The sequence below is a fragment of the Thamnophis sirtalis genome, unplaced genomic scaffold, assembly GCF_051295495.1.
Source record: "Thamnophis sirtalis isolate CommonGarterSnake01/CBP01778 unplaced genomic scaffold, rThaSir2_p1.2 scaffold_10, whole genome shotgun sequence".
NCBI lineage: Eukaryota > Metazoa > Chordata > Lepidosauria > Squamata > Natricidae > Thamnophis > Thamnophis sirtalis.
In genome coordinates, this window is record NW_028261390.1 from 12,126,031 (window position 1) to 12,248,530 (window position 122,500).

At 39.5% G+C, this 122,500-nt stretch overlaps 3 protein-coding genes across 6 annotated transcripts in view; all 3 read left to right on the top strand.

Moving 5' to 3' along the window:
- The window catches only part of NUDT9 (nudix hydrolase 9), a 15,587-nt gene extending 3,263 nt beyond the window's left edge, over positions 1-12,324 (top strand). The window contains exons 2-9 of one of the 4 annotated variants that reach the window (XM_087724085.1): positions 1-199; positions 1,780-2,016; positions 3,314-3,409; positions 3,809-3,895; positions 6,640-6,751; positions 8,875-9,021; positions 10,510-10,594; positions 12,046-12,324. The exon at positions 1-199 is cut by the window's left edge and continues 51 nt beyond it. In XM_087724085.1, coding sequence (XP_087580211.1) covers positions 54-199; positions 1,780-2,016; positions 3,314-3,409; positions 3,809-3,895; positions 6,640-6,751; positions 8,875-9,021; positions 10,510-10,594; positions 12,046-12,200 — 1,065 coding nt within the window. In that variant the 5' untranslated portion in view covers positions 1-53 and the 3' untranslated portion in view covers positions 12,201-12,324. Of the gene's footprint in view, positions 200-1,145; positions 1,253-1,779; positions 2,017-3,313; positions 3,410-3,808; positions 3,896-6,639; positions 6,752-8,874; positions 9,022-10,509; positions 10,595-12,045 lie in introns of those variants that run through there. The other 3 variants (XM_087724087.1, XM_087724088.1, XM_087724086.1) reach the window with 3 other exon arrangements.
- Positions 12,325-53,331: 41,007 nt separating this feature from the next.
- DMP1 (dentin matrix acidic phosphoprotein 1) lies at positions 53,332-55,207 on the top strand. Its single transcript, XM_087723768.1, is given in 1 exon segment — positions 53,332-55,207. A coding segment is annotated over 1 exon segment (1,155 nt). The 5' UTR covers positions 53,332-53,361; the 3' UTR covers positions 54,517-55,207.
- A 3,016-nt stretch (positions 55,208-58,223) lies between these two features.
- Positions 58,224-116,863, top strand: DSPP (dentin sialophosphoprotein). The gene is made up of 7 exons (XM_087723894.1): positions 58,224-58,542; positions 60,623-60,700; positions 62,227-62,274; positions 66,037-66,960; positions 69,753-71,319; positions 83,480-83,521; positions 115,770-116,863. Exons 2-7 carry the CDS (start codon positions 60,647-60,649, stop codon positions 116,861-116,863), a joined length of 3,729 nt encoding a protein of 1,242 aa, XP_087580020.1. The 5' UTR covers positions 58,224-58,542; positions 60,623-60,646.
- The last annotated feature ends 5,637 nt before the right edge of the window (positions 116,864-122,500 follow it).

Sequence of the window (122,500 nt, forward strand, 5' to 3'; positions counted from 1 at the left end):
GGTATGTTTTTCTATGCGCACTTAGTGTTTCTTTCTGAAGAAGCCAGCTTCTTATGAACTCACTTCATGGTATGGCAAGAAGTTTCCTAGTCAAAACCATTACTGTAGTTTCTCTTTCTGTAACTCTTTCGGTTGTTACTAAAAAGTCCTGCCACAATTTCTCTCCAGTATTCCAGACAACAAGGAATCTTGCTTACAGGTATTTATTCCATGGTTTAATTTACTTTCTATACAAATCTCCATGTCAGAGAACCATCACAGTTAAGGTGTTTGACTAGCACTGGAAATGCCCATGTTTTTGAGCAAGTCATTCTTTCAAGTCAAATAACATCAAAATATTGGGGGGGGGAGGGGGTGAATGCAAGAAAAGTGCCTACATAAGCCACTCTTTGCTTCTAGCTAGAAGGTGAAATGCAAACCTATTATCAGCAAATAAACTGATGGTTGCTAAAGTTCAGAATATTGCCATAGCACAATAGCTGATGCTTGGAGTTTATGAAGCCTTGTGTTCTGACCTAGGCTTCCCCAAAAGGTGCGAAGCAGATTCCTGGTCCCGACAAAACCCCTTTTATTAAACGAATGTGAATTCCTCTCATTGACATTCAGCCAAGGCCTGGAAAACAGTCTTTCAAAGGTGAATTTATGACCACAGACTTTATCTAGCTTGGAAAGCTGCCATGTAAATATTTTCCAAATGCAGTGCAAGGAAAGGCTTGGCACAGAGTCTCTGAGATTCACGGACAGATCTTCACACTACTGAAACAAATGAACGAACGAACGAATGAACAAACGAATGGTTTCCTACAAAAGCCCATTTCTCCTTTCGCTCCTCTTTTATTTCCTAGGGGAGGGGCCATTCATTGGCCACTTGTGGCTTTACTCTCAAATCGGCCCTGATTTCTTAGTTGTTCTTCAGTTATCAGCTGCCTTTGGAGTCGGAAATCAGTGGGGGAAGAAGAACAGCTGGAGTCTGTTCCCGAAGTGTGCAAGTGCAGAGCTGCCAGGAGAAGGAAATTGTTAAGGAGCAAGGGCCAACTCATGAATAAAGGCACAGGTGGACTGTCAATGGCCTCTCCCATAGGGAATAAAGAGGAGCGAAAGGGGAAGGAAGTTTGCAGGAGACAATTAGTTCGTTTAATTAGTGTGAAGATTTGTTCGTGACTCTCAGAGACTCCTTGCCAAGTATTGCCAAGTACTGCTACAGAGTGGCTCTTGGAAGATATCGGCCTGGCAGATCTCCAAGCCTGATGAGGTCTGTGATTATAAATTCACCCTTGAAAGACTGTTTGCTGGGACTTTGCTGGATGTGAATTGGAAGAATTCACATTAGCTTAATAAAAAGGGGTTTTGTCGGGACAAGGAGTCTGCTTTGTGATTTTGGGAAGCCTCGGTCAGAACGATCTTATTGAAATCAACAAAAGTGAGATGTATTTTTCTGTATACATTAAATCAGCGGTTCCCAACTTTTTGGGCACCAGGGACAAGTTCCGTGAAGAAAGGTTTTTCCAGAGCCCACAGGGGGGCATGGTTTTGCATGCTGCCGGCATCCCGCGGATGGGGCTTTGGTTGTTTGCACAGCCCAGTTACTGGTACGCTGCGGACCAGTGCTGGTCACCCCAGGAGTTGGGGATCCCTGCATTAAATTCTAGATATCTTCTTTATTCTAAGTGTAATAGATCAGCAGGCAGGATTTTCCTAGTAGAACATCAGACTCTGTAAAGAAGAAAAACACCATAGATTTACTTTTTTCCCTCTCTGAGTGTACATATATTTCTGCAGCCCGTCTTCACACCACTGGTTCCACAGAGACTCAACGAAAATGTCAGACTGTAAGGGGCCAAAAGAAAATCTGCATTGGAAAGCCAGGATGTCCCCGTATCCAGGATCAAAAGTTGAACGCACACAAGTACCCGATGATAAAGTGGACTGGTTGATCAACTGGAAGAACTACAGTCCTGTGGACTATACGGCACCGAGTGTTTTGTCGGGACCTAAGTGGGCAGACCCAGAGATTGGGTGAGTCATTCAATAGGATGAAAACAAACAGACTGGCTTAATTTTAAAAAAAAACACGTCCCATTGTATTTATTTAAATAAAAATAGCCAAAGTACTTATGAAAAAGACATAAAGGTAAAGGTTCCTTTTGCACATATGTGCTAGTTGTTCTCGACTCTAGGGGGCAGGGCTCATCTCCGTTTCAAAGCCAAAGAGCCAGCGCTGTCCGAAGGCGTCTCCGTGGTCATGTGGCCGGCATGACTAAATGCCGAAGGAGCATGGAACGCTGTTACCTTCCCACCAAAGGTGGCTCCTATTTTTCTACTTGCATTTTTTATGTGCTTTCGAACTGCTTGGTTGGCAGAAGCTGAGACAGGTAACAGGAGTTCACTCCGTTACAGGATGCTAGGGATTCTAACTGCTGAACTGCCAACCATTCTGATTGACAAGCTCAGTGTCTTAGCCACTGAGCCACCTATGAAAAATACATAGTGGGTAAATTATTCATGCTTCAGATCTTTGCACCAAATTGTAGGATATCTTCTACAGCCGTGATGGCGAACCTATAGCACACATGCCACAGGTGGCACGCGGAGCCATATCAGCGGGCACACGAGCCGTTGCCCTAGCTCTGCTCTAGGGTGCATGCGCGCGCTGGCCAGCTAATTTTTGGCTGGCCCACCCACGCTGCCCTTCCCTTCCCAGGAGTCTCCATGCAATGCCAGGTAAATGTAGGGATCGTGCGGAGGCTCTGGGAGGGCATTTTCAGCCTCTGAAACACGAAGCAAGCCTGTACGCACTCACAGTTTCGATGCACGGTGAACCGGTGGTAAAATTATGTGAAATCCATCTCTGGCCCGAACTCCCCAAATGCAATTGTGCGTGCCCCCCACATGCATGTGCCCCGCCCTCCCCACATATATGCGCTCCCCCATGTACCCCACCCTTCGTGCATGCGTGGCAGAGATCCGAAGACCACCTGGCTGGTGGGAGGTGCAGCATAGCTGAACCGTGACAACGGCTCGCGTGCCTTCAGAGAGGGCTCTGTGTGCCACCTCTGGCACTCATGCCATATTTGCCACTAATCACTACTGCAAGCCTGAAGTGTATTATGGAATGAAGAACTGATAAGGGTTTAAAATATAAGTCTAAATTTTCGAAGAGGAATGTAAACTTCAGCTGACAAAAAGCTTATTTGGGATTAGAGGTCTTTCAATAAATTCAAAATTGTGTTTTGAATTAACAGTGTTTACATAATTTTAATGAGATATTTTGTCTAATCTTTTCATTGTTTTTGTTTCTTTCTCTTCTGAAAAGAGCCAAAAGCTTTTCCCCAAAGTTCAACGAGAAGGATGGGCAAGTGGAAAGGAGAAGCCACGGTGACTTATATAACGTGGAAAATGGGAGGCCCAGGTACGCGGCAGTCTTTAGCTAAGTAGACACTTCAAATTAAGCAGTGGCTTAATAAGTAGAATTCATTGAATAAACTGGCTTCACAAACCACATATAAATCAAAATACCACTAAGGTATTCATCAATATGTAAAGTTACAAACAGTAAATCCACATTTTAATTTAACGTGATATATGAATGTAACCTTTATGCATGAAGATCTGTGGCCTGGCCTGAAATCAGTTTCTTTTTCTGTAGCTTAGAGAAATTGGGCCATCATGATGTGCCAGCATTGTTAATTTGTATTTTCACTGTGCTTTCTTTATCCTGGCTGGAGAATTCTGGGGTGGAAGTCCACACATCTTAAAATTGCCAAGTTTAAAAAACACTGAATTACAGCCAGACCTCTGTTATTTTCAGGAATCCTGTAGGCAGGACAGGATTGGTGGGACGAGGTCTGCTGGGGCGTTGGGGACCCAATCATGCTGCTGATCCTCTAATAACAAGGTAAAAAAAACAACATGATGCAGGCGATATATGTCCACCAAGGATGTTTCATTTCTCACCTTAATATGATTGATTGGGGTATTGTTGTAGGAGATGACCAGGCTGAGCCCGAGGGAGGGGTCAAATGCATCATCAGTCACGAGTCCTTGCGCATCCACCAGAGATCTAACTCCAGCCCACTTTGAATGCCTTCTTAATTCCGTCTCATTTCCCTTGACTATTAGTAGGTCAGATTTTTGTAGAGAACTGAAGCATGCAACAAATCTTTATACTCATTTGAACAACCTGAATCTCCCGATTTCCCTAGCGCTTGATAATTGTTTGCTTCTTGACTGTTCATCTAGTACTAAACTTGTCATCAATCTGCTCATCGTGGTCTTGATGGCTGGGGAGAAGGTGTTTTGGTGTTTTTGTTTCCTTTTGGGATATTTGATTGTCTCTTTTGAATGGTATGTAGGTGGCAGATTTTTCTGAGTGTCAGGCTTCCAGAAATTCCCTAGTGTTTTTGGACTTGGCTTGGTCTAGGATGCTTAGTTTCCCAGTTGAAACTATGGTTAAATCTATCCATGTGTGGTGAAATTAAGGAGATTCCATCATGTCTTCTGACTGCTAATTGGTGTTTGTAAATGCACTCGGCTAATTTTCTGTCTGTTTGTCCTACGTAATGGCTGTTGCATTCCTTACATTGTATGCTATAGATGTTGCCTGTTTTTTTCTTCTAGGGCTGCTGGGTCCGTTGATTTACTTAGAGATGTTTTTAAAGGTTTTAGTTGGTGTGTGTGCTGTGGTGTTGTAATAGTCTGTTGGTAGTTTCTGAGATGTTTTTGGTGTACAGCAGTTGTTCTGACCCCGCTCCGTACGGTGAGTCACGCCGATGCAAGGTTACTGTTAGCCAATTTATTCACAGTAATTACTCACAGACAAGACTTTGGGAGCAACCCAGACTCCCACAGATAAGAAATATACACAAGAGCTTCTCCAGCTTTAGTATAACGGTTGTGTCCTGCAAAAGGTCTCCTCTCAAAGTCTCTTCTTATATACTCTCTTGAGAGGAGCCTAATTACAACCACCTGGGCCCGATTATCTTCTATATTTCCTTAATTGCTGCCGGCATTATCCGCCCATCTCTGCCGGGCGTGCGGGATCAACTCCCTTTGCTCCTCCCCACTGCTCCAGAGCCTGACGTCAGGGACAAGCTCCCTTTGGCTTTCACCACTGCTCCATGCCTCAGGCACCTCCTGGTGGTCAACCAGCCTCTCTGGACCCTGCTCAGAGTCTGAACCCTGCCCAGGGTCCTCCACATTGTCCAGAGCCGACTCATAGGGTCCCTTGCTATTGGAGTCTATTAGCAGCTCCAACAGCTCCTGCTGGGCCACAACAAGCAGTTATCCTTTTTCACAGGTTGTGCTGGTTGTGCTATGTTGGGTTGCCATATTTTTCTGAGTATAAGATGCACCTTCCCCCCCCCCCCCAAAAGGGGAGAAAATCTGAGTGCGTCTTATACCACTGAATACAGCATTTTTGGCCTCCTGAAACTCCATCCACTTCACAAAAATGGACATGCAGAGGGTTTGGGAGGCCTGCAAAATGCTCCTGGGGGTTGGGGAGGGCAAAAATAAGCGGAAAATGGGTCATTTTTGCTCATTCCCCCCCCCCCCCCCACAGCTCCCAAGAGCATTCTACACACCTCCCAAAGCCTATGCATGCCTTGTTTTGGGAAAAGAAAAGAAAAACAGGCCCATTGTCACAAAAAACGTTTGCCAGCCCTGGAATAGTTGCTCCCCTCTATGAGGTGTCGATCTACTGCAGCCCCCTGCCAGCAAAAACAGAACGAAAATGGGCCACCTTGGCCACGCCCACCCCAGCCCCCTGAGGTCAAACACAACCCTGATGCGGCCCTCAATGAAATCGACTTTGACACTCCCGATCTAGAATTATTTGCAGTCTTAGAAGGAGCATATAAAACTACTGGACACACCAACATTGACAGGACAAGCCACTAGTAAATAAAATGAGAGCAAACTCTACTCCCTTACCAGCACTGATGATGTTATCTAGTTGGGTAATGAAGTGTCTGCAAAAAAACAACCACCACGCTCATCTGTTTAATCCTGAGCTACAAATATTCTATCTGTAAAAAAAAAAAAATCATGATTCCTTTGCCAACAGGGACATTTAGTTCTAGTTTAGAACTCAAATTTTATATGGTTGGTTTAAAGGTTGCACCTTTAATTTTGGGGAGAGACCCTTGAGGTTGGTGGGGCAAAAGTTGCCGCTTTCCAGCAACTCTCTGAGTCTTTGGCTAACTAATTTTGCTCTGACTGATGAGGTTGCTTGGATGAGCAACGAAATGTCTCACATTAACAAAGTTTGGTCCAGTTGCCATGATTCAATCTTTAGACACCTTTAGCATGATGGTTGAGTCTCCATTGACATCATAGCTGGTTTAAGTTTCCTGCCAGTTCAAATATAGACGTCTAGATTTGTACACATGCCAATTCCCAGCCATGGTGTAACGTTAAGGGAATGAACTTTGAACCATATATTTACTCTCCTCTGACCCCTTCAACTCTTCCTTTATTTACATGCTGTTTGTGCAACTTTATGCAATGAATTTGACCTTGTGGTGGATAAAACATTATGCCTACATGTGCTCCCTGGACCTATGTGCCATCTCTCTGTTGTAACATACTGCATTTCTTCTTGAATTTTGAGAATTTTAACGATCTTGGTATAACTTTCAGATGGAAGAGAGATAGCAGTGGGAATAAAACAGCTCATCCGATATCTGGTAAAAACATCTTACAGTTTATTGCTATCAAAAGAAAGGACTGTGGAGAATGGGCCATTCCAGGGGTGAGAACAAAAACAACGATTTCAGGAAAAAATATCTGCACGTCTGAAATATGTGTGTACAATATATGTTTGCGTATGCTCCAGTTTATATATTAGCTAAGCATGTGAAAGGCAATTTGCAAAATTGTTTGCAAAAAGACAATCCTCCTTGCGGTAATAATTTGTGAACAAGGCTGCAGGAGTTACATTTCTGTCCCGCTGTTGTAATGCCCTTAATGACATTTGTCAGAAACACATAAGCTCCCCTGTGAAATTGAAATTTGGAAGAGAGATATGCAATTTCTCAAAGCAAATAAACAGCTTCCCCTTCCATTCTGTTCACAGTGTAATAATCAGCCTGTAATTATAAATTTGTTATAAATAACAAATATATAAATCGCCGCCTTCTAGAAACCAATCAATGGTCCTGCAAGGGAAAATATATAACTACCGTATTTTTCAGAATATAAGACGTACAGGAGTATAAGACGCACCAAGATTTTGAAGAGATAAATTTTTAAAAAAAGTTTTTGCACTCTGCAGACCTCCCAAAAATGGCTCGTTTTTTGCAGAAATGGGCCCGGTTGTTTTTCCCCCAAAAAAGGGCATGAATAGCTTTTAGGAGGCTTGTAGAGTGCTCTTGGGGGGGGGGGGGCAAAAACGAGCAAAAAAATGGTCTGTTTTTTGTCAAAAAAGGGCACACATAGCCTTTATGAGGCTTATAGAGTGCTGCTGGGGGGGGGGGAAATTGAGCAAAAATCGGCCTGTTTTTCATTCATTTTTGCCCTCCCCAACCTCCTGGAGCGCTCTGGAAGTCTCCTAAAAGCTATGCACGGCCATTTTGGTGAAGAGGGCGGGGTTTTGGGAGGCAAAAAATTCTGCATTCAGTGTATAAAACACACTCCGATTTTCATTCCAAAAATACAGTAATCAAAGTATTTCCTGAACACAGGGATCCAAGAGGACCAATAAAGTCTTCAAAATGACACATCATGTACAGAATCGAGTACGGCCCCTCACATTTTGTAAACATTTTAAGTATAAATCTTCATGTAGAGCAACAATTCGTTTTTTCAGATCCTCAGAGAGTTCATTACTATGAGGTGCCATGTTGAAGTTCCAGTGACCAGTATGAGAGAGTGAGAACGATAACACCAAATTAACTAACTAACGAGTCACATGACACCAGGGAGGGACAATGGCTATTTGGGCCCCATTTGGACATTATCACTTAGGGGTGTACTCACTTTTGTTGCCAGGGGTTTAGACATTAATGTGTTATTTTGAGGGGACATCACATTTACACTGTTATACGGTTCCACCACAAAACCGCGCTTGACTAAACCGCGCCCGACTAAACCGTGTCGCTGACGTCATCAACAGGGTGACAACAGCGCGGAGACAGAAGCACGCTGTAAACCCTAAACCTAAAATTAACCCCTAAACCTAAACCTAACCCCCCTAAACCTAATCCTAAACCTAACCCTAAACCTAACCCTTAACCTAACCCTAACCCTAATCCTAAACCTAACCCTTAACCTAACCCTAAACCTAATCCTAACCCTTAACCTAACCCTAAACCTAACCCTAACCCTTAACCTAACCCTAACCCTAACCCTTAACCTAACCATAAACCTAACCCTAACCCTAAACCTAACCCTAAACCTAACCCTAAACCTAACCCTAAACCTAACCCTTACCTTAAGTTGAATCGGCTTGCTTTCAAAGCGCTATTTAAAGCACCCTTCTTTCTCCGCGCTGGCTGTTGTCGCCCTGTTGATGACGTCAGCGACGCGGTTTAATCAGGCACGGTTTAGTCGAGCGCGGTTTTGACGGGTCACGCTGTTATACAACTGTATACCCACTACTTTACATTGTAGTCAAGTGTCATTTCTTCAGTGTAGTCACATGAAAAGATATACTTAAATATTTACAAAATGTGAGCGGGTGTATTCACTTCTGTGAGATACTGTATGTCATGTCGACGTTGTGCAAGTCATGCTAATTGCCTACCTATCACATTAGCAGCTGGTGTTCAGTCTACGATCTTACAATACCTACAGCATCACCCCAACCATCCTTCCCAATAGCTATTATCGATTATGTGCCAGAACATTATATGACAGGTTATAATCTTCCTTTAGGGAATGGTAGACCCAGGAGAGAGGTTATCTGCTGCTCTAAAGCGAGAATTTAGTGAAGAGGCCTTGAACTCTTTGCAGAAAACTACGGCGGAGAAAGAAGAGATGGAGGAACACCTGAATAGGCTCTTCAGTCAGGATCACTTTGTGGTAAGTGACCTTTCTTGTGTTTTTAAGCTCTTTAAATATTACCGTATTTTTCGGAGTATAAGACACACTCCCCCCCTAAAAGAGGGTGAAAATTTGGGTGGGTCTTATACACCGAAGGTAGCCCCAACTACCCAACCACTGGCCCCCACCCTTTGGCCTCTGCCTCCCAGCAATTCACCTCCTTGCAGCAAATGTGGAAAATGGGGCTTGTGGCGGCGGCAATAGGCTATGGCAATCCCTGCAGCCTGAAACAGCTGATCATTGGGAGGCCTGTGCTGAAACTGAAACTGAAATGGGCTGTTAGCTGTTTGCTGCAAGGAGGCAAATTGCTGGGAGGCAGAGGTAGATTTTTTCCCCTTGTGCTAATCAGGCTAAACTGAAATAGGCTCTTTCCTGCAAGGAGCTAAGTCAATAACTATAAATGCCTATAGAATGTTCAACTTATTAGACTTATTTTTTAAAGACTGCTTTATTATTGTTCTAGACAACTTAACAAAATGAAGCTTTTTAAAATAAATGCTGGATCTAAAGAGGCCCAGTGCTATTGTATCTTCTTTTAAATAGCAGAGAATAACGTATACTTCCAGAAAGCCACATCAATTTTAACATTATCGGTACAAGTATAGTCTGAAATGTAATACCACAAACAGTGTATATCATCTGTATTGTTTGCTGTTTGCTGCAAGGAGGCAAATTGCTGGGAGACAGAAGCAGATTCCCCCCCCCTTTGTTTTCCTCCCCAAAACTTAGGTGCGTCTTATACTTCAGAGTGTCTTATACTCTAAAAAATATGGTAAATGGAAAGATTGCTGAGACTCTTCAAGTAAATTGGAACATTATTAATTTCTCCACTTATAAACCCTGAATAGTAGGTAAAATGACAACATTTAGCTCACTTAACACAACAGATTTAGATAGTTAAATTGGCTTGAAATTGGATGCTCTGTTTTACAGTGGTTTTTATTCCCATCCGTGATGTTATGAAGGAGAACCTGGCATGGCTGTTTCCCACTCCCCCCAGTTACTTAACATCTAACATGAAGTTTTGGGCACAGGATCATTTAATGGTTTAACATATAAAGCTATTATGAATAGGCAGCAGGTTATCTGCACTTCATTGGAATCAGCCCAAGTCCAACTGCTTTGATGTTACCAGAAGAAACTGGCTGTTGTCCATTTTCACATTAGATCAGCCAACCTTGGAAGCCACATCTTGTTTTAATAGGCCCTGTTTGCCTTCCACAGGGAGTTCATTGGGCTCCAATATTAACCACCTTCTGGAAACAGCTGTATGGGAGCTGATGCCAGATGCTGTCTATATCGTACTTTTTTCCCCAATAGAGATAATTATATTGTTATTCTTATTTGTGCCTAGATTATGTGGGTGGTGGGATATAAATCTGATTAATAAACAAATATGTCAGTAAATAAAATATAACACCTTGTCCTAAAGATCCTGTATTTTGCTTTTTTAATTTATTTTTTTAGGCTTATAAAGGGTATGTGGATGATCCTCGTAATACTGACAATGCTTGGATGGAAACAGAAGCAGTGAACTATCATGATGAATCTGGTGAGAAGCCGGGCCTGTGGAATAAAACCTTTGATTGTAATTCAGCAGTGTTCATTATAATATCACACAGTGTCATTGTACTGACAGTTCTATTTTTCTATTAATGGTAGACAGTCTTTTGATGTCATGTTTTATATTAGATTGGGACACCAGAATTCTCAGTCCAGTTCTGCTTCAAGTTAAGACTTTCTTCCCTCTAGATCTGTATTGGCCATATTGATACAGGTCGTCCTCAACTTACAGACAACATTGAGTCCAAAATTTCCATTGCTAAGTGAGACAGTGTCTTTGGTGAGTCTAGGACAACTCACCGTGGCCAACTTGAAGAAATGGTGGAACAGAATCATTAAAGAAAGAGTGCCAAAGGAGGGACAAAATGTAACATGAATAACAAAAATTAAAATACTTTTATAATTATTTTAAGTAATTACATTGAATTGTTGGATTGTCCCACAATGAATTGGCCGTGGCGAGTTGTCCCATTCTGGATTTTTGCCCCATTTTATGACCTTCCTTGTCGCAGTTGTTATTCACTTAACAACTACAGTTTCTAAGTTAGCAATATGGTTGTTAAACGAATCTGGCTTTCCCATCAATTTTGCTTGTCAGAAGATCGGAAAAGGGGATCACATGATTCTGGGACGCTTGCCGACACCAACATCAATGCACTCCACTTGGCAAGCATCTGAATTGTGATCACACAGCCATGGGGACGTTGCAACAGTCGTAAATGTGAAAAACAGTCACAAGTCACTTTTGTCAATGCTGTTGTAACTTCAGATGGTCACTAAACAAGTAGCTGTAAGTAGCACCTATCCTGTATTTTAGATAGGACCCTAATCCAGGTTAGGATGTCAGAGATTGATATGCTCTACTACAGGGCTATGGCTCTTCCCACTGAGTCTGACTTTTAGGAATAATTGACAGGCAATCCATCATTTAAAAAATTCCTACTAGCTCTAAGGCAGAGGTGGGGAACTATGGCCCCTTTATGACTTGTGGACTTCAACTCCCAGAATTCCTGAGCCAGCATCCCCACCCCCACTCTCTTATGATTTCAGTCATAACAGAAAATTCAATGATAACAACAGCACTTAGACTTATATACCGCTTTACACTGCTTTACAGTCCTCTCTAAGCAGTTTACAGAGTCAGATTATTGCCCCCAACAATCTGGGCCCTCATTTTACCCACCTCAGAAGGATGGAAGGCTGAGTCAACCTTGAGCCTGGTGGGATTTGAACTGCCAAATTGCAGGCAGCCTGCAGTCAGCAGAAGTAGCCTGCAGTACTGCATTCTAACCATTGAGCCACCATGGCTCATGCTTTGCTTCCATGCTTTTTGGTAGAGGCTGGTAGAGATTGGAAGGAGAAGGAAATGAAATGCCAGCCCATTTTGTAGAATAGAAAGAAATCAGATGAATTCCATAATATCTCTCTTTGTATTAATAGGAGAAGCCATGAAGAATTTACACCTGGAAGCAGGAGATGACGCTGGGAAAGTGAAATGGGTGGATATTAGTGAAAAACTTACACTGTATGCCAGCCACTCTAACTTTGTCCGACTTGTAGCAGAGAAAAGAGGAGCTCACTGGAAGGAAGACTGACTTTTGTTGACATGATAGGACTAACATCAAACCATAAATTAAATCCTATCATTTCAGATGGTAATGTAGCAGGAGAATGGGAAGAAAATGCTTTTTAGGACATTGTTGGCGCATGAATTAATGAGCCAAGGTGGCGCAGTGGTTAAATGCAGCACTGCAGGCTACTTCAGCCGACTGCAGTTCTGCAGTTCGGCTGTTCAAATCTCACCGGCTCAGGGTTGACTCAGCCTTCCATCCTTCCGAGGTGGGTAAAATGAGGACCCGGATTGTTGTTGGGGGCAATATGCTGACTCTGTAAACCGCTTAGAGAGGGCTGAAAGCCCTATGAAGCGGTATATAAGTCTAACTGCTATTGCTATTGCTATTGCTATGAATTAAAGATGCAAGATTTCACACATTTTCTGACATTCTTCGGTTGAAATCATTGGAACTTAAAAATGTTTAGTGTTGGCTACATTGTGCCTTTTTAATCACGTAATTCTACTAAGTATTGGATTTATCTGTTGTATACCTGTTTTGTACACAAAATAAATGACTAATATTGAGGTTTTTGTGGTCCACCAGTAATATTGTTGAAAGATACAGCTGCCAAAAATCTCTGTAGTTGTCAGCTCATTGAACAGCTTAAATGTGTGTCTTTTGAGAATAAAAACATCTCTCTAAGTTACTGACTTGACTTTATGTTGCAGTTACGCTTTTGTGAGCTGTTATGCAATGATGCAATGAACAGGAGCAGTAAAAATATGCAAACTAAAAACTAGAACATTTGTTTTTGCTTCAGAGAGAATAAATGATGCTCATTTCAGTTCCACAAACAAAAATATATTACACTGTTTGTATTATTTACTTAAGCGTTTTTTTTTATTAGAAAGGTAATGCATTTGTGCAATAAACCCAACAATTGGCAAATCAAAGCTTATGGTTTCTTTTTAAAAAAACTCCATACGTTTAAGATTAAGAAAGAGAATTCAGTACTTTGCCAAAGTTATCATTGCCTTATATTAGATGGTTTTACATATCATTCAGAACATAACTTCACAATAGAAACGCACACTGTTATCAATGAAATGAAGATTCTTAATATTTAGAGTAAATACAACATTTAGAATGCATTAAAGCTGTGGTTTGGCAACTGTAGCAAGAAATTAGAAATAGGTAAGTCGTCTTGGATGATCTCTCACATTTTCATTGTCACCTTTAGAAATAAAAAAAAGATTTTATTGTTGAACAACTGTTGAGTTTTGTAATGCCGCAACTAGGTAGCAAACTTTTTGTGCACAGTTCCAAATTACAGGTATAGTTTCCCCTATGACACATGATATATATAATATGTACAACAAATAAGCAATTCTGGAATACTTTTACTTGTAATCTAGCCTTCCGTCACCTGGTGTTTTTCAGATGGATTGGACTTTGAATTCCAGAATTGAGTAATGGATTATGAGAACTGAATGCTCAGACATTTAGGTATAACTTGACTGCAGTTGAAAAAAGGCAATGGGATGAAGGTGAAGAAGCAGGGTGGGTTACATGCCTAGCCATTATATAGCTGGAGTACTACTCAATGTGGAGCATGCACAAGATATTAGGTTCAATTTCTGGCATCTACAATTAAGAGTTGGATAAAATTTCTGGGGCTACTCATAAGGTATCTTTATATTGCATATTTTCTTGCAGTGAAGTACTGTATTCAAGCAAATTCTTGAGATTTAATGCTATATACTTTGATTGCCTTCACAAAGAACAGTGATAATAGATAGATGATAGATAGATGATAGATAGATAGATAGATAGATAGATAGATGATAGATAGATAGAAATGGATTAGATTAAGAGACAGAGATAGATGATAGATAGATAGATAGATGATAGATAGATAGATAGATAGATAGATAGATAGATAGATAGATAGATAGATACATACATACATACATACATACATACATACATACATAGATTCATAAAAATGACACCTCCAATTGTAAGTTTGGTGTCAAATCTTGTGGACAACAAACATTTAATAGAATAATCAAAGAATATAATAGAATACCAAAAAGTACTTGATACATACCAAGAGCATCTATAAGGATTCTATTTCTGTTGGGAAAAAAAGTATTTTTTAAATTTCTCATAGGAATGATCAACATATAGACTAGCTTTCACTGTCTTAAATAGATGCTCTTTGTCTCAGGTAAAACAACATCCTATCTTTATGTACCACAATCCTTACTAATAACCTCTGTCTGTTTTGAAAACTGAAACCACAGCTCCCTGTTTGAGATGGTAGGCAGGTGGGGGTGGGGTGCTGGGAGAGCTTCACCTGGATGCTACGGTCATAGCTGATGAGGTCCAGGAAGATCTTCCAAGCGATTAGCTTTCCCCAAGCCGGGATGCTCTGTGGCACAGTTAGGGTTTCTCATCCAAGCCATTTGGGAAGACACCTGGTTGGAGAAGGCCGGTTTGCATTTTGCATTTATGGAAAGTTGCTATGGAAGTGCTATTAAGCAAGTGCTTGGGTTGCATGCCCTAATAGTCTACAGGTTTTAACCCTCTCCTGTCTGAGACTTTAGAAATTAAGCTGTGAGTGGTTTTATTATTACAACATTCAACAAGTGCCATAAGAACTAAAAGGATGCTTACAAAATTGGGGCATTGCCCCCATTTTCATTTCCCAGTCCCCCCTCCCTCCCCCAAAGAATGACCCTCCTGATCTCAGAGCATTGGTAAGGAAAACCAAGCACCAATCATTGCTCCTAGGTCAAGAGTGTACACATTGCCATTAAGTCAGAACTAATACTAAAATTCTCTGGCTTCATATTTTCAGAGGAATACGTTGCTAGCTTCTAACCCCACCCTATATTTTTAGTACAAGTTGTACTAAAGTTATTGCCTTCAATAGTTGTGAGTGCTCCTTTACTGGAGGCTTTCAAAAAGACACTGCACAACCAGTGGAACAACTTCCTCCAGAGGTTGTGAAAGTCTCCAACACTGGAAGTTTTAAAGAAGAGATTGGACAACCATTTGTCTGAAATGGTATAGCGTTTCCTGCCTGAGCAGGGGGCTGGACTAGAAGGCCTCCAAGGTCCCTTCCAAATCTAGTATTATTCTGTGTCTGGCCATGGTCTAGAAAAGTCTCAGTTGTTGGTACAAGGGCAAAATTATTGGCCTTCCAGACATCACTTTTCCTGCATACAAATTTCCACTGAAAATGGTAATGCTGGGAAGATATCATCATTCTGCTACCAGAACTATTTATTCATTCAGCCAGTGTTCAAGGTTACAACAGCACTGAAAAAGTGATTTATGACTGGTCCTTGCACATATGACCGTCACAACATCCCTACGGTCATATGATTAAAATTTGGCTGCTTGGCAACTAGCATGTGTTTATGACGGCTGAAATATCCGGGAGGCATGTGATCACCATTTGAAGTCGGTTTCCAAGTACAGTCAATGGGCAAAGCTGAATCCAGATAACAACCATGCAATTCACTTAACAACAGCAGTAGGTGCTAAATAGCAATGGTAAAAAAAAAAAAGTACTAAAATTGGGCAGAACTCACTTAGCTCTCTAGGCAACTGACCCAACTGTGGGCATAAGTAGAGGACTACCTCTACCATAAAGCTGCATGGGAAGCACTTGCTTCAGTAGGTGAAGTAGGAGATGGGATGGAATGATTATATGGTGAGGAATCTGCCTTTCTAGCACTGTTTAAGCTGGATGAGGACAAGAAAGTGAGTTTTATGTATATAAAACAACATAAACTACTTACCCCTAGGAGAGGTTGGAAGCCCTAGGAACAAAATAAATATTAGATTATTACAGCAAGTCTTTAATAGTAAGCTAATTAATATGGTTGATCTGCATTCCACTCCCTTACAAAACTGACAAATATGCACTACTGGGAGTGTCTGTTCTCAGCAACTATGCACCTTGCATTTTCCTCTTGTGAAAGTCCCTCCTAATTAAATACTTTCCTCATGATATCACTGACTATTCCTCCACCTGTTTTATAGTACTAAGTACTAAGGAAAGAATCAGGGTGCTATACCATGTTTGAACCATCTGAAGGTCCTGAGGACAATCAAAATAATTTTTAAAAAGGCCAATTAGCTCTCACAAAACTGTAGGAATGTTTAGGAGAGAAGGAAATGATGTCAAGGCCACTATGTGAAAAATAGTCATGTGGTCTGGAAAGGATAATCATTAATTTGGAAATGAGGCTTTGTAGTGTTGGACCAAATGTCTTTTTGGCTAGATATGGGCCCAAAAACCTATGCAGAAGAATTTGCACTTGAGAAATTTAGTTGTCTCATGTTTTTTTTAAAAAAAACATTCGCCTTCCTTTCTCCATATCTTTGTTGGATATCCTTCATTCCTAACCAAAAAGTTGATCTTACTCATTGGACCATTGGATAATATGACATTGTCTGAGTAGAATCTTGGATCTTAGTAACCTGAGAATGCTGGAATGCAGATCTTACCGCCATTCCGGGAAATCCAGGGTAAAACTAAAAAGAGACAGAAGGACAAAGGAAGATAAGAAACACAAAATTAGTATAGTACTTTGAATTCCCATAACAGGGTTTAATTAATAGTCTGAAGCAGGGATGAAATGCTCTGAAGTCTTGTACTGGTCTGATTCAATGGCCGGCAGGTGCTAAGAAGCTAGAACAGCTGGGGTGTGTGTGTGTGTGAACAGTTGTGCCGTGCCATTTAGAAAGCGTGATTTTCTGCTTTCTAGATAATATAAATCCCACAGCACCGGTGATTGTCGCACAGCTGATTGTCATAACTTTTTAAAATGTTTTTAAGCATTTTTAAACTATTGGTTCAGGTGAACCAACACGAACTGGTAGCATTTTACCCCTGGTCCAAAGCCCCTTTCCTGTGTAAAGGCTGAGCCCTTTGTTCAGTGCTGCTGTAACATTTAGAACGATGCAGATGGTGTAAGTTGAGGATTAGCTGTAAATTGTTGCCTAGCCTTAAGTCTGAGAAACTCCAAGCAAAGTTGTTAAGTCTTAGAGACAGTGGTGTAAAGAGGTGTTACATTAAAAGGGCGGTGACTGTCTAGACTCTAGACAGAAGGACAGTCAACAAAAGTGGCTTCACTCTCCTGTTGAGCTCTCTTGTGCACACTTAGCACAAGCTACGCACTCAAAACAGCTTGGTTGAAAAGCTTCAACAAAGCCCAAACTTTGGGGCCTTGATATAGCCCAGCCTACCTCACTACATTGTAGAAGGAAGACACGTCCCACCACTACACATGAAAGTTGCTTTGACCTGTCAGGGTAGACCAGTGGTGGGTTCCGGATCCTGTTGCAACTGGTAAGGTGCAACGGGGTCTGGCAGCCACCACATGAATGCACGCAGTGTACGCATGCATCCTCACCTCCTGCGACACATCTCCGCAATGCTCCAGCTGCTCAACGGAGTGTCGCGCAGGTACTGTACGCTTCGTGTGCATGCACGGAAGTGCCAAAGAGCTCAAATACAGGTAAGGATGATGGGTGGGCAGGTGAGCCCTCTGGAGTACCGTACCGGAATGGTACCCGGTGCTCCCGGCAGGCACCAGTACGCACGTACTGTTGCATACCGCCTACAACCCACCACTGGGGTAGACAAGCTATAAATGTAATACAACAATAATAAGAGCACAACAGTGGTGTGAAATTTAATTTTTTTTGCCCACCAGTTCTGTGGGCGTGGCTTTGGGGGGAGGGTCATGTGACTGGGTGGGTGTGGCCAACTTTGTTTCACTTTTTAAAGCATATTTTCCTGCTGATTTGGGCGAATAGGCAGGAAAAAAATGTTTTAAAAAGTGAGGAAAGAAAACTTCCGACGATCGCGCAGCTCACAGCTAAGCCACACAATCCTTGGAAGCTTTTTATTTTTCTGCCGGTTCACAGAACCAAGGACAATCGTCCCTACTGGTTCAGCCGAACTGGGAGGATTTCACTCTTGCTGTCAGGCCTGCAGCCAGTTGCTTTTAGGATCTTTGGCCTGCCATACTCTCTATTATTGTCCTGTTTCATTAGTGGGGAATTGGGAGGCGGAATAGTAAGGAGTAGAATGTGTTGTTGTCAAAATAAAAAAATCCTTTCTAGAAGCTCAAGGTCATCTTTTGTCTCTACACCTCTGAGCCTGACCGGAACTGGATGGGTGGAACTGCCAGCGTGGCAGTGGAAGATTGGACCAAGTGATGGACTGGTGGGTGTGGAGGCAAGATCATGAACTTTCAACTGGGTGGAAAACCCAGGAAGCTTTCAGATTCAGGACTTCCCAGATGTGCCAACATGGCTCTCTTAATAAATTGGAACTTTGTGGAATGCTTTGCCTTGGACTCTGATTTAATTTTGGATGATATTTGGAATGCTGACACCTGCAGCACAAACCAGTCACTGCTTTGAATGGCAATGCAAGGGCCTTGAAATATATGAGAGAGTTTCAGACAAGCTTAGGTGGTAGAGCAATTGCCCCTGGATCCATCCTATAAGACTGGATTTCTAGCACAAAAGAATCTATGAAGACACTTTGGCATATGGGAGCAGTTGCTCCCTCCACCTCCCCAAATAGCTGGTCCTCAGCTGCCTGAGCAATCTAGCAACACACACACACACACACACACACAGTTGACAATTACGATAGAAGTCACACTGTTCTTAAAAAGACAACCAGACTTCAGGATTCCCATTCGAATGGCTTAATGATTGAACTTAACGATTGAAAAATGACTGAATGAAGAGCATTGGTCTTACCTGAGCAGGTGCTGGAACCTAGAGGAGAGCAGGGGAAAAAAAGGGGGGAGGGAATTCCATATCACATGAAATAGGACCATGCACAAGCATTCACATTCAGAATAACAGAATTGGAAGGGACCTTGGAGGTCTTTTAGTCCAACCCCTGCTCAAGCAGGAGACCTTATATCATTCCAGGCAAATATATCATTTTACCCTATACAAATATACCTTTTCACCCTATACAGTACTATTTCAGATAAATATAATCACTTCACCTCCCATATACATATTGCTGAGATGCCGTGTGAATTTTGTGGGGTTTAATTGTCTTTGCAGAAATTTGGCATCTCTAATCTTATCTAATTGAAAAGAAATACTTTTCAATTTATCCTGTGTTGCCTCTTCAAATTTAAATTCTTACTATAGTTACTGAACTTCTTAAAATGAATGGGTGTGGTTAGTTGAGTTAAAGATAACACTTAGCATCTGTTGTCAGGCCAGGTTTCAGCTTGGGAAAGTGTAAATAACAGGAAGGATACTACCTCTTCACCTGTGCAGGTATACAATCTTGTCAATGCCCTTATCAAAGACTATGGTCTCATTATATTTGTACTTCACTTAGCCCTGGTAATTTGCTTTAGCTTAGCTGGATCTTACTCTCTGCTCTGTGCCCCTTTTTGGAAAATCTGTCTTGTGAGATGATAATTGTTATTTATTTATTGAAGAAAATTTATAGGGACACCCAATTCATTTCTCAGTGACTCCAGGGAACTTACAAGGATAAAAAGCCAATATAAGATTGTTGGAGGCAATATGCTGACATTGTAAACTGCTCATAGAGCGTCTGAGGGGGTTGTGTCTATGAAGCTTCTCAGTCATCCAGGTCATGGTTGTCCCAAAGGTGCTTTTTTCTACATGCAACTGGACTTTCTGGTTTTTCTTTGAAGACATTTGGCTTCTCATCCAAGAAGCTTCTTCAGCTCTCGGGAAAATGGAAGGATTTATATTCCTTGCAGACAGCTGGTCATTTGCGTCATTTTAGAGAGTCATTGAGGCCACTAGGAGGTTTATGTGTGCCCTCAGGGTCACCTGAGTAATGCAAATGAGTTTGGAGACTTCTTGGCTGCAGGATGTTTTCTGCCCTGTGTCCCTTCACTGCGGAAGGCAGGCGCAGGCTGTTGGGAGTGAGTCTGTGAGTCTGGGGAGGAGTCAGATTACAGGAACCATTTGTGCTTCAGTTTGAGATGCAGACTCATCCTTCCATTCCCTACTATCCAATCAGAGCTGAAGAAGCGTCTTAGATGAGCAGTGAAACGTCTTCAAGGAAAAAACAAGAAAATCCAATTGCCTCCTGAAAAATCCCCTTTGCGTCTACTTGCTATTGCTATAAAAATAATAAAAAACAATACCCCACACCCCTCTGGTGATAACAGTCAAATGAGCCATTTGACGGGATCCATCACTCCATCCCACTCCAGGGTTCCCCAGCCCCATTGGCAAACCAGGTCTTCAGAACCTTGAGCAACAGTGTCAAAGTGAGGCCAATCTTATCTCTGCAGGGATGATGTTCCAAGGAGGGAGCCACCACGGAGAAGGCCCTTCTTCTTGGTCCTGCTAGATGAATCTCCTTAGGAGAAGGGGCCTGTAGCATTCCCTGCCTCCCCGCTCTGGTGATTCGAGTAGTTGTTTGACCAGGAAAAAATAATCCTTCAAATAACCTGATCCATGGCCATGTAGGGCTTTGAAGGTGACAACCAGCACCTTGAATTGGACCCGGAAGCAAATCGCTATAGAGATAGAGAAGGCTCTGTATGAGTTTAGACATATGCAATACTAAGTGCTTAACTAGAAGGATTAAATCCTTCCCTCTATGGCCATGAGTTATGTGGAATTTTTCCCCTTTGTATTTTATATTAGCTAATAGAATATTTTTGATATGAGTTATGTGGAAATTATTTCAATAAAAATTCAACCCGAAGAGGGAAGAGTTAATTATTTTCTGCCCATCTTCATCCTGGTTTTGGGGAATTATTTTCTCTATTCAAGGAGCCTGGGAACTTCCATTGTACAATGTGGAAGGGTTTATGGCCCCTGCTTTTTCAGCTTGGCCTCCTCTTGAATTGTTGAGACTGCAGTGTTGTACTTTTGACACACTGGAGAAGATCTAGAGCCGAGGTGGCGCAGATCTAGAGCCGAGGTGGCGCAGTGGTTAGGGTGCAGTACTGCAGGCCACTTCAGCTGACTGTGATCTGCAGTTCGGCGGTTCAAATCTCACCGGCTCAAGGTTGACTCAGCCTTCCATCCTTCCAAGGTGGGTGAAATGAGGACCCAGACTGTGGGGGCGATATGCTGACTCTGTAAACCGCTTAGAGAGGGCTGAAAGCCCTATGAAGCGGTATATAAGTCTAACTGCTATTGCTACTGCTATCTAAAACAGGGAAGTAAAATGAATTGTGGAACATCTACAGCATGGATGTCCAGTCCTGGCATCTTTAAGACCTGTGGACTTCAATTCCCAGAATTCCTCTGCCAGGATGGCTGGTTGGAGTTGGTCCACAGGTTTTAAAGTTACCAAGGTTGGAGACCCAGGTCTACAGAATACTCAAACTTTTTAAGGGAAAAGACTTGACTGTACTGCAAACCTATTCAGGTTTTTGTAGCAGATTGTTGTAAGTTTGCAATGCAGAAATGCTTAAGTTGTCTACATGCCAGCCTAGACAGAAACAATGCAAAATGAATAATGAGAAATTGTCTTACTAGGTATTGAGCTATCGGCATCCCTGCTGCGTTTATCTAAAGAAAACAGATACACACCAGTCAGTTCAGTATGCCTCCTACTGCTATGCCCCTCTGATTTAAGCCATGCTACCATTTTGTTCTGAATGCTACATTTTTTGCGTACATGAATTGTGCCATGCGGGGTGGGCAAAGAGATAGGAAATAGTGTTGTCTTTCTAGATCCTTTGAGGAACTATTCCATAAAATGTAACAATAAGCATCATGTTCAACCCGTCAATTGTTGAAAGTCGTATGATTTGGGTGGCACAGTTTTGCACCTGGTGAAAGATTCTCATCTGATCCTTTCTCCCTCCCACTCCACCCCCACCCCCACAATTGCATTATCTCATACCGCAGTTGGGTCAAGAGGAACTGGTATAGGAATCTGTAAGATCAAACAAATATAGAAATCAGTCATATAAGACACAAGAGCATACAATAGAACTTAGAAGCAGTTGACTTACAACAGTTCCTTCAGTGACCATTGCAACGGCTTTCAAAAAAATCTATTGATGTTCATTTTTCACACTTATGACCGTTGCTGAATCCCCATCATCACATGATTTACATTCGGATGCTTGAGAACTGACTCAAATTTATGACTGTTGCAATGCCCCAAAGTCATGTGACCCCCCCTTTTGTAACCTTCTGACAATTAGAAGGTCAATGGGGAACCAGCTTCACTTAACAATTTAAGAACTTCGGTGATTCACTTAACAAATATGGCAAAAAGTTGTAAAATGGGGCAAAACTCGCTTAACAAATGTCTCACTTAGCAATCAACATTATGGGCTCAATTATAGTCGTAAGTCAAGGACTACCTGTATTTTTTTCATACCCAGCAACGTTCATTGGTCCACTATTCTATTTAATTGGCAATCAATGCTGTCTCTGCCTACCAGAGTTGAATACATGCTGTCAAATAAGATGCTTACAAATTTCCCAAAAACACTGCTTAGCAAAATGCTGAGCAATTTCTCCATCTCTCTCCCCCAACCTCTTTCGCAGTACAGATGGAATCTGATTTGGAACAGTTATCATGAACTTGATCAGCGTTGTGTTACTTGATATTACAGTGCCATCTAGCGATAGCAAATCTTAGCATACTCATGGAATGGACCTCAAGTGTCAGTGGACACCTGTTTTTCTGTAATTAGACCTTCTGAATCATCTGTTCCTGGACAGGAACCTTTTCTTATGAATATTGTCAAAGCGTCTAGATTGGCAGCTCTTAGCTGAAAAGGCCTACAAAAGAAGCAGGCTCTCAAATGCAATGGGGAAGGCTAAATTAGAAAACATGGCAGGCTCTATTTGCATCGTGGTCTGGAGAATCCAGCCCCTGATCTGCCAAGATCATCACAGAACATCCTGCTGTCACTAATAGCCTTTGTCATCTGTAATGTGAAACATCTTTGAGCATGGAAGTAGATTCTTCTGTTTTGTTAAGTACAACTTATGTCATTGCAATGGAAAGATGGTGATGGTGTTACCGGTATTTGTATCGGAGGTATGTTCATCCCTACAGGTACATCTGCTTGCTGCTGTCGAGGGGGTAGGAAGCGAGTCATGCGCTGTGAAAATATAACAGCATCATTTTCATTCTTCTCAATGTGTTAGGGATTCTACGGGATTCTAGAGCAGTCTTCTTAACCTTGGCAGCTTGAAGATGTATGAACTTCAACTCCCAGAATTTCCCAGACAGAAAAGCATGGGTGGCTCAGGAATTCTGGGATTTGAAGTCAATAAGTCATAAAAGGACCATCGTTCCCCACCTCTGCTCTACATCTTTGCCATCTCTTCTCCTGAAATCTAAGACTGGTCTCTGAGATAATTTCACTGTTCTGTTGGTACTTTTTTTTAAAAAAAGGAAGGAAGGAAGGAAGGAAGGAAGGAAGGAAGGAAGGAAGGAAGGAAGGAAGGAAGGAAGAAAGAAAGAAAGACTTTTCTCTGTTTGAAGGAGAAAAAGCTGTATGCCCTGTGCTAATGTTCTATCAGATAGGATAAAAATACATTTATGCTAACCTAAAAATCCTTTCAGATTTATTCAGAGAATAAGCTATAAGATCTTAGCTTCAAATTTGATGGTGTTTTCTCTCTGAGTGTCCCTATTTCATAGTCCCAACTGAGGAGTCATTACAGGGTATATGTTCTAACCCCAATGCATTAGCTGTTAGGAAATTATAGTAAAGAAATAATTTACCAGTTCACTGGATGCACTTGCTGATCTCTGTGAAAAGAGTAAAATAGAGTTAGAACTTAGCTTTTGGGAAACAGTGCTTTATTATCATAGATTAGACACTAGAACATGATGGCGCAGTGGTTAGAATGCAGTACTGCAGGCTACTTCTGCTGACTGCCAGCTGCCTGCAGTTTGGTGGCTCGATTCTCAGCAGCTCAAGGTTGATTCAGATTTCCATCCTTTCAAGGTCGATAAAATGAAGACCCAGATTGTTGGGTGCAATATACTCACTCTGTACATCACTTAGAGAGGGCTATTTATTTATTTATTTGACTTATATACCGCTTCATAAGACTTTCAGCACTCTCTAAGCAGTTTACAATTTTTTTAGCAAATTGAGTCAGCAACTTGCCCCCACAGTCCGGGTCCTCATTTCACCCACCTCGGAAGGATGGAAGGCTGAGTCGATCTTGAGCCTGGTGAGATTTGAACCGCTGAGCTGCAGATCACAGTCAGCTAAAGTGGCCTGCAGTACTGCACCCTAACCACTGCGCCACCTCGGCTATAAAGCACCGTGAAGCAGTATATAAGACTAAGTGCTATTATTATTGCTATTGCTTTCATATTGCGAGAAAAGTTATTTGAGAAATATTCTTCAAGAATTTCTCCCTATCAGGTTTCCCAATTTTCTTCATTTCTTTTTCCTTTTTTCAACCCATAATCCAGTTAGAGGTGAACAATACACAACATGGGTGTCCAATATTTTGGCTTCCCTAAGCTGCATTGAGTGAAGGGGTCACTCTTGGACTATATATAAAATACATAATATATAACAAACTTCCCTTTTTAATATATATTTTATATTTTCTTGTGGGGCCACAATACCAGCTGTTCAGGGATTGGACATGCCTGATGTAAAAAAAAACGGGAGTATTGTGAAATGTATTCTCGCACACATTGGTGACAAAACAGGAATTGGTTAGGGAAGTGAGATTTACCTCAACACGTCTTCTGACACCATGATGTTCTGTTTCTGGTTTCTTTCTGACACCATGATGTTCTGTTTCCGGTTTCTTTGTGACTCTTGTTGGGTGTCTTTCCTTCATGGATTTTAAAAAAAATGTAAGTAGAGAACCAAAATGATGGAAAATAGAATGGTCTCCCTTCCCTGTTTTCAAGAATATGGATTAAATCCATTCTATGTTTACAAAAATAAATAAATAAAAAATCTACCACAACCACTACCTATTGGTACGCTATTTGTAAGATGAAGAAAAGGATAGGTTTTTTTCCTTTCTTTTTTCATTTTCCTTTTTGGACCAATGCTTCATCCAATGTACGAAGGGATTCATAAATCTTGTGGGGTTGATCTCAATTTGGGGAGGATAACTAGATCATTCAAGCGGATACGCTTCAAGGTGCTAGTCATAACTTATAAAGCCCTTCATGGTATTGGATCTGGGTACTTGAGAGACCGCCTGCTGCCAATTACCTCCCACAGACCCATTAGATCTCACAGGGTTGGCCTCCTCCGGGTGCCATCTACCAGCCAATGCCACCTGGCTATTATCCGGGGGAGGGCCTTCTCTGTGGCAGCTCCGGCCCTCTGGAATGAACTCCCCACAGGGATTCGGACCCTCACCTCTCTCCAGGCCTTCCGAAAAGCCGTCAAAACCTGGCTTTGCCGGCAGGCCTGGGGGTGATGAGTTCCCTCCCCTCTCGACATGTATGGTTGTGCGACTGTTGTCTACTTTTATTATTTGCATTTTGTCTTTTTATGTTCCCCCTTTTTTTCCCCTTGAATTGTTCGCCGCCCTGAGTCCTCCCGGAGAAGGGCGGCATACAAATAATACAATACAATACAATACAATACAATACAATACAATACAATACAATACAATGTGTCTACTCAATCTCGCATATTTGGAGGGGAAATTCATGCAATGTTGCTCCCTATTCAGGATCTGCCTCTGCCTTTCCAGTGACTCTCCAAAACTTTCCTTCAATAAGAAGAGCCATTAAAGGCCTACAACTGCAGCTTAGCATCATTCATCAAATGTAACCATCAATGTCCACTAAGGGAAGGGCACCATACAACATCATTATGCTCTTGACATCCAAGTAAGCATGGAGTAGTCATTGATATCCCACACTCTTTGTAGCTTTTTCCATGATTTCTGATTGCAACCTCAAAGACTTTTCAGGCTGTAAGAAACACTGATTATTTTTTGCAGATGTATCTCATTCTGTACAATGGATATAACATAACTGCGGAGGTGAGGAAGGATAAGATGCAATCCTCACACCCAACAATTTCCTTCCTCTCCTTATTTTAATGCAGTAACCATTTCTGTTTTCCCGTTGAGAGCAACTAGATAGAGATCCCACCAGAATGTAGCCCTAAACTTTTTCATGAGAGACAAATGGGGAATGAGGCATTTGAATATTTATCTCTGCAAAGGCAATTCAGTTGTATTATTAAGAATTAATATTTATTAAGGGGAAAAGTGTTTCAAGGAGACTTATCCTAAATTAACTTGCCATAACTTGTAGCCTAACTGTCCAAACTAAATCTTCAGAGTAACTCAACATGCCATATTCAATCTGTTTATCCAGCCCCCATACCTGATCCTTCATTAGAAGAGTAGCCTTTAGGATCAGCAGTCAGAGTTCACATACACTCATACATAACATAACAACATGAGTTGGAAGGGATCTTGGATGACTTCTAGCTCATGCAGGAGTCCCACACCGCTTTGGACAACTGGTGGTCCAATTTCTTCTTTAAAACACACTAACCCACAACTTCTGAAGGCAAGATATTCCACTGATTAACTGTTCTAAAGGTCAGGAAATTTCCCCTTATTTCTATTTATCTATTTTATTTATTTATTTATTATTTGTCAACAAGTACAAGGAAACAAATATGAAAACACAGGAAAAAATGGCACAAATAAATGGATATAAATAAGCAAAACATAGCTATAAACACATAAAATGAGTACATATACATGGGGACAGTAGGACAGGGATAGTAGGCATGCTGGTGTGCTTATGCACGCACATTTAGGAACCTCTTAAGCAATGCGTAAGGTCCACGGTATACAGCTTAAGGTAAAAGGTATGGGGGTTAGAGGAACTAACAACAGGATCAGGTAGGGTGTTCAACACCTTTACTACTCTATTGGTGAAATCGTTTTTCCTGCAATCAAGATTAGAACGGATTACATTTAGTTTGTATCTATTGATAGCCCCTGTGTTATTTCAGTTGAAGTAAAAGTAGCCATTATCAGGTAGGATATTATGGCAGATTATCTTGTGCACATCATTCTTGTGGGAATGATTCTATATTAGTTCTTTCTTTGATTAGTAGTTTCCATCCATTGCTTCTAGTTCTGCCTTCAGGTGTTCTGGAAATTAGGTTGACCTGAGAGTGGGAATGTCCTGGTTTTCAAGGCTCTATCTTTACCCCAGGTTAAATCCTTGAAATTAGTTGGATTCTGGCTTTTTTGGTCTTGCCATCTATGTCAGGCTTGTCAGTTGTGAGGGGAGCATAATTCTTCCATCTAGCCTCCAGTTTTATGGGATTCCATCCATTTATATAGATGTTGTTTAAAAACATCGATGACTGGATTAGGGCTTTCATATATTTTGTATTTTGAACACCAAGTGAGGATACAGAGCACCTATTATATACAGAATCAGGGAGAACCTACCAATGTTGGTTTACTTCAGAGGTGTCCAAACTTGGGAACTTTAAGATTTGTGGACTTCAATTCCCAGAATTCCCCAGCCAGCTCTTCTAGTCCAACCCCCTGTCTAGGCAGGAATCCCTATACCATTTCAGGCAAATGGCTATCCAACATCTTCTTAAAGACTTCCAGTGTTGGGCATTCACAACTTCTGGAAGCAAGCTGTTCCACTGATTAACTGTTCTAACTGTCAGGAAATTTCTCCTCAGTTCTAAGTTGCTTCTCTCCTTGATTAGCTTCCACCCATTGCTTCTTGTTCTACCTTCAGGTGCCTTGGAGAATAGTTTGACTCCCTCTTCTTTGTGGCAACCCCTGAGATATTGGAACACTGCTATCATGTCTCCCCTACTCCTTCTTTCTATTAAACTAGACATACCCAGTTCCTGCAACCATTCTTCATATCTTTTAGTTTCCAGTCCCCTAATCATCTTTATTGCTCTTCTCTGCACTCTTTCTAGAGTCTCCACATCTTTTCTACATTGTGGCGACCAAAACTAAATGCAGTATTCCAAGTGTGGCCTTACCAAGGCATTATAAAGTGGTATTAACACTTCACGTGATCTGGATTCTATCCCTCTGTTTATGCAGCCTAGAACTGTGTTGGCTTTTTTAGCTGGCTCATATTTAAATGGTTGTCCACTAGGACTCCAAGATCCCTCTCACAGTTACTACTGTTGAGCAAGGTACCACCTATACTGTACCTGTGCATTTCGTTTTTCTTGCCTAATTGTAGAACCTTACTCTTTTTCACTGTTGAATTTCATTTTATTAGATAGTGCCCAATGTTCAAGTTTGTCAAGATCCTTCTGTATCTTTAGCCTATCTTCTGGAGCGTTGGCTATTCCTGCCAGCTTGGTGTCATCTGCAAATTTGACGAGTTCCCCATTTATTCCCTCATCCAAATCATTGATGAAGATGTTGAAGAGTACTGGGCCCAAAACAGAGCCTTGGGCTACTCCACTGCATACTTCCCTCCATGAAGATGCAGTTCCATTGAGGACTACACGTCCTCATTGGAACTGCATGTTGTAGCATCCCATGTGATCAAACTTCGGACGGTTGGCAATTAACTCATATTTATGACTGTTGCAATAGGCTGGGGTCATGTGATCACCTTTTGTGACCTTCTGTAAAGTCAATGGGGAAGCCGGATTCACTTAACAACCATGTTACTAACTTAGCAACTGCAATAATTCATGCCACAACTGTGGCAAGCAAAGTCGTAAAATGGAGCAAAACTCATGTAACATTCATTTAGCAACAGGAATTTGGAGCTCAATTGTGGTCATACATTGAGGACTACCTTATTTTGCAAAGGTGCCATGCTGAATAAATCTTCACTAACGAAACAATGCCCAACTTAAATGGGAAATCCCAAAGTTGTAGGTTAGAGTGAGAAGTTGAAGAAACAACCTAAAAGACAATGACAAACTACTTCAACTTAAAGCTACCCAATTTATTCTTGGAATCACCAGGAGCTCAGCTCAGTTTAAGGTAGTCTTCACTTTAATTCTTACTTACCCGGACAGGGACTGTGAGTACCACATTCAGAAGGCAGGCAACAAGAATCAACAGTTTCATGTTGGTAGGGAAACCTGAAATGATATAACAGAGAAACAATTCAAGTTACTCTTTACTTTTGGTTGCTCCCAAAGTTTGCCATTCCTTTTCTTCATTGGTACGAATGTATTAATTGATTTGTTTTCTTTTGAATATCCTCTGAATCAGTTCTTAGTAGTAGTTCTTAGTAGTAGAAATACCATTCATATCTGATTTTTTGGGGTACATTTTATAAAATACCAAACAGTAAAAGTGATTGCTGTAAAACTCAGTTTTAAATATAGCTAATATTAGAAATACTACTATTGCTATCTGATTTTTTTTTACATACTATGAACTATCAAACAGTTATAGGAGCATCCTCTGCTACCTCCAACAATACAGCAGATTCAACTCCACTTTTGAAAGAAATGATCAGGAATCCTAAGAAGGTATAAAAACATGTCTTTTCTTGCAGCATTAGAACACTAAAATTTATGAGATTTTGGTGTCATCTCAATAAGACCTTACAAGTTTTGGAACCAAACTGCCAACATCTTATAATAGCTCAAGACGTTGGTTTTCTCATCAAATTTTAGTCATTTAATACCTTTTTAAAAATGCTTTTGAATGTAGCTATCCGTAGTTGAAATTTTTTTCAGCCCCTCATACAAATCATAGGTAGGTTACGACTAGTTTCTTTTTGGGATTGGTTGAAATTCAACATAGACCAGAGAATGGCTCAGGAAACTTCAAAAAGTTTGAACAGAGTGACCAAATGCTATAGATTTCTAATTTTAGCAACCAGATCTCTGTCTGAAAGAATCGGAAGTTTCATCTGCAACTGAGGTCAACATATCTTAAACAATCATTAAATCTAACTAAAGAAAATGTAATTCTACAGAGATTAGCTATTAAAATATATTCAATTTATTTGGATGCTTATTCTAAAATATACTAGAATCCTTGTCTTACCTTTGCTTTGTATCAACACCAGCAGAAGAACCAAGAAATCAGCTTGATCTAGGAGGCTTTTCTCAGTAGCTAGTATTTATATGCTGTCCTGATGATCTGGCTTTATTTATTAAAAATATAATCATAGGTTTCATGAATCAGAACTTGGAAAACAGCTGTTGGGTTAAGGATTTGGGGTTTTGTGACTTACTTACAGAAATCCCTGGAGGAATGTTTCATCTCGACACAAAACTTGTTGTGAAAAGAATTTAATTAATTATGTCTTTTTCAATATGGCTAGAAATATCCAGGGTATAATTTGAAGACCTTTTTTTATATAGAATTTTTTAAGGATTTAAGTTATTTAAGAAGGACTGGTCTATGGTGCTTTGACAAAAGAAATCAAGGAAAAGAATTGCACCCACAGAAACAGACTGCATTGGTAACTGGACCTTATTATAACCTTCTATTCTGAACTGATTTTATCTACCATAAAATTGGTACCCAAAGAGTCCTATTAGAGCCGTAAAAAACAGAATAATAGAATTGGAAGGGATCTTGGAGGTCTTCTAGTCCTGCTTGAGCAGGAGACCCTATACCATTTCTGTCAAATGGTTCAGACAACCTCCTGCATTAAGTGGGAAATTGATAAGACAATGGGATATTTATTTATCAAATGTATAGGCTGCCCATTTTATTATCAAGTGACTCATTGGCTTATAATGTCATAAAATAATATAAAATTAGAATGTTCAAAAGATTAAAAACATTGTGCATGGCTCAATGGATGTACCTAACTCTTTCTGTATGTGTATGTCTGTCTGTCTGTCTGTCTGTCTGTCTATCTATCTATCTATCTATCTACCTACCTACCTACCTACCTACCTACCTACCTACCTACCTACCTACCTACCTAGCTAGCTAGCTAGCTAGCTAGCTATCTAGCTAGCTATCTAGCTATCTAGCTATCTAGCTATCTAGCTATCTAGCTATATTATCTAGCTATCTAGCTATCTAGCTATCTAGCTATCTAGCTATCTAGCTATCTAGCTATCTAGCTATCTATCTATCTATCTATCTAGCTAGCTATAGAGATAGATATATAGATATATAGATATATAGATATATAGATATATAGATATATAGATATATAGATATATAGATATATAGATATATAGATATATAGATATATAGATATATAGATATATAGATATATAGATATATAGATATATAGATATATAGATATATAGATATATAGATATATAGATATATAGATATATAGATATATAGATATATGTTGCATTTGTGCTGATAAATAAATAAAGGGAGACTAGTATAGATCTATTTCAAGCTATTTAGCTCTCATCAGCTAGCCATAGCCTTACTGGGAATTGAACCTGGGCTGTATTACATATCAGGCAGTTATATTAGCCACTAAGCCACAGGCTCTCTTCCTTTATGAGCTAAGCCAGGGAAATAGGTATGTATTGTGTCACAACCCCTGGTATGCCCAAATATGGGAGGAATATATATGTGTATGTGTATGTGTATGTGTATGTGTATGTGTATGTGTATGTGTATGTATGTATGTATATATGTACCCTATATACATACATAGATAGATATACACATATACATATACACATACATACATATATGTGTGTATGTATGTGTGTGTGTGTGTGTATATATATATATGCATGTATGTATGTATGTACGTATGTACACACACACACACACACACACACATATATAAATATATATATATATATTAGATTTTTTACAACCCCTGGTAAGCCCCAATTATGGGAAGAAGCTAACTGCTTCCATCATCTGTCAATCGGCTCGTCACAAGAGTCCATCACGACAGAAACCCAATATTTTTACTGTTGCCTTTGTTATATTTTGTGTTTTTTTTATTTGTGCTGATAAATAAATAATTTATCAGCACAAATAAACACACACACACACACACACACACACACACACACACACCCCTTGTCCTTGATGCCTTGAAGCCTTGATTCATTGGTCACTTCTAAACTATTAACTGCTCAGTTCAACCTACTCATTCAGGAACAATGGTAAAAGCAATATAAAAAGAATGCTATTAATTTTCATAACAAGAATTCTCTTTCATCCTTGCCCAGAATTACATTTTGAAATCTGTAGTTATTTAATCTCTCCAACTACTTAGTGCTATTTTCAAAGGAATGGACTAAAAAAAACACCCTATAATATATAGGGTTTTGTATAGGTATCTCAATGGCTAAGATGCTGAGCTTGTCGATCAGAAAGGTCGGCAGTTCAATGAATGGTTCAAATCCCTAGCACTGCATACCGGAGTGAGCTCCCGTTACTTGTCCCAGCTTCTGCCAACCTAGCAGTTCGAAAGCACGTAAAAAATGCAAGTAGAAAAATAGCAACCACCTTTGGTGGGGAGGTAACAGTGTTCCATGCGCCTTCGGTGTTTAGTCATACTGGCCACATGACTATGGAGACGTCTTCGGCAGCGCTGGCTCTTCGGTTTTTAAACAGAGATGAGCACTGCCCTCTAGAGTTGGGAATGACTATGGGATATGTATGAGAGAAACCTTTACCTTTACCTTATGGTATAATGACCTTAATTTAATTTGCAAATTAAATGTTATAATTCCCTTGGTTTAATTCGAGAACGAAGCCAGCGAATGTTGGGTTCACTTATTCTTACCTTTTCTTTCAGCTGTGGGGAGGCGACAAAAGGAGCAAGGTTAAAAAAACACCTTTCACTAATTATGAAAAACAGTGCCATTTCAGCCTGTCATTTTGTGATTAAAGATTGCTTAAATATGTCAGCTTCATAACTTATTGTTTTATTTATTGAGCTGATTTTGATGGTCCAGCCAACTCTATGAGGCTTACAAAGAAAGAGGATGATCTAAATATTTTTGATCTTGGTTTGTTTTAAGCAGAGTGTTTTTAAGTTTAATCACAGTCTCTCAAGTTCAGATGATGCAATGAATAGCAGTTTGTCAAAATAGGAAGTGCAACCTTCCCATTCCTTCTTTATTTTTTATTGCCTCTGTTGAAGGAGAAGCTAAGTGGGTCTCTGCTAAAATGGTTTGTTATTATTGCTGGATGCAATTAGAAAGTTATCTCAAAATTGCACTGTGTGAAGTAGACTAAGCATGCTACACTTGCCTTAATTTTACATACATGCATTTAAATGCTTGTACTTCTCTGAAGAAGCTATCAAGATCTGGTAAATGCCAACACTTAGCAAATTATATCAACAAGGCATTTCCTGACCTAATACATAATAACAAGGGAACAAAAGAAAGATGCTGATTTCTCAAAAGGAGGAACATGGCATCTCTAAGTTCTATCTTCAGAAATTTGGCTAACCCCTTACTGTTTCCCTGGAGGGTTTAGGACAACTTACCATGGCCAATTTGTTATGGCCAACTCACCACAGTTAATGGGACAACTCGCCACGGCCAACTCACTGCGAGCAACTCAAAGCCACCAGCTGAAGAAGATTGGTGTCCTTGTTGCATGACAATTTCGTGCTGTATTTATTGTTTCAGTTATTTTTATATATAGGTAGTCACCAATAGGTGACCACGTTTTCATCAAAAACATTGTAACTCTTGCATTTTTGTATTGACTTTCTTTGTTTTATTATTACTGACCATGACTTCTGTCAAAATTAATTTAACTTTTGTATTTGTTGAATTGTCCTGCGGCGAGTTGGCCATGGCAAATCAGCCATGGCAAAGTTTTCCATTCTGTGCATGGAATCTCTTTACTAAATATTGTTTAGCTATAGGTCATTCTTACATAATGCCAAATAGTCACATAATATCAAATCACGGCATAATGAAGAATTGAAATGGCATTACCCCACTAGGTTCATAGGTTCAGGCCAGGTTCCTTTCATATATAAATCACTATATTGGTACAAATTATGTTGCACCTGTAATAGTTATAATTGGAAGAACATATAGTTATCTACCTGTTAAATCAGCTATTTTCAGAAGGAAAGCTGGGATGTTCTAAAATTGTGAGAAACTGAACAAGAAATTGGTATGGATTGTGTGTGTGTGTGTGTGTGTGTGTGTGTGTGTGTGTGTGTGTGTGTGTGAGAATAACATTTCTCCTAATCCTATTAAATCCAAAATCTTGCTTTGTAAAATATAATGATTATATGGGATGTATTATACTTAGGTGAGATTAACTAGTGGATACAACATATATTTTAAAATCTTTCCATTCTGAAGTTTCACCATAATTAAAGTCTCAGTTTGAGGAACACCAATCTTCTTCAGCTGGTGGCTTTGAGGTTTTTTTTTGACAGAGCTCAGTCATAATCATTATGGTTTTATATGAGATATCTTTATATGTGGTTTTTATTGTGGATTCTCCTTCAAAACACTTAGCTAGCCATTCTAGAATTGACAATAGAATCCTGATAGCATAATTGTCTGGAAATGTGTCTCCATATATAAGTCGGTTCAAGATTAGGCTATGGGTTGTTGGAATTGGCTTAATTGTTTACTATTATGTATTGTGGAAGAGAAGATATAATCCAATAGGAGTTTCTGTCTGCAGCAGAAATCCAAATACTGACATCATCTATATTCACAGCTTTTACATTCCTATGAATGAAAATCTGATAGCACAATAAAGTTCCCCATTTTAACAGAACAACAGCTTGGAAGTATTCTAGTCCAACTCTCTATTCAAGTAGGAAGCCCTACACCCTTCAGACAAATATTTATCCAATCTCTTCTTAAAAAGTTCCAGTGTTGGAGCACAACTTCTGAAGGCAAACTGCTCCACTGATTAATTGTTCTCACTGTCAGGAACCTTCTCCTTAGTTTTTGGTTGCTTCTCTTCTTGATTAGTTTCCATCCATTGTTTTTTGTCCTGCTTTGGAAAGTAGGTTGATTCCCTCTTCTTTGTGGCAGCCCCTGAGATATTGGAACACTGCTATCATGTCACCCCAGTCCTTGTTTTCTTTAAACTAAACATACCCAGTTCCAACAACCATTCTTTATATATTTTATTCTCCTGTCCCCTAAATCTATGGACCCCTAGATTTGTGGACTTCAATTTAACCTCCAGTCCCCTAGACTTGTGAACTTCAGTTGTGGAATTCTGGGATTTGAAGTCCTCAAGTCTTAAAGTTCCCAGGTTTGGAGACCTCTGTCCTATTGAATTGTATCTTCTCTTCCATAATGAATAGTAGTAAACAATTAAGGTAATTCCAACAACCCATAGCTTAACCATCTTGAACCGACTTTGATTTCATGGAGACACAACTGTTGATAGACCAATAGAACTAGCTTCAGGCTTGAGAAGGATCCATAACAAATGCTACTTTTCTGCTATCTCCAGGGGTGGGCTGCTGAGGGTTCTCAGGGGTTCAGGAGAACTCTAACGAAGATTCTGTGTAGTTCGGAGAATCCCCAAATCCCACTCTTGGCTGGCCTTGCCCACCGCTCCCCTCCCAGGAGTAAATGCAGGTTGTGCACAGAGGCTCGGGGAGGGTGACAAAATGGGTCTAACCAGAAATATGGGAAGGTCAGAAACAGGCCTGTTTCCGGCCTCCAGAGGGCCTCCAGAGCCTGGGGAGGCCTGTTTTCACCCTCCCAGAGACTCGAGGAAAACCTCTGGAGCCCAGGGAGCGCAAAAATGCTCCCTTCTGTGGTGCAGGAGGCCAACATGGCCACATCCACCCAACAACCAGGCAGAGAACCCATTGCTAAAAAATTGGAAGCCCACCCCTGGCTATCTCCCACACCTACAATGATAGAACAGATAATGAGATAGGGTTTTTTTCCATTCATTTCTTTGTGGAGGAATATTTTGTTCCATTCTTGTTCTAGTGCAAACTATTTTCAATTTTCAACCTATTATATAAGCAGAATCCAATCATTCAAATGTATGCAAGGCTGGCTCAGGTTGCAAATGTATTGCTTTTTCACAAGTTTTTTGTGCGTTGTATTAATGAAAGTCATCATAAAATGGCAATATAGGGCAAATTGCTTACAGAAATGTATCCAAGAGAAATGTACATCAAATCGCATTGGATATTATCTGCTATCTCTCCCGAACTAACTTAAACTAATATATGAAGTGATGAATCAAATTTAATATTGGAAAAAAACTTGAGGGAAGTGAAGTTAAAAAAAAAATCAAGAATAATATATTTACAGTCAATTGAAATTTACTAAGTTGTGATTGAAATGTAATCTCTTAAATCTATTTACAGCTCTTAACCCTATGTTTATCAAACTTTTATCATCTTTCTCATCCAGTTGACAACCAAATTCCCGTTATTATTTCATATTCATTTCTATTCCTCTCCTCACTGAATTTACCAAAGAAACCTTGAGTGCTCACTTCACTTCCATTTTCCATCCTTCAACACAGATATTCTCCTGCAAGTTATGGTTTTCCTCCCCCTGCCCACTCCTCCTCCTTTTTTCTTTTCTTTTTTGTAAAAGGTCACATAAGATTTCTCTTATTACTCCAGTCACATTATCTATTTCAACCACTAGAGTGAACTTACAAATATTTAATTGCTTTCCTCTGTAAATCCCTTGGAAACCACAAGGAGTGTTTCTATTGACATCACCACCTTCTGGATTAGGTAGTAATGTTTAGATTTAACAAAAATACTTAATTGCCTTTGTTGTTGTCCCTTTGAGGCAAAAGGGCAAAACAAGAGTAAATATTTTCCACAGGGATGACTGAGCACAATTTCAATTCCACAATAATTTATTCTTTAGGCATTGTTAGAATAGTTAAAGACAAGCAAATATTCCATTTTGTTACTATTTTCATTATTATTACAATTCCCATTTCAAAAAATATTTCTTCTTAAGTATAGGCCTCCCCAGGAGGTTATGAGGAATGAAAAATAATGAAATATATGTTGCAATGTCATTACGGCATGATGCAGGTTTCATGACTTACATATTTGCGCCCCTCTGGACACAAGACAAAAATAGGAGGTGGGATTTGTATCATGACATCACTGTAGGCATGCCATTGCGTTTTGGGTGGAGGATGTCATAATAATTATGGACACTAATGCCATGATTTGATGAGTGGAGTAACTGAAGTGGAAGAAGGATGACCACAGCTGATAGGAGTTGGACAGCTTCTTCTTCTTCTGCGTGTAGATTCAACATTAAACTGCCAGAATGAAGCCACATTCTTGGCTTTGTCTTGGCCAAAAATAAGTCATTATTGGTACATGTTTCTGGTAGTAGCCAACACACCAGCGGACGGGCCGGGATTTGTGTCTCTCCACATTCATATCAGAGGTGGGTTCCTAATGGTTCGGACTGGTTTGGCCGAACCGGTAATGGTTTGCTGGCCTGGGTTCCCCGGTCAGCATGGCATGTTTATTTTCTTCATTTTTTAATGTTTTGCGCATGCTATTTATGGGCAACCTATTTATAGGCAATCTATTTATGGGCAACTGCGCACAAAATTGCGCATGTACCGAACCGGCAGTAATGCTGGCAGCAACCCACCCCTGATTCACATACTATGTTGTTATCCGCTAAGAACTTCCACTTGAGCATATTGTTTTTACATTTAGGCACTCCATCTGTTAACCTATTCTGGGTCCTCCAAGTAACATAAGGGAGGTCAAATGGAACAGGTTAAAAAATGTTTTAGCTTGCAAGTCAATTTCTTTATTCTAAGTCCATCATTGATGTTTAAAGATTAATTTGCTTAGAAAAATGCAAATAAAATATGGTTTGCTTATTAAATTATGCTACCTCTTCTCTTTCCCCAGCCATTTTAATAACAAAGTACACCAATTTCTTAACTATGTTGCTAGGATATATGCCCAATGTTAGGGGCAAAAGAGTCCCTCTGAAAAAATCCAATTGACCACTAGATGATGTCCATTTTATTTGCCCTCTACTGGTCACATCTACAGCTCAGATCTGGTAGACCTCCATATTTTAGGAAATTATGGATGAGAAGCAACCAAGAACATATTGGGAAATATGTAAGAATAAGGAATGTCCTGACAATATAACTGTATTATATAAATTATTCAGATCTGTGTACTGAATATCATCAGAGAAGTATGATTTTCAAATATTTGTTTATTTGTGTCAGAAGCATCACGATTAACATAAGGCATACTATATGATATAAAATTTAAAATAGCAATAGCACTTAGACTTATGTATCACTTCACAGTGCTTTTACAGCCCTCTCTAAGCAGTTTACAGAGTCAGCATATGGTTCCCAACAATCTGGGTCCTCATTTTACTGACTGCAGAAAGATGGAAGGCTGAGTCAACCTTGAGCAGATCACAATTGAACTGCCAATATGATGGACATGTGTCTTTTGTTTCCTATTCTATGAATTTGAATGGATTTGTTAAGATATTTAATAGCTGAAACCGTAAAGTGGACCAGGACACAGAGTTGTAATTGATTGGTTGCAGAGTGTGAACTCCTGCATGAGGCGATCTACGTTTTGATTGGTTGCTGGGTGCAAAGGGGAAGTTTCTGTTTTCCCCCGCCTTTTTCTTCTGTGTGCTCTGTATGCTGTTTTGCAATTTACCTGACGATTTACCTCATGATGTAGTGATGTGCCTGACTATCTTGCTTGTTGCAAATATAAATGTACAATATATTTATTTATATAAAACTATAAATTCATCTCTGAGTCCATTTGAACATCAGTTGCACAATTCCCTGACAGAATTGATATTAATCTACACATTTCCTGACAGAACAATCTTGGGTTCTCCCTGTAACTCTCTGTAACTACTTTTGTTCTGCAACGTCATGTGATTTATTCATTTTATTTGTTTATTTACAGGACTTATATTTCTGCCAATCTCACACAATATCTAGGCAGCTCCCAACAATCCATAAAACACAGTTAAAAGCATATTCTTCCAAGGTTATCATACCAAACATCTTTATAGCTCAATCCCAAACCCTAGCCCAAAACTTGGGGGAAGAGCCAGGTCTTAGCATTCCTCTGGAAAGCTGAAAGAATCTCTCTGTTCTTCAGTTGGAGATTGTTTTAAAAGAGTGGGGCAATTACCAAGAAGTTGCGCCTTTGAGGTCCCATCAAATAGCCACATTTAAGCAAGGGGACTTGGAATGCATCTTCCCTATCTAATGTAGTAGAACAGGCAGATACTCTCAGGGAGAAGTGGTCCAGCAAGTAACCTAGCCCTGGGCCATACAGGCCCAGGCCTTTAAAGATGGTGACCAGGACCTTGGATTGCACTCAGAAAGCAACTGGAAGGCAATGTAGCTCATGCAGCAATGAAGTCTGAACTGAGGGACAGTGAAAATTGTTTGTGTCACTGCATTTTGGACCAGTTATGACTTCTGCATAGTCTTCAAGGGCAGCCCCATGTAGAATGTATTGTAATCATCCAAACAGGAGGTGACTAAGGTCTGTGAGAAAGGGCTCTTGGTTCAAGAATGGGCGAAATTGGTGCACAAGACAGATTTGTACAAAGGCTCTCCTGTTCCAGCTGCTACATGCTTTCCTAGCATGAGCCATGAATCCAAGAAGGCTCCCAAATTGTTGACCAGGTGTGTGCTACCCTGACCAGAGTCAAGGATGGAAACTTTCCTAATTCCAGGAGCACCAAAGCCCTATAACCGCTCCATCTTGCTAAGGTTGTGTCAGGTTTCTCTCCATCCAGGCCCTTATAGCTTCCAGGCCCTGAATCAGCATCTAAACAGTATCACTTTTGTGGTATGGGATAGAAATATATAATTTGGCATACTAATGATACTGAACCTTATGTTGGCAGATAATCTTTTCCAGTGGTTTCATATAGCAGAGATTATAGGGAAGTGAGTGAGACTTGAGTTCTGAACACCCCACATAATTTGAATCTAGGACTAGACCTCTACTCCCCACCCCAGCACTGACTCGTACTAGCCACAGAGAAAGGAGACCCGCAGTAAAAGAGTGCCCCCAATTCCTGTCACCAGTATGGCAAGATACCATGGTACTTATATGTACCATGGCAGCAGATTCGGACAGTGAGGAGGTAGGGGAGGAACAAGGGCCAGTCCTGGAATCTGGGAAAGGCTCCGATGCGGGCTCTGTGTCGGAGGCAGAGAGGGAGCCAGAGGCGTATGCCAGTTATCAGCTGCTTTCAGACATCAGTGAGACAGACGAACATCAGGAGCTTCTTCCCAGTGCGCGCATATGCAGAGTTGCCAGACGAATGGAACAGCTAAAGAACAGGGGTTGACTTGGGAATAAGATCACAGGTGCACGATGAACGGCCCCTCCCAGAGGAAATAAAAGAAGAGCGAAAGGGGAGTGGAGTTTGCAGGAGACAATTAGTTCACTTAATTGGCTTATGACTCTTTGAGACTCCTTGCCAGGTTTTGCAGATATCGGTCTGGCAGCTCTCCAAGCCAAATAACGTCTGTGGTTGTAAATCCTCTCTTGAAAGACTGCTGGATGGAAATGAGCAGAATTTACAGTAAATCAATAAAATGAGTTTTTGTTGGGACCAGGAGTTTGCTTCATGCTCTTGGGAAGTCTAAGTCAGAACACCATGGTCAATGGCATCAAACCTACCAAGAGATCCAGAAGGGTCAGGATGGAGATACTATCCCCATCCTGAGCCCTGCAAAGTCATCTACAGGCATGACTCAGATGATCCTCCATTCCTTCATGATTTCATCTTTCATTAACTGATGGAGCTTATACTCATCTTTAGATGTTTCAGTTTTAAAACATCCTCTTCTCTGAACACAGATTCCACCCAAGATATGATCTGACATGCTTCTTCAACAACTTGGTTGCTCATGTGGTCAAGGCCCTGCCCAGCTTCTGTTACTCATTTCAGGTTGCTGTGGGCACCCTCCCTCCCTAGTCACTGTCCAAGGTCATTTGTCTTAGGTTGACACGTAATGTGTGACTGGAAATTTCCAAGGTTTCTCAGATTTTCTGTGGGCTCCTTTTCAAGGAGTGTTCTTTTAAAAACCTGCCTAAAATATCAGTTTAAGCCAGGAAAGTCAGCTGAGTACTGCTAGCAGCATGTTACTGGTTCAATTACAAGTTTTCCATTGCTGCTGCTGAAACAGATTTTTTTTAATTAAAGTTTTTTATTAAACATAAATTAAAACGTTGGACACAATGTAAACTGTCCTGGCAGAATCTATGCCATACATGCTAAAATATTCAGTTATACATTGTAGCCACCCTGTTTTTTTAACATTTGATCCATACCGTATTTACAAATAAAAAGTATCCTATTTCCAGCCGTGTTGGTTTGTGTTTATCTTGTACATTCTCACATTTATCATTTCAAACATAATTCTAGTCTCCATTCTATGAATCTAGGCTCATGCCTATTTTGGGCTTTCCCTTTTATATTCCAACCATTGATACCATTTATCCCAGATATTCTGATTCATCTTTATTCTTCAATTCCCACGTCAATTTATCCATTTCAGCGCAGATCAACATTTTCCTAATTATTTCCCCTTCATGTGGACTACTTATTCTCTTATCACTGACAACATTTTTGAGGAAGTAATAAAATGGGATTACAGATTAACAGAGTTGGAAGGGACCTTGTAGGTCATCTAGTCCAGTCCCCCGCCCAAGCAGGAGACCCTACACCATTTCTGACAAAATACCATTTCTTGAAAGCCTCCAGTGGTGAAGACCCAACTTCTGAAGACAAGCTGTTCCATTGGTTGATTGTTCTCACTGTCAGAAAATTTCTCCTTATTTCTAGGTTGAATCTCTCCTTGAGCAGTTTCCATCCATTATTGTTTGCCTGGCCTTCAGGTTCTTTGGAGAATAGCTTGACCCCTTCCTCCTCTATGGCAGCCCCTCAAATATTGGAAGACTGCTATCATGTCTACCCTAGTCCTTCTCTTCACTAGACTAGCCATGCCCCATTCCTGCAACTGTTCATCGTAGGTTTTAGTCTCCAGTCCCCTAATCTTCTTGGTTGCTCCTCTCTGCACTCTTTCTAGAGTCTCAACATCTTTTTTATAGTGTGGTGAACAAAACTGTCAATGAAGAAGCCAGATCCACTTAACAAGCATATTCCTAACTGAACAACTGCAGTGATTCACTTAACAACTGTGGCAAGAAAGACACTTAGCAACAGAAACTTTGGGCTCAATTGTGATGTAAGTTGAGGATTGCCTGTATTCTCTTTTATTCGTATATAATATTTAAAAAAGAATACTATTCCCCACTTTCTTGATCCACCAAACTCTTGAACAATTTTAGATATAATTAAAGTTAACTTTAACAAGCCATTTCATTGTGTTTCTTCTCTGTTGCAAATAGCTATTGCTCTGTTTCTATTCTGTAGAAGAAAATTGCATAGCATTTCAAATAAAAGCAAATATTGATGCATGCATTTGTGTCCTTGTGTAGGTGTTTTTGTGGGTGTGCCTTACATTATTTTTATTTTTCTTCAAAAATTCCCTGCAAAAAAATTAACCATAGAATATCTTTGTGGACTATAATTTGGAAAATTATACTATACTTAAGATTTCCAAAACTAACAAGGATAGGCAACAAAGATGGACATTTTTACCCAATTGGAAATTGGATGAGTATGCAAATTCCCTCAATTAGTTAGTACCAGTATCCCTTTCTTGACCTTTGAAAAATTGAGGTTTTTTAGAAATAACTTGGATCAGGTTTGCAGTTATTTCTGTCTGTTTCCCAGTAAGTAAAAATGGGTCAGAGGCAAAGGAAAGTCCAAAATCCATAAATTTTAACAGTATCATTTAAAGAAAAAGAAGCAAGAGTAATACGTCAAGAATAAATTTCATACAATCATTAAAACAACTTTTCTAAAAAATTGTGACACCACCTTTAAAAAAAACTTTTATTGGATTTGAATTATAAATTACAAATCCAAAATCTCACTTTAAGAATAATAATATGTTTTTCTTATTACATTTCCCCCAAAAAACTTCAGATCTAAAGAAAATGTAACACTCCCATCAGTAAGAGCCAAGGTGGCGCAGTGGTTAAATGCAGCACTGCAAGCTACTGCTAGATCAGCAGTTCAGCGGTTCAAATCCCACTGGCTCAGGGTTGACTCAGCCTTCCATCCTTCCGAGGTGGGTAAAATGAGGACCCAGATTGTTGGGGGCAATCTGTAAACCGCTTATAGAGGGCTGAAAGGCCTATGAAGCGGTATATAAGTCTACTGCTATTGCTATTGCTATTCAGTTGGATTCCATTATCAACTTTATTGATGACTAAATTTGGAGCCAACTTCAGTTTTATTGATTCTTTCTGGTTTCATTCTCCTGCATCTAATATAAACCCTACCCTACAAGTTGGTGGATCTGCCCAATGCATCCTGCACTTGCTTATCTTAAGATAGCTGCAGCCAGGCCTCCCACGATTTGACACCAGTCGCACCACTGTCCAGCGACTTCTGCAAGTTTCTTGCAGCTGCAGAAGTCAGATAGCAGCACAAGAGGTGTCAGGGCATCAGAGGCCTGGCTGCGGTGATCCTAAGGTAAGAGGGTAAGACATCCCCTCCAATAAGACCTGATGCTTATTTTGCCCCGCCCCCAAAATAAGACCGAGTCTTAATTTCAGGGAAACAGGGGTATATATAGTTATTTTTCTCTGTAACACCAATTGGTTTTATCCAGATATTATGTAGTCTACTACCACCTAGTGGTGAAAATATTTAATGACATGATCCATACCAGGACAATTTAAGACTGCCAAAACTCTTTAACAAAAGGTGAAATAAAACTATCCAAAGTAATTGACCGTTTGCACAAAATATTACTCACATTGTATTCATCAGCTGCCCATATTACTAAACTGAAGATAATAGTTTCCATTATATTATACTATTTCAATAGACTAATACAGTAATCTTATAGATTAGGTAATCAATACAATAATCAGTAATCTTCAACATGGGCAGGTATTACGATTATCTGAATTTAGTTTGGGGATTTTTTTTTGATAAAGGTTTAATTATATTGCCTTTTGTGGATTGTTGGCATTGATGCCCAAAAGCACCCAAAAATAAAAATAAAAACCAAATTTCAGAGAGAACCTGCCTTCCTAATTAAAATGTTAAGGTTTTTTTCTTGCCTTTTCATGATCAACAGAAACTGCTATGAAAAGCAAGGCTGTATTTCACAGAGTGGGATGTTATTAGGAACTATAGATGACAGAGAATGAAAGAAAGCACCTTAGTATGTTCAGGGTAGCTTTTTAAAAATGAAAAAGAACAGTGGTAAGATGGAGGATTTCTGTCAAATTATAGTCATATTAAAGAATGTGGCAGTGGAAATAGCAATCAAGTTAGGGAAACACCTACACAAATTTTATTTTGTATGTAGATACATGTATGGTCTGAATGAAGGAATAACAAAGCAAACAAATACAGCACAGAAATATTACACTGGAAAACACAGAATAAACATTATTTTCCGTCTCCCAGAAAATTAGATGCTTTAGGAGTTCAGCCTGAAAATTTTAGCCTATCATAAATACTCTTCGTCAAGACAGTATCTGTATTTTCTGAAAAGAAAATCTCTAAATAAAATCATGGCTTTGTAATTGAAGTCATCCATCTGTTATTACTTTTTAAACATTTATTCCACATTTGTTCAGGCCTAATTTCCTTTGTCTGATTCAGGTGATGTTTCTTCTCCTTTGTTTGCTTAACAACTCAATTCCTTCTTAACTATTTCCCTGAAGGATATTTTAAAATCCGATTTGTTCACTCTGCTTATGGGGCTGTTTCATCTTTAGCTAAGGCAGCTGCAGCTCTGCCTCTTTAGACTTATAACCATTCAAAGTTACAACAGAACTAAAAAAGTGACTTGCAACCAGTCCTCACACTTACAACCGTCGCAGTTTCTCCATGGTCACACTATCAAAATTTGAGATCTTGGCAACTGACATGTATTTACAATAGTTGCAGTGTCCCAGGGTCATATGATCACTATTTACAACCTTCCCAGTTGGCTTTTGACAAGCAAAGTCAATGGTGAAAACTATGTGTGTGTGTGTGTCTGTGTCTGTGTCTGTGTCTGTGTCTGTTTGTGTGTAATGGCTCTGTGTGTGTGTGTGTGTGTGTGTGTGTGTTCCAGCACAACTCTGGAACGCCTCGAGCAATTTCAACCAAACGTGGTACACAGATGACTTACTTGCTGGGAAAAAATACTGTGGGGGATAAGACACCCTTAAAATCCCTTAGGAGAATATTCTGTTAAGATACAACATGTTGTGCCTTAAATTGCTTCTACTGTACTGCTGTAAAATGACCTCTACTGTACAGTGCCATGCAGTTGCCATAGTAATGGCTTCACAGTATTCCACAAGAAGGCTCCCTCTGGTAAGGGGAAAAATCCAACATTAGAAATTATGTTTTGTCCGGACATTTCCCCCCCTATAAATAAATAACTGTTCAACACCGGGTTATCAGCTAGTAAGTTATAAAAATAAGCTATGCTTTACTTAAACATTCTGCTTAGCAACATAAATTCTGGTCTCAATTGTGGTTGTAAGTTGAGGACTACCTGTGCCATCCAGATGACCTGGCTGAGGTCCTAAGTTAGGAAACTACGAAGGTACATATGACTGCTTCAGTGGTGGGATTCAAATAATTTAACAACTGGTTCTCTGCCCTAATGACCAGCTGGGTAGGCGGGGCTCGGTGGTCATGTGACTGGGTGGGCGTGGCCAACTCACGTCGATGGGCGCTTCGTCTTAGCTGTTAGAATGTAATAAGGGTTAACCGGAGAGGCAGTTTCTGTGAGCAAGACAATAAAAATTAGTCTAGAAACAACACCAGAATGTTTCCTTCCTGCCATCCTTACAGGATTAGCCTTGTAAAGTGGAAAAAAACAAAATAAAATTTCTTCCAACAACCGGTTCTCCGAACTGTTCAGAAAGTTAACAACCGGTTCTCCTGAATAGGTGCGAACTGGCTGAATCCCACCACTGGACTGCTTATACAAACAATTACCCTATTCCCCCTTATTGGAATATATATCCAATTATTTTTCTTCAAATGGTAAAGGAACTCAGACACTCCTATAGGCTAACACAGAGAAGCAAATCATGCCAGTTACTAGATTCACACATTCAAATCATAATTTGCTCAGCCACGATTGACTGAGTAATTCACACTTGGTTGAATCCATACCTTGTCCTAGCCATAACTTGTAGTTTGCAAACTACAAATTATAGTTTGCAAACTATAATTGCTGGATTCATCCAGAAAAACTAAACCAAAGCCAATTATGCTACAATCTGGGTTAGTGCAACCCAGTGAATAGTTGGGAAAAATAAGGGAAAGAAAAACTAAGTTTCATCACTATTTCAGTGAGGCCATCGCGATTCATTCATAGAGTTGCATGTTTTTGAGATCCTTTTTATCCTATTGACCTTTAGGGGCACTTAGAGAAGAGAGATAGCAACAGGTTATCCACTGAACTTCTTGTACGGTAGTTACATATGGACTTGGACTTGGGACTTTTCCAACCTTAGACCAGCAGCCCAACCACACTGACTGTCTCTCCTCCCTAGGATTGCTTCATGTATTATAAAGAACTTCATGGAAAGCATTTTGAGTGCCGGAATAAAATATGCTCATTCCGAATGGCTAAGAAAACCTATGTATATTTATTCTGGGTGTGTTCGGTGTACCTTGGGCTTGGTTGCCCACAGAGCTGGAAATAATGAGTGTGCATAAGTGTGTAAGAAACTGGGTTATATCCTCATTCCTATATGGCAGTTCTCAGTTTACTTTGGCTGTTAATCCAGGAGGGAGACACAGTTATTGACAAGGAAGTCCTTATATGGCAATGCATCCCTACTGTTGCTGTTGTTCTCCAAAAAATGTCTTCCAAGAAAGTGGTATTTATTCCACTTCCTTGAGGGCAACCAGTGTGGGTTCTGTATAATTATCTCAAGCTCAACACAAGCAACACATCAGCTTGTGAAAGGTGTGTATGGACCTGTATGAAGAGTATGCGGTCAGTTTATCCTCCCATGTCAGAGATAAATAGATTGGTTCCAATTTTGTTTTGTTTTAGTGAGGGAATTTTAGAGGTATTTTAGACTGGTTTATATTAATCAATCAGAATAGAGCTGGAAGGGACCTTGGAGGTCTTCTAGTTAACCCTCCCTGCTCAAGCAGGAGTCCCTCTACCACAGGGGTGTGAAACTGGCAGCCCGCGGGCTGGATATGTCATGCACAGGCCACGCCCACCCCAGCTCCGTGAATGTCGTGAAATGTCAAGTGATGGCAACACGACGCGACTCGTGCTCTACCATTTCAGAGAGGTGGTTGTCCAGGCTCTTCTTAAAAAACCCCAGTGATGAAACATCTACCACTTCTGAAGGCAAGTTGTTTCATTGGTTCATTGGTTAAAAGTTTCTCCTTAATTCCAGGTTGCTTCTTTCCTTATTAGTTTCCATCCATTATTTCTTGCCTTGCCTTCTGGTGCTTTGTAAAATAAGTTGACCCCCCCCCCCTCTACTTTGTGGCAGCCCCACAAATATTGGACTACTGCTATCATGTCACCCTTAGACTGTCTTTTCTCTAGACTGGGACTGTGTAATTCCTGCAACTGTTCTGTCTTCAGGCCCTTAATCATCTTAGTTGCTCTTCTTTGAACTTTTTCCAAAGTCTCAACCCTTTTTTGTAATGTGGTGACCAAAACTGGATGCAATATTCCGAGTGTGGTCTTATTAAGAATTCCTTATTAAGGATTTATAAAGTGGTAATAATATTTCATGTGTCTCTTTATACATAACACCAAGTTGAATTTTTCAGTGTATTGCAATTTAGAGAAGCAGACATCAAGCTGGCAGGAATAGCCAAAATTCTAGAAGACAGGCTCAAAATACAGAAGGATCTTGACAGACGTGAACACTGGGCTCCATGTAACAAAATTGAATTCACTGGTGAGAAAAGTAAAATTCTATACCTAGACAAAAAAACAAAACAAACAACCAAATGTGCAGGTACAGAAATGGTGTTACTTGGCTCAATAGTAGTAAGTGTAAAAAGTATATTGGAGACCTAGTGGACAATAACTAAAATATGAGCCAGCAGTGTGCTGCAGCTGCCCCAAAAGTCAATGCATTCCTAGGTTGCCTATCATCTACCGAACAGACCAGTGGTGGGATTCAATTTTTTTTACTGTGGGTGTGGCTTGGTGGGCGTGGCAGGGGAAAGTTACTGCAAAATCCCCATTCCCTCCCAATTAGCTGGGAGGCAGAGAATAGATGGGGGGCAGGGCCAGTCAGAGGTGGTATTTACCGGTTCTCCAAACTACTCAAAATTTCCGCTACTGGTTCTCCAGAACCCGCTGAATACCACCTCTGAAACAGACATTCCAAATTCATCCCACTTTGCAGAAAAGGGGTAAAAATAGTCAATATGATGACCACAACCATGGGACGAAAACCCCACTTCCTGCCTTCTTTGACTGATAAAATAGATTGCCACATCAGTGAAGCCTTTCTATGCATCATGGTATTTTTTAAATTAAATATACATGGGAAAGTTTTTAATTACTTTTAGACTTCTTCTGTAAGGGGAGGAGAACATACCAGATATTTCCAATATATTTTTCAGCATTTGATCAGGGTGGACATTTTATGTTTAAGGTCAGTGTTAATTATATATTTATCATTTATTATTAACACCCTTTTGTACATGCTTTTTATTTTTATTCTTAGTGTTTGATGTTTGTTTATTCTTTTTGCTTTTTTCCCCTTATGTTGTATTTTAAAATTGGAAATAAAAAATATTTAAAAAATAAACCAAACATTAGACTAATTAAGCTGAACAGCTGCTTTATGGGCTTGTGGGAAGGCAGTCATGTTACCAACCTTGTTGTCGAGGTGTAATAAAAGGAATATTTGCTACTATTTTGAAAAAAACTTTTTGGAGAATAACTTTTCTGCTCTCTTTCAAGGATGGAAGGAAGGCGCATCACCCTGGCTACTTGGCCAATCCCTCTCTAGGATATATGTGAGCCAAGGTGGCGCAGTGGTTAAATGCAGCACTGCAGGCTACTGCTAGATCAGCAGGTCAGCGGTTCAAATCTCACCGGCTCAGGGTTGACTCAGCCTTCCATCCTTCCGAGGTGGGTAAAATGAGGACCCAGATTGTTGGGGGCAATATGCTGACTCTCTGTAAACCGCTTAGAGAGGCCTGAAAGGCCTATGAAGCGGTATATAAGTCTACTGCTATTGCTATTGCTATTGCTATGTGTGACCTGAGAAATGCCACTTTTAGCAACAAGGTGCAAACTTACAATCATTCATTCAGTGACTGTTCTACGTTACAACTCTGAAAAAAGTGACTTGGCACCATTTTTCACACTTACAACCCTTGATCAAAATTTGGAGAATTGGCAACTTTCAGATATGTATGATGTGGTGTCCCGAGATCATATGATCACCTCTTGAGATTCTCTGACAAGCAAAATCAATGGGGAAGCCAAATCTGCTTAACGACTACATGGTTCACTTAACAATGGCAATGATTCATTTAACAACAGTGGCAGCAAAGGTTGTAAAATGGAGCAATGCTCACTTAACAATTGTCTTGCTTAGCAGTGGAGATTTTGAGCTCAATTGTGGTTGTAAGTCAATGATATTTTTGTTTAAGTCAGCAGGGGAACGGACTCTTTTGATAAGCTCATATTTTAAAATGTATGTATATATTTTCTGTGTGGTTGTCTGTGGCTGGAGCTATTTTGTTTCCTTTCCCAAATGACCTGCATGAAAATCTTCCCCCTTTGTGTTTAATGTATGGTGGTTTATCTATTTAAAGCCTGTCTCATCCCACATGAATATTGTTTTGCCAGACAGATAATGACTGGGGTGAGCATAGTTATTTAGACTGCACACCTCTTTTGATCCTACTGAGTCTCAAAAAAGGTAACTTTATAAAATAATCTGTCCCCTTCAGCTTTCCATCAGCTCAGCTTTTCCTGCTTAACTGTTGAGTTCAAGAAAAGAGTGCGTGAGAAAAACCACTGGTAAGAGAAGTGAACTCGACTTCCAAATTTAACACTTGCCAAAACTTTGAGCCAGTTTGTTCTGACCTAGGCTTCCCCAGAAGCGCGAAGCCGAGTCCTTGAACCGATAAACCCCTTTTATTTAATTTACAGTGAATTCCTCTCCAGCAAAGTCTTTCGTCTCCCACGGTCTTTCAAGATAGTTCATAATTACTGACTTTTATCAGGCTTGGAGAGTAGCCAGGCCGATATCTTTCAGATGCTGCAATACTTGGCAAGAATGCAGGAATGAACTAATTGTCTCCTGCAAACACCCCTCCCCTTTCACTCCTCTTTTATTCCCTATGGGAGGGGCCATTCACTGCCCACCTGTGGCTTTACTCCCAAGTCGACCCTTGTTCCTTAGCTGTTCCCTTCGTCTGGCAACTCTGTGCTGGGAATAGGCTCCAGCTGTTCATCTGCCTCACTGATGTCTGACTCCAAAGGCAGCTGATAACTGTCAGATGGCCCAGGCCCCATCTCTGCCTCCGACAGAGCCTTCATCAGAGCCTTCCCCAGACTCCAGGACTGGCCATGTTCCTCCCCAACCTCCTCACTGTCTGAATCTGCCGCCAGCTCTGCTGGCGTTCAACAACACAGTTGCCTTTCTCTGCTTGACCTACCTTATAGGTTTGTTGTGAGAAAATGAATGATCAGAGGAGAACTAAATTTTCCCCAGCAATCAAATTATTCAGTTTATGCAATGGTTGTCTTGCTAGGACCCTCTGTAGGATTTGGAGGCTTTTGGCAAAGCAGAGTTGCAAGACACAAGCTCTGTTCTTTTTTTACATGTGTGTGACATCAACACGCATAATCAAAAGGGGTGGAGCTTGTGTTATGAGACATGACTTTGCTTACATCATTGTCTCACCTCAGCCTCCATTCTTGATATCTCTGGTGGGTGATTCCTGGGTGAAAATGTTCTGGTTCTTTGACACTTATTTTACTCCTATGTCATGTTTTATTTGCAGGGCTTGGGTGGTGGAAAAGGTAAGGTTCTACATGTAGGCAAGAAAAACCAAATTCACAGGTATAGGTGGTATGTGGCTCAATAGTAGTAACCGTGAGAGGGATCTAGGAGTCCTAGTGGACAATCACTTAAATATGAGCCAGCAGTGTGCTGCAGCTGCCAATAAAGCCAGCACAGTCCTAGGCTGCATTAACACAGGGATAGAATCAAGATCAGGTGAACTGTTAATATCACTTTATAATGCTTTGGTAAGGCCACACTTGGAATATTGCATCCAGTTTTGATCACCATGATATAAAAAAATGTTGATACTCTAGAAAGAGTACAGAGAAGAGCAACAAGATGATTAAGGGATTGGGGATTAAAGCATATAAAGAACAGTTGCAGGAATTAGGTATGTCTAGTCTAATGAAAAGAAGGACTAGGGGTGATATGATAGCAGTGTCAGGGCTGTCCTAATGCATCGGCCCGATGGGCACTTTCCTATGAGCCCCACGAGCATAGTGGCCCCATACTAACCTGTGTATATTAACCCTTCAATGCACCTTGTATGATATAAATACAGCAACATATTTATTATATTTTATATTTTACTGCATTTTTAATTAATACTAACGTGCAAATATATATTTAATTTTATTGACCATTTACATTTGTATTCCTGTGAGTAATTGTCATAGATGCCCATAATGCTGTTAAGACAGCCCTGAGCAGTGTTCCAATATTTGAGGGGCTGCCACAAAGAAGAGGGAGTCAACCTATTCTCTAAAGCCCCTAAAAACAGGACAAGAAGCAATGGATGGAAACTAATCAAGGAGAGAAACAACCTTTAACTAAGGAGAAATTTCCTGACAGGTAGAATAATTAATCAGTGGAATGACTTGCCTCCAGAAGTTTTGGGTGCTCCAACACTGGAAGTCTTTAAGAAGAGATTGGACAACAATTTGTCTGAAATGGTATAGCGTTTCCTGCCTGAGCAGGGGGTTGGACTAGAAGACCTCCAAGATCCCTTCCAACTCTGTTATTCTGTTAAATCAAAGTTAAAAAGGACAACATAAGCAAAGGAAATATGGCCAGGCCCAAATGCTTTGCTGGAGGGAAAGCTTCTTACAGTCAGGGGCTGTGATATTTGGACACAGAAGTAGTAAGTTTACACTATCACCTACCCCTTCTGTCATTCTTAACGCGTGTTCTTGCAAGTGGCATTAGTTACTTGTCAGCATGCAGTGGACTCAGGGCATAATTTTGGCAGCACCTAGAAAGCGCTCTTTAAGGAAGCTATGCTGCGGTGTCATCTTAGGAGGGCATTAAGTCGGACATCTGCTTTAGCCACCTGTGGTTTGGCCACATGCAAAAATAGCCACCTTCTTTTCTATAATAGTATGGTTGGGAATTCTGAAGAGGAACATGAAGCTCTAGAGGCTGATTTCCTAAATGTCTGATAACAGACAGATTTCTCTTCTCTCCTGTAACTGTGTTCGGCTACAACTCCTAAAAAAGTCTGGAATACAATATCAATATAATATCAAATATTGCCTGTCAAATGATAAATATCATGAAGTTGTACAATTACAGGTAGTCCTCAATTTGCAATCTTTCATTTAGTGACTATTCAAAGTTACAACAGCATGAAAAAAATGACGTATGACCATTTTTCCATTTCAGACAAATCCATTTCAGATATTTCAATATTTCCATTGAAATATCTGAACAGATATTTCCATTAAGGGGTTGCCTCAGATTAAACTAAAAACCTTATAGCAAGTTACAATCGAAGGCCAGTATATCTCTCAAGGGTACCATGCCAAAGTATTATGCCAAATCTAGTGAAGAAGCCTTGTGGAAGAAAAGATATCCAATGCCTAAGGGGCTGCCACAAAGAAGGGGAAGTCAACCTATATTCCAAAGCACGTAAAGGCAGGACAAGAAGCAATGGATATAAATTAATCAAGGAGAGAAACAACCTAGAACTAAAGAGACATTTCCTGAGAGTGAGAACAATTAACCAGTGGAACAGCTTGCCTTCAAAAGGTGTGGGTGCTCCAACACTGGGGTTTTTAAAGAAAAGTTGGAGAACTATTTGTCTGAAATGGTATAGGGCAGTGGTTCCCAACCTTTGTGGCTTGGTGGCCTGGGTGGGTGGGGTGAGAAGGAAACTGGGCTGAGTGAATGGCTGCTCCTTGATATACTTAGTTTATGCTTTCTTTTACTTTTTGTCATCAGGACACAGAGAATAACACTGAAACTGTAAATAATAGCACTACAAATGGTGCTAACATGCATGATAAGGTTATGAATATACCCAACCGTGAAACCGCCCATCAAGATACCATCCAGACTCCACAGAGAAGTGACGCAGAAGGTAGCAGTGGCCATGAGGACACCAGTGAAAATGAGAGCAACAGTGTGTACAGCTTCAGTGATGAACTGATGCAAGGGGATGAACCCAACCAAAGCCAAGATTCTGAAGGCTCAGAAAACAGCAGCCAGCAAGATCTCCCCAATCAGGCTAGTGATGGGGAAAGCACATCTTTAGGAGAGGAAGAGGAGCAAAACAGTAATGCCGGCAGTGAGCAATCAGACAGCAAAGGTCAAGACAATGAAAGCCAACAGGAAAGCAATGAAAGTAGCAGGCACCCAGGCGGTGATGAGAGTGACAATAGTGGCCCATCTGTCAGCAGCGAAAGTGAGAGTCAACCAGATAGCAGCCAGAGCCAGTCTGAGAGCAACAGTGAGAATGACAGTGAGAATGAGAGCATCAGCGAAAGCGACAGTAAAACTGAAAGCAGCATTGACAGCGGCAGTGAATCCAAGAGCAGCAGTGAGAGCAACAGTGAATCCGAAAGCAGCAGTGAAAGTGACAGTGAATCCGAAAGCAGCAGTGAAAGTGACAGTGAATCCAAGAGCAGCAATGAAAGTGACAGTGGATCCGAAAGCAGCAGTGAAAGTGACAGTGAATCCAAGAGCAACAGTGAGAGCGACAGTGAATCCAAGAGCAGCAGTGAAAGTGACAGTGAATCCAAGAGCAGCAGTGAGAGCGACAGTTAATCCGAAAGTAGCAGTGAAAGTGACAGTGAATCCAAGAGCAGCAGTGAGAGCGACAGCGAATCCAAAAGCAGCAGTGAGAGAGATAGTGAATCCAAAAGTACCAGTGAGAGCGACAGTGAATCCAAGAGCAGCAGTGAGAGCGACAGTGAATCCAAGAGCAGCAGTGAAATTTTGAGTAGTTCGGAGGACCAGCAAATACCACCTCTGACTAGCCCTACCCCCATCGATTCTCTGCCTCCCGAGTCCCAGCTGATTGGGGGGAAATGGGGATTTTGCAATATCCTTCCCCCAGTAGTGGGGTAGGAATGGAGATATTACAGTATCCTTCCCCTGCCACGCCCACCAAGCCACGCCACAGAACCGGTAGTAAAAAAAATTGAATCCCACCACTGATCCAAAGTAAACTTCTTGAGAAAGTTGGTGGCATTAGCTATACCACTTTCCCAGGCTTGGGTGTTACTCCCTGGTTTGCTACAGAGAAAACTCATATATTTAGATCTACTGGAGGCATAATTATAGTATACAAAACCAGAAGACATTGGCTTCTATTGTGAGAACATGCTTAGGCAACCTATAGGAATGTTTTTTTTTTTTGCCTTCTCAGAATCCTTATGTTTCTCTCTTTATTTATATTTTAAATCTGACATCTGCTTTGACTTCATTTTTCCATCTGTTGAAGTCTGCTTGTTGTTTCCAAAGTCAGTCCCTATCTCAACTCAGGTGCAGAAAAGTAGAACTTTGAACGGATGAGTTTTCTTAGGCTTTCCTAGTTTTTCCATGGTTTCCACAGAGTGATCAGTATGGAGACAAAACCCCAGCTGAAACAGGACAGGTGACATCACATGCATCATTTCATAATTGTATGCTTTGACTAATTCAATTTTTGAGCTCATGATATTATTGTAGTTTTTTATGGTCACCTGTATAGGAGGATCATGGGCTGCCTATACATGGGCAACAGAAACTTACTTAGAATGTCCCACATCTATTGTCTGTATTCTGAGAAGCATTTTTGTCATTCACATGACAAGTCATTGAAGAAGGGTTCTGTATATTTTTTCCTTCCTAGCAGAAGAGTTTACAAAACATATTTTGAATGCAGAACATATTTGTTTATTCTGTATTTGAAGATGATTAATTTTGATATTTAATGACAAATTTCATGTATAATGATGTTTTAAAGATTACTAAATTTTAAATTGGAAGCTTAAATTTAACAAACAAATATAAATTTTGTACTTTTGAATCAAATATGGATCATACATCTGTAATTCCACTGAGACTGGCAATAACAATACAAACTGTGTGTGAGTTGGACAGCTATATATTTTAATAAATAAAATAATAAAGTATTAAAGTATAAAAAATAAAATCTTTATTATGATCAATTTCTAGATATTTGAAATTAGCATTTGCTTCAATTTTGCAAATCAGTTTATCAATTTAAAATAATTTTAAAATGTATTTATCTTGCAAAAATGTGTACATTAGGCAAATGCAAATAAAATTCATGTTTAGATAAATGTGCAAGAAAAAAGTGAAAATTTGTGTTCATTATCACAAACATTTACAAATGTGAAAGGTAGAGACTAAATAAAGCATATAAGCCATCCAGAATCACCCTGTGGTTGATATGGGTAGCAAATTAATTTAATAAATGAAATAGAAATAAATACAATAGAAATGGAAAAATAAAAATGGATAGAAATGAGATCACAAATGTGAAAACTGAGGAAAATAGAAATCGACAGATCTTCCTACTCTCCTTATGTGTGCATTCTTCATCGTTCAGTTCTCAGAGGCATAATACCAACTTTAAATCTAGCAAAAAGAAGTAATACTGTATATTAATGATGACATTAGTGAAGTTGAGACATGCATTATTTTTGGAAGTGGGGAAAACATGTTTTCTGTGGACCAAGGAATCTTAATGCAAATGGGAAACATTACACCTCATGTCTTTTCAGAGAAGAATGGTAATGACATTGCTTAAATGCTTCAATACTCTTCTCTGGTTGAGGCATTGCCCAATAACCTTATAATCATAAGCCCTGAAATATAACCCTGACCTGGCTCTCTGCATCACTAAGTCTGCTAGTTACTAACATACAGATTCCTATTAGATGAAACTGCCAGTAAGAATAGTTAAAGAACAGAGTCATCGTTCACTGGATGCAGTCAAGCACAGCATGAACTATTATCTACTGGGAAAGGTTTAATGAATTCCTGTTCTGACCAAGGTGTTAGACTGGATGACCTAAAGGGGTTCTTCCAGCTGTACGATTTTATAAATCTGATACCAAAGACATTAGGGGTAAAGGTTTCCCCTGTCCAGTCATGACTCTGAGGGCAGTGCTCATCTTCCCAACATCCCCATTTCTTAGTTGAAGGAGTCAGGGTTGCCTGAAGATACTTCCATGGTCATGTAACCAGCATGACTATACACCGAGGCACACAGAACTCTGTTATGTTCCCACTGAAGTGGTTCCTATTTATCTACTCACATTTGCATGTTTTGAACTGCTAGGTTCAAAGGCACATAACAGAAGCTAACCCCTTTGTGTAGCACTTGGGCTTGAATCCCGGCTGGCAGCTTTCCGGTTAACAAGTTCAGTGTCTTTAACTGCTGCACCATTGTGCCATCTACCAAAGACATTAGCCACTTCTTTTGGTTAAACTTGTAAGATTATATAAGATCAGTAAGATAGATAAACTTCCCCGCAGCCTGCTTGTCACCCAGATAATACATGCTACATTGCACTATACAAAGACTTTCTGCACCCATATTCTCCAATAGCACTGTTCTGACCAAGGCTTCCTGAGAGCATGAAGCAAACTCCTTGTCCCGACAAAAAAACTTTTTATTAATATATTGTGCTCATTCACATCCAGCAAAGTCTTTCAAGGGAGGATTTATAGTCACAGACTTTATCTGGCGTAGAGAGCTACTAGGCCAATATCTGCAGAACTGGGCAAGGAGTCTCGAAGAGTCACGAACCAATTAAGTGAACTAATTGTCTCCTGTAAACTCCATTCCCATTTTGCTCCTCTTATTACCTCTGGGAGGAGCCATTCATCGTCCACCTGTGGCCTTACTCCCAAGTCGACCCCTGTTCTTTAACTGTTCCCTTCATTTGGCAACTCTGCGCATGTACACACTGGGAGCAGGCTGCAGCTGTTAGTCTGCCTCATTGATGTTTGAATCTGAAGGCAGCTAATAACTGGCATACAGCTCTGGCCCCCCACTCTGCCGCCGACACAGATCCCTCATCAGAAATTTCCCCAGACTCCAGGACTGGCCCATATTCCTTCCCAATCTCCTCACTGTCTGAATCAGCTGCCAGCTCCTCTAGCTGCTGGCAGGCCACAACAAGCACTGGTATGTATTCACCATCACAGAGGAATATGTCCACTGGAGATAAACCACTGGAAGAATGACTGTCTTTACACTCTGCATGTGAGCTGTCCAGGACTTTTTGGCTAACCATGATAGAGAAAAGAGCAATTTGATTACTTGACTTTTAAAATATATACACTCAAATAGCTGCAAACATTCTCCAATAACTTTCAGGGATGGGTGGTGAAACAGGAATAAGCCAGGATTTATCTAATTCTTGTAAGGTATAACATTTCAACTACAATCTTATTTGAGAGTAAGTCTTGCTGAACTAATTAGGACTTGGGACTTCATTGATATACATAGGATTAAATTTACTGTGGAGAAGTTTCTGTCTCCTCGTATTAATAGGTTTACTGGATAATCTATTAACTTCCATTCACTCTCACACTTGTATCTGTTTTGCATAAAGAGAGTACAAATGTATTATGACACATCAATTGAGAAATTTTTATCATGCTATTTGGTTAATTAATGTCTCAATAATTAAACAAGCCAGGAGATACACCAAGAAAGCCTACTCTCTGGAGAAAGTTGATTATAAATCTGAATGACCACAATGGAGGGGAAAAATGTCTAGGTCACCGTGTCTAGCACAGCTCATTACTTCAGCCAACTGATTCTATATATTTAAGAGAGTGTAAACTGATTTCATGTGAGCTTTTTAATTAAGTGGATAGAAAGCGGTCTAGTCACACTGGAACCGGGTTGATTTTGGGGGCTAGGAAAGCCTGTTAAGGAAGCGTGGGCAGTTAATATGTACTTCACCACCAAAGTTGCATTGTACAGTGCCCCAAGAGCAGTGATTGGTTAGGACCAGACCCAGGCAAGCATTTAAATTTCAGAAGGTTCAAAGGTGACAGGGAAACCTTCCATCAGACTTGTCGCAATCATTTGAGATCTCAAAGGTAGTGTCTTTCTTGGAAGTCAAGGTAAGGAATCACTGAGTTTGATCCTCGCCTATTTCATTTCTGTTAGAACAACAGAGAGGACTCAGGGTATCTTAGAGGTTAATAGATTTATTGGGACATTTGCTTTCATTGACTAGAATCCAATTTAAAATATAAGATGCAGCATAATTTAGATAACTTGTTATATGAGATGAGATGCATGTCAACATGTTAAGGAGAAAATACTGAATAGTCATACTGAATATACAATAATGTTGTAGTTAGAAGGTTTGAATAGCTTTGAAGAAAAGCTCTTGTTAAATTCTACAATGTGCATATCACAAGGCTTTGGAAATACATTCATAACTCAGACCAGCCTTGTCTGGGGAAGGATTGGGGGGGGGGGGAGAAAAAGCAAGAGATACTCACCTATCTGACCTATTTTCATTCACTGTATATGCTGTGGCATCCAACTACTTCCAGTGAAGAGGTGAAGTATCTATCGCAAGACTAAAGTGTTTCAAATTAAACTTGAAGAATATCGCCTCACACTTGACGGAAAGCAGTAGGCTTTATATAGCTTGTTAGTGTACTAGAGTAGGTTATTTTGTAGGTAAGTGTGCTAACTTAGCATATTAGAAGAAGCAAATTAAGCTGCTATATACATTATTTTGGAAGGGAGAAACTGTTAATGTGCACATACCAGTTGCATCATATCCATGATATGAATTGAAGCAATGTGTATCTTCAATGAAACGAGCCTCAAAAAGTTTATTTTGGAGCTTCTGAGAATGAAGTTCTTCCATATCGCTAAATCAATCACATCTTTATACGTGACATCATGGAATGACATCAAAGATGGTGACAAGGTGTTGGTCCTCCTGCTTACTTAGAGTAATTTACAGGGCTTCAGAATATTAATATTTAAAGTCTTTTAGTGAAAAGTGTTTAGAAAATAGCAACAGCAGCAATGATAATAACAGCAATCTGTCCTCTATACCCAATATGTTTCTAAAGAGGTTAACACGTAAAATGCACCTCAATAATATAATATAGTGTTTTAGTTAATTAATTGTGGTTCATGTTAAAGCTTTAGTTCAGCTAGAGTATAAGCAACAGCAAAATGGCTATTTTGATCAATCACACATTTATAAATAGAAAAAAAGATAAATGCGTTTTCAGCAGCTGTTGACAGAAATTGAGGTTAACAGAACTAATTGAGAAGGGGTTGCTGAACAAGGGGTTGCTGAGATTATGAAAATGGAAATGATTAGGTCCCAGTAAAACAGAAAAATATGCTGTAAATCGGTACTCTTGAACAGTTTACAGAGGGAATAACACTGGATTGGTAATTTAGTCTCTTATCTTTACCTTTAATAATCTACTTTCACTACCATTTTTTAAAAAAAAACAACTATTGTTAGCCTATATATATTAAAAAGAGACCAAACAGAAGTTTGACTCAGTAAAAGTCAGTTCTCTAAACCAGAATATTTTAATATCAGCATTTTAAAATGGGAGGAGGGGGAAGGGAAGATGGTGGAAGCCAACAAGAAAAAAATGCTAATCCCACATGTGTGAGGTGGCCACAACCACTTTGAATCATTAGACTCATATAGAGTACCATCATGAACCAAATGTTGCTTGCCTGTGTAAACATATTTACTATGTAGCCATAACCATACGATCCTCCTTCCACACGGGTAGTTATCCGCAAACCTATAGGGACCCCAACTTTGCAAATTATAAAATAGATTTGGGTTTTTTTAAAAAAAAATCTTTGGGTTAAGGGTTGGTGAGGAGAGACCCAACAAAAGTCCCAGAATTCAAAGCATGTTCTCTGAACAAATACTGGTGGTCCGCTGTTGGGGAAGGGAAAGCATGGGATAGAGTATTATTTATTTTTATGTATTTCATTTCTATCTCGCCTTTATCCAGAGAAGAACTGCGGGGCATTCACATAGTAAACATACATTTACTATTTCTTTAATGTTCCATTTTCCTTTGTGTCCTGAATAGTACAGGACAGCACATGCTGTGTACTATTACTGTATACCTTTCTACAGTGTATTTGGATTTCATGTTCATTGAATTATCTCTTTATTTGCTGTTTGTTTCCAAGGTCAGGCTGTGCCTGTCGGTGAGGATGAAGAAAACAATTGTGTTTCTTTGTATTGTTGTAACAGCTTGGGCACTCCCGGTAAGTCATTTTTATGGCTTCATGGAATTAATGACAGACCTTTACATTTGGAACTGCATAGTTTATGGGGGGGGAAGTGAATATTCTTCTACAGGAAAGCAAGATTATTAGAACAGAGCAGAATAATAGAATTGGAAGAGACTTTGGAGGTCTTCTAGTCCAACCCCATGATTAAGTAGGAAACCAATCCACCATTTCAGACAAATGGCTGTCTAGTGTCTTCTTAAAAACCTCCAGTAACAAAGACAAGCCATTCTACTGATTAATTGTTCTAACTGTCCGGGAACTTTTCCTTAGTTCTAGGTTGGTTCTATACTTCACTAGTTTTCATCCATTGCTTCTTTTTCTGCCTTCAAGTGCTTAAGCCCTCTTTCTTGGGGAAGCTTTTAGATATTGGAACGCTGCTATCACATCACCCTTAGTTCTTATTTTCATTAAACTTGATATATCCAATTCCTGTAACTGTTCTTACATAGAACAGAGGATGTAGGTATTCCCATTTTGGTTTAATTCTACATCACTCTCAGGATTCATTTTTTTAAAAAGTCCATAGGATGCTTGCATGTTTTAATGCAATTCTTTGAAAAATCACTTTTAAAATTACTTTTCCTAGCATGCTCCTATTTTCAAGTGAATTTTCTGTTGACGTTGCACTTTTGTACGTGCATTTATTCAAGTTGCAAACAGCACAGTGAAATTCTGAAAATTGCAGATTTAAAACATCAGTTTGTCCACTTATTTATTTGCAATAAAATTTGACACCGCCCAATCCAAAGAAGTTGTGTTAATTTGTATTTTGCTCAAAATGCAAATTGGATACTTTTATATAAAACCTGACAATCCATTTCTGTAACTATAGTTAGGTAGACATCCATCATGAATACGCTTAGGAGGCTCCAGGATGTTGTCTGACAATTAATTCCGTAACATGCCAAAGGTACACAATACACATACACAACTCTGTAAACTACAATGTGGACCAGAATTTCCATTATGCTCTCATGGATCACATCAATCTCTTGATGAAAATGTTCCATACTCAATTGTTAAGCAATGTTTTTATCATGACACATCTGGTCAAAGAGAACATACCGTAACTCCTGCTCAGAAGCAATTAATTATCTGGTAATTTATTATTCAAGAGTGTGCTATTTATTTACTTTCCTATTCATATTGGGTGAGTACTCCTTTTTGAAACTTGGTACTCTGTTAATCATTATCATATCAGAAAGAGGGGAAAATAAATATTCAAAGAATTGATGACAAAGTGCAAAAAGAATTCATTCAAGTGACAAATCAAATAACTTTCTTGGAGCATGTACAAATTAAATAGATTACTTCTATGGAGTGCTCACAATCTATTTTGTTTAAGCTTTTCCTCTCCATTCTTTGCCAGATTGTTATGTCATATCGCATAAACTGCAATGCCATTTACAAATCAAGGAGAAATATTCTGGGTGTTCTACACTGATTATTATTTTCAATAAAATTTAATTGCTGTTTCAATTGTTTTTCTGATTTACAAGCTCCTTCAACATGAACAAAGGATTATTATTAGCACTGTGGAAAATGTGGTGAGTAAATCTCTATAAAATTTCAGCATGTGTATGTGACTTAATTAAACAATGACAATATCAGATTTCCTTTAAAATATGTCTACAGTTAATTGGTTTTGGACATTATTTCTATACTGCTTTTCTCATTGCTAAGAACTCCAATATAGTTTAGAATCATTTGTTTTCATGCCTTTCTCCAGAATACAATTTATCAAAGAATTCAGCAGATTAAAAAGAAATAGAGTTAGCCATGCCACATTACAATGGAGATATGGTTAAGAGTAGGAGAGGAACAGCTTAATAGACATAACAGTTTTTGGACTGCATTTATTAAACTTCATATCTTCTATTATGTTTAAACTAAATATCTTCTATAGCACAAAATATCTTCTCTCACAAAACCATTACGAAGGGTGAGATAACATTCTCTGAATTTGGAGTATCATAATGAAAGGACAGTCATTTTATGAAAGGACAGTCACTTAAATTTAATAGGTGGGTAGAAAGACATTTTGATTTTTTTCAGTCTTGGGCATCATATAACTCCTTCATCTTGAGAAAGAAACTATCTTTGTGCTACCCGTGATAGTTTATGCAGTAATTCATTTGTATAATTCAACAAAACTACAAGGTATTTATCCTGAGGTGACTGGCATAAGAATAGGAACAAATACCAAAAATGTCTTGATGACAAAGTAGGAATTATTGTGATACATAAGATGGAAGTGGGACAGTAAACCTCCTAATATGACATGTTAAAAAACAGGAGTTTGCTGCCAGAATAAGGTCAAATTATTTGTTCAAAAATCTTGGCCTTTGAGTGTTATGTCAAGGGTGAAATGTCCAAAAGTAAGCAGGACAAGTCAAGAAAATGAGTGGGACAAGGACAAAAATTGTATTTGTTTTATGATTATTTCCATATTTTCAAATGGCTTTACGTTAATTAAATGCTAAGGGTACAACATTCGTTCTCCCTGTATATTTAATAATTGTCATCAGAATTCATGCAGTTTGGTGACAAACATAGACATGGTTAGATTTAGGTTTTCGGGGACCACCAATGGTTTCCAACCTTGAGGCGCATAGTACCACTATACCATAATACTATTTTCTCCATTCACTGTAGAAATTGATTATTGTGTTATGCCTTTTCAGAATCAAAGGCTTCTTAGCTGGGCTATATCTATAGCATAAGAGAAGCAGGTTGGGTGGGTGGGGAAAGGTCAGCAAATAATGCAATGACTCTTCTGGCATTTTTCTTAATGACAGAAATAGAAGGAACAGGTGATGCTATCTTTATACCAACTGTGTCGTTTTGATCTTGCACGCCTTTGAATTCTGACATTCTGTCCAGGTTTAACTTGGTACTTCCTGACAAACTAATATTTAAGGAACAGTGGTTTTCCTGTCCATGCCAAATTAAGCTCCCGTTTTAGTTTCTAACACAGGTGTCAATATTTGGCTCAAACCTAACAACAGCACTCTGCCCATCTGCCTTTGTCACCCTTCAGATCATGCAAGAGAGCCCTATCAGTTGGATGATGGGAAATCCTATCAATGGGGAATGAACTTTACAAGTGTTTTAAAAAGTGTTAGTAAAGATATTATTAAAGAGACTTTTCTTTAAAAGCAATGTAATAATTATATTGAAAAATAAAGAATGTGGCAGAGAGAATCACTATGATTAATAAACTAGGATCTTAATTATAATTGTTTGGATCTGTTGTTGTTTAAAAAGGTAAATTCCTTATATTTGTTGTTTCAGTCTCTGCTCCCCAATATTCTTTATCTCAGACTTGTGTCCTGTTTGTGACTTTCCCTTTGTCACGCAGAGGGAATAAAATTCAGGCCAAATGCTTCTTATGTCTTAAACAAACATATTTAGTAGCTGAGATGGGGGACTTTTTGCCACGAGTTTCAATTACAGAATCTCCCGTTCCATGGGAACTCATGATCATCCTTCCTTGCAGATAATTTTAATTTTAATTTAGGAAGCCTGCCAAGCTTTTCTTTAAAATATTCTTCTTTTTAAGTCAGTCAAGACAGTCAGTCAAGCTCTTTTGTGTTTGAGTTATTATTGATTTAAGCATACAGATACAGTATATATCTCCTCTTGTGAGCAGGTTTTATTAAAAAGTGAGGTATTAATTTGTAAAAAGTGAGCAAAACAACTTTTCTTTCATACAATTGTTATACACTGCTGGTAATGTGAAGCCCTGGAAAACTTCTCACTGGAAAACTAAACATCCATAGGACAGCCAGATCTCAATGCCAACCTATAAGTGGGGAATTGTCCACATGCAATTTAATAGTGCCAGCATCCACTTGTTAGAGTTTTGTTCAATCTGACTAAAACAAACAAAGACAAAAGACAATTAATTGTTCAGGTCAGTAAGTAGACATGATCTGATTACCTTGATGGCATCATATAAGATTCTGGATGTTTTGATAGTGTCGTTAATCTTCTACTTACTTCCTTGTGCCAGAATTGAGGTATAGTTTGCAGATTAGAAACCTGATAACAACAGAATGTAAGTAAGACTATAACAAAATGTTTCGAGCCAAATATTAAAAAAGGAAAAAGGTAGCGCTTCAATTGCAGTAGCAGCCATCAACTTGCTTTTTCAATCATACCTTGCAGATACCCCTACTCAGGATAGATGTTCATGTTTAATCTTTCAATCATTCTTTCACTCTCTTAAGAATATTTCATCCTAGAGGCCAGGGGTGAAATTCAGCAGGCTCTGACAGGTTCTGGAGAACCGGTAGCAGAAATTTTGAGTAGTTCGGAGGACTGTCAAATACCACCTCTGGCTGGCCCCAGAGTGGGGTAGGAATGGAGATTTTGCAAGATCTTTTCCCCAGGAATGCACTATCCTTCCCCTATCATGTCCACCAAGCCACACCCACAGAACCGGTAGTAAAAAGTTGAATTGGCCCTCTATTCATTTTTCTGTCTTTTCTTCTTATAGTTAATTAGTATTCTAAGCTATGTTCATTTCTCATTTAATTGTTTTGCCTTCTCTCCCCTTTTCCTTCCTTTCTAAAAGATATTTCAAATGTTTGCAAATATTAGGGTCCTTCCAAGCTTCATAATATTTCTTTCCTGAACATGGATAATGCTGATTTGCTACATAACAATAGGTGCTATGGAGGGGATGGTGATTTTTTTTGTTAGTATTTTATTATTTTTATTAGTATTTTATTTTATTCAGATTAATCAGATAGTTATTATCAGGAAACATATATTTTGTTTGAGATTTCTCAGCTACTTAATTTATGATCCCGCTTTGAATCTCTTTTATGCATCAACTACAAAATGATGTATGGGAGGCTCATATATTGCTATGTTGTTACTCTGAGAGCAGAAACCTGGTTAGTTCAGCTTTGAGTTGACTCTTCAAGACTCTTCTCAGCAGTGGTGAAATTCAATTTTTTTTACTACCGGTTCTGCTGGCATGGCTTGATGGGCGTGGTGTGGCTTGGTGGGCGTGGCTTGGTGGGCATGGTAGGGGAATGATACTGCAAATCTCCATTCCCATCCTATTCTGGGGCCAGCCAGAGGTGGCATTTGCCAATTCTCTGAACTACTCAAAATTTCCCCTACCCGTTCTCCAGAACCTGTCAGAACCTGCTAGATTTCACCTGTTTCTTAGGTTTTTATGCTACCACCAGAGACAGCAATGGAACACAAATTCAACCTTTAAGTTCACCTTTAAAATGTCACGCTTTTCATTTCTCTCTCTTTACTCCTGTTCTTAATCTTGCACTCCTTTATAGGATACATCAAATGCCGATCATCATGACAACGGTGGAGAAGACCTTAGAGTTTTACTCAACAACGTAGGATATACTAATGGAAATATTAATTGTGTATATGGAAGGAGTATTGTCCCTGGACATGAAGAATGCAAAACAGAAGAATCTATTACAAATGCAGATAGAGTTAATGGAACTGCTGGTTTTGTTAATGTCAGTGAAAATGAAGGTGGAAGACCTGAAGATAATCTGAGAATAAATGAAAACAGAGAATATATACCTGCAGAAGCAAATGCTACTGAAAGAAAAGAAGTTACTCTAGAAGGTGAATATTTCAGTGATTCCAATTATGGAATTGCGAAAGAGAATATTAACTACACAGCACCAGGAGAACTTTTTGAGAGTGATCCAAATGATAAGCAGCATGGCACTGAAGATCAAATTAATGATCAAACTGGAGAAGAATTTAGAGACAGTAGAGGACTCCACGGCAATCACATCCAAAGCTTTATTGACATGGATGAAGATAGATATGCAATTTATGGGCGCGGAGATAACACAGAAAATATACTGATGGGAAGTGAGGCCCGTGGGGAAAGTATTCATTGGGCATACATTGATGAAGGTGGAAGTGGTAATGGTGGAGATCCCAATGAAGAAGGTTCTAGTGATGGTTGGGGAGATGGAACCTCAGAAAGTACAACAAACCATGGAGAAAATGAGACAGAAACCCATAATGATAGGAACAACACTCAGGCTTGTGATACAAAAATAACCAACCCAAACAAGGAAGGAGAGGGTGATGCAGACACTGTGGAGGATTCTCTCAACACTGATAATGAAGAAGGTTTTCAAGGTCGTGGTGATGTAAGCCCTGAAACTAAGCATGTGACATGCCTTGAAAAGAAAAGAAGTGATGGATTAGACTCAAATGGCAATACTAAGGTAAGCTATTTATTTAATTATCCAAAAGATGTGCATACTATTTGTGGCTAGAAAAGATCAAACCATCATCATTTTACAGATGATAGTAGTGTTTGTATCAAGGCATATAAAATTTTGCTATGCTGTTTTCCTCAGACTGATTTTAGAATACAGAATAACAGAGTTGGAAGGGACCTTGGAGATCTTCTAGTCCAACCCCCTGCTTAGGTAGGAAAGCCTACACTACTTCAGACAAATTTTCCAGACATGTAAACAGCCACTAGGGACTGAGGAAGAAATAAAGAAAAGGAAAGTTTCCTTCAATGTTACTGTATTTTGTAGGTTAAATTAGCTTACAATCTCAACGATTTGAAGGATATTTAACTGTTAAGTCAGTTTCCCTCCCCTCTGATGTTGTCAGAAGTACTGTATTCAAATTGGAACTCTTTGATATTCATAATATTCCGGATGTGATAGGCTGTGGATTCTGGGAAATCACCACTTTTTCTTTGCTCTGGCCTCAACCATTTCAAAATGCAGAATAACAGAGCTGGAAGAGACCTTGGAGATCTTCTAGTCCAACCCCCTGCTCAAGCAGGAAACTCTATGCTATTTCAGACAAATGGTTGTGCAGTTCCTGGGTCTTCCAATCTTGCCCGCTATTTATGAATCTCTTCACGTATGTATGTAACTCCTAAATCTCATCCTATAGATGGAGTGACATCTGTATATGATTATCTCTTTGATATGAGAGTAATCTACTTCTCTTGCTGGAAGATAACTGTAACTCTCAAAGCCTTTCCCATTAAACATGGGGCTAGTCTGACCACCCATTCACTCTCAGGCCACTTACAAGAGATAGTTACTCTTTGAAACATTGTGAAATAGGCTTCTATGTTGTATTCCTCTGACAACTTGGAAATTTTTATGTTTTGGTGGATATCCATAAAAATAAGTGGGAGATACAACTCCAGGGGAAACCACACAAGGGGAGATGGCTTAAATTCAAGCAGTTCAATGTGTGTTCTGGAAACTTTAGAACTGAATTTCTCTCTTCTGGTTACTGTATCCCTTTAAATAGGTCCATCAGCCCCTTCAACTCTCCCCTTCTTACCTCTATTTCACTCCTTTCTATTCCAGCCTATCTTTCCTTTCCTTCTCCCTCCAAAGCAGCTCTTCTTCCTCTTTGATTAACCACAGCCTTTCTTCCAGCTTCTGCCTTATCAGTTCTGTAATCATATTAGCCCAAGTATCTGGGCCTAGAACCATTTCTGGCTAGTCTACCTTTGCTTTGGCTTTACCGCATGTTATGGGTAGATACCTGTCTCTATCAAGGTAAGAACCTTTTCTGAGGGAGAATCGTCACTTTTTGCTTTTTCAGTGTGTTTGGTGTAAGGCTGTAAGCTCTGATAAGAGACCTGGTTTCTGCAGCCAGGATGCTGGTTAATTCCTGCAAAATCTGAATTCTGCAAAGGATCCTTCCTTCTTTATAGCTCCTTTTTAAGCCAAAGCTTGTTTTATTTTTATGGTGTGTATGTGTGAACAGAACTGCTTTACTTTAAGCCATCCCCACTTGTATGGTTTCCCCCTTGTGTTGGATATCCCACCTCTGCCACCACTTTATCATGCATTTTTTTCAGTATACCCAGACTCAAGAGAAACAATACAACCACACAAGCACTCAAGGGATAGTACTTACTACTCACTACTCCACTCTTCTCCAGTTCTACTACAGCTTCTAATACTTCTCCTTCACTACTATTACTTGTGTGTCCTATTGCTGGAAAACAGCATATCTTTCTATTTGCCTTAGGCTGTTTCAGGCTTTATTTAGAAAAAAAAACATAAGCCAACTTTTCTCTCATTCCAACTCCAACATTATTACCCACAGCTGCCTATCTGTTTATATTTAATAGTCACTAGTTGGTTTGCTGAGTAGGAAAAGGTCTGAAAAGGACAGAGTAACAGCAGCCAAGATGCTGGCCATTATTGAAGGCAGCTTACTCTCGCAGTGATCAAGAAACCTAATTGAAGTCCATTCTCAGAATTAGGTGATTTTGGACTAAGCATTCAGCCCAACTTACCTCACTGAGAAGAAAACACTGGGTATACTGGAGGAAAGGCAACAAATAATTAACTACTACAAAGAAGCCTTGGTAATTAATTTGCATTTCAATTCAATTACATTCACCATATTATCTAGGGCTCCATAAAGAAGTTCTGTTCCTTTGACAGAAAAAATGATGGTTGCAAATTTTGGGAATTTGATCTGGTGCAGATATTTCCATTGAAATATTTGAACAGATATTTCCATTAAGGGGTTGCCTCAGATTAAACTAAAAACCTTATAGCAAGTTACAATCGAAGGCCAGTATATCTCTCAAGGGTACCATGCCAAAGTATTATGCCAAATCTAGTGAAGAAGCCTTGTGGAAGAAAAGATATCCAATGCCTAAGGGGCTGCCACAAAGAAGGGGAAGTCAACCTATATTCCAAAGCACGTAAAGGCAGGACAAGAAGCAATGGATATAAATTAATCAAGGAGAGAAACAACCTAGAACTAAAGAGAAATTTCCTGAGAGTGAGAACAATTAACCAGTGGAACAGCTTGCCTTCAAAAGGTGTGGGTGCTCCAACACTGGGGTTTTTAAAGAAAAGTTGGAGAACTATTTGTCTGAAATGGTATAGGGCAGTGGTTCCCAACCTTTGTGGCTTGGTGGCCTGGGTGGGTGGGGTGAGAAGGAAACTGGGCTGAGTGAATGGCTGCTCCTTGATATACTTAGTTTATGCTTTCTTTTACGTTTTGTCATCAGGACACAGAGAATAACACTGAAACTGTAAATAATAGCACTACAAATGGTGCTAACATGCATGATAAGGTTATGAATATACCCAACCGTGAAACCGCCCATCAAGATACCATCCAGACTCCACAGAGAAGTGACGCAGAAGGTAGCAGTGGCCATGAGGACACCAGTGAAAATGAGAGCAACAGTGTGTACAGCTTCAGTGATGAACTGATGCAAGGGGATGAACCCAACCAAAGCCAAGATTCTGAAGGCTCAGAAAACAGCAGCCAGCAAGATCTCCCCAATCAGGCTAGTGATGGGGAAAGCACATCTTTAGGAGAGGAAGAGGAGCAAAACAGTAATGCCGGCAGTGAGCAATCAGACAGCAAAGGTCAAGACAATGAAAGCCAACAGGAAAGCAATGAAAGTAGCAGGCACCCAGGCGGTGATGACAGTGACAATAGTGGCCCATCTGTCAGCAGCGAAAGTGAGAGTCAACCAGATAGCAGCCAGAGCCAGTCTGAGAGCAACAGTGAGAATGACAGTGAGAATGAGAGCATCAGCGAAAGCGACAGTAAAACTGAAAGCAGCATTGACAGCGGCAGTGAATCCAAGAGCAGCAGTGAGAGCGACAGTGAATCCGAAAGCAGCAGTGAAAGTGACAGTGAATCCAAGAGCAACAGTGAGAGCGACAGCGAATCCAAGAGCAGCAGTGAGAGCGACAGTGAATCCGAAAGCAGCAGTGAGAGCGACAGTGAATCCAAGAGCAGTGAGAGTGACAGTGAATCTGAAAGTAGCAGTGAGAGCGACAGTGAATCCAAGAGCAGCAGTGAGAGTGACAGTGAATCCGAAAGCAGCAGTGAAAGTGACAGTGAATCCAAGAGCAACACTGAGAGCGACAGTGAATCCAAGAGCAGCAGTGAGAGCGACAGTGAATCCAAGAGCAGCAGTGAAAGTAACAGTGAATCCGAAAGCAGCAGTGAGAGCGATAGTGAATCCAAGAGTACCAGTGAGAGCGACAGTGAATCCAAGAGCAGCAGTGAGAGTGACAGTGAATCCAAGAGCAGCAGTGAAAGTGACAATGAATCCGACAGCAGCAGTGAATCTGACAGTGAATCCGACAGTAAATCTGACAGCAGCAGTGAAAGTTATAGCAGTAGTAGCAGTGAGAGTGACAGTAAACCCAAAAGCAGCAGTGAGAGTGATAGCAGTAGCAGCAGTGAAAGTGATAGTGATAGCAGTAGCAGCAGTGAGAATGACAGTAGCAGCAGTGATAGTGAAAGCAGCAGCAATGAAAGTGAAAGCAGTAGCAGTGAGAGTGACCACAAATCTGATAGCAGCAGTGAAAGCAGCAGCAGCAGTGAGAATGAGAGTGAGAGTAGCAGTGAGAATGAAGATAACAATCAAGCAGACAGCAGTGAAAGTGACAGCCAATCCAACAGTGACAATGAAAGCGATTCAGCAAACCAGTCCAGCAGCGACAGTGCTGCAGATACAACGGAGGATTCAAATGAAACTGAATCTGAAGCAAGTGAGGATAGTAACAGCAGCTCTCGTTCAAACAGTGCAGCCTCTGACAGTGACTCTCTAAGTCAAGGGAGTAAGAGCAATGATTTAACTAGTGATTACTAACCCAAGAGAAGAATGAGCAGATGAAAATCCATTTACAGCAATGGGAACTGTTGGGATGGCGGGGGGGGGGGGGGATACAAAGTCTATTTGTAGAAGCCAAGTCAATAATCCTTAAACCAGTTATTTTTTTCTAAAGTTCAATCAGACTTCAGAATAAGTGCAGTTAAGGCAAACTAGGGAGCCATTAAGAGAGAGAAAAAAACCACGTCAGGTTTTGGTAGAAATGAGCCAACAATGCTCAAAGCTTTTGTTTCTAAGTAGAGCCATTTTGCTTGCAATGCATATGTAACTTCACCTGTGGAATTTTGATTGTCAGTAAATAGGAAATAAAATCAAAGCTCAGGTTCAGTTCTTCATATTACATATCTGCTCCTAAAAGGGTGGGCTTGATTTACATAAGCATACTTATTACTTGATTGCAACATGAAATGATGACTTGAAAGTGTGAATGAGCCTTTACTGATATATCTCCACTTTTAGCAACCCAATGTGGATCTGATTTATTTATTTGTTCAGTATTATGGCTCCAATATCACATGTTTAACTCTACATAATCCCCCTGTGTAAACTGTAAAATAAATTATTATTTTTCATGACGTCTCAGGAATATTTTTTAGGAATAGTTCACCCAATTTTTACTCTGTGATTCAAAATAGAAAAAGGATCTTCCTAAGCTGCATGTATCTTTGGGCAGAGGCTATAATGTGTTCTCTGCATCCAGGATTTTTATCCTAATTAGAATTTGTTAATTAGTGCTTTTACAGCCCTCTCTAAGTGGTTTACAGCAGTGGTCTCCAACCTTGGCCACTTTAAGACCTGTGGACTTCAACTCCCAGAGTTCCTCAGCCAGCAAAGCTGGCTGAGGAACTCTGGGAATTGAAGTCCACAAGTCTTAAAGTGGCCAAGGTTGGAGACCACTGGTTTACAGAGTCAGCCTATTGCTCCTAACAATCTGAGTTCTCAATTTACCCACCTTGGAAGGATGGAAGGCTCAGTCAATTTTCAGCCGGTCAGCATCAAACTCCTGACAATGAGCAGTGAGTTAGCATGCAGTCCTGCACAATCTTTTATTTGTAAGCTTTCGGGAGTTCCTCTTTTTCTTAGGGCAAACTCTTATGAAGAAAAAAAGGAAACAAAAAGCTGAAAAATGCCGTTTGCTAGATAGTCCCTTTGTTTACAAGGAACATTTTCAGATTACAATTAAATTCAGACACTGCTTCATTTAAACAGGGGGAAGGGTGCAGTTTGCTTACTATGCTTTTCAATACAGTATTATCTAACATTGTATTTCGCACTAAGCTTAAATATTTCATCTCTGAAATATTTAATATTCAAAAATTGTGCAAAATATAAAATACATATAGAGAGAGGCATCAACCTCAAATGAAAGTAATGTTAAAATATATCCTGTTAGAGGGTTTTGTTTGGTAAAAAGTGCATGTCGGGCAATATTGTATACAAAAATACAAATATTCAAAATAAGGCTACAAAAATACAGTTTTCTGCTTAATATAGGCATAGAATGAACCACATTTTCCGTGAACAAATATAGTCTGGGAGAAATCAAACTCTGTTTTTAGATAGAGAAATTCAGATTGGCAGATTTAATCATCCGTAATCAGTCTCAAAAACTCCCAGTTTGGAATTGGATTTTTCAAAACTGACATCCTTCAGCAAAGACATTATATTTCATTCAAGAATGTTGCCAATTATTTATTGCAGTGGTCTCCAATCCCTGAACCACAAACCGCGTTAGGAGTTGGCCCATGGCCCATTAGGAACCTGGCCACACAAATGTGTCTACACATGCACAGATCTACATAGTGTGCAAAACTATGTCCCCCTTGGTCTATGGAAAAAATATTTTCTAGGGAACCGGTCCCTGGTGCCCAAAAGGTTGGGGTGGGGTCACTGGTTTATTGGGTTTATTATTCCACGATGTGCTATTTCTTTCTAGAAATGCAGAGCTGATCTGAAATTGAAAATGGTTGGAGGGTAGGAAAAATGTTTCAAAAATACCACAAGCCATATGTACAACATATTTCTGAAACTCTGGCCTGGCTAACATATAGTTCCAGATGCTATTGCCTAAAGAAGAATCTGAGAAATACATTTTGAAGAAAAAAGAATCAACAGTCTGTGTCTGAGCACCACATTAAGATACGAAAAATATATTTTAAGAGCATTTGTTCTTTTTATATTCTGAACCTCATAATTATCAGAACCGGATAAACATACAACTGCGGAAGTGAGTCTGCTCTCTTTGGCACGCAAACCCATGCAATAAACCACTTTTATTTATCAGAGTAGATCTACAATGGGCACAATATGTAAACTGCAAGTTTGAAGAAATCTTGATGATACTAAGCATAAATCACATGAGTGCCAATTCCATGATGAAATGTGGTTTGAAATTGACTCTAACCTGGCCTTCTAAAAAAGTATTTCACCCAATTGTGACTATTCAACAAGTCATAATTAAAACATGGTTCAGCACCTGTAAACCCAAGTCTCAATGAACCACAATAAGTTGTGATCACATAGAAGATTAAGCCATAAACAAGTTAAATTCATACAGCTAACATCAAACAATCCACAATATGATATAGAATAATATGCAAACATGATTAACTTCTTGCCATATTAGGCATGTGTCAATTTCATCCTGCAACAATCCCTCATATCTGCCCTTCAAAAACTGGAAATACTAAGATTTGAACCCAGACTATTTATTATGCCAAGCATGGTTCAATCATCAAGCTGCAATTCCACCTTGTAGCATTATTCTCATAATAAACAATACTTTTAATATCCCCTTCTTAAATTACATTTTAACATGCCCTTCTTAAATTAAATTGTGGGCAACTCATAATCCAAGGATGAAAGCAAAAATTACCAACAATGAAACAATGAAATATTGTAGATATACCAACAATGAAAGCAGTAAGACAAAAAAACAAAAAAAGATCTGGCAGCATAGCCAACTATTACCTATTAGAACCAACAGTCAATAAAATTGGATGAGATTAAAAAAACAAAAACCCAAGAAGCAGTGTAATGGAGAAGGACTTTCAAATTGCAAGCTGGCAAAAGAGAAACCACTTCCAGTTTTGCAGGCAATGTCTGTTCTGAAATCTATTAGTGATTTTTTAAAAGTGTTTTTGAAAGCTTGTCTCCATATTGTGTCAGAAAACCTGGCTTTTCAAATGAGCTTGGGAGAAGCCCTTCCTGGAAGCTATTCCTAACATTCTTTGTGGGTGTTACAAGGAAGTGGCTGAGCCATGCGTGGGGAATTGAGGAAACTGCTTGTTCCTTTCACAGTTCTCCTTCTACTTGGTTAAGTGCTTCTCTGCCTCAGTTGCTCATGTCTCACTAACAGGATGTGGCCAAGTTTTATTTCAGTCCAGTTGAGTGCAATTGGTGATGTGAGGCTTCCTAATGTTTCTTCATAACTATGGGCAAACCTTCTAGGAAGGGTCTTTTCGTATTCACATCAGTTCATTCTTTCCCGACCTATTTCCACATTAAACCCTTACTTCTTAATTTTTTAAAAAAACTTTAAACATAGCTAAAAATACACTCAGCAGTAGGAGACATTCAACATTTGATGGATAACTCATTCAGCCATAAAAGTGGGATTGCATCCATTTCAAATTCCTGAAGCTTCTTACTACAGTACTTTACTGTAGAATGAGTGTTTTGGAAATGTAGGAGATCAATGAAAATAAAGATCATTTTAACCTGTAACAGTGACCTTTCCCCATCTATGACTTCAAGATGTATTCATGTTCCTACCAACCACACTGAGAGCTCTGGGACCTGTAATCTGATAAATTTCAAGATTTAATTTTCAAGATGTAATTTAAAAAAAAAATGGAGTTCATTAGTAAGTGGGTTTGTTTAGTTGTAGATTCATTTCCAAATACAGGTAATCCTAAACTTACAACAGTTCATTTAGTGATCATTCAAAATTACAATGGCACTGAAAAGAGGACATGATAGAAGGTGTTGACGCCACAGGCGGCAAGTGACCATGCAATATTGGAATTCAACATTATGCAAACACAAGAAGTAGAACAAAGTCAAACTAGAGTCTTGGACTTTAAGAGAGCTAATTTCAATAAACTTAGAGAGAGCTTGGGAAAAATTCCATGGATGAGAATCCTCAAGGGGAAAACAACTCAAGAAGCTTGGGAAATTTTGAATGAGATTACAAAAGCTCAGCCTAGCACAATACCAATAAAGAAGAAAAATAACAGCTCCCAAAAGAAACCAGCATGGCTTCATAAAGAACTCTCTGACAAATTGAAAGACAAAAAAGATGAGTATAAAAGTGGAAAGAGAGAGACATAACTAAGGCAGAATATTAGCAAATAGCCCGAGCCTGTAAAGATGAAATGAGGAAAGCTAAGGCTCACAATGAAGAAAGACTTGCCACAAAAGTAAAAAATAACAAAAAAATCTTCTTCCAACATGTTAAAAACAAGAAAAAAGTTAAGGAAACAATTGGTCCATTGCTGGGAGAAAGTGGCAAGAAGGTGACAAGCAACAGGGAGAAAGCAGAACTATTTAACTCATTTTTTGCATCTGTCTTTACACAAAGGGATAAAACAGTCCATCCTATCAAAAACAGCCCCACAAAAATCAGATTAGGAACACGTTGAAATAGGGAAGAAAAATGGTAAGTGAGCACCTGTCTACCCTAGATGAGTTCAAATCACCAGCACCGGATGGATTACACCCCAGGGTTCTGAAGGAACTGGCAGATGAGATCTCAGAACCACTGAACTATATCTTTCAGAGATCCTGGAACACCAGGGAATTACCAGAGAACTGGAAAAGAGCTGATGTGCTTCCCATCTTCAAAAAAGAAAAAGAAAAAGATTTTTTTCAGCCTATCAGCCTGACCTCAATACCAGGAAAGATTCTGGAAAAAATAATCAAGCAACAAATTAGCGAACACCTAGAAGCAAACAAAGCAATAGGCAAAAGCCAATATGGGTTTGTCAAAAACAGATCACGCCAGACTAATCTTATTGCATTCTTTGATAATGTGACAAACTTAGTGGACCAGAGGAATGCCGTCGATATAGTTTACCTGGACTTGGACTTCAGTAAGGCATTTGATAAGGTAAACCATAACCTACTACTAGAATATGGGTTAGACAGCATCACCACCAGATGGATTCGTAACTGGGCGATCAACCGCACTCAACATGTAGTCCTCAATGGAACTGCATCTACATGGAGGGAAGTATGCAGTGGAGTACCCCAAGGCTCTGTTTTAGGCCCGGTACTCTTCAAAATCTTCATCAATGATTTGGATGAGGGAATAAATGGGGAACTCATCAAATTTGCAGATGACACCAAGCTGGCAGGAATAGCCAACACTCCGGAAGATAGGCTTAAGATACAGAAGGATCTTGACAAATTTGAACATTGGGCACTATCTAATAAAATGAAATTCAATGGTGAAAAGAGTAAGGTTCTACCTTTAGGCAACAAAAACCAAATGCACAGGTACAGTATAGGTGGTATCTTGCTCAATAATAGTAACTGTGAAAGGGATCTTGGAGTCCTAGTGGGCAACCATTTAAATAGGAGCCAGCAGTGTGCAGCAGCTGCCAAAAAAAGCCCACACAATTTTAGGCTGCATAAATAGAGGGATAGAATCAAGATCACGTGAAGTGTTAATACCACTTTATAATGCCTTGGTAAGGCCACACTTGGAATACTGCATTCAGTTTTGGTCGCCACGATGTAGAAAAGATGTGGAGACTCTAGAAAGAGTGCAGAGAAGAGCAACAAAGAGGATTAGGGGACTGGAGACTAAAACATATGAAGAACGGTTGCAGGAACTGGGTATGTCTAGTTTAATAGAAAGAAGGACTAGGGGAAACATGATAGCAGTGTTCCAATATCTCAGGGGTTGCCACATAGAAGAGGAAGTCAAACCATTCTCCAAGGCACCTGAGGGTAAGACAAGAAGCAATGCGTGGAAACTAATCAAGGAGAGAAGCAACTTAGAACTGAGGAGAAATTTCCTTACAGTTATAACAATTAATCATTGGAACAGCTTGCTTCCAGAAGTTGTGAATGCCCCAACACTGGAAGTCTTTAAGAAGATGTTGGATAGCCATTTGTCTGAAATGGTATAGGGTTTCCTGCCTAGGCAGGCGGTTGGACTAGAAGACCTCCAAGGTCCCTTCCAACTCTGCTATTGTATTGTATTGAAAAAAAGAGGGTTATGATCATTTTTCCCATTTATGACCATTGTAGCATCTCCATGGTCACATGATCCAAGTCCAGACACTTGGTGATAGATATTTATGGTAGTTGTAGTGTTCTGGGATCATGTGATCAACTTTTCTGAACTTCTAATAAGCAAAGTCAATGGGGAAGCCAGATTCATTGAACATCTGTGTTACTAAATTAAGAACTACAGTGATTCGCTTAACAAATATGACAAGAAAAGTTGTAAAATGGGACAAAATTTATTTAATGTCTTGCTAAGCAACAGAGATTTTGGGTTAAATTGTGGTCATAAGTAGAGAACTACCTATATTATTCAAAGCCATTCAATATGTCTCCTTGAGATTAGCAATAGCAATAGCAGTTAGACTTATATACCGCTTCATAGGGCTTTCAGCCCTCTCTATTGCCCCCAACAACAATCCGGGTTCTAATTTTACCCACCTCGGAAGGATGGAAGGCTGAGTCAACCTTGAGCCGGTGAGATTTGAACAGCCGAACTGCAGAACTGCAGTCAGCTGAAGTAGCCTGCAGTGCTGCATTTAACCACTGCACCACCTGGCTCTGTGATTAAAAGAGATTAAAAAAGCAAGCTACTTTATGGAGTAAGCCTTAAAGCCAGATTTCCAAAATAGTTTGAGTCTTCAACAACAAAAACAGCTGTAATGGAAATATTGATAAAATCACACCTGAAGTTCCCCCTTCTCCAAATCTGTCTACAGCAAATATACAGCTTTATTGCATTAATGCCACAAAAGGAAAAACCAGCAAATTGCCTTTTAATTTAAAAGCTATTCCAAGCATCCTCCTACCTAATGGCTGTAAAACCAGAAGACATGATTAGCCCTCAAATAATGTCATTGAAAGCAGTTCTTGAGACAAACCAATTGTTTGTACAACACTTATTTTAGCAGGAAGCATTCTTGTTTCAGGTATGAGAGCATCCTGGCTCTATACAAGGCTGATAATGTAATTGTTTAGTCATAAACCTGCCTTCATGTGAAACACCATAATTTTAGAATTCCAAATGAACCCTTAGTGAGATTGTTCATAAAAAAAAAAGACAGTCTAGTCATTTTGAGAACCACAACTTATTTTTAGGAAAACTATCCTTCTGGGGGCAGAAGGGAAGCGTAGGCAGACTAGATGGATGGTGACAAGTGATGACATCACTCTTCTTTCCCAAGGCAGCTGATTGGTCCTCTCTTTACTGCGGCAGAGTTTAAATTCATGCACTGTCATAGGAGATACTAATTCCTGGGATTTGAAAATAGGATTCAATTTTTTTATGCTGTAGGGGAATTATTTTTTCTTAAGACAAAGACTTTTGGATTGAGCCATTGGAATAAGTAAAGGTAAAAAATATTTTTCTACCTTGTTCTGAAATTGTTAAGAATAAAAACTAATGCAAAAAACACCTGATATGTAGTGATAGTGAAAGAAATTAGAGAATAAGTAGATTATTATTACATGTAAAGGTATAAATCTTAAATATCAGCTTTATTATTTCATCTTTCAAATGTATACATGTAAAAGTGTAGAATGAGAACCATAAAGGAAGGTGCTCTAATAGAATAAAATTTAAAATATTTTTAAATAATCAATAATTAAAATATGCATTATGTGTTTCTAAAAAACTAAAAATGTTAAATAAAGCAAATAAATTTTGAATATAAATTAATTTCACCTTTGTGAATAAAATTTAGTTAGATTTAATTAATAGTGAATTATTTCTCTACAAAAATTTTTAAAAGCAGGAAAATTTATTCCTAGATATCAATTAATTGGACAAGGAAAAAACTTGTAGATTCATTAATTTTAGTTGGGCAAAATTCAAGCTAAAAAAACATTCTTAATTGTTGTGGTTGTTTATGTACTGTGGAGGGAAATGGCAGGTCTAATTTATGGCATCAGAATGCATACAATCAATCATTAAACATTGCTCTCAATACACTATGAAAAGACCATGTACATATAAACATATATACATATAGGCATTATGATGGTCTCTCCTTTGTTGCCATGATCATGGCAGTACAATTAGTAGTCTGATAGTTATACATATTTTCTAGGTCTATGAGAGCAAATTGAAATTGGCTCACAGATATATTTTCAATATCTTTGTTATAGTCGTTTGTACCTTCTGCCTATTTCTATCAGGGTTTTTTTTTAAATAAAAAAGACAACTTTCCCAATTTACAAATAATGATCTGGAAGGAAAAGTCCTTGTCTTCCTATGGTAACTATGGTATATCAAATTAGACATTGTTTCTGTAAATTGTGTCTTGGAAAGCTAAATCTGGCACCCTATGGATCAAATCTATCTTGTAATTTACTTATGCCATCCTATCAATAGCCTTTTGCTATAAATGAGCTAAGATGTATCTCAACACAATAAAAAGGAAGGAACAATCAGAGTTCGTTGCTGATTTGGGTACCTATCTTTTATTTTTACAGACATTGTAAAATAAAAATGAAGATAGCTGGTGTCTTGCTCATCTCATTATGGAGTCTCTGCTGGGCTCGACCTGTAAGTAATCTTTAATGTTTTAATGTTTTAAGGTGACTCAAAATATTCTTCCAAAAGCTTGAAAAGACATTTGCCCCTCTAAGCCAAAAGTTCCTTTTTAAGAGGTTTATTGATTTATTGATAACATTTGTACAGCCACCTTTTTAAAAACCAGATTCTGAGTAGCTCATAATAGATGTTCAGTAAATATATTTATTCCCCCTTCTAATATTTTCAGGTATCCAGATACCCAGGTGCACACCACAGCAACTCCAAAGAACACTGGGTAAGTAAATCAACTTCAATATTTGTTTTCAAACTGAGATTATTTTAGAAATTGTCCTTATAACGCCTATGCAAAATCAGAGTGTAAACAGGTGTGGAATCTTTGTGGTATTGTATCCCCCGCCCCAATGTTTTAACATAAATCAATCCCCCAACCCTTCCCTCCTCTTATTAGGATTGAACAGCCCTCCCTCAACAGAGAGGAAGGGATACAACACAACCAATCTCATTTCTCCAACATAGTCCTTTCAATGGCCTCAACAACTCTCAGAAACTTAACAACTTTGTGTTAGTGACTGCAAAGAATATAAATCCTTCCATTCCTCCTACAGTCAGTTAGAACTGAAGAGGCTTCTTGGATGAGAGGTGAAATGTTTTCAGAGAAAAAAACCCCCAAGGAAGACCAGTTGCCTTTTGGAAAAAGCACCTTTGGAACAACCATGACCTGATAATTGAAAATCTCCATAGACAGCTCTTCATATCCCCCATTCTTTCTTGTCTACTTTCAGCTACTTTTCTTATGCTCATTCATAATTTTTTCTTCCTTCTTCACCTGTTCTCTTGAGCTTTTTTTGGCTCACTCTGTCTCATTCTATTGCTCTTGATCTATCTCTTGCTCTGTCACTTATCTGTTCCATTGCTTGTTCTCACATTCACACAGTCTGTCACCTGCTCTATTTGCTTCGTTGCTCACTCCACTGCTTACATTTCACTCATCCTCTCTATTACACAACAATCCATCCTCTCCTCTCATGCAGCCTTACCTTGCTTTCTCTCATTTTTTTGTGAATGTTGTGGTTTTGTTTTTAAAGTGTTGTCTTTGTCTAGTTTTCCCCCTTTCCCTTGTCTATTGTGAGCCGCCCGGAGTCCTTCGGGAGTGGGCGGCATACAAGACAAATCAAATCAAATCAAATTTTGAAGCTGCAGTGGGGCCTTCTGACAGTTGCTAGGGAGTGGACTTTCCTACTTCTGCCAGTGATGCTCCATTGCCCAAGTTGCTGATCAAACAGAATTCATCTAATCCATGTAAATTTTACCTCCTGAGGTGACATCTGCCTCAATCCTTCTGGCCTTCAAACCTGGCTCTGCTGGTTGGCCTGGCCCCCCAATGGGGGCACACTATGCTGGAGGTGGTGGATTGACTGACAGAAAATAGTCCACCCATCCCATAATGTTCATGCTCTTGATTTTAACCTTTTATTTATGTAATTGTTTTTAATCTCAATTTTAAAGCTTTTAATCTTTGTATATTTATATTTTTATACTATCATAAGCAGCCCAGAGTCATTTGAGATAGTGGGAGAGGTGGCATGTTAATTAATTGATTATAATAAATTCAGAAATCTTATAATGCCTGACTAGTGCTTCTTGTAAGCTCAGCCAAGTGGTCATGAGGAAAATTGTTAAAGAGTCCTCACCTCTTGTCTCCCATCTCATAGATTGTAAACTGTAGTAATGAGGCTAATGTGAGGAGTCAGTGACCTGGATTCGTTCTTCATAGGGGATGCATTGCAAATCCAATGGATTATGCTGTGTCAAGATTCTTAATCAGCCCTGCAGATACTATGGATACATTCCCTCCCATTGTAAGCCATGAGATAAGATTCTTTACATAGAAAAGATGGCAAAAACATCTCATTTCTGAGTTCTGTCTTGCCAATAGAATATCATTGGATGCTAAATTCCATGAAACATCTGATATTAACTTGCTCTTGGGATGACAATAAAATTATCCTGTTTCTATATTATAATATGAATGCGTGCAAGATATATCTAGCAACACATCCTCTTATTTCCATTTCTATTTCAGTCTATTTCAGTTGAACAAGGCTTGGACAAGAGACCTGACTCTACAGATCTTAGTGAAGAAGATGCAGGAAACAGACTAAGCTCAAGCACAGAAGACAGAAGAGATCTTGGTGACAACAGCTGTGAAAGTTGTGAAAGCAACAGCTTCCCCAGGGAGGTTTCTAGCAGTAGCATTGAGAGTTTTTCAAAAGATGATCATGAATGGAGCACTCAGGACAATGAAGATGGAGGTTATTTTGGACATCAGATGGTCTATAGGAAAAGGGCAGACAACAAGGATTCCCACTATCACCGAAAGGAAATAAATAAGGAGAGTTCTGATGACGAGTCTGCTGGCAGAATGTCATTGGTAAGTCTTCAAAATTTTCTTGTATAAGCACCGAAGTACAATGGATGGGTTTATTTTGACATTAGAAAAAAAATTAGGAAGCTAGGAATAGTCAGCGTTTAGTAATACAAAATGCTATTAATTTAGGGCATGGGGAAGGAGCCCAAAAGTCTATGGAAGACTATAAGAAGGTCTGATTAATGATTGCAGGGATTCTTTGCATTTTTAACTGCATAAAACTCATTTTAAGGGCCAGAGTTCAGTTTGGATATGTTTCTTACCTCTAAATGATAGAAAATTAAAATGCCTATTTTTTGATTTGTGAAAGATTTAATGGGTCAGCATGGATTTCAAGGATACCATGGATTACAGAAGTAAAAGCAGCTGCCAGCTATTCAGAAACAAAAATACTATTAAAATATATTAAATATACATTATTATTATGACTATAAATCATAAATTAAATTTTATGACCATTGCTTTAGTACGGCTCTCCAGTAGTGTAGAAAATAATATTATATATTTTAAAAATGTTGCTATGAGATGCACTTTTATGAATGATGCTGGATAGAAGCCAGAGCTACAATTATTCTATGAAGCCTATGAAGTCTTACAATGAGCTTATGTTATCCCCCCCCCCCCTTATTTGTCTTCTGGCACAGGAGGACCAAAGTGAAGGTCGCCTTTTGGGGGCTAACAAAATATCCAAAGAACAGTTTGATGTTGAAAATGATGGCATGGTTTATACCCCAGAACAAGTCCTTTATACTTTTGTGGAGAAAGGGGGAAGTGATCTAACAGCTGAAGATATCAGTGGTGATGATTCTTTAGATGGAAATAATGATGAAGACCCTGGGCACACTATATCTCCAAGTGAAGTAGATGCTCTGCAACCTCCAGCACCTCATGGAGAACAGGATGGTGGCCATACTGGAGGTCGGCATTCTGATGATAGTAGCAGCAGTAGCAGTAGCAGCAGTGAAAGCAGAAACCTTGAGAGAGAGGACAATCACGTTATTGATTATGGCAGAAGGCATGGAGGTGATAGTTACAGTAGCAGCCAAGAGGATGGATACGATTTTCAAAGTGAAGAAATGCAAGGAGACGAGCCAATGACTTTTGAGAGCCATGGCAGTGATTCCCACATGCTTCCTGAGGCTATTCATTCAAAAGAAAGCAGCCAAGAAATTCATAGCAGTAGCAAAGAAGTAGAACATCTTGAAAAGAAGGCATATCATTATGTTGATGGTGATTCAGATGAAGATAACAGCCCTGAGCATGAACAGAACAAATCCTCAAAAGAAGATGATGATAATTCTGAGGTAGACAGCCAACTTGTAGAAGATGTTAGTCAATCAACAGAAAACGTTCCCAGTCAATCCAGGGAAGATGAAACCAGTCATTCTGGGCAGTCTGTAGAGAGCTCATCCAGGGGACAATCTAGGGAGAACCTCAATAGCCATTCTAGAGAAGATATCCATAGTGAATCCCGAGAAGAAGATAAGCACAGCCAGTCCAGGGAGCATGATAAGCACAGCCGGTCCAGGGAAGATGATAAGCACAGCCGGTCTACGGAAGATGACAAGAATAGCCAATCCACAGAAGATGATAAGCACAGTTGGTCCAAAGAAGATGCAACCAGAGGGCATAGTCAGAGCCAGTCTAAAGAAAACAGGAGCAGCCATTCCAGAGAAGACAAACATAGCCAATCCACAGAAGATGATAAGCACAGTTGGTCCAAAGAAGATGCAACCAGAGGGCATAGTCAGAGCCAGTCTAAAGAAAACAGGAGCAGCCATTCCAGAGAAGACAAACATAGCCAATCACAGGAAGATGATGTTCATAGTCAGTCCATAGAACTCACTAGTCAATCAAGAGAGAATGAAGACACAGTATCTGAAGAAGATGTAAAGAGTGACTCCACTGAAGATACCAGAAGCTCCCAAGAAAAAGTTGTGCAAAAATCTAAAGAGACAGAAGAGGAATCCAACGAGCACAATCCTAGCGAATCTCAGGAGAGTCACTCGGTTGAAAAATCAGAAAACATGCCACCAAGACCCGCCGAATCCAGAGAATTCAAGAGGCATCAGAGCAGATCAAGTGAGAAGAGCTCTTCTATGGAAGAGAGTGAAGAGTCAGCTGAAGACACAACAGAATCCGTCGAGGACGATAGCAGATTGTCTCAAAGTGCATCATCTGAGAGCAGCAAAGTGTCTGAAGAAAGTGCTAGCAGTGATGATAGTAATTCAAATGAAGGGCAAGATCAGCAAAGCAGATCATCAGAGACCAGTGAATCCAAAGAGGAAGCCAGCAATTCTATTGAAAGACCCAGTCAATCCAGAGAGGATACTAGGAGCCAATCTGTCAGCATGGAAGATAGCAGTTGGTCAAGAAGCAAGGAGCTTGAAAGCCGAAAACTAATGCTTGACTTTTACCATAACAAACCCTTTAATGATTATGATGATAACGATTGCCAGGATGGGTATTAATTTAATGCACAAAAAACAAAGAAACTCAACTTTGTATAGTAGTCGGAGGTCAGGATTCTTTTTTTTAATTTATTTAATTGTTTTAGAAATGTGAAAGTTGACAAGTAGAAATGATAATTCTAGAAGAACCAGAGGCTCCAATGTAGCACAAATGCACCTGAGAAATGTCAAAGAAGATGAAATCAGTTTCTGAAAGATTTGACACTCATTGATTGCTGTGGAATTAAATTAAAAGAAAAATATCAGTTAAAGCTGGGTGACAATTTCTCAGAATAAATAACTGAGGAATCTTGCAGAAACTGAGAGTTTGAATAACAGTGATAGCTGCCAATGGATTTCCTTCACAAACTCTTTCAGCTGTCATTTAATACTTTTTTAGAGGAAGATATTCATTTTTTCACATAGGCCTACCAAAAAAACCAGTTTACACACATGCACATACATGTTCACAACAATCCAAAGACATGTGGTTGATTGCTGTTTTCAATTGTGTCAATTTAATAGGAAATTTTCCTTTTAAGTACACAGGGTTCCCTATCATTATTGTTATTTTTTGATGCATAGATGCCCCTGCCTCCTAATTTTCACTGCTGAAATCTGGTGGCACAATACAGATCCTCCCATACTAGATACTATCCAATAACAAATCTTTGGGACAAAGTCCCAATTCTTTGTCACAATGTCAACAGATTATCAGCACACTTCCTATGGGTTTGGAGGAAGAGAAATAACATGTTAATGACATAGGTACAACATTTGTGTATTAAGATTAGACTCAGTGGCTTGTGATTAAGTGGCACTTAAAGAAATTTAGTTACTACAGGGACTGCACAGAAGGAGACAAAGAGAATACATGTCCTATGTTAAATTCCAATGCACGTCAGCTGGTCTGCAGCCTTAGAAATATCAGTAATAATATGGGATGTATGTAATATTTTGTAATAAATGTATAGCTGTATTGGAAAATATTATATTTTAATCCCTTCTTTTTGTACAAGTGGACTTAAATTAAAAAATAACACAATCCTCTTCTTAGCAATAAAAATATTTTTTAAAACCAAATAATTGATTGCCTGCTTTAATATTTATGCTAAGAGGCACTTTAATATATTGTATTAAGATTTGAATTCTGGTGTATCACAATAATAGCAGAATACATAGGTACTTGAGAAATAGAAATGCTTCATTCTCATACACTAGTTTTAAGCAAAAACATTTGGAAAAAAGTAAGGAGATTTTTTTTTAGAGTAAGAGTAATTAATCAATGGCATAACTTGCCTCCAGGATTGTGGGTGCTCCATCACTGGAGGTTTTCAAAAATAGACAGGGCAACTTTTTGACTGGGATGGTATAAGACTCCTGGCTCCTGCCTTGGACTAGAGGACCTCCAAGGTTCCTTCCAGCTCTATGATTCTATGAAAATTCAAGAGAAACAGATTTTCAAAAATTATGCACCCATAACTAGGTCTCCAACCAGATCTAATTCTCTTAGATAACATTTTGGAATTTAATGGAACAAACAACTTAGAATATTCCAACAGTACTTTTCAAAAGGCAATGGGACTTTCTTGGTTTTCCCCATGAAAACGTTTTGCTTCTCATCCAAGAAGTGAATAGATGAGAAGAGAAAAGGAAAAACAAAGTAAGTCCAGTTGCCATTTGAAAAATACCTGGACAACCATTACCTGGATGATTGAGAATCTCCATAGACATCAATCAACCTAGAAGTTTTGTGATAGCACAGCTTTTTCTTTTTCAACTTGACACCTTTCTGATATGTTGGGAGAGCAGTGTCCAAAATTCCCAGCAAATCATTAGTTGTGCTAGTGGTAATTTTTGAACAGCATTGGAGAAGACCAGGTTGGGGGAAAACTGCTGTATCACAATATCTGGATATCTGCTGAAACAAAAAAGGTTAGCCCTTCCTCCCCAATCATTGAAAACAGTCTGGTATATTTCTGAGCTCATATAAATTAATTGCCACCATTTTCTTCTTCCATATCATGCAACATGACAATATCCCTTGGCCAAAAGAGATTCCTGTGTAGGAAACCTGAAACATTTGCTGGTAGAAACCCAATAATGTTTATTAATTTGGGCATAGCAGGTTACATTAGCACAGCAACTGTATTTAGTTAATATGAGTTTAAGTTTTAGTATGTTGTATGAACCCAATCATTGTTTAGTTCTTCAAAATATTTGTCATATAAGTACTATTCCTATCACAGTGCTTGAGTCCCGTCAAGTATTCCTTTACAGATTCAACTCTGAGTAATGGATGCTTCCTCAGAGCAAGGCACAAAGTCATAGTGTTGTGAGAGGACAGCAACACTGTCACAAGCCTATACTTTAACTTTAACCAGAAACTTGTAAAAATTGCAACATTGCAAACAGCCAGAAAGTGGCACTGCTGTGTAAATCAAGCATTGTAACTATCCAGCTGTTTTTGGCTGGACTTGAATATTTGCTGGGCAAATATTCCATAGAAGTTTAGAATGTAGAATAACAGAGTTGGAAGAGACCTTGGAGGTCTATTAGTCTAACCCCCTGCTCAAGCAGAAGACCTATATCATTCCTGACAAATGGCTATCCAATCTCTTCTTGAAAACTGCCATCCCTCAGGAAATCTCTGTGGTAAGATACATCTTAGAGTTTGTGTCACGGTTTAATGATTTTATTTACTTGTTTGTGCCTTCAAGTCAGGTTTGACTCCTGAAAACTACCTAGATTAGGTAGGATTAGGTCAGATTAATATAGCAGAATTCTTCTACCTTCTTTGGCAAGCACAGAAGATTAAATACTCGGGATGGTGTGGGTTATAATATTAATGACTTCAAGGATTCTTCCTGAATGATTGAGGCATGCCTGGCTGTTGTGGCAATTTGGTCCGATCAATAAAACTGAAACAAGAGTCTCATTGAATTTTCTGAAAGGAAACTTACCACTTGTTTCATAGGCACTTATTAGCAATTTTGCTAAAATAAGGACACTTCCATTTACTCAGACTTTTCCAGAGTTCCTTGGTGAACTTGAGTATGCTTTGACTCTTTTTAGAGTTGGCTCAAAACCACATAAATATGGAAATGACTGATCTGGACAATCAATTGGGAGATTTTTCCTTCAGTCCAATTCAGTTCACTGATCCTTAACCTAGGAATTTCTTTGTGGCTTATGCAAAATGTCATCGAAGATTTGTCATTGCAGTAGCAATTCCATAATATATGACATTGAAAGGAACCCAAAGCAAAATAAAAACCCCAAAGACAAACAAATGTATACCATGCACTTTGGAGATTTTTTTTCAAATGTCAGAAGTGCAAGCTTCTTTCATTTGGTATAAAAAGTAAAATTGGAAATGGGAAGGAACGAGACAATTTGGTGCCTATCAGAAGGTTTGGAGTTCAGCTCCCATAATGCCTTGCTAACTAGTCATAGTGTAGGCTGAAATCAAAATCCTGTTTCTGGAGGGTAACAAATTGTCTAACTTTCTTGTCAACTGTAGCCATATAATGATTAAAATATCTGTGCTATTTGATGACAATACATTACCAACTTCCTAGATTTGTAGTTCAGCTACACTGGTAGGGAATCAAAAACATCTTAATGGGGTTAAGCTATTTGTACATTTATCCTACAAGTAGCTATTCGGACTAGATGTTCTCCAGCATGCTCTCCAGCATATCCAGAAACAAGACAACTTTCTATATCCTGGCATCAGATTCTTCAAAGAATGCTAAGAGCCAGAACCTGTAAGTTACTGTATTCAAGACAAGTGGGTCTAAGACAACTTGTCGTGGATGATTTGCTATGGCCATCTCACCCTGGCTGACTTATCATGGGACAATTCAACACAAGATAAGGGACAAGTGAATTGCACTGGCCTTGCCTTGTTTTAGATTTGAACCTTCTCAAGTTAGAAGTCCTTGACACTGGGGTCAGCTATAATTTTACTCTTCCCTCTGTTGAGTTATCCTGCATTGAATTGTCCTGCAGCAAATTATCCCATGGTGAGTTGGCTATAGTAAGTCAGCCATGGCAAGTCAGTCAAGGAGGGACAGCTGGGGCAAGTTGGCCAGGACCAGTTGTTCCATTCCATAGACAGATGCCCCTAATTATGGCCATTCCTCAGTTTAACATTTGTAACAGGGTAGAATGTATAGTTTCTATTAAGACCTCACTCAATAGAATCAATTTGCGAAAGCATTCTAGTTTGTCAATTTCACAAGAGAACCTTTCTTTTTCTCCTCACCCAAAGCATGGGACTTCCAAGTCTAGAATAACAATGTCTTAGAAGATTGAAGGGAGCCAGTTTGGTGTAGGGTTAACGGCAGGGGGCTAGAAACTTGGAGAATGAGTTCAAATCCTGTCTTAACCATGAAGTCATTTGGATTTCATTGCACAATATTGGGCTTCTCAGCTAGGAAACAGAGATGAGCACTGTCTCCTAGTGTCAGGCACAACAGGAGAGGGGAAACTTTTACCTTTTTTCAGTCACTAGCTATATTAGGAAAAAGGCAAAGGCAAAACTTTCTGAAAAATATTGCCAAGAAAACAGCATGGCTGTCCAGGCAATCACCAGATGACTTGAAGGGAAGCCCTCCCCCCCAAAAAACCCCTCCAAAAGAAAATAAGAACCTGTTTTTAAATGCTGCCATATTGATTTCTGATTTATGCTCATCCTACTAGATAGACAAATGAGCTGTATGCAGTTAGCCTTGAGCAAATATGACTCCTTGATAGTACTGTATTCTTCAAATACCTGAAAAAACATCACACTGACACTGAGGCATATCTTTAGTCAATCCAAAATGAGCAACATGGACAAATGGCCTTAAATTAAATTGAAATTTAGAAAATCTTGAAAACTATAAAAGCACTGCCAGGGAACTAGTTAGTCACTAACACAGAGAGAGATGGTGGTTTCTGCTTCACATGATATTTTCAAAAGAAGTGCTTTTATTTGTATTCCAGCAAGAACAATGAGCTGACTTTAGTCATATAAAAACTGTTTTCAACTATTTGGGCCTAGATACTGTCATATTTATCTCAATCCAGAAGTAGCAGTATGACATTATTATCAACTGATACATTTTGTCATTGGGACCATTTTGGGTTAATTTAAAAAAAGGAGCCTGGTTTGCTGTATTATTGAAGAAAAAACAAACCTCCGAGCTTAAGCTTTTTTTCTTCTTCTTCTTCCTTCTTTCTAAAACTAGAAAGAAACATAATGGGTAAAATATAAAATTGGATCCTTATGTCAAATTTTGTGTTCTTCTTCAGTTAAGGTGAACTGCGGCTGCTGGGAGAACAAACGGTCCTTTTTAAAATTTGGGACATTGGATAGTGTCGTGGAATTGCACAGCAGCTGTCCGGATGAAGTCAGAGCCACTAATATAAACTTATAATCTTTTATATACGCATAAATATGTTTAACATTCCAAGTTACAGCAGTTTTTTGTCATCATCCAGAAAGAAAGAACACAAGATAGTCAAGAGACACAGGAACTTCATGAGGTAAATTTAAACAGCATGCAGAACACACAGAAGAAAAAGGCGGGGAAAAAAGGGAAACGCCCCCTTTATACTTACAGCAACCAATCATAGCGTTGATTGCCTCATGCATGAGTCAGCACTCTCTATCTAATCAACTACAACTGTGTGTTCTGGCCTATTGTATACTTTTCTATTCCAGCTACTAAATTCAATATCTTAACAGATAGAAAAAGCAAGGCATGAACAATTTCTCCAGGATTTGGGGTTCCTGGTGATTGTTCCTGATGATTAACAATAATTATATCATATATTTTATCTATAGCAATAGCAATAGCAGTTAGACTTATATACCGCTTCATAGGGCTTTCAGCCCTCTCTAAGCGGTTTACAGAGTCAGCATATCACCCCCACAGTCTGGGTCCTCATTTCACCCACCTCGGAAGGATGGAAGGCTGAGTCAACCTTGAGCCGGTGAGATTAGAACCGCTGATCTGCAGATAACAGTCAGCTGAACTGGCCTGCAGTACTGCACCCTAACCACTACGCCACCTCGACTCTCTAATCTATGATTATGATAGTGGCACAATAGGGTCTTTCAGAAATACATCCACGTATTTCTTTAATCAAACGTTGACATGTCAAAACGGAAGAGCTACTTTTAATTATCACACTTCTGCAACCCTTACCTTCTCCTCTCATTCCGTTTCTATTCTCTCCTTCCCCCACCCCTCAAAATATTATCTCTTGGATTATTTTGATGAAAAAAATACCAGTATCTCACCGGTGTTCATTCTCTCTAAGGGCCCTCGTTGTTCTAAATATGTTTTCTTGCTTTTCACCACAGTCCTGCGGTCATTTTTGTTTTGTTTTAGATACATGTTTTTGGCCCTTCCCGTATTTTTTTTTAACCAGGACTATATTTTTTAGGACACCAGAATGCAATATTAAAACTTCAAGCTTAATTATGCAGACAAATGTATCCTTAATGCCTGTTTGCCCCCCTCCCATATAATAGATACCACCACCAAGGACAACAACAACAAAAAAGGAAAAGGATTTCAAAGCATTCTGTACAAAAGACGACTCTTTCATTTGGCCTTTCATTGAGAACTATATTTTGGGAACACCACAGGAATGTGGCCTTATTTTTAAAATGGACTTTTTTTCAAGCTCTCAAGCTCTCCCTTTGCTGCTACACCTTGTGAGAAGATGTGGGAATCATGGCAACCAGGCATATTATATAATTTCAAATACTGTTTTCGGGATATGGACAGGGGCTGCCACAAGGAAGAGGGGGTCAACTTATTCTCCAAAGCCTCTGAAGGCAGGACAAGAAGTAATGGATGGAAACTAATCAAGGAGAGATCCCACCTAGAACTAATGTTTATTTATTATCATTTAACGACAGTTGGAACAATTAATCAGTGGAATGACAGTGGAAGTTGGGGGTGCTTCAACACTGGAAATGTTTAAAAAGAGATAGGACAACCATTTATCTGAAATGGTATAGGGCAGTGATGGCAAACTTTTTTGGCACCGATTGCCGAAAAGGAGGGTGTTCTCGCACAACCCAGAAGAGGAGCTGCAAAGGGGGCGTGCAAAGGGGGAAATGAACTTCCAGTTTCCGGCACTTGCATGCGCACGAGCCACGTAGTCTTTCAGTTACTGGCACGCATGCGTGCACGATGATCAGCTAACTGGCATGCATGCCCGCACTGGAAAATGTTCCAGTTTCCAGTACTGCTGCATGGATGAAGGCCAGCTGATCGTCATGTGTGCATGTGTGCCACAAACCTGGAAGAGGAACGGGCGATGCCATGCATGCCAGGCAAAATGGCTCCATGTGCCACTTCAGGCATGCGTGCCATAGGTTCGCCAACACGGATATAGGGTTTCATGCCTGGAGTTGGATTAAAAAATGTCAAAAGTCCCTTCCAACTTTACTTTATTATTATTATTATTAAATTCATCTTCAGTTATCAAAAAAGTTTTCTGTAGCCGAGAGAAAGAGAGAGAGAGAGAGAGAGAGAGAGCTACCAGATATTCCAGGATTCTTGCATGAACTAGACTGAAGCAGGCATGCTTTTGGGTCTTGTGAATTAGAAAAACAAATTTATTTCTTTTTCACATTTAGAAACTGCCCTTCTCCCTCACAGAGGTGGCCATAGATGCTTTACAAAGGCAGGAACATAAAGTAATATAAAACTCCCTCTGTGATTCAATCTCTTTATGCATAGACATGGATTGGCCTTGATTTGAGTGATTTCTTTTGGGAGTACTTTGTTTAATTTTTGTGGTCCATGCTTGGGTGACTTGTTTAAATCCATATATACTCTTGTAATTTGCACACATAACTTTCTCTTGCTGAGTCTTTGAATCTGATGCTTTTTTCCATAATGGTGTCTTCTTTTAGCTCACAATGTAGAAATGGCCTTTTCATGTCCAGATGTTTCATTTGCGTCATTTGCTGTCGTTAGGTTCAGCAGCATTCTGATTGTTGTGTATTTAACTATTGGAATGCATGTCTCATTGTCATCTGTATTGTATTTTTGTGAGTAACATGCCACAGCTATTCAAAATTGCTTTTGACATCTGCAACATCTTGATTTTGAATGTTTACTTTTAACTTACGGGTTTTCTTTTCGATGGTAATAGAATAAATGTTTTTGTTTGTTTCTTTTGCTTTTCTCCACTCTGCATCAGTTCACCTATGAAACTTGGCTTTTTGGACAGACAAATGGCTGGTTTACTTTTGTTGGCTCTAACTTTAACATCTGCAGTGGCTTGTGTTTCCATTTCATTTGTCTCTCTACTGAGTTCAACCAGTAGCTCAGAAATGTGGATTTAGTTATTCTATTAATATAGTCACCCATCTCACATACGTGACTAGGGGCAGCTTAGAGAATTAAATAAAAATAAAATAAAAAATTACAAATAACCAAACGAATGAAATGGTAGAGAGTCACTAGAAGACCTCCAAGGTCCCTCCCAATTTTGTTCGTATTCAAAACCACTTTATAGAAATTACGGTATAATCAGTGAAAAGGGAAAAAAAATGATAAAGGCACACAAGAATAAAAGTACCTTTAAGGAATAGTTTTGAACTCAAAGGCATGAATTCCTTTTTTCCTACAGATAAATTTGTGCTCAGGGCTAACAACTCACCTTTTCACTGCCACAATTAACTTCCTTTTCCAGAGTTGCCTTTAGAGCTCTCAGCACCCTTTATTATACTGTAAGTAATGCAGATGTAAAGGCCAGAGCTTATTAAAGACACAGTACAATACAGAACATATAAAGCCCACTGCTCTCCAGAGAAAGCCCCACATCAAGCGGATGCATCCACAATGTCAAATGTAAGAAGTTTGTCACTCGTGTCCACTTTGGCCTCTCCTTCAGAGACCTCTTGTGCCTGGATCTTCTAGCTTCTGGATCCAACTCAAAATGTTGGTGATTGTCTTGAAAGCCTTACAAAGTTGGCACCCAGGTACTTGTAGGATTGCCTTCCTAACTAGATTCTACCTACTTTGTGTGTTTTGTTTGAGAGCAGGCATGATGAGGCTTCACATCCGATGTAAATAGAGGAAGTGTCTTCTCATAGTTGCCCACTCTTTGAAACACTTCATCTGCTGCCTTGGAGAAGGCATTCCTTCTGCACTGATGGAACATGATCACCTTATCTTAGTTAAGTTAGGGAATATTGTTATTCTTTTTTAAACGCTTCCCATTGTTTGATTATAAATCACTCTGAGCCTCAGGAAATGGAGAGTCTATGAAAATGTGTATAAATAAGCATACACATCATTGTAAAGTATAAGCAATCTGGGGCCTAATCTGCAGTGGACCCAGTTTTGACAGTTTATACTTCAAATATATACAATGAACATTTCCCTTCCATTCCCACTTTCGAGTGTAGGTAGTCCTCAACTTATGATCATAATTGAGCCCAACATTTCTGTCAAGTGAATTTTATGACCTTTCTTGCCACCCTTGTTAAGTGAATCACCTCAGTTCTTAAGTTAGTAACATAGTTGTTAAATGAATCTGTCTTTCCCATTGGCTTTACTTGTCAGAAAGTTGCAACAGGTGTTCCCATAACCCGTGGTCCCTGCAACCCTCATAAATATGAGTCAGTTGCCAAGTGTCCGAATTTTAATCCCATGACCAGGAGTAGGATTCAGCCAGTTCGGACTGGTTCGGGCAAACCAAATATTAATTTTAATCTGGTTCACCAAACCGGTAGTTACAAGAATTGGCTGACCCCACCCGCCCCTCCCCTCTCCTCTCAGGAGTTTCCACATGGCCCATTTTGGATGCCAAGTAAGTGTAGGGCCTGCACAGAGGCTCTGGGAGGGCGAGAAATGGGCCATCTGGAAGTACCAGAAGTTTGGAAACGGGCCTGTTTCTGGCCTCTGGAGGGCCTCCAGAGGCTGGGAGAGGCCATATTCGCCCTCCCAGAGCTCAAGGAAAGCTGCCGGAGCCTGGGGAGGAAGAAAACGCCCCCCACCCCTGCTGCCATGGTGCGGGAACCACTAGGCCATCCCCCCATAGCCATGTTCACCCAGCAACCAGGCAGAGAACCAGTTGCTAAATTTTTTCGATCCCACCCATGACCCTGGGGATGCTACAACAGTCATAAATGTTAAAAACAGTCCTAAGTCACTTTTTTCAGTGTTGTTGTAACTTTGAACGAAACCAACTGTTGCAAGTGGAGAACTATCTGTACTTCAAATACATACAATGACCGTTTCTCTTTCCACTTTTAAATATAAGCTGGTTTTTTCTTTGTTGAATCACAATCGAAGAAGGGTTCACAAGGCTTCCAACCCATTTTTATACATACAAAAATTATTCCTTGCAGACGTGGCTGAGGTTGGGAGCCAGACTAGATGATGAACATACTTCCATTTATATGATACTAAACAATTATTATGTATAAAGGGGAAGCAACACCTATATTATTGGTGAGTTTTGAGCAATTTCGTAGTACTTGACCTGCTAATCACCCACACATTTCCAAATCGCAAAGCTGTGATTATATGGCCATCAACAATTTTGGTGGTTTGCACATCTATTTGCCCATGCAAGGTTATTTCCTTCCAGAACTGCACTGCTTTCATTAAAAAAATGTCTCCCCTCTGTTGGATCTAAAGAGCAAATGCTTTCTGATGTTTGTTTGCTCTCCTATTTTTGTCCACAGCTTGCCTTTCCATGTCACATTTAAGCATTGACTCTTTAAAGAGTTTACTTTGCAGAAGATTCCCATATATTTGCAATCTAAACACAGTGGCAGCAAAGTTTTATGTCTATTTCTAAATGAGGCTCTTTAGCCTCATTGTAGCTTTTGGTGGGGTGGGTGCAAAAGTAAATATTGTGTCATATTAAAAAATCTAGGAAATCCCAAAACTATAGAAAGGAAACAGCACACCATTCTATTCAGTTGCAAAGAAAATTATGGGAAGTCGCGAGGAATCACCTTCGACTCAAAGGGAATTTGTTTTTACCCTGAGGGCCAAATGGAAGTGACACTGTAACATCAAAAGAAAGAAAGAATTCATTTTTAGGTTACGGCAGTAGACATTTTTGGTGTTTGAGTTTTTACAGTAGATTAAATGTTAAAGAATACAGGTAGTCCTCTGGTTACAACATTTTTAAAATGACAGTTCAAAGTTACAATGACATTGAAAAAAGTGATTTATGACCATTTCTCACACTTGTGATCTTTGCAGCATTTCCATGGTCATGTGATCAAAATTTGAACCAGTGGTGGGTTGCAGGCGGTACGCTCCAGTACAGGCATACCGGAGCCTGCCTGGAGCACTGGATACCGTTCCGGTACGATGCTCTGGAGGGCCTACCTGCCCGCCTGAGCTCCTTAATGTGTTTTAAAGCTTTTGGCACTTCCACGCACGTGCATGGTATGTACAGCGCCTGCACAATGCTCCGCTGAGCAGCTGGAACATCATGGAGGCTTGTGGAAGCGTCATTTGCAGCTACAGCACATGCGCACACTGCACACGTTCATGTGGGCAACGCTGGTCCTGTTCCAACCGTATCAGTTGGAACAGGATCCTGAACCTACCACTGAATTGGACGCTTGGCAATCAACTCATATTTATGACGGTTGGAATGTCCCAGGTTCATGTGATCATCTTTTCTGATCTTTCGACAAGCAAAGCCAGATCCACTTAACAACTATGTTATTAACAACTGCAGTAATTCACTTAAAAACTGCAAGAAAGGTCATAAAATGGGGCAAAACTCACTTAACAACTGTCTTTCTATCTAAGAACAGAAATTTTGGTTTCAATTGTGCTCTTAAGTTGAGGACTACCTGTAATCTCCAAAATTTGAAGAATATGTTTGCCTGTTTTGTTCCTTATTTCTAGCCTGAAATTACTTCTAGAATAATTTCTAGATTATTCAATAAACACCCAACTGCAACAGCACAAAATAAAGAAAATCTAGGGGCTAAAGTTGGGAGCTTCGAATAAGATGTGACTCATGAATGCCCATCCCTAAGACACATCTATTAAAAAAATCACTTGTATTTGGTTTGTAAATACTTTCAAGAGGGGACTGTTACATAAAATGCTATTTCCTACTGCAGTGAACATCTAAACACGCACAAAAATAGATTTTGGGGTTTGGCCCCAAGGCCATTCAAATATTTTAATTCCTGCTGTACTCATCTTCTGGGCAAGTCCTTATCCTGAATTAATATTTGCCAGCTAGGAGAAACAACCTAGAGCTTAGAAAGGTATATTTAAAAGACTTAAGCAAATTTAACACCAGCTTCTAAAATATTACCTTGTTTCACATCAGATAAATTCTTTAAAGGAAGAGTGGGTTGACTAGACCTATGGAATTCGTGTTTGCCCTTTGCTGAACCCACAGCTGGGGCCAGAGGCAAAACAGTGGTTCAAGATGAAAGTACATGATGAGATTTCTTTATTAGTTATTTTCCAGCATTGCTGTAATGGTTTGGCATGCAACCCCAATTTTATTCCCCATGCTTAACTCTTGCAACGCCAAAGTTTACATAACTATATGCTGCTGTTTTCTGTACCAAACAACAGCCAGTCACAAAACAAGCAGAGAATCAAAGTCATATTTCTGCTCCCAACTCTATTGCCATAGCTAAGGCTCATTGTAGCAGAATTCGAACAGAGAAGCCATTTTTATTGTCTCCAAGTTTTCCTGATTTCAGAAACCTAATTTGGAGTGAGGTTCTTCTATTGTTTAACACTATCTTTTACTGATTTCCTGCAAATCACACAGAGATATTCCAGTAGACTTACTTCTGCATGTTCCCTTTTAATGAAGCTGCTATCAGTCTCGCAAGGTAGGGCAAACAGGAAGTACACATCTAGATGAATTACTTCTACTTTATGGTTACATTAACAGAATCTTGCAAGTCTGAAAGTTGATTTCTCCTCCATCACCTTTACAAGCTTAGAAACTAGAGAGGTTCTGTCTGTGACATTTACCATGTCCACATTCCTTCTGTTGAGATTCCTCTTGTCCAATCGTTCCCTGATTATGGCCCTTCCTCTGTTCCCCAAAGTCACTCCCACACACCATTACAGTAGTTCAGAAATGTTCTTCATGGGACAGAATGTTCCCATAAACCAGATCACAATTGCAAAGGGGAAAAGTTTGATCTTGACCAGCTCAAGGTTGACTCAGCCTTCCATCCTTCTGAGGTCGGTAAAATGAGGAGCACGTTTGCTGGGGACAATATGCTGACTCTGTTCACTGCTTAGGGAGGGCTGTAAAGCACTATGAAGCTGTATATAAGACTAAGAACTCTATTAGTGAGATTGGCCTAAGCTTTTCTTTCACTGTGAACCACTCCTGAAAATGCACTTGTCATTTATAAAGTATTTGAGTAAACTGTAAATAAATGGATACAAATCTGGGAAAAATGGAACATCTTCTAAGGGAGAAGTTGAAGAGTTGTTTCTATTTCCTTGCACAAATCTCTTAATATACAGAAGTAAAACTCCTAAAATGACTCTATCAAAAATGTGGAGACTAGAGGAAACTATGGCATCTATGCATGCAAACAGACAATCCCATTTCACTTGAAACCCTGGAAAGAAAATAAGCCAACAAAACCAAAAACTCATCTCTAGTAACACATGAAGAGCAATTCTGTGAATGAAAAAACAATACTGGATTAGATGAACATCTGTGTTAGGGATATAATCTAATGGTTGGGTTGGCAATATATACATCAAGTAACAATGTTGTACTTGTTTCTTTAAATCATACTGTAAAATGTGATTTGTTGCTGTTTTCCCCAATCGGCCATAAGAGGGAGCCAGAATGACTGTTAGCTCTCTGTTTCGTTAGATGCTGGGCTGATCTGATCTGAGTGTTTTGGAAACTGGCTGTTAGAAAGTGCCGTGAGCTATTGTAAGTTTTGCAACTGCTAGCAAACTTTGAGTACTGAACTGATTATATGATACTGGACTATGTTATTTGGATTATCCCCTAACTGAAAGACATTGATGATTGACTGTCTTATCCGTGTATGACTTGGACTGTTTGATGGACTCTGATACCTCTATTTACACGAAGGTAAAAGCCTATTTAAATTGCAGTGTCTCTGTATGGGTTTGTGTGTTCTCCAACACAACTCTAACAATACTTCTCTGAACGTACTCACTTCCCAATGGGGAGCTTACCTAATAATCTGGACTTAGAGTTGGCCTTCAAAGATTGCTGAACCCTCTGTACTTGTCCTTGCTGAGTGGAGTTGCTCAGAGCTGTAATTTAGAAACATCTGGAGAACCATAGATTTGGCATGATATTAATTCCCAGTGTCCCCAGTTAAAACAGCAGAAGACTAGAACGGTTGGTCTTGCATGGCTTTCACAGAATATGGAAATTACTCACACCAACTAAGTGTCCCGTTACCAACTCTACTCTCCCCACAAGAGAAACTGTGGGAGAATATTGGTTAGTTGAGCACAAACACATTGCAGCAACCCTGAACATCAGGAAAAGGAAACAACATTTCCCAACAAAATAGATATCCACAGAGCTTTATCAAAAAAATGCCTGGCCACTCAACCCACTACAGTGCAGTTAACAAGAAGCTATGAAAAGGATAACACTGCCATATATTTAAAAAAAAGATCTCAGAAACCAACAAAAGACTATTACAACCATGTGGCATCACTGTAGCACACATACCCGCTAAAGTCCTCCAAAACATCCTAAGTAAACCAAAAGATACAGCAGTCCCAGAAGAAAAACCAAGTCATTTACCATATATGTACAACAGTGGTGGGTTCCAGATCCCATTGCAACCGGTACAGTGCAACAGGGCCGGGCTTCCACCACATGAATGTGTGCAGCGCGCACATGCGTACTTACCACCCACAATGCTCTGTGAGGCCTCCGCGACACACCAGCTGCTCGGCACAGTGTCACGCAGGTGCAGTGCGCTCCGTGTGCCTGCGTGGAAGCCCCAAAAACTTCAAATACCTGTGGGTGGGCGGGCCCTCTGGAGCACCGTACTGGAACGGTACCCAGTGCTCCTGGCAGGCACCAGTACACCCGTACCGAGGCATACCGGTTGTAACCTACCACTGATGTACAATGTAAGGGTTGTAACAGCCATTGTGTAGAATAAATAGGCAGAAGACTAGCAGAGGGCATCCATGAGCACAAAGTAGCAGTTAGAAGACATGATGAAAACTCCTTAATTTCACAACACCCGGACAGACTTAATCATAGCTTCAACTGGGAAACTAGGCATCTTAGACCAAGCAAAGTCCAAAAATACTAGAGAATTCCTGGAAGTTTGGCACCCAGACAAATCAGTCATCAATAGACACATATAGATAAACAACATCTATATACCGTTCAAAGGAGACAATCAAAAAGTGAAAAAGGAAAAACACGAACCGAAACACCTCACCATCAGCAATCAACACCTAGATAAGAAGGGATTGAAACCAAGATTAATACTAGAACCAGGATGGTGAACCTATGGCACATATGCCACAGGTGGCACACAGAGCCATTTGTCAGGGCACGCGAGGCCAGCTGAGTTCAGCCTTCTTTAAAGCCAGTTTTCGCCCTCCCCAGGTTCCAGAGGCTTTATAGGAGCCTGGGGAGGGTGAAAACAGCCTCCCTCCCAGAGGCCCTCCGGAGGCTTCAGGAGTTTCCCTGAAGCCTCCTGAGCGCAAAAAACCAGCCCTACGGACTTCCGGTTTGCTCATTGGGTCATTTTTCATCCTCCGGAGCCTTCAGGGAAGCCTCCTGAAGGTCCCTGAAGGCTCTGGAGGGCTTAAACTGGCCCTACGAGCAAACCGGAAGTCCATTCCTAAATTTCTGGTTTACCCGTAGGGCCGGTTTTTTGCACTCCGAAGGTTTCAGGTAGTCATTTTAGTCATTTATTTGACATTTATAGGCCGCCCTTTTCCCTGAGGGGACTCAGGGCGGCTTACAATTTGTAGGAAGGGAGTGCAAGACAAAACACAAAAAGAAAATGTGGAATATAATAAAATAAAACAATAAAACACAACATTCATTCAGCATTCGGGTGGGGCGAGATTAGGGTCTTATCCCCAGGCCTGACGGGATAGCCAGATCTTGAGGGCTGTGCGGAAGGTCTGGACGGTGGTGAGGGTACGAATCTCCACGGGGAGATCGTTCCAAAGCGTCGGAGCTGCTACTGAGAAGGCTCTCCTCCGCGTAGTCGCCAGTCGGCACTGACTGGCGGATGGAATTCGGAGGTAATTCGGAAGCTCCTGAAGCCTCCGGAGGGCCTCCTGAGGGGGTGTTTTTGCCCTCTCCAGACTCCTATAAAGCCTCTGGAGTCTGGGGAAGGCAAAAAAAGCAAGCAAAAAATGGGGGGAGCACCTGTCATGCACGCATGCGCGCTGGGGTGTGTGTCATACATTGCATTGTGGGTGTGGCACTCCCGTGCACCACCCCCCTGCACTCCCTCTGCTTATAGCACACGAGCCAAAAAAGGGTCGCCATTGCTGTACTAGAACAACAATAAAGAAGTAAACAATATCCCTATTAGGAAACTACCAATTCAGACAAGCTAGTTAACAGAAACAACAGCCTAATCAAGAAGCCACCAACATTCCCACCAAATCTGACACTGGTAAAGAAAAAGAGAACACACCCCAGCCCCCTACTAGCACTGATGATGTTACCTAGTTTGGTCATGAAACACCTGCAGGAAAACAACCAAGCTCAGAGAGTATTAAGGACCCCCACAGTTCAACCCTGAGCAACAAGCATTTTTCTCCCATTGGTAGAATATGGAAACTAGTTGTTTGCTAGAGAAGTAATGCTTATGAATAAGCATTCTTGTCCATTGAGCAAGTGATAAGCTTCCCTTCTTATCTGAGGCTTATTTCTATCTCAGAAAACAAATCTAGAATGTCCATATAACTGAATAAATAGGGTTAATACAATAATAACAGCTGCCAAGCAAATGTGCCAGTTATTTGTATACCTGCAAAATCAACAACAATAAATTGTATAATAAGTCTCTAGTATGTTTCCCATCGTCTCAGATTTGTTTTTGTTTTAAGACTAGGAATGAGAAAAATGAACGAATCTTTTTCTCATGAAAAAAGGAGGTACAGTACAGAGGTGGGTCCCTACCAGTTCACACCTATTCAGTAGAACCAGTTCATCAAATCTACCGAACCGGTTAGAAGAGGTTCCACTAGTGGACCCGGAAAGCAGGCCACACCTACAGAAGAGGTTCCAAAATTTTTTGAAACCCACCACTGGTCCTTGGATATGATTATTCTACACTATCATGCTCCTATTTATAAAACTCAGTGCCTCTGTGAAAGATAAGGATGACTACTGCATTTGTGGTGCAATCAGAACATTGCGTGTGTTGAAGTTGTTTATACGCAAACCAAAGATGCCTTTTAAAAAACAAGTTTACATCATATACTTATGCATGCCAGTGCTGCGTGTGAGGTAATTTAAGGTGGTTCTGACAAGTGTCGTCGGCATCTTCATATCCGGTCACATGGGCGGAAAGCCACTCCCACAAAGGAGGCCACACCCACAGAGTAGGTTCAAACAATTTTTGAAACCCACCACTGGTACGGTACAGCAACCAGAAAGCAGAAGTTGAGCAGAAATTTCCACATTTGTCCTTTTTACAGTTACTACACCCTAGTCTCCCTTTTGTGGCAGCAGGAAATATTGTTTTGCCATTCAGCTACCTGTACATGATATGATGTAGATGACTGTGAAAATTAGTCACCTGTATGAACTGAATTGGAGCAGAATAGCAGCAACTATTCAGAAATAGTGACCAATGATGTATGGATAGATGCAATGAGCAGATATGTTGCAGTAATCCAATGAACAGTAAACATCAGCTTCCAGAATTTTTATTGAAGTTGCTGAGGAAATCTGGGAATGACTGATAAAAGAAGAATTCACATTCGCTTTCCTACTATTTGTAGATTTTGAGGGCCGCTAAATATTTGAAATCCTTTGCAATTGAAGGAACATAGTCATTTTGAAGTTAAATTTTACTGTTTGTTGACTACTCTAAGCATAAAAGTTTTCCAGATGTTTGCCATCTTATATCGTTCAATAATAAAAGATTAGATCTCCTTTCGTTATAATGAAATTTCTATAAGCATTTGGGGGCTTAGAACAATTAAAAAGCACAAAATACAAAAAAAAATTAACTCTATACAATTTTATTTAAAATCAAAACTTAAGATTTATTTATTTGCTAAAATGGTAAACTAGCTAATTCCCAAAACTCCAGTTTTCAAAATATGATCAAAAAGAAGAACCACATACATATAACATAGCTTGAGCAACTAAAACGTCATAAAACAATCTTTAAGGAATAAAAATGACTTGTGATACAGTTTTATCCTCCCAAAAAGCCATAGCCTTATGAATTGGGATGTGTACAAATTTCAAGATGCAATCTATTCCTTATGGTTTGGACCTCTACAGAAAAGCTTTACTTCTGTTCCTATTGATGAAAGAAACGTCCTTCTTGGTTTGGCTCCAAGTGGGGAAAAAGACACTAGAGACATGGAGGCTGCTTGGAAAGATGGTTTATTGGTGGACAGGACCACATGGCTTGAGTCCTGAACAGAAAAGGTGATCACATGCTTCAATGGTGGGTGGAGAAGAAGAGAAGGGCTGAGGGAGGGGCTTGCTGGGCTTTTTATAACCTGTTTAGTCCCACATCTCTGTTTTCTTGTTCTTGTGTAAGAAATGTATTCTGATTGGTTGTCAGACTCCCATGGGGCTATGCAGGGGCAACTCTCTAGGCTGCGTTTTGAATCCAGGTTTGGTTGAGTTCTCAGATGCCATGTGGTCAGTTGGGTAAAGGGCCATTATCATGCTTTAATCCCATCCCCCCTGCAGCTGAAGTGGAGAGGTCTTTATTATGTAAAGTGGACTAGCTTGGCCTTCTTAATGGCCCATTGACCAAGTGGGGATGGGCAGGAAGCTACAGGCAGCTATTCTGTCTTTTAAAACATGTTTCTTTCTTTTCACATCCAAAGAAATATTCTGCCTTTTCAATATTTCCTAGGATATTCATTTTTCTGGGAGAAGGCTGGGTGATAACATCCTACACTATAAAACACATAGCAAAAAATCTCTATACAATGTCCATTGTCTATGTGCAGAGCCTCTTGGCCATATTCAATGTCAGAGAACATCACAAAATTTGGTTTAATGTGTCAGAATATAAACAGATAGTGTAGCACATCCATATCTTTCTTGTTCATATTCAGGCTTACTGTGATATCTGATCCAGGTCTCTGAGTCAGAGGAAGGTATGTGATGTCTACGGTGAATAGATACGTTTTTCATTATAGCAAAAATCAGTACGTGGAGGCTTTGTAAGGAAAACCTGAGTATGAATAAATAGAAGCCTTTGACAATAGGCAGGCAAGAATATGTGATTAGAAGCATCATAAAAATAGTTATTAAGAGTAAACTGGTGTAACAGATAGCCGGATCTAGGTGTCACTAAAATGTTACCTTTTGGTTAGAAAGCATCTCCTGAACATCTCAAAAGGAAAATGTAGGAGAATAAAACTATAATCACAGACCAGGAACTTATCTGGCATTCATAATATATATTATCTTCCACAAACAAGTCATAAAATATACTTATCTAGTATTTTGCAGGAGTGTGGGATGAAGAGAAGTTCAATTTAGTGCAAAGGTACCTAATAATTTCAAGGACAAAAGGAGGGATTAGTGGGTTTCCATTTAAGACCATGTGAAGTTGCTAAGCTCCAATTGGTTGCTTAGAAACTAAACCACAGTTTATATTCTTGCAGGGTACCATTCTGGGTCTTCATCTCAAAGACCCGAGGCACAGAAGCATCCAGTACCCCAATGATTTTTCAACTATTCACAGGTGTCCAGCAAAAAGGTGCGTTGATTTTTTTAATTGGAGAAACAAAAGTTCCCATATAATCGCTTTATTTTTTAAAAAAATATGGAGGAGTGTATAGACTATTGAGTATACCTTTTCTCCAAATAAATGGCTGTTTGAAATTCTTGCACTGGCTGTTCGTTTTAAAAGCAAGTAAGAAAATTTAAGTGAGAAAGACTAAAAGTGATTTAGCATCATTCTGCTGCACGAAAGCTGCTTTCTGTATTTGCACAGAGTTGTATGTCATAAGTTTGTATGTAATAGACAGAGTTCCAAGCGGAAATCTAAATAACTAGAGCACTTCTTCATTCAGAAAGGTTTGATCTTGTCTGCTGTATTTTTGCCATTTGTGAAAAAGCTAAAAGAAAATAATCTATATAATTGTGATAGAAAGAGTAGTTTCTATGACATTGTTTTCAGTAGGGACAAGAGTACGGTTAAATTTTCTTAAGTACCGTAGGTACCGTTGAGTTGAGTTCAACTCCTGATGAAGTACCAATGTTCCATTTTGACTTGTTCATCTCAAAATATGAACAAAACCAGTTTTACATTTTCAAATAAAAAAGCATGGAGAATGATGCATGCAAATATGTAAATTTCGAAACTCAAAAAAGCAGAGCAATAGGAGCAACTGAATTTATGAATGGAAAAATTTGAAACTATGAGAAGTTGCAATGTGCATATTTGTCCTTCCATTATTCTCAAGAGTGATGGAAGAAAACATTAATAGCCTGCATATAGTCAGTTTCAGCATAGAATAGCACAGTTGGAAGGGACCAAGGTCTCCTACCACACCCACCTGCTCAGGCAGGAAACCATTTCAGACAAATGGTTTCATTTAATTTTGGTATAGTACTCAACAGTACAGTAAATTTTAAAACTGAGGATGTTCTGTTTTAAATTCAGGGAACTGAAGCAGTTATGGTTATGTCTGCAGAATCTAACATGCTGATAACATGGTGTGAATAAAATTTTTAGGACTAAATACGGCACTCTTCTAGCTAGGACCAAATTGAATGTGGTATGAAATGCATATTTGTTTTTAATGTGCAGCTTTTTCTCAAAATGTGAATAATCTAAGCTGGGAATGCTAGCAATTACCGGAACTTCAGCAGAGAGCGAATTTAATGTCAAACCTGATCCTTAAGCAGCTGCATTTTGAATTTGGGGAGATGCTATCTCAGCAGCTGTATGAATTTAGTGGTGAGATAATGATGGCTTTGTGGTTGTTCTTTCAGCAACTGGAAAGGATTAGAATGTAGAATATGAGCTTGGACTTTCATAAAGGGGTTTTAATTCTTCTTCTGGAATATCTAGATGAAATTAGTTTTTCGGGAAAATGACACACGCTGAACAGATTTTTGACAGAATTTATGCACAAGGAAAGGATCATCATCATCTTTGTTGCTATCTGAATATTCTTCCAAAATTTGACAGATAAAAATAAGAACATGATCTGCTCCTTTAAGATAATATGAAATTTAGCCCAGAATGGAGTGAAAGAAACTGTAATAAAAGCAATAACAATGTATAAGTTGGCTTGCTACAGGTTGAAATCCCTATAAGTTCCTAGAAGGCAATTAAGATGTTAGGAGAATTCCTTGTTTTAACCATGTTAAAATATTATTTATTGGAGATGTTATCCCTGATTTGGACAGATGGTATTAGGTACACTTCTATTTGGTGGCCTTGATTCCATTTCTCCTTATCATTATTTACCCTTCTACTTGTTTTGAAACCTAGGATGAAAAGATAACAGAAAAATGACGATGTTAATATTCCTCTCATGTACTTTGGGGGTTTCTTTCTACAGCTTAATCAGGTTTGGTTGTCCTCTTCTGATGTTAATGCCTTTTTTTGAACAATTACAGAAGTAAAAAATCTGCTCAAGGAGACTAACCATCTAGTCCTTCCGCTACATTAGCACAGTTGTTTCTGGATAGCTCACAACCAAGGTATGAAGGCTACAACTTTTTTTTCTCTACCATTGCCTCTTCCTCTGTCTTCACTGGGATTCAGTTGCATATTATCTACTGGCTTAATGGTTCAATATGTCCATTTCCAGCAGCTATGGGAAAATTATATAACCAACTGTCCCCGAGTTATCCCATTGACAGAAATTATTGAGAAGGCCAACAGCTAAATGACTCTAAACTCCCCATCTTTGTTCTCGAGTAGAAGGGCTAGCTAGGTGGGTCAATTTTATGACATCAACTTTGAAACAAATATCATTGCTGCATTTGGACCAATAGAGTCCATCAATTAACACATTCCATGAAGCAGCATTTTCTTTTACCAGATCTGAATTTATTGCCAATAAATGTCTAACTTTAGCAGAGAACAATATAGCCCACTCTGCCTTCTTCACATTACTATGTACAATTTTATAAGTCTCTAAGATGCCCACTTTTTTCTTTTAACGGGAAAGACTCGATTGCTTTTTTTTAAAATAGGCATGAAATGTTAATCTCTTGCTCTTATTTGAAAGTTACTTCTGGTCATTTCTCTCACCATTACAATAATGCTTTCTGAAGATATTTGAAATTGAGAGAACCTCCTCTATTCTCTTGGCAATTGCCTGGTTCCACCTCGCTGTGGAAAACTTAAAACCCAAGTGGTTTGAGAAGAATGTTTCAATAGATACCTTGGTTTTAACCAAGCACAATAATGAACTCTTAAGTACTTTAAAAAAAGAACATTGAGGTTTTTTACCTTATGATATACTGGACTTTCCCATCTATTTATTCTGTATGTTTCTCTTGAAGCTTTTTTTTCCTCCCACCTAAATTGGGATGTCCCCATCTTGTGACAACTAGAAACTTATTATTATGAGTTCTCACCTCTCTCTGGTGGTTTTACAGTGCCTGGACCTTTATAGCTGCTGAGATAGCTTTTTCATAGTACAGAATCATTTGACCAGCATAGAGGAGATGATTAACAACTCATGTGGCTTCTTTGGTCTTGGGTGGCATATCAGCCCAAGGGCTGGTGTTGATAATTAAAGCCTACATGGGTATATTTGCTGCCATGCCTTTGAGAATAAAAAAAACCAACAACCCTCAGCCAGTTATAGTGGTCACAATAATAACTTCCAGATGTTCCTGTTAAGTTCTTCAAATGTACAGGATGCAGAGAGAATGCAACCTATGTGCGCAAATCAGTAAATATGACTTATTTGTCTTGATGACCACCTCATCAGCGTAAGAAACAATATTAGGTAGGAAGGAATTGTGTGTTTATTGCATTGTGTTTTTTTTTCCTTAGGAGGTTTACTGAGTCTACTTAGTCAAATACGATGTTTATAACATTGCCTACAAAGACTCTATCATTATCCAAAGTCAATTCTAACTCCAATATCCGTAAAGTGAGCCCCCCAAAAAGAAGTGTGTGTGTGGGGGAGAATAGGTTAGAGCTGTTGGAACTCAAAGCTGAATTTAAACTAGCATGGAGTTGTGTTCTTTGTATGCCTTATATTGCACAAGCAAGCACTTATGTAATTGCAAAGGCTTTGTGTTAAATATAGCAGCCTTTCATAACGCCTGTCTTTTTGCAAAAACCAATATATTTTTAGACTTCTCATGGGTAGTCTACTATTAGCATCTTGCAACAGCCCTGAGCCAATTTTATATGAATGGGAGACCTGTGAAGAGGATAGCAGGTAGTTCTCCCCTGTTCAGTCAAGCTGTCCAGTTATAAAACAACTGTCGTTCGATAGAGTAGTGTTTATTAACCTTCAGAAGCTGTGGGAGCTTCATCCTTGGAAGCTTTCAAGAAGAGACTGGACAGCCATCTGTCAGAAATGGTATAGGGTCTCCTGCTTGAGTAGGAAATTGGACTAGATGGCCTACAAGATCCCTTCCGAACTCTGTTATCCTATCTCTACAATCTTGACAGCTTTAAGATGTGTGGACTTTAACTCCCAGAATTCCCCAATCAACCGGATATCTTAAAGCTGTTAATGTTCAAAAATACTGCACGAGAAATATAGTTTGACTAAACAGAAAAATTCTTGTTTGAAACCAGAACAGTGGTGGGTTCAAGATCCCGTTGCAACTGGTACACTGCAACGGGGCCGGGCATCCACCACATGCATGTGCACAGCACGTGTGCAGTGCACGCATGCATACTTACTGGCTGCAGGGCTCCAGCTGCTCAGCAGAGCGTAGCGCAGGCACCATACACTCTGTGCGCGGAAGCCCCAATTGGCTCAAATACTACTAAGGAGGGCAGGTGGACGGGTGAGCCCTCCGGAACACCGTACCGGAACTGTACCTGGTGCTCCCAGCAGGCACCAGTACGCCCGTACCAGGGCGTACCGGTTGTATCCCACCACTGAACCAGAACTACTAACACCCTCTTGATCTGAGTAATGAGAGTACAAAATTCTTCAGCAATTTTTTTGTGGCAAGAGGTCATATTTTATTTTATTTATTTATTTATTTCATCAAGCATGTATTAGATAACAGATATAAGAATAAACAACATTATTAATACATAAAATGGATACAAATAAAAGGGAACATTAGGACAAGGACTTTGGTGCACTTAGGCATGCCTCTTAAAGACCTCTTAGGAATGGGGAGAGATCGACAGTAGACAGTCTAAGGTTAAAGTTTAACCTTTAATCTTAATTAATTCTCAGCATCTTCAGTGAATCTTCTTTCTACTCTCCTTTAGATTCCCTTCTGATAGCTATTCTAACTACTGTCGGATCAAATATTATTAGTCAGCTTATTTTACAAACGAGCGGACTGGATGGGAACAGAAAAACATGGGTTTAGGATGGGGAGATCAATCATGGATCAGTGTTAGATTTTACAACATTATACATTATGCAAAAAAAATACTTATCAGCCTTCAGAGGAGTCGTATACATATGACATTTGTTGACTTCAAAGCTGTTTGACTCTTTCTAGGGAACTATGGAACAAATTAGAGATCTTATCCATTCATAGGTGCATCCTGACATTCCTTATTAAAATGTTGCAAGATAATACCTTCATCTAAATTAAGTTTGACAACTAAGATCAGTTTTCTGCTCTGGTGCCTTACTTCCAGAGTGTTGGACAAGGGTACATTTTAAATGATTTCCTATTTATTTTTTTTGTATCCATTTTATGGTGGAAAAAGTCACAAAACTGGAGCATCTCCTGCAGGGGCTGGTGGGCAGACCTATTATTTCTATATGCAGATTATGAAATCAATTTGTCAGTTTAAGCTCTTGGACTGAGGAGAGCATTAATTACTCCATCTGCCTCCCATTGCTCAGATAATGGCCTGGTTATTAACTATAAATTATGGGGTTTTTTCCCCCCAAAGAAACCATAAAAACAAACGGCAAAGTAACAGGAATGTTATTGAACAGGTTAAGACCTTTGATTATCTTGGAATTATTTTTCGTGCAACAGCCTTAAGTTCAGCTTTGAAAGAACTGGTAAAAAGCCACAGCTGCCATATTAAAGTATTTCCATACAACAGGAGGTGATTATATATACCAGCTGAACTAAAAGTGTTTGAAGTTAGAGTGCCTCATTTCTTACGGGTGGTCCTTGCTTAATTACCATTAACTTAGTGACTGAAGTTACAGTGGCACTGAAAAAGGAACGTACAATTGGTCTTCACACTTATGACCATCACAGTTTGCCATGAAGGTTGTTATTTGCAACCTCCCCAACCAGCATTCGGGAAGGAAAGTAAATAAGAAGCTGGCAGGACATCACAAGTTGTGATCGGATGATGTCTTGCTTAACGCCTGCAACCAGGACTGCTGGAACTGCCATTGCTAAGCAGGGCGGTCATGTGGGAATTCATTTAATGGCCGCTTCACTCAGCAACTGAGTTCCCAGTCCTATTTAGATCTGTTAAGCAAGAATTACCAGCATGTGCCTATAAGGACATGGATCTGTTAGAAGCTGTTCAATCAGGATTTCTATGGGACATTTTGGGACTCTCTATGCATCCCAAACACAATTCTTTGCATTGAGATGGGAGGACAGGTAGCAGTTAGCCATTGGTTTGGATTATTTTCAAATCAAATGGTTTGACTGCTCTGACTGTAAGATAAATAGCAGCCTTCCTAATGAAAATTATTTCATTTCAAGTTCACCTTGTTGACTTTCACTTACTTGTACCAATCCCAATGGCTAGATCAGGGGTGTCCAAACTTGGGAACTTTAAGACTTGTGGACTTCAACTCCCAGAATTCCCCAGCCAGCATGGCTCCCAAGTTCCCAAGTTTGCCCCCCCCCTTCCGGGCTAGATAATTCTTTCAACAATGTGTTGAGTGATTGACTTTTAAAATGCCTTACTTTATCCTAGAGAGACCAAAATAACAACAAGTCCTTATTATATATTGCTGCAGTGTCTTTTTATAGACCTATTCATGCTATATGAGCATTTTCCCAATTTCAACATGATATTTAGAGAGCACTGAGGATGACTAAGTCTCCTACTAACTAATCAGGCGGTGGAGATTTCAGGAAGTAAAGACAAACTGAGTATCCTGACTATGGTGGATTATAAATATAATTTCAAGGGAGGCATTGTTATATTAGCTTAATATAATTTTATATATGCTTTGGTATATTATTTTATCTGTATTTGAATCCCCATGGACTTATTTTATTAATAATTTTAAAGTTTTTCTCTGATGATAATAAAATAAACTTTATTTGAACAGTTTATTAAATAAGGAACCGTCTATTTTCCCCAAATGTCTCAAATGTGCTATTTGAGGCTTTTCCAAGGAGACAATTTCAGCCTTCTGAAGGGAACAAAATGGCAACTGCCACTTCTGCCATTGTTTTCCCAACCTGATATCCCACCACACCCAAGTTTGGTTCTAGGATACCTATGTCGACTATGGAATTATGGGAAATGCACTCCCAACATAGGAGAGTAGTAATTTGGGGGAGGATGTGTTAGATATTAGAAACTGTGCCTGGTAAATGGGAACAGGTTATTTCTACTGGTAATAGAAAAAACGTGGTATAGTGGTTAAGCTGTCGATCGGGCTCAGGGAGATTCATGCTAAAGGCCATCTTCATCCATGAAAATTCATTGATGTCTTTGGCACAGTGAAGATACCTCTCTCCCTCCCTCTCTCCTTTCCTCCCGTGTAAGTCATTCTGTGTGTGTGTAAATAAATAAAATAATACAAATCCCAGCTGAAAGATATTAGATCAGGAAAGGATATTCTGGTATGCAACTCTAATAAAGTATTGTGCCAATGTTTATATTTTAGGGATGAGTAAGTTTATTGAAATTAAAGAGAAATTTTCAGAGTAGAAGTCCAGTAGACGGCAGTTATTTCTGGGATGAAACAATGATAAAATGGAACGTCAGTCTTGTACACAGTTGCATCTCCACCAATTCTCAAAGGTTCATTCTATGAAAGACTCTTGGGGCTCAAATAATATTGCTGACTGAATTTAGTAAACATTCTGCTTCTGGAGGAAAATTATGTAGAGTGAAATAAATACTGTCAACATTTGTATTATGAAACGAATTTCTTGGTATTAATGCTAAAATGTACTTTGATTTCTTCATAGGTAACGATACCAAATATGAAGACTCTGCTTCTCCTTATCAGTATTCTTGGACTAGTTGTTGCTTCTCCTGTAAGTGAACTGAACTATAACAAAAATTAACTAAAAGGGTCTACTAGATGTAGTAGGCAGTTTAAATAAGCCTGATGATCAAGTAGTTAGATCCAGAGCAAACCTGCAAAATGGCTTGTTTAGGAAAAAAAAACACTGAAAAATAGAAAAGAAGTTTCTGAAGAATGGGTGAAAACCATGTTAATTCATAAAAACTCTGCAAGATCAAAGGCGATTAGTTCTAGACTCAAACAAATTTGAAATCCTGATTCACACATTCTGAGTCACCCAAAATTCACATGTCTTGCAATAAGAATGTTTGCTTATGTTCTTTGTAGTTATGGACATGCTGACTAGGACTTCTGGGAATGGTAATGACTACATATCTAAAATTTGGGAAATTGCTATATTGACAACAGATGGCTTTGTGGCACATAATAACTGATTAGGTCTCATCCTATGTTTTGCAGACATTTTTGGGGGAAAAACATGAGTATTAATACAAGACTGGAAATTCAGTTTTTCTTCTTATTTCATTGGCTGTTTGTTTCATGCTAAAGTGACTGAACAGTGTCATTCAGCAGATGTTAAGTAATCTGTCAGTAATGGAGATGGTTTATGCCACTCCAGTGTTGATTGGTTAATGATGTTTTCTGTCCCCTCCCCTAAAGGACAACTTGTGGCCCTGGGGCATAAGAAGTTCCTCAGACTTTGTGGTGGGGCAGTCTCTGACAGTTTCACAGATTACCCTGTGCTGAAAATCAGTGGCACAGTATTGGAAAGAATAAAGAAATGAGAAGTAAATTAGCATTAATAAATCTATCTACCTTACAGAGCAATAGCCCTTAGACTTATATACCACTTCACAATGCTTTACAGCCCACTCTAAGTAGTTTACAGACTCAGCATATTGCCCCCAACAATCTGGGTCCTCATTTTACTGACCTCAGAAGGATGGAAGGCTGAGTCAATCTTGAGTCCCGTCAGGATCGAACTCATAGCTGTGGGCAGAGTTTCCCTGCACCGTCAATGGACTTACACAGTTTTCATATTCATTTCATATCGATTTTAAAAAATATTTTATTTCCTTCTAACAATCTTGTTATTTTTTTTATTTGTCTAAATTACTAGAATTTTTAAATTTCATTTATGTTATTGTATTTAGTTGTAGTCTTGTGTTTTCTGGTTTTATAAAGTTTTATCTACTTATATCTTATAGTTAAAATTGCCCTTATTGAATTAATAGCAAATTTTGGTATACACTATGACTATGTGCTGGTTTATGACTATAATAAAACTTACTTATTTAAGAAAATCTATAGCGCCACCCATCACTCTCAATAATTCAGGGCAGCTTACAAAGATAGAAACTTACACAGCCAATGTAAAAACAAAAAAAATCAATAACCCCCCACCCTCCTGGGGACAACAATCAATCAAATAAGCCAACTGATAGGCTCAATCCCACTCTGGGGTCCCCAGACCCATTGGCAAACCAGGTTTTCAGGGCCTTGCGAAAGATGCTTTATATTTATTCCCATAATGCTATTTCCTTTCACTAGGCAAAGTGTAAAAAAGAAGTCTAACAAATAATAAGATAAAGAAATTATAATATGAGATAAGAAAAGGAAATGTAACTAAATCTGGTTTACACCCAAGACATTCTGTATACGTAGCTCTCCGTAATTTGACTTGCAACCATTGCAAATCAACTAGCTTTCTGTTCTATCTAGTGCGTCAGACATGGCTTTGTGTTCTTGCAATTTCTCTCTTTCCGAGGATCTCATCAACTCCATCTAACTTCGACCTCCTCAATCTTCTCTTTCTTTTCTCTCCATTTGTTCTTCCTTCTCAAGTTTGTTTTTATTTTGATCCTTAATATAGGATGTTAGCCGCCCGGAGTCCTCCGGGATTGGGTGGCCTATAAATCTACTAAATCAATAATAAATAAATAAATAAATAATGTCAACAATTCTTTAGTATGGATATAAAGAGAATCACCAGCACAAAACAAATTTGTTCAGATAGTGGTTCTCTTTGTACTAAAAAGAACTAAAGAATTATTGACATATACCCTATGATATAACCAAAGGTGGGATTCAGCAGGTTCAAACTGGTTTGGACGAACTGGTAGCTCCGACAATCAGCTGAGAGCAAACCGGTTCGCTCAGACGATCAGGTGGGCCTGTCCGCCTGCTTTTGCACTTTGCTTACCTATATCCTCTCAGCTGTTTAGCGCAGCAGAGTGGATTGCTGCGTCTCAGCTGTGTTACTCCCCAAGCAGTAATGTTAAAAGTAAGTTTTGTTAAAAACTGTCCATGCGCGCGAAACACGCAATCACTGAACCGGTTGTTAAACCGGCAGGATCCCACCAGTGGTGGGTTCCAACCGATAGTGAATTGGTAGTGGTTTGGCGGCCTGGGTTGCTGGAACTGACAGCGACCCAGGCCTGCCCGCCCCCCCCCCCCGAACCAATTCTCTGGGTGGCGCAATAGGTGCCGCCATCTTGTTTTTTGCTTCTGTGCATGCAGAGAGCAATTTTTATTGCACTGCACATGCATGCGGGGTACGCCCACAAGCAAACCAGCAGTAGCGACTGCAGGAGCCCACCCCTGGATCCCACCCCCGGATATAGCCCAGATTAAATAAAGGCTTTTTTTGCTCCAAAATCCACACTTTTGTATAACATGTCTCTAAATATGTTCACATGCTAATATTTCATGCTTCTTCATGACAGGTCCAGAGGAGTGATGTACTTAGAAGAGGCTCCAGGGACGATCTTAATTCTACTAATGTAGATCAAAAAATATTAGTTAATCCTGCCCATAAAAACGAGCAGAAGCAAAACAGAGATGGTGAGAGGCAGCGGCTTCAGGATGGCATAGGAGGACTTGCACCAACCACAAGGAACAGCCAGTATAATACACAGGAAAATCTGGGTCAATACCTTAAAAGCTCTGAGGTGGATCTTCTCAAAAAGACCAGCCATGTGGAAGAAAATTACATGGAGGATAAGAGAGAGAACAATGCAGTTCTAGGTCCAGCATCCACAAACGGAAGCCCCAACGTTTACGAGACAGATTCCTTTGCTGAAAAACGATATAGCGAGGACTCCCATACCAGGAATGGTCTTAAGTCAAGAAAAGATGTTGATGTGTTCCCTAATGATCATTACAGTTTTGACAGCTTCAATTTATATGATGAGGGCATGCAAGGAGATGATCCTGGATATGCTGATGACTCTGATTCCGATGAGAGCAATTCCAACCAACAACCTGAGGCACCAAGTAGTTCAAGCGATTCAAATGATGAGGAATCAGAACAATCAAGCCATTCAGCAAATCCTGGAAGCCCAGGTGGTTCCAATGGGGCCCAAGAGTCCAGTGACTCTAGTGATTCCACTAGCTCAAGTGACTCAACTGATTCTAGTGACTCTAGTGATTCAAGCAGCTCCAGTGACTCCAGTGATTCAAACAGTTCTAGTGACTCCAGTGATTCAAGCAGCTCCAGTGACTCCAGTGATTCAAACAGTTCTAGTAGTTCCAGTGATTCGAGCAGCTCCAGTGATTCCAGTGATTCAAGCAGCTCCAGCGATTCAAGCAGCTCCAGTGACTCCAGTGATTCCAAAAGTTCTAGTGATTCTAGTGACTCAAGCAGCTCCAGTGATTCAAGCAGCCCCAGTGATTCAAGCAGCTCCAGCGATTCCAGTGACTCCAAAAGTTCTAGTGATTCCAGTGACTCAAGTAGCTCCAGTGATTCCAGTGATTCAAGCAGCTCCAGTGACTCCAGTGATTCCAAAAGTTCTAGTGATTCCAGTGACTCAAGCAGCTCCAGTGATTCCAGTGATTCAAGCAGCTCCAGTGATTCAAGCAGCTCCAGTGACTCCAGTGATTCCAAAAGTTCTAGTGATTCCAGTGACTCAAGCAGCTCCAGTGATTCTAGTGATTCAAGCAGCTCCAGTGATTCAAGCAGCTCCAGTGATTCCAGTGACTCCAAAAGTTCTAGTGATTCCAGTGACTCAAGCAGCTCCAGTGCCTCTAGTGAGTCAAGCAGCTCCAGTGCCTCTAGTGATTCTGGAGATTCTAGCAGTGATTCTAGTGACTCTTCTAGCAGCTCCAGTGATTCCAGCGATTCCAACAGCTCCAGTGATTCAAATGATTCCAGTGACTCTAGTGATTCTGGCGATTCTTCTGAGTCCAGTAGCTCTAGTGATTCCAACAGCTCCAGTGCTTCTGATGCCTCGGATGATTCTAATGGCAATAGCAGCTCCAGTGATTCTGGCAATTCTAGCAATTCTAGCGGTTCAAAATAAACTATTTGAGAGGCGAAAAAGTAGGAAAAAGCTGCACGTATGAATATAATGAGTCCAAATGGTAGCATTGTTGGCAAAAGTGTGAATAGTACATTTCACTCTTATTTTGATAACTGCTTCACTGTATTAGGCAGGGAAGTTCAATGAAGTAACCAATTCTTAAACCTTTTTATGCAACACTTGGTGTCTATTTTGGCTGCTGTACTGACTTCACTATTGCAAAAAAGATAACTGCCCATGAAAAGAAATATTCACAATTACAATAAAATACAGAGTTCTTTAAACAAAAAACCTACTACAAGCCCTAAGCAATTTTCAGATTTCTCCAGTAATAAAAAATACAACTGGTTTTAAACTGTTTTGTGAGCAACAGGTGCATTTTGAATTAATAACAGTATCCTTTTTCCAGAAATCCATTTGGAAACTAGAGTTCTACATGTGCACAAATGTGAATGCAGCTCCTCATGATTCTTTCAAGAGTGTCACAACATTTAAGGTCCTCTAAAACCAATTGCTTGTTCACCTTTTGCACTCACTGTCACAATGTGCATTCATTTTTTATGAACTTACCATAATGTCTGACTTAACGTAATATGTGAGTCCAGCCTTTGGGATGTATGGCTTCAACAACTGTACAAACACAAATGTAGCACATGTAGATCTAACAATTCTAAATCTAGGGTGTGCCGCCCTAAATACAGAAAGAAAATTGCACAAGTAGATCATGCATTACCAGATCTATACCAGACACTTAATTAAGTATTGGGAAAAAAATGTTACAGACAGAAAGTGATCTACAGGTAAAACTGAAAATGTTGGGGCCAATTCTACTCGTCTGATGTTCTATAGATGTCTCTAAACGACAATTACTAAAATTCTCAGCTCTCCAGCTAGGAATTCTGATAAATGCAGTCCTAACTCGTTCAGAGGGTACTTGGTTGAGGAAGGCTAGAGTAAATAAACCTTTCCTTTCTTGTGTTCTCTGTGATTTTTCCCTCTTTTATTTGACATTTGTTTTCTTTTCTAATTTGGGGGATTGTGGCTTCTTATTATAGAACTAGGGTGTGGAATCTCGACAGCACCACAAAGCTAGTGTGTCAAGGTTCTTTAAAGCTCAGGCTGTGCTGTCAATGTGCTGGCAGAACAAGATCCAACATCTCTTCCAACTTGCTTAATACATATTATAGCAATATTATTAATAATAAAGAAATATCCTATCAAATCTTGGACATATTATAGACCAGGGAGTCAAAGTCATTGAGGGCCACTTCAGGTTGTGTTTGACCTCGTGTGGAGGGGGCGTGGCCAGGGTGGGCATGGCCAGCTTGATGTCACTCATCGAGGCTCAGTTTTGGGCCACGAATGCCTCCTGCAGCCCTCTGCCAGCGAAAACGGAGCTTGGGGAGGCCGTGCACTTCCTGCCTAAGCTCTGTTTTCGGCCGCAATGGCCTCCTGCAGCCCTCTGCCAGTGAAAACAGAGCCCAGGCCTCCCAGTGCATGGCCTCACCAACCTCCATTTTCATTGGCAGAGTGTTGCAGGAGGCCGTTGTGGCCAAAAAGTAGAGTCTGGGAGGGCCGCGGGTGGCCCTCCTGAGCACCGTTTTCACTGGCAAAGGCATCGCAGGGCAGTCCTTTGCTATTTACAGGATGGCCCCGCAGGCCAGATCTAGGCCTTGAGTTTGACAGCCTTGTTATAAACTATCAGTAGTAACCAGTTCACTTAAGTGCCTGCTAATCATTTTCATTACAAGTAGTCCTTGAATTACAATCATTCATTTAATGACTGCTTAAAGTTACAACAGTATTGAAAAAAGTGACTTACATCTGCTCCTCACACTTATGACCACCACAGCATCCCTGTGGCCATGTGATCAAAATTTGGAGATTTGACAGTTGGCATGTATGGCATTGGATGGTTACAGCATGCCAGAGTCGCGTGATTGCCATGTGCAATCTTTTCAGCCCGTTTCCAACCAGCAAAAGACAACAAAGGAATCCAGATTTGCTTAATGACTGTGTAATAATTCACTTAATGATGACGGTGATTTGCTTAACCAGTGTGGCATAAAAGGATGCAAAATTGGGGGAGGCTCACTTAATGACTGCCTCACTTAACAACATAAATTCTAGTCCTAATTCTCATTGTAAGTTGAAAGCTACTTATACAGTGAAATCCCAGCTAAGATAAAACACATGCTGATCTATGCTGAAACACTAATCAAAAGCTACATACGGAAAGTATACTTAAGTAACAAAATGATCCAGGAAACAGATAAGTTGACCAATATGTCACAGAATGGAGACAAAATTCCTTTTAAAAAAAAAGGAACTAAAGGAGGTCATGATGAAGGGTTTCCAAATTACAAACTTCTGCAACATCATGAAGAAAAGATGTTTCTATCTCTGTTCCCAGTACAGAACATCCATTGGAAATGCTTAGTGGAAAAGAAATAACTTTATTACCTGGTGCGCAATTCTTTTACTCTAGAAACCTCTAAATGGGGATCAGAAGTCCATCATTCATTATTAAACATTGTAAAAAAAAATCTTTAACCTAATAGTTAAATAAATACATCAACTACCAATCATCCATAATATACTTTATCACCTAATACCATCAATATTGCAAACTTGGAGATATTACAGTGTTGATTTGTTAGAGATTTTGAGTTGATTCTCATTGAAGGATTCTAAATTGGATTTTGCAGAGGGAACTGCAATCATACACATCTGGAGGGCACTACATTAGAGAAAGCTGATCTTGTACAGAGGAATGAACTTTGAACACTAACTCCTTAACTTTCCTGTCCTGTCCTAAAATTCACACTAAAATTCTTACCTTCAAGCTAACCAGAATTTGTACATTTTCAGCCTGGAATACAGCTACATGCAGAGTACATGAACATATCCTGCGGGAGCTAAAAATGGTCCGTTTTCTGGGAATGCCACCAGTGGCACAATGGTTTGGCAACTTTTGAGAGTCCAAAGATATTTTTGCACCATCTGATCTAAACTATTATTGGAAACATCCAAGCTGGATTTTTGTCTGAGTTTTTCTCTTAACTATTAGCTTTGCTGTACATTTCACCCCATAATCCATCCCTTCCCACTCCCAAGGTTTTTGTTAGGATAAAGCAAGTAGTTAAAACAAAACTGGCTGGGAAGCATATCAAGATAATGAGCCTAAAAGTAGATGCACTAGGGCTGCAGATCCTCACCAATGCAATGTTGGTTATAATATTTGGGAGTCCAGTAAGATCTGGAGGTCCCCAGGTTTTTCATTTTTGTGTTATAAGAGTACATTTATTATTTAAACTCAGCAAAATCAATGAGATATTTCATTTCAGTAACTGTGGTCACGACTAGTTTGTTTCATTATAGACTGTAATATGCTTGAACTAAATTTTTTCATTATCAAATGTAGTAAGTTAAATAAGTCACTGTAGTCTTCCTGCAAAATAGATAGTTACTTCCACATTTTTATTAATGTTATCTTTACTGGTGAATCTTTTATGTAACTGCGATTTTTACCATAGGGTTGTTACAAGAAAGTTTCACTGGATGTAAGTAAAACTCAGTGCAATAAACTTGCTTATTCGCCAATATTTTCGAAGTATCTGAATTCAGCAGCTAAGATCCCAAAGGCAACAAAATACTAGCTCATGATGCTTACAGAATACTGCCACTTGTACATTTATAAATGCTGCAAAACATTGGATAAGGTAGTAAAACGGATTTCATTTGAGCTCCTATTGCCACTGCTAAATTAAAGTGCTAAAGGACCATCCTTTATTTTGCAGAAAACTATACACCTATCAAATTGGCCGTCCCTGATGCTCACCTTGTCTCTATCACCTTAGGCCTTGCTAGTCACCTGATTTTCCTCCAAGGTAATGAATGACAAAACCTAGCCAATTTAAAATGTTTTAAAGCTGCCCCTGTAGGGTGTCAGAATCTGGGGGAACTCTACTTAAACACAGCAACAGATCAAACTGTTTCACCCTTGTTGAATGGGGAGGATATGAAGACAACAGAATAACAGAGTTGGAAGGGGCCTTGGAGATCTTCTAGTCCAATCCATTACTCAAGCAGGAAATCATATACCATTTCAGACAAATGGTTGTTCAATCTTTTCTTAAAAACTTCCAGTGTTGGAGCACTCACAACTTCTGGAAGCAAGTAATTCTACTGATTAATTGTTGTACTTGTCAGGAAATTTCTTCTTAATTCTATATTGCTTCCCTCCTTGATTAGTTTCTATCCATTGCTTTTTGTTGTGCCTTGAGGAGTTCTGGAGAATAGGTTGACTTCCCCTTCTTTGTGGTAACCACTTAGATATTGGAACACTACTATCATGTCACTGCTAGTCTTTCTTTTCATTAAACTAGACGTAACTCAATCCCTGCAACAATTCTTCATATGTTTTAGCCTCCAGTACCCTAATCATCTTTGTTACTCTTCTCTGCACTCTTTATAAAGACACTCAACATCAGGGGTTGTCACAAAGAAGAGGGAGTCAAACTATTTTCCAAGGCAGAGGGTAGAACAAGAAGCAATGGGTGGAAACTAATCAAGGAGAGAAGCAACTTACAACTGAGGAGAAATTTCCTGACAGTTAGAACAATTAATCAATGGAACAGAAGTTGCCTCCAGAAGTTGTGAATGCCCCAACTCTGGAAGTCTTTAAGAAAATGTTAGATAGCCATTTGTCTGAAACGGTATAGGGTTTCCTGCCTAGGCAGGGGGTTGGACTAGAAGACCTCCAAGGTCCCTTCCAACTCTGCAATTGTATTGCATTGTATTATTGTATTTTTTACATTGTGGCGCCCAAAACTGGATGGAATATTTCAAGTGTGGTCTTATAAGGTACAAAGAAAGAGATTGCCAGGTTGTGTTTGTTCTGTGACTAGGTACAAGTGGACAAAGGTCTTAAAACAGCAGAGTTACAATCATCTGGGCATTTGTCAAAGCGATAAACTTTGTTCAATGTTCTACACAACAAACAACAACATACCGTGTTTCCCTGAAAATAAGACAGGGTCTTATTTTCCTTTGACACCCCACCCCCCAAAATAAACGCTTGGCCTTATTTTCAGGGAGATCTTATTATTTTTGAGATGCAGGAGGCCCCTTAACCTCGGCCCGCGGCCCGCAGATCAGCTGATCCAGAGAGGGATGGAAGTTCTGTCTGGCACACACTTGACAGCCCTAGTGTTGCTGGGCCTGCTGCTCTTTTTAGCGGCCGCCACTAAGAGAAGGGGCACGGTAGCTAGGGTTTGCGGGAGCGGCCTCTGTCAGGCCGTTCCATGTGGATGGCAGGTGCATGTGGGACACATGGAGCATATTCCCCTCCTCCCTGCCCAGGAGATGGTTGGGATCGGCTGCGCATGCATTTAAATATTTTAGGGGAGGGCTTATTTTCAGGGGAGGGCTTATTTTAACACATGCACTCAAAAGCCTGATTGGGCTTATTATCCGAGGAGGTCAAGGTAAATTTGAACTTGAATCTTCATTTCAAGTGTGCTGAGCTGGCATCATATGACAATGTCAACAATTGGTGGGTATTTTTGCCCTGGAGCTTCATTTGAAATCCAAACTGAGCTTCAGGCCTGCTTTGTAATTAAACTTTGCCACAAG

What these genes read in the sequence shown, in the direction of transcription:
- DSPP (XM_087723894.1), top strand. Translation starts at nt 60,647, where the DNA reads ATGAAGAAAACAATTGTGTTTCTTTGTATTGTTGTAACAGCTTGGGCA. An exon ending in TTAGCACTGTGGAAAATGTG is followed by an intron (nt 62,275 to 66,036) that starts GTGAGTAAATCT and finishes ACTCCTTTATAG; the next exon opens with GATACATCAAATGCCGATCA. An exon ending in CTCTGACAGTGACTCTCTAA is followed by an intron (nt 71,320 to 83,479) that starts GTCAAGGGAGTA and finishes GCCATACTGGAG; the next exon opens with GTCGGCATTCTGATGATAGT.